This window comes from Oncorhynchus keta, chromosome 24 (assembly GCF_023373465.1).
Source record: "Oncorhynchus keta strain PuntledgeMale-10-30-2019 chromosome 24, Oket_V2, whole genome shotgun sequence".
Lineage (NCBI taxonomy): Eukaryota > Metazoa > Chordata > Actinopteri > Salmoniformes > Salmonidae > Oncorhynchus > Oncorhynchus keta.
The window spans coordinates 42,810,146-42,954,324 of NC_068444.1; the positions used below are offsets into that span (position 1 = coordinate 42,810,146).

Consider the following 144,179-nt stretch of genomic DNA (forward strand, 5'->3'; position numbering starts at 1 on the left):
CACAGCAACTCACCCAAGCTGATGTTCTGAAAGAGCTGCAAAATCTGGACCCCTACAAATCAGCCGGTCAAGACAATCTGCCGAAATTGTTGCCACCCCTATTACTAGCCTGATCAACCTCTCTTTCATGTCATCTGAGATTCCCAAAGATTGGAAAGCAGCTGCGGTCAACCCCCTCTTCAAAGGGGGAGAAACTCTTGACCCAAACTGCTACAGACCTATATCTATCCTACCCTGCCTTTCTAAGGTCTTCGAAAGCATAGTCAACAAACAGATTACCGAACATTTCGAATCCCACCATACCTTCTCCGCTATGCAATCTGGTTCCAGAGCTGGTCATGGGTGCACCTCAGCCATGCTCAAGGTCCTAAACGATATCTTAACCGCAATCAATAAGAAACAATACTGTGCAGCCGTATTCATTGACCTGGCCAAGGCTTTCGACTCTGTCAATCACCACATCCTCATCGGCAGACTCGGCAGCCTTAGTTTCTCAAATGATTGCCTCGCCTGGTTCACCAACTACTTCTCTGATAAGACTTCAGTGTGTCAAATCGGAGGGTCTGTTGTCCGGGCCTCTGGCAGTCTCTATGGGGGTGCCACAGGGTTCAATTCTTGGACCGACTCTCTTCTCTGTATCATCAATGATGTCGCTCTTGCTGCTGGTGAGTCACTGATCCACCTCTACGCAGAAGACACCATTCTGTATACTTCTGGCCCTTCTTTGGACACTGTGTTAACAACCCTCCAGGCGAGCTTCAATGCCACACAACTCTCCTTCCGTGGCCTCTAATTGCTCTTAAATACAAGTAAAACTAAATGCATGCTCTTCGACCGATCGCTGCCTGCACCTGCCCGCCTGTCCAACATCACTACTCTGGACGGCTCTGACTTGCAGACCATTGCTGAATCTTTTAACCATCCCACGTGGTTAAACTCTTAGACTATCGATACCGACAGAATAAGAACAAATCTTTGATATTAATTACTAGTCTGCAGCTAGGAATTCGGTATCATTGAACGAAGAACGACAACCGCCGAAACATCCATTCTACAACAACATGAATGTCGCTCTGAACTATCCCCTTTAACAACGACAGAGAGAGAGAGAGAGATGACGAAAACTCTCGAACAGAAACTAACTTTTCAACAAAGGTCCCGACAACACACTGAGTGTAAATATATACACTGCTCAAAAATATAAAGGGAACACTAAAATAACACATCCTAGATCTGAATGAATTAAATATTCTTATTAAATATTTTTTTCTTTACATAGTTGAATGTGCTGACAACAAAATCACACAAAAATTATCAATGGAAATCAAATGTATCAACCCATGGAGGTCTGAATTTCGAGTCACACTCAAAATGAAAGTGGAAACCACACTACAGGCTGATTCAACTTTGATGTAATGTCCTTAAAACAAGTCAAAATGAAGCTCAGTAGTGTGTGTGGCCTCCACGTGCCTGTATGACCTCCCTACAACGCCTGGGCATGCTCCTTATGAGGTGGCGGATGGTCTCCTGAGGGATCTCCTCCCAGACCTGGACTAAAGCATCCGCCAACTCCTGGACAGTCTGTGGTGGATGGAGCGAGACATGATGTCCCAGATGTGCTCAATTGGATTCAGGTGGGGAACGGGCAGGCCAGTCCACAGCATCAATGCCTTACTCTTGCAGGAACTGCTGACACACTCCAGCCACATGAGGTCTAGCATTGTCTTGCATTAGGAGGAACCCAGGGCCAACCGCACCAGCATATGGTCTCACAAGTCTGAGGATCTCATCTCGGTACCTAATGGAAGTCAGGCTACCTCTGGCGAGCACATGGAGGGCTGTGCGGCCCCCCAAAGAAATGCCACCCAACACCATGACTGACCCACCGCCAAACCGGTCATGCTGGAGGATGTTGCAGGCAGCAGAACGTTCTCCACTGCGTCTCCAGACTGTCACGTCTGTCACGTGCTCAGTGTGAACCTGCTTTCATCTGTGAAGAGCACAGGACGCCAGTGGTAAATTTGCCAATCTTGGTGTTCTCTGGCAAATGCCAAACGTCATGCATGGTGTTGGGCTGTAAAGCACAAACCCCCACCTGTGGACGTCGGGCCCTCATACCACCCTCATGGAGTCTGTTTCTGACCATTTGAGCAGACACATGCACTTTTGTGGCCTGCTGGAGGTCATTTTGCAGGGCTCTGGCAGTGCTGCTCCTGCTCCTCCTTGCACAAAGGCAGAGGTAGCGGTCCTGCTGCTGGGTTGTTGCCCTCCACATCTCCTGATGTACTGACCTGTCTCCTGGTAGCGCCTCCATGCTCTGGACACTACGCTGACAGACACTGCAAACCTTCTTGCCACAGCTCGCATTGATGTCTCATCCTGGATGAGCTGCACTACCTGAGCCACTTGTGTGGGTTGTAGACTCCGTCTCATGCTACTACTAGAGTGAAAGCACCACCAGCATTCAAAACTGACCAAAACATCAGCCAGGAAGCATAGGAACTGAGAAATGGTCTGTGGTCACCACCTGAAGAACCACTCCTTTATTGGGGGTGTCTTGCTAATTGCCTATAATTTCCACCGGTTGTCTATTCCATTTGCACAACAGCATGTGAAATGTATTGTCAATCAGTGTTGCTTCCAAAGTGGACAGTTTGATTTCACAGAAGTGTGATTGACTTGGAGTTACATTGTGTTGTTTAAGTGTTCCCTTTATTTTTTTAGCAGTGTATATTGATTGCAATTGTTCCCGAATGGGTGAGCGTTCATGTGCAAAGGATTAGCATTTAAATTGTTATAATTATCAACTTTGTCGTGTCTCATCTCAGTTGACCCCCACTTCCCCTTTTGTCCACCAAGCCGCGATTCTGGTTTATCCCACTAGGGAAACCCCATTATCATTTCCTTGTAACTATCTGTTTGTTTATGCATTTCTGTGAATTACTTAGTAAATAAATGATTTAAGACAATTGATGTATGGATGACTTAAAGTGAAGGCTGAGTTCGTGCAGATAACCAACAATTTAGGACGTTTGGAATGAGACTAACGTGAGGTAAAGTAAATAATTCATTAATTAATTCAAAAGACTAACTGATCAGATATAAAATATCTGAAAGGTTATATTAGGAAATTATAACTTTGTAATCTGCATATTTTCCTTGGTGCCTCGACTTCCTAGTTAATTACAGTTACATGATTAATCAGTTTGATGGCGTAATACAAATTACAGAGACTCTTTCATAAAAACGAAGTCTTCAATTTAATGATAGTAAAGACACAACACGTGTGTTATTTCATAGTTTATGTCTTCACTATTTTTCTACAATGTAGAAAATAGTCAAATAAAGAAAAACCCTGAAAAGTTTAAACTCATTGAACTACATTACCCTAGCAGTAGGCAAGCTGCTTATGCTGAAAAGCCTTGTTAGTGCATAGGGTAAATTAGCTTTTGGATTTCCTGTTTTTTGGGGGGATTCAGACGAAAGCTAATATTTCACTTAACTTTTTTGTATTAATATGTTACAGGTTTCTAGTGATACTTACAAAGACAATTTCCTCTGGGCTGTACATTAATTCACTTTCTTTTTGCTTTCTGTGTAAGGGATAATACAAACAAGACAATAATGAAGAGAAAGAGATTCATCTCTTTTATTCCCTGTAAACACCATATATACATATTGGATCTGGAATATTAAAAACATTTGACCATTTTACAGAAGATCATATCTACAAATGTATAATAATCACAGTTTGAATATTCAATCAAACAGAGCACATTGAACAACACCAAGACAATCAACAGAAAATACCAACATCTCGCTATAGTCAGTCATAATTTTACACTCACAACACATCTGTCCATATTGCTAATTTCACTGTTACGGGAGACAAATTTACCACTCTCTCTTTGTGGACTGGTCTCCCAGGCAAATAACATATTCATTTAACATTGCTCCAATGTTTTCATGTTGTGAGAATGTAGGCCTAGGTTGGACCACACATGGGAGTGCTTGACCCTTTTCACAATTCAAATGGTACTTTCCAGCAACTATGGTGGATGCGGAACCAGGCCAGTGCATGGCTTAGTAGTGTGAAACGGGTACTAGAGTTATGCTTCCAATGGTTTTGTTGTCATGGAGGACACATTTCTTTAACCATAAGAGTACCACATTATCCACAGTCACTACATTTGTCTTACCAAGATATCTAGTATATTTGACAATCAAATTAAACAGTAATGAAACGATTCAGGCAAATTATTTTTTGTGTCAAATGAACAATAATTGTTGCCTTTGTAACATAAGTTACAAAAATCATTGATTGGTGAAAGTCTTCATTGGTTGAAGATACTCTACAACGTTAATCTTTAAGCCATATCAACAGTTTGCTGATCAATGATAAACTGTTTTACCCATAGTGTATATAGCTCTGCTTCTGGGGTACTTGGGTAACTCAGTGCATAATAACGAGATGTCCGCCAGCCATTTCATTATGTTAATGTATTTATTCAGATTAATTCCTTCTTGAATATTCTCTCAAGCTGCTCCTGAAAAACCGATTGACTAATTTGCCCATGCTGCATGTTCTCTACGCACTGTTGCAGAGTAGAGAGCCAGGCTGGGAATCCTGTGTTTTAGGTTTGCCAAGTTGAAAGGGTGCCAAAAGAACAGTAGTGTTTCCCCTAGATTTTTTTCCCCTAGGCGGGAAGCCCTCAAACCAACAAGCCGTAAACATCAAATTACACACATCGATCCTGTGATTGTTCAATAGCGGGGGGGGCCAAGTAGACTTGTTTGGGGGAGAAGGCATCCCACCTAAACAATGGTGGGAGAAACACTAAAATCCCAGAGGAGTCAAGAGGGGCCTCCTTTACACTATAGTTGAAATAGTTACACATAGGTGACAAAAAACAAATGGGGGAAAATAACTAGAACCAAAGACTGCAGCTTAGGAGCTCGTCTTCATCTGAATTCTCCATACTTCTGTGTGTGTGTGGTGTGTTGGTTGTAGCATAGGCAGCCGTGGCTGAGGAAAAGTCACTCTTTATCATGTCCTTGGCAGAAGACAGTGTGTTGCAGGTGCATGTCAGCTCCTCTGCGAGTGGTCGGTTGTTGTGTTGTTTACACCCATCCCTGGGACCATACGCCTCGAGCTCGGCCAGGTGACCCTCACTATGACAGCTGAAGAACATACTGGTGAAGAAGCAAATGGGGGGGGGACTACAATGCTTTGTCCTACAAATTAATGACAGTAAAAACAAGGGAGTGTGAGAAAGGATGGAAACAAACAATTGAATATAAAATTACATTATTTTCCTTCAGTGAATGGACAAAATGAAGAACAAAAAGGAGAGAGCAAATGGACTTGATTTTAAACTAAAGAAAAGCAAAGAAAACATTAAATGCCAATCAAAACTGACAGAAATAAATAAATCACATTAAATTAACAACTAAAGACCAGCCCTAGATTATCCAGCTGAACTCATTATTATTTATACAACTTCATAGTAGGACATTTGGGGTCAAGCCAGGAGTTCTTCTTTGACATTGGTGTTTGCAGAATGTAGGCCAACTAGCGAATCGTGATGTCAATGGGAGATATGCATACAAATACAAGTTATGAATGATCATCTCAAGTATAATTTTTGCCTTAAGTGCTTTGTAGGGCTACAATGAGAAAGGAAAGTGGAGCCTGGTGGACAAATGTCTGAAAGGTTGTGGGTTGAGTGCAGTAGTAGTCTTTAGTTACTGGTTCACAGTGAGTGTACTACTGTATGCGTTAGGGGTCACAGCGGTAATTCAAAAATATATTCAGCAAAAATATATTAAGCAAATTGGCACAAACACTTTTTTGGGAGAGTAATAAGGATTGGCATGCACACGGACCTGCATTAGCAACTGGCTTCAGAAAATGCTAACCAACATAATCCTTTCAATTCATTCATAAATAAAGCTATCCTTGGCATACCGGGAAAGTGTATTAGATTATGTGGGGGGGGGGGGATAGTAGGGCAATCCATTGGTCAGAGGATCTGAGTACTCATCCCATTGGAGAGAAGAGATGAGAACATGGGGGTTATCAAAAAGAACAGGCGACTGGTATTCAACATTCAAATTTCTCCTTTACACTGCGTGTGTGCGTGTGTGTGTTCGCATATGTGTGTCTCAGTTAAATTCTTGATGTGGCACAAGATAGTTAGTTGGTGGGGTCTTCAACATTCCCTCTTCACTTGGTCCTCTATAATTTCCTTCAGACACTGTCGTCTAGCATGCGCAACTTCCTCTGAGCAATGTCCTCCAGCTATCGTTGCTGTTTGATAAGTCGCTCAATCTCCGCCCCTAACGTCTGAAGATTTTCCTACAGAGAGATAGAGAGAGAGAGAGAGAGAGAGAGAGAGAGAGAGAGAGAGAGAGAGAGAGAGAGAGAGAGAGAGAGAGAGAGAGATCGAGAGAGATCGAGGGAGATAGACATCAGGCAACCCATTCAACAGTGAAATATTCTGAGCTGGACTACATCGTTTCCCATTTGGAGTCCTTCGCCTTGCACATTTCTAGGTCATCAAAGTTAGAAGACTGGAGAAATTGGAAGATGAGAATGAGGACAGAGAGAGAGAGTACAAGACAGAGAGAGGGAACAAGATGGTGAAAAAGACGCACAGAAGAAAGAACGAGAGAGAAAAACAGTGAAAAACAGAAAGATGCTTGCAGCAGGGATGGATGTGTATCGTCTTGGTGCTTTCCTCAGAGACTGATTGCCTGATCACCCCAGTAGACTAATCCTTCTACCATGGGCAATGCTCTGCTGGTCAAATAATTGGGCATCAAACCTGGGTCTTTAGTGCAACTCAAAACCTCAATAACCCACTGAGCTTAAGTCTAGGAATTTGTTCTGGGAGCTAACATGGGATTTTGGGTTTCAGTCAAGGTAACTCATAATGCGATTTTAGTTCACCAAACCAGCGCTCTGTTACACAGGTACTGTATCTTACTTGTATTTATTTATTTAACTAGGCAAGTCAGTTTAAGAACACATTCTTATTTACAATGACCACTGCGCCACTCGAGAGCCATGCACAATATAACCAATATATATTGTCCTGCTAATAGCCCTTCCTAGAAACATTGTTTGCAGAATTCCCTGCCTGCTATGCTTGTGAAAAACAAGGTTAATAATACTTTTTCACTTGTTAAAGGTTTCAATTGATTTTAAAAAAGTAAACAATTTGCATATTTGAGTATAACCATAATATTTGTTGTATTATTTGTTCTGTCTGTTCTGGTGGATTAAACTGAAATTGCAACCAACTTTCTATGGTTTATTTTAAAAATAATGATATTTTGGTTTCAAATAACCGAAAGTGAGCGAAAAAAAGGCCATTCTTGAACACGAGGTGAGACAAATTTGTAAATAAAGCCAGTTATTTAGGATGGGACGTGACTTTAAGAAAGCTGAATTAATTTGAATAATATTATGGAGTTTCTATTCCATGAAAAACAAAAATATGGCGCTGTACAACGTGACCTTTATTTATCTAGGCAAGTCAGTTAAGAACAAATTCTTATTTACTATGGCGGCCTACATCGGTCAAACCTGGACGGTTCTGGGTCTATTGTGATACAGCAAACCTAACTAAAGAATACATTTGACGATAGAATTCTCCCCCTACCCTCCTTCTTTGCAAGAGTCTATTGTCCTGCTCACATCCCATAATGGCACTGTACAACATGACCGGTAGGGAGTAGGCTACATTACAGTACTACACTAAGAGAAAAATAACCCTAACATTTCCACACCCTAATTGTAGTCTAACCAATACCCAAACTGAGATTCAGTGAAAATAAAAATCTCATTGATTTATCAAGACCAGTCCCCATGCTTGTTTTAGAGCAGCGATGTCTTGACCTCTGAATGCTGTCTTTCCCCCTTCCACTTGCCTCTTCCATTAATTTTGAAAGAGTATTTTCCAGTAAGCAACAATTTGTTCCCCTTCATTAGCCTATTTTGTTCCAATATTTCTGTCATTCAGTTATATTTATTCCCATATTCATTCCTTATGGATCATGAGAGATGGTGGAAATATGTTTCCTTTTACAGACTATAATACATGGTGTCCAGGTCAGGATAACCAACACATTTATTTATTAACCTCTTAAGTCTACCCTCTACTTTTTCAAACATTCTGTTAAAAATCACGCAACATTTCAGCGCCCTGCTACTCATGCCAGGAATATAGTATATGCATATGATTAGTATGTGTGGATAGAAAACACTCAGACGTTTATAAAACTGGTTAAATCACGGCTGTGACTATAACAGAACGTGCGTTTCATCGAAAAGTGCAGGAAAATCTGATCACTGAAAATGGAAAAATATATCCATCCGCCACATCAACCCATTGTTAAAGGCGAACCACATTAAATGGGGCTGAGGTTGCAATACCTACAGCTTCCACACGATGTCAACAGTCTTGTCATTTGCCTAGGCTTTGTTTCTTGGTCAAACGAAGAAGAGACAAGCCATTTGTTCAGGTCTCCGACCGGATATTTTGGTTGAGATTTACCCGGACATTATTTCCAGACGTACCCCATATAGAATATACATCGCCTCGTGATCAATTTGATCGCTTATTAACGTGTACTAATACCTAAAGTTGCATTACAAAAGTATTTAAGTGTTTTGTGAAAGTTTATCGTCAACTTTTTTAATAAAAAAAAAATGACGTTATGTTAGAAGACGCTATTTTTTCCGCTTATCACACAGTCTTCATAGATCGATATCTAGGCTATATATGGACCGATTTAATCGGAAAAAAGACCCAATAGTGATTATGGGACATCTAGGAGTGCCAACAAAGAAGATGGTCAAAGGTAATGAATGTTTTACATTTTATTTGTGCGGTTTGTGTAGCGCCGACTATGCTAATTATTTTGTTTACGTCCCTTGCGGGTCTTTTGGGGTGTTACATGCAATCAGATAATAGCTTCTCATGCTTTCGCCGAAAAGCATTTAAAAAATCTGACTTGTTGCCTGGATTCACAACGAGTGTAGCTTTAATTCAATACCCTGCATGTGTATTTTAATGAAAGTTTGAGTTTTAACTAGTACTATTAGCATTTAGCGTAGCGCATTTGCATTTCCAGATGTCTAGATGGGACACCTGCGTGTCAGGTAGGAGCAAGTGGTTAAAGAATATCAGAAAGAATGTTGGTACTTATTTATTTTGACCAAAAGCCATGAATGAGTGAGTCACTCAGCTTTATGTAGCTGCCGAGGCTATATGACTGCGCCATCAGCTTGACTTTTTAGCAGACATCACTTGCTTATATTCTCTTAGAATAAAAACCTTAGTGTAACAACCCTTTTAGTAAGCAATACTGACATTTAGTAACAAAAAAATATGTATTTTTCCAGGTGCGCGTGCAGGACAGAGGAATAGCAATTCTTACACTATTGTTCAGGAGGAACGGAAAATTGCATGTCAATTCATAAACCATGTGCCATCAAACATCAAAAATCTCTTCCCAACTATTTTGCAATCTATATGGCTCGCAACCAACAAATACATTTAGAGGAATTGGAGGATTCTAAATTGTTTGTTTAAAAAAATAATGATATTTTGGAGATGATTTCGTTTTCAAAGACCTCCCCTAAACCGGACGACACTGGGCCAAATGTACGTCGCCGCATTGGTCTCCCAGTCGCGGCCGGCACGGCATCGAACCAGCATCTGTAGCAATGCCGTTTGCACTGCGATACAGTGTCTTAGACCACTGAGCCTCTAGGGAGGCCCCATCCACAAAGTTTTAAAAGTTTTTAATGCTAATCAATTGCCTTGCACAAAGTATCAAAATACCAAAATACAGAGAGGTGTTGGTAAGAGTCTATTGTCCTGCTAATAGCCCATAATGGCGCTGTACAACGTGACTGGTCGGGAGCTCAATATAATTGAAAAGTTTATTTCTCTTAGAATAAAAACCTTACTGTAACAACAGTTTTAGTAAGTAATACTGGCGAGTAATAACACAAAAATAGGTGTATTTTTCTGGCTGTGCGTGCTGTACAGAGGAATAGCAATTCTTACACAATTGTTCTAAATTCAATCACCTTCATCCTAATCATTCAGGTCATTGAAATTAAATGTTGAAGTCGTGCACAATTATTAGTTTCTATTTGGTTTATGTCGCCCATTCATTGTCAGTTAGTGACACATTAGCGCCTTGGGACCCAAAAGCATAATCAGTGCTCTAACTCCCCCTTGCACTGGCCTGGAGCAATGAAGCAGTGACGTAGGGTACCGTACTAAACTACACATTCCATATTAAGTTAATTATTAAGTCTTAACACTTTTAGTTGAGCAACCACTGTAAAAATGTTTCTGTAACCTTTACTGAGAATGTCATTGTAGTTGAAAGGTTCTGTTGGTTTGTGTTAGGAAACACTGCCAGTTCCAAAGCTCTTGGTTAACACAGTGGAGTAATAACACGTATTCCATACTGTAATATTCATTTTGATCCATTATCCTTTATTCAATGTAACAACTTTTAAACGTGACAATATTTGTTGACATATAGATAGAAAAGTGAAATGATTGGTTGATACGGTTGAAATTTGCCAATAGAAACAATGACCCCCAAAAAACATTCTCAACATCCGTAAAATACGTATTTTCCACATTCGTAAAATACGCACGTTCAACATCCGTAAAATACGCACGTTCAACATCCGTAAAATACGCACGTTCAACATCCGTAAAATACGCACGTTCAACATCCGTAAAATACGCACGTTCAACATCCGTAAAATACGCACGTTCAACATCCGTAAAATACGCACGTTCAACATCCGTAAAATACGCAAGTTCAACATCCGTAAAATACGCACGTTCAACATCCGTAAAATACGCACGTTCAACATCCGTAAAATACGCACGTTCAACATCCGTAAAATACGCACGTTCAACATCCGTAAAATACGCACGTTCAACATCCGTAAAATACGCACGTTCAACATCCGTAAAATACGCACGTTCAACATCCGTAAAATACGCACGTTCAACATCCGTAAAATACGCACGTTCAACATCCGTAAAATACGCAAGTTCAACATCCGTAAAATACGCAAGTTCAACATCCGTAAAATACGCACGTTCAACATCCGTAAAATACGCACGTTCAACATCCGTAAAATACGCACGTTCAACATCCGTAAAATACGCACGTTCAACATCCGTAAAATACGCACGTTCAACATCCGTGAAAGACGCACGTTCAACATCCGTGAAAGACGCACGTTCAACATCCGTGAAAGACCTACGTTCAACATCCGTGAAAGACCTATTTTCAATGTCCGTAAAATAAGTATTTTCCACGTCCGTAAAATATGTATTTTCAACATCCGTAAAACACTTATTTTAATCTTTCACTTAGAACCAAAAGTGAATGTGACATCAATGTCCATAAAATATGTATTTTCAATGTAATTTTGCTCACAAGAATGTCATTGTCCTCACACTGTACCTTGGCCAATGCCATACTAAACAATGAGTCCCCAGTCCGTCATTGAAAACCATATAATAAAAAAAGATTTAAGAGGAAGAAGTAAATCATTGAAAACTTTCTAATGACTATCTTGGCCTTATTTGCCAGATCCTTGGAAATGTCAAGGATCTGTCAAGCTCCTTTCCCGAGGACGGCTCACCTCTCACAGTGCTGGGCGACTTTAACCTCCCCACGTCTACCTTTGACTCATTCCTCTCTGCCTCCTTCTTTCCACTCCTCTCCTCTTTTGACCTCACCCTCTCACCTTCCCCCCCTACTCACAAGGCAGGCAATACGCTCGACCTCATCTTTACTAGATGCTGTTCTTCCACTAACCTCATTGCAACTCCCTGACCACTACCTTGTATCCTTTTCCCTCTCGCTCTCATCTAACACCTCCCACACTGCCCCTACTCGGATGGTATCTCGCCGTCCCAACCTTCGCTCTCTCTCCCCCGCTACTCTCTCCTCTTCCATCCTATCATCTCTTCCCTCTGCTCAAACCTTCTCCAACCTATCTCCTGATTCTGCCTCCTCAACCCTCCACTCCTCCCTTTCTACATCCTTTGACTCTCTATGTCCCCTATCCTCCAGGCCGGCTCGGTCCTCCCCTCCCGCCCCGTGGCTCGACGACTCATTGCGAGCTCACAGAACAGGGCTCCGGGCAGCCGAGCGGAAATGGAGGAAAACTCGCCTCCCTGCGGACCTGGCATCCTTTCACTCCCTCCTCTCTACATTTTCCTCCTCTGTCTCTGCTGCTAAAGCCATTTTCTACCACTCTAAATTCCAAGCATCTGCCTCTAACCCTAGGAAGCTCTTTGCCACCTTCTCCTCCCTCCTGAATACCCCCCCCTCCTCCCTCTCTGCAGATGACTTCGTCAACCATTTTGAAAAGAAGGTCGACGACATCCGATCCTCGTTTGCTAAGTCAAACGGCACCGCTGGTTCTGCTCACACTGCCCTACCCTGTGCTCTGACCTCTTTCTCCCCTCTCTCTCCAGATGAAATCTCGCGTCTTGTGACGGCCGGCCGCCCAACAACCTGCTCGCTTGACCCTATCCCCTCCTCTCTTCTCCAGACCATTTCCGGAGACCTTCTCCCTTACCTCACCTCGCTCATCAACTCATCCCTGACCGCTGGCTACGTCCCCCTTCCGTCTTCAAGAGAGCGAGAGTTGCACCCCTTCTGAAAAAACCTACACTCGATCCCTCCGATGTCAACAACTACAGACCAGTATCCCTTCTTTCTTTTCTCTCCAAAACTCTTGAACGTGCCGTCCTTGGCCAGCTCTCCCGCTATCTCTCTCTGAATGACCTTCTTGATCCTAATCAGTCAGGTTTCAAGACTAGTCATTCAACTGAGACTGCTCTTCTCTGTATCACGGAGGCGCTCCGCACCGCTAAAGCTAACTCTCTCTCCTCTGCTCTCATCCTTCTAGACCTATCGGCTGCCTTCGATACTGTGAACCATCAGATCCTCCTCTCCACCCTCTCCGAGTTGGGCATCTCCGGCGCGGCCCACGCTTGGATTGCGTCCTACCTGACAGGTCGCTCCTACCAGGTGGCGTGGCGAGAATCTGTATCCTCACCACGCGCTCTCACCACTGGTGTCCCCCAGGGCTCTGTTCTAGGCCCTCTCCTATTCTCGCTATACACCAAGTCACTTGGCTCTGTCATAACCTCACATGGTCTCTCCTATCATTGCTATGCAGACGACACACAATTAATCTTCTCCTTTCCCCCTTCTGATGACCAGGTGGCGAATCGCATCTCTGCATGTCTGGCAGACATATCAGTGTGGATGACGGATCACCACCTCAAGCTGAACCTCGGCAAGACGGAGCTGCTCTTCCTCCCGGGGAAGGACTGCCCGTTCCATGATCTCGCCATCATGGTTGACAACTCCATTGTGTCCTCCTCCCAGAGCGCTAAGAACCTTGGCGTGATCCTGGACAACACCCGTTCCTGTAGGTTCATGCTCTACAACATCCGCAGAGTACGACCCTGCCTCACACAGGAAGCGGCGCAGGTCCTAATCCAGGCACTTGTCATCTCCCGTCTGGATTACTGCAACTCGCTGTTGGCTGGGCTCCCTGCCTGTGCCATTAAACCCCTACAACTCATCCAGAACGCCGCAGCCCGTCTGGTGTTCAACCTTCCCAAGTTCTCTCACGTCACCCTGCTCCTCCGCTCTCTCCACTGGCTTCCAGTTGAAGCTCGCATCCGCTACAAGACCATGGTGCTTGCCTACGGAGCTGTGAGGGAACGGCACCTCAGTACCTCCAGGCTCTGATCAGGCCCTACACCCAAACAAGGGCACTGCGTTCATCCACCCCTGGCCTGCTCGCCTCCCTACCACTGAGTAAGTACAGTTCCCGCTCAGCCCAGTCAAAACTGTTCGCTGCTCTGGCCCCCAATGGTGGAACAAACTCCCTCACGACGCCAGGACAGCGGAGTCAATCACCACCTTCAGGAGACACCTGAAACCCCACCTCTTTAAGGAATACCTAGGATAGGATAAGTAATCCTTCTCACCCCCCTTTAAGATTTAGATGCACTATTGTAAAGTGACTGTTCTACTGGATGTCATAAGGTGAATGCACCAATTTGTAAGTCGCTCTGGATAAGAGCGTCTGCTAAATGACTTAAATGTAATGTAAATGTAAGATCATATTGCTAGATTCAACGTATCAGAGCAGTCTCCTAAAAACCATTGCTACATTACAGCCAGTGTTTCCACTTGAATTCCCCATTTTTGCATTACAGCCATGATAAAAAGGTTTTCAGTGTAACCTTAAACATCTAAAACTAGACAAAGTATGTAGAAAGGAGCAATATATTTTTTAAGTAATCTTTGAGTACTATCACCAAAATAAAAATTCCAAACGTCATTGATTTTGTTATAATGTTCATGACAGCCATGACAAAATGTGTACTATTGCAGGAAATTTGCTAAAAACTGCACCATTGGTCATGCCAACTAACTAGAATAGTCCCAGTAAGCAAAACTACATTGAAATATTTTATTTTCCAGACGTTGAAGTTCATTTCAATTTAGGCTCTGAATGAAAGTTAAAAAGACGTATTTTCCAGACATTGAAAATACATTTTTTCCAGACGTTGACCAAAAACCGGACATGTAAACCAACGCCGAAACGGACTGCACCAAAAAAAAAAAGACGTCCAAAAGGTGTCAGCGTCGGCCTGTGCTGACTGAGGTATAGCCTACAGTGTGGCCTGAAGTTACATTTTAGGAATGCCCATTTATGAGGTAGGCCTACCGTTTGTAAAACAATATATATATTTTTAAAAAGACAGCTGGTCTGGACAGGACCAGAAATAGACATCCAAAAGGCGTTGGCGTTGGTCCATGCTTACTGGGGTATAGCCTACCATGTCGGCCCGCTATGAAATTTTATGAACGCCCATATATGTGGTAGGCCCACTGTTTGTAAAACAGTCGGTTGTATTGGCTTTATTAGTCCTGATTCCTATGACTACTCAATTTGGGTATTTAAGATCTGAATATCAGCTACACAACTTTATCAGGAGGAGTTATCATGAGCCTATTTGCAATGTGTTTATAGGAAATGCAGAAATATTCTATTTTTCACTATGATCAGCACCTAAAAAATTTACGGATACCAACTTGAAACCACTGATCATGACAATTTAGTCCACAGGATGACATTTCTGGACAGCAGTTGTGAGCAGCCTGATTGTCCATTCCATATTGTCCATTTTACCTTGACCTGTCCTGTTTTTAGGATACAGTGTTTGTTAACATGTAAGCACATTTTTTATTTAGATTAGGCTATTTGAACGGAGAAACCTGCAAGATCTAAAAAGTTTCCGTCTCATTACATTGTCATACATTTTATCGCCAGCCTGGAGGCTACAGAAAAGGCCACATACTCTTTCTACCATATGCTACATCTGCTAAATAATTTTTTCGGACAAAATGTTGGAGCCCGCAGCGATGTCTCTCCAACTGCACCCTGGAGAGGCGCGCTGGGAATGTACAAAATAAAACATTTGTGTCTCTGCCTTTTACAAGGTGGTCACATGGCGACATCAGCGCTCAGCTAAAAAGCCAATATGCCAGTGGTTGAGAGAAATTGTAGGTTGTTTTTAGACAGAATTATGTGAGGTTTTATGTGTTGGAGTTGCATCTTGGTCAGTTTAGCTCAGGAAATGCCACCCCCGTCAATCTGCCACCATTGGTGGCCACCTAATCCTGCTTAATGAGCGAGCCGGCCCTGTGTGTGCATAAAAGCGTTTCCACTGCAATTTGATACTTCATCTTTATTCCAGACAAAAAAATGTAATGTACATTTTTCTAGTTTGCATCATGCCTGTTCTTTTATGTGTCAGGTAATTCATCTGCATAAAATGGTTGGATGGAAACATGGTTACTGACTGATAGTGCAGGGTATGTAGTGTGAGCAGAAGTTAATTGTATAGCTTAATAAACTGAACTCTGGGGGCTTTTATTCCCAGCAACACAAGGTGAGACAGTGTGTTCGGGGGACCCACCTTGAGTGTGATGTTCTTGAGCAGTGTGTCCTCCAGCACGGCCTGCAGCTTCCTGTTGATCTCCAGCGAGAGGTCAAGGGTCAGGCCGCTGTCAGCCGGGTGGGAGGTGTATAGGGAGGCCATAATGCCCCCCCGCCTGCCAAATTGGGCTTTGTTAAAGTCTGAGGCCTCTGAAGAGAGGGCGCCCGACTCCTCTCTCAGCACATAGCTCTGGATGATTCTGTAGGGGGCAGAGAAACAATAGTCCAGTCAGTTGCGCACATTAGACTACCATTTCAGGTGACTGCCATCCACACTTAATACCCACAGGGCTGCCATTTTAAACTGTTGGGCACATTCAATCAGAGCCCTAATGGCAATAGTTGTGCACACAAGAGTTAATTAAGCAGGTCACCACAGGAGAGAGGGTTGCCAAGACCATATTAATCAAAATCACCCATCTAATCAGTATGTGTGTGTGTGTGTGCGTGCGTGCATGTGTGCATGTGTAGGCTATAATGCTTCAATGTTTCACTTGTTCATTTTCTTAGCATCAGCTCCAAATCATAGTCTATAAACAAGCTACAATCATCACCAAGCCTCTCCAGGTTCTCCTTTACCCAAATCCAGATAACAGATGTTCTGAAAGAGCTGCAATACCTGGACCCGTATAAATCAGCTGGGCTTGACAATCTGGACCCTCTATTTCTGAAACTATCCGCCGCCATTGTCGCAACCCCTATTACCAGCCTGTTCAACCTCTCTTTCATATCGTCTGAGATCCCCAAAGATTGGAAAGCTGCTGCAGTCATCCCCCTCTTCAAAGGGGGAGACACCCTGGACCCAAACTGTTACAGACCTATATCCATTCTGCCCTGCCTATCTAAGGTCTTCGAAAGCCAAGTCAACAAACAGGTCAATGACCATCTCGAATCCCACCGTACCTTCTCCGCTATGCAATCTGGTTTCCGAGCCGGTCACGGGTGCACCTCAGCCACACTCAAGGTACTAAATGATATCATAACCGCCATCGATAAAAGACAGTACTGTGCAGCAGTCTTCATCGACCTCGCCAAGGCTTTCGACTCTGTCAATCACCAAATTCTTATCGGCAGACTCAACAGCCTCGGTTTTTCGGATGACTGCCTTGCCTGGTTCACCAATTACTTTGTAGACAGAGTTCAGTGTGTCAAATCGGAGGGCATGCTATCCGGTCCTCTGGCAGTCTCTATGGGGGTGCCACAGGGTTCAATTCTCGGGCCGACTCTTTTCTCTGTATATATCAATGATGTTGGTCTTGCTGCGGGCGATTCCCTGATCCACCTCTACGCAGACGACACCATTTTATATACTTTCGGCCCGTCATTGGACACTGTGCTATCTAACCTCCAAACGAGCTTCAATGCCATACAACACTCCTTCCATGGCCTCCAACTGCTCTTAAACGCTAGTAAAACCAAATAATAATAAATAATAATAATATATGCCATTTAGCAGACGCTTTTATCCAAAGCGACTTACAGTCATGTGTGCATACATTCTACGTATGGGTGGTCCCGGGGATCGAACCCACTACCCTGGCGTTACAAGCGCCATGCTCTACCAACTGAGCTACAGAAGGACCACATATCACTGTCCCGGTGCGCATGACAATAAAAACAGGAATGCCAGAAGAAGCATACGTTCTGCCCCTGAGCACGGCAGTTAACCCACTGTTCCCTGGGCGCCGAGACATAGAGGGAGGGAGGGAGGTATGTATGTATGTATGTATGTATGTATGTATGTATGTATGTATGTATGTATGTATCTATCTATGTATCTATCTATCTATCTATCTATCTATCTATCTATCTATCTATCTCTCTCTATCTCTATCTCTATCTATCTATCTAGAGAGAGAAAGAAAGAGAAAGAGAAAGAGAGAGAGAGAGAGAGAAAGAGAGAGAGAAAGAGAGAGAAAGAGAGAGAGCGAGAGAGAGCGAGAGAGAGAGGTACACAGGCATCCCCAGATTCATGGTTTTGACATCTGTGTCCTTCTCGACTCGCTGATCACAGCCCGTTTGGGGGGGGGTGTGGACGGACAAAAAAAGATCCCTTATCCCTTGACGCTGGACTACTCTGGTGAATGGGGACACATTTTGGGATGAAGAGGTTGTTAATGTGCTGGGTAGAATGAGGGAACTTCTGAAACACACTAATGTAAAAACACACACACAGAAGATAGAGAAATAACACGCATGAAGGCACACACGCCCATCAGTGAGTTATAGCGAAATAAGAAACCCCAAAAAGGAGAGAATGCTTGACAAATAACGACTTCCAACCAAGAGAAATCAGAGAAGGTGGGGATTCAGTATCTTACCTATACTCTTTATCCTTCATTCTTTCTCTTTGCCCTCTGCTCCCCTCATCTGGCTCTGCCCCCTCTTTCCTCTTCATCTCATTCCATCTCTCTCTCTCTCTGACCTCTCATTTTCTACCCTCATCTTAATCTCTCTTTCCTTCTCTCTCTCTCTCTACCTTGCACCCTATTCTCACCACCCCTTTCTCTTCCTGCCCCCTCCCCCTCCATCCTTCCCTCTCCAGGTGTGTGACCAGCCAGTAAAAGGCAGTGTTTCAGAACTACTCCTGTGTCAGGCCCTGTTTGTCACAAATCATTAAGCCTGGCCAGTGACAGACAGCAGCTGACCCTGAATATCCATATGCTCTCTCTCACACTCACACACACACACACACACACACACACACACACACACACACACACACACACACACACACACACACACACACACGCCGGCATGGGCTACACACCTGCGGTAAAAAGCACAAAAACACACAGGCAGAAAAGCAGTGAAATACTGTACTGTGTACCATCTGTCAACATGTGTACAGACTAGAGCCGGGCAATATGGACAAAAACTCTTCTAAAAAAATTGACCCATTTTGCTTGTTAACGATAAATACAAGGATTTGTTTCACTTTTAAATGCACAGTTAATTTCCATTAGCGGCAGGGTTCTAGACAAACTTTTTCCAGTGCCTTTCAGAAGTAAGACAACTGAGATGGTATGGTTAAAAAAACAAGTTAGCTATTTCATCTAACATGTCCAGAGAATGCATGATTTATATTTTGATATGCAACCTGATCAAATAGGATCCAGAAAGATCCAATTTCTTTTTGACTCTTTAAGCATGATTTGTCCATGATGGTCAGTGATGAAAAATGTGCGCACCGGAACAAAGCTCCTCGGTAGTCGTCGCGTCCCAGTCTGTTGACAGATGCTACGCTACAGTACCAGTTATGTTATGCGTTTCTATCCACAAGAGAATACTTTCAGCATTGCTCGTTCAGTATGCAAATCGAGAGGAAAAAAATAATAATGTGACGTAGGAAAAGTTGCTTCGGTAAGACGAAGACAATGTTGGTGTCTAATTTTCAATTTATCGTCCCTGCACTAGTGTGCTTACACACACAAACCAAAGAAAACCATAATTAAGAGAATATAACTTTGCAATGCATCAACTGCAGTGGTTCTGCACTTTAGTAAAAAATAAAGCAGTGAAGTCTGCCACAAGTGATTTCTCCTATAATTTAAAAAATCCCGTTGCTCCACTTTTGACCAAAGTGGCATGCACGGCCGGACATAAGGCTCTGGAGACAGGTATACACGATAAAATGTTGTAAATGTACATATAAAACCACACTGAACTGGCATTGGATGGCTAGTGCCTTCTACTGCACTTCCTACAGGGGGCATTCGGTGGACTAGTGGAACAATACTTAAGTGTGTGTGGTGTGGAGTGTGGGTGTGTGCGCGTGTCCATGCATGTGTTTGCATCCATGTCCATAATAGAAAAACAAGCTGCCTGATAGCTCTGCTCAGTCATTGAGGTCACATGACGGTCATGCAACATCTACTGTCATTTTAAACTCCACCCACAATATCATCAACCACAATAGATAGCGCAACAGAGAGTCTCTCTCTCGTAAAAAACCTGATCTAGCATATTAAGTGTATGTTTTTTTTCTTTTATTGTCCATTTGTATTGTTCTTGTCCTTTTCTTAAATGCCATTATAAAAAGTGTATATGATAGTGCAACACATTTATCCCAATGGGGAAAATTAAGTAAGTACAGTACAGTACAGTGTGTGTGCGCGTTACTCACAAATGCATGCTTTTCAACCGATCGCTGCCTGCACCCGCATGCCCGACTAGAATCACCACACTGGATGGTTCCGACCTTGAATATGTGGACACCTATAAGTACCTAGGTGTCTGGCTAGACTGCAAACTCTCCTTCCAGACCCATATCAAACATCTCCAATCGAAAATCAAATCAAGAGTCTGCTTTCTATTCCGCAACAAAGCCTCCTTCACTCACGCTGCCAAGCTTACCCTAGTAAAACTGACTATCCTACCGATCCTCGACTTCGGCGATGTCATCTACAAAATCGCTTCCAACACTACTCAGCAAACTGGATGCAGTTTATCACAGTGCCATCCGTTTTGTCACTAAAGCACCTTATACTACCCACCACTGCGACTTGTATGCTCTAGTCGGCTGGCCCTCGCTACATATTCGTCGCCAGACCCACTGGTTCCAGGTCATCTACAAGGCCATGCTAGGTAAAGCTCCGCCTTATCTCAGGTCACTGGTCACGATGGCAACACCCATCCGTAGCACATGCTCCTGCAGGTGTATCTCACTGATCATCCCTAAAGCCAACACCTCATTCGGCCGCCTTTCGTTCCAGTACTCTGCTGCCTGTGACTGGAACGAATTGCAAAAATCGCTGAAGTTGGAGACTTTTATCTCCCTCACCAACTTCAAACATCAGCTATCTGAGCAGCTAACCGATCGCTGCAGCTGTACATAATCTATTGGTAAATAGCCCACCCATTTTCACCTACCTCATCCCCACAGTTTTTATTTATTTACTTTTCTGCTCTTTTGCACACCAATATCTCCACCTGTACATGATCATCTGATCATTTATCACTCCAGTGTTAATCTGCAATATTGTAATTATTCCCCTACCTCCTCATGCCTTTTGCACACATTGTATATAGACTCCCCTTTTTTTCTACTGTGTTATCGACTTGTTAATTGTTTACTCCATGTGTAACTGTGTTGTCTGTTCACACTGCTATGCTTTATCTTGGCCAGGTCGCAGTTGCAAATGAGAACTTGTTCTCAACTAGCCTACCTGGTTAAATAAAGGTGAAATAAAAAATAAAAAATAAAAAACAATAAATGCAACAACTTCAAATATTTCAGAAATCAGTTAATTGAAATAAATTCATTAGGCCCTAATCTATGGATTTCGCATGACGGTGAATACAGATATGCATCGGTTGGTCACAGATACCTATAAAAATAAGGTAGGGGGGCCTCCCGAGTGGCACAGCGGTCTATGATCGCTAAGAGAAAACACCTGTCTCCAGATTACATCTTCAAACTAAGGGCAACTGTGGCATGGCATTCGTGACAGGGAGACGCGTCCATCATGCATGAGGATGTATACGGTTAAGATAGACTAGCGTTAGCTAGCTACCTTTTCAGATATTACACATTTCTAATTTTGACAGAAAATGGTTTCATTTCAAGCTAAAGTGTACTGTTAGCTAGCTAGCTAACATTAGCTGGCTGGCTCCCTAGCTGACACTATTATTTATATCCCAGAGCTGTTTGCTTTGCTAGTTAGAGCCTAATGTTAGCTCCCAGCAGATTCATGCAGGGTAGCAATGACATGATTAGGCTCTATGTTCATTGTTGTTTAACTAACTCATGTTAGCTGGCCTGCTCATTAGCTAACGTTACGTGACATGTGTGATCTTACAAGTTGTTTACATAGCTAGGTTCATTGTTTCCCTAGCTAGCTAGCTACACATCTATCGAGCTACAAGTGTTACAACACCCAGTGAATATGGCCGGTGTCAGTAAACGTTGGCAAAAAAGCGCAATGAAATTGTTATCAGCAGAGCTAATTAGGATGTTTTCATGTTATACAGAGGTAAACAAATCATTGGCCAGAGTGTGCGCTCTGAACGCTCCGAGAGCGAAACAAGATGGGCGGGGCTAAAGCTTAAGGTGTAAATGATGCTGAATGGGTGTAGACACTTCACTAGATACTAAAACAGTTGGTCAATGCAAAATTGACAGAAAATTGTGTCCCTAAAAAAAACGATTGCATAACCCTAACTCTTTTCTCCAGCTTTCACTCAATAGTCTGGCTGCTGATAAAGTATTTAATGTGATTAAACATGGTAAGGAGTAGCGTGTCCCCCTAGCTTGTGATGTGTTCCATACTGTCTGTTTGGCTTTGGAGGTGGGCATGAATATGGATATGCCATCGTTAGTGATCGACACTCACGCACCATGGACCGAGCAGCTATAAATATCCGATAGTCTTGTCTGTCAGAAGAGGGGATGGACAAGTGTATGTGTGTTTGTGAGAGAGAGAGAGCGAACGAGTGAAATGCTTACTGGCTGACAAAACATTGATAAAGAGATGACGTGCCAATCCCCTGCCAAAAATCACTCAAACACAGCCTTCAAGAATCCACCAAGCACTCTAAAAAGGCATAACGTCATGTGACACCACCTGACTCTGTGACGGTGTCAGCAAATCAAAGCAGAGTTTGTAAGAGCAGAGTGAGTTAGCAGAGGCTAAAGCCAGGTTAAGGCTATATTAAAGTTATTAGCTCCCATGGTAGAGACTCTGCTCGTCATTAGCATACACTTTGGTTAGACCTCTGCCCCTTACATTAGCATTAGTTTGCTGAATTTTCTAACCATTAGCATCATGTTTTGCTATGTTTCTGCTTGCCATTAGCTTCCTATTTGACTAAGTCTTCATGTTTTTCTAGGCTGCTTGTATTACCTGTTATAGCCATACTTTCCCAAGCATCTAGTGTGGCAAAACACAAACCATACCAACAGCGCAAGTAGACTAAACAGTTTTGTAGAACAAAAACACTCAAATCCAGTGGCAAGCCAAAACCTGCCAGTAAAACAAATCCTTATCCGTCTCCAACATCTCTCTTTTGCCGCAAGGAGAAAAAGTCCAAATAAGGGATTGAACTCAAAACCATCGGAGTTGTACATGTGTGCTTTATGCTGGGAGTGTTAACATTTCTCTCACTCACTTTGTCTTCTTGCGGATCTCCTCCACCAGCTGCTTGATGTGGTCCTCCATGAACTCTATCTTCTCCTGCTTGCGGGCGTGGGACTTCTGCAGACGCACAACACGCTCCACAAGCACGGCCTTGTCCACCTCGGGGTAGCTGTCCACCACCGTCGGGCCCGACTGGCTCTCCAGTGAGCGCTCCTCCATGCTGTTGCCGCCGTGCCGCGCATTCAGGGAGCCTGGAGAACATAACATAAATTCATTGTCTATCGAAACGTTTTCCTATCTTAAATTCCCAACCCCATGCACACACACACGAGAGGCTGGAACGGCACAGGCTCAGCCAGAGAGGAGCGTCCGTGCAGCAGGTTAGTTGTTAAGTGCCTCAAGGGCACAAACATAGAAATCTAATTATTTTTCAGTAGGTGGCACCAGAGATTCTGATGCCAGCTACACTCTGGTTGCCGGCTCATTCCCCCAGATTTACCAAATCGGCCCTGGGATTTGAACGAGAAGGATGTGGGAGAGCATAGGACTTCTGTAGATTCCGTCTGCAGCAGTGCACCAACCCTGGTTTGTTCCAGCCTAGCACTAACACACCTGATTCAACTCATCCTGGTCTGCATTGAGGATTGTTTGATTGTGTTAGCGAAGGGCTGGAACAAAAGCACATCCTGCAGTTCTTCAGGTCTGGAGTTATTAGTACGAGCCCTACTCCTCACGCCCTCATCTCCGTCTTAAAACCCATTGGATGAGAAAGCCAGAGGTCCTTCCCCTCTGACCTTTCCTTCCAATGGGCTGTGAGAAAGCAATGAGGAAAGAGGACTTGAGGAGAATGCAATTGAGATCTTCCCTAGCACACGCTAGCTGGCTGTTCATTATAACAATGTTTTCTTATTTATACCTTATGTGCATTACACTATGATATTTATATGCAATACAAAATGTATTGGCTATATACAGTGAGGAATATACAATGATACAACGACTATAAGGTTAAAGTGCAGACTGTGAGGGAATTTCCATCCATATCGCATGACGCGTTTAGAAATTACAGCACTTTTTGATTATTTACCAATGAATGGTAAATGTGTTGTGTCATTACTAACAATTCATTAAGAATTATCTGTAGTCATAGCAGCATCTACTTTAATGTAGTGTTTAGAAACATATGATATTGTAATTTACAATAACAGTGACTCCAAAATGACAAAATTAAGCAATTAGGCACCTCAGGGATTTGTGGTATATGGCAAATACACCACGGCTAAGGGCTGTTCTTATACACGACGCAACGTGGAGTGCCTGGTACAGCTTTCGGCCAGTAACCGAAAGATGGCTGGATCGAATCCCAAACGCTGACAAAGTAAAAATCTGTCGTTCTGTTTCTGAACAAGGCAGTTAACACACTGTTCCCCGGTAGGCCATCATTGTAAATAACAATTGGTTCTTAACTGACTTGCCTAGTTAAATAAAGGTTAAATAAAATAAATATACCACAACCCCCCCGAGGTGCCTTATTAATTGGTTACCAAAGTAAGTAGAGCAGTAAAAATACATGTTTTGTCATACCCGTGGTATACAGTCTGATATACCACCGCTGTCAAACAATCATAATTCAGGCTTCGAACCACCCAGTTTATAATACATTATTTACTATAAATTTCGATTGGGCACAAAATAATCTGAAACAACCAAAACAAACAGCAAATGTGTCCAAGAAGTTAGTTGCAAATGCAAGGAATATGGGACCAAATAGAAAACTTTATCCTACTTTAATACACATAAGTGGATTTTCCCAAATACTTTTGGTGCCATAAATATGTATAAAAATTGCTCTGATTTCTAAACAGTTCACCCGATATGCATGAAAATACACGATAAAACTGACAGTCTGTAGTTAGATCTGTTATGGTGACCGTATTAAACGCCACACCGGTGGTCACGAGTCATGAAGGTCGTAAAAATTCCATGTGACCGTCCAGTCACGGTAATTAGGCTTCTTCAAGCTCTGATGCGGCTGATAGCCTTCCAAACTTGCTAACTGCCTGGTACTCAGCACTCGATTGTCCCTCTAATCACTCTGACATCAATAAAAATGTAATATAATATAACACTTCTACAGGCTATGGAATTGCGTGAGAAAACAGTGATGGCCTCTATTACAGTAAAAAGAGGAGGATCCCATCAGCTACAGTGGGGAGAACAAGTATTTGATACACTGCCGATTTTGCAGGTTTCCCTACCCACAAAAAATGTAGAGGTCTGTCATTTTTATCATTGGTACACTTCAACTGTGAGAGACAGAATCTAAAACAAAAATCCAGACAATCACATTGTATGACTTAAGTAATTAATTTGCATTTTATTGCATGACATAAGTATTTGATACATCAGAAAAGCAGAACTTAATATTTGGTACAGAAACCTATGTTTGCAATTACAGAGATCATACGTTTCCTGTAGTTCATGACCAGGTTTACACACACTGCATTAGGGATTTGGCCAACTCCTCCATCCAGACCTTCTCCAGATCCTTCAGGTTTCGGGGCTGTCGCTGGGCAATACAGACTTTCAGCTCCCTCCAAAGATGTTCTATTGGGTTCAGGTCTGGAGACTGGCTAGGCCACTCCAGCACCTTGAGATGCTTCTTATGGAGCCACTCCTTAGTTGCCCTGGCTGTGTGTTTCGGGTCGTTGTCATGCTGGAAGACCCAGCCACGACTCTTCTTCAATGCTCTTACGGAGGGAAGCAGGTTGTTGGCCAAGATCTCGCGATACATGGCCCCATCCATCCTCCCCTCAATACGGTGCAGCTGTCCTGTCCCCTTTGCAGAAAAGCATCCCCAAAGAATGATGTTTTCATCTCCATGCTTCACGGTTGGGATGGTGTTCTTGGGGTTGTACTCATCCTTCTTCTTCCTCCAAACACGGCGAGTGGAGTTTAGACCAAAACGCTCTATTTTTTGGCTCATCAGACCACATAACCTTCTCCCATTCCTCCTCTGGATCATCCAGATGGTCATTGGCAAACTTCAGACGGGCCTGGACATGCGCTGGCTTGAGCAGGGGGACCTTGCGTGCGCTGCAGGATTTTAATCCATGACGGCGTAGTGTGTTACTAAGGGTTTTCTTTGAGACTGTGGTCCCAGCTCTCTTCAGGTCGTTGACCAGGTCCTGCCGTGTAGTTCTGGGCTGATCCCCCACCTTCCTCATGATCATTGATGCCCCACGAGATGAGATCTTGCATGGAGCCCCAGACTGAGGGTGATTGACCGCCATCTTGAACTTCTTCCATTTTCTAATAATTGCGCCAACAGTTGTTGCCTTCTCACCAAGTTGCTTGCCTATTGTCCTGTGGCCCATCCCAGCCTTGTGCAGGTCTACATTTTTCTCCCTGATGTCCTTACACAGCTCTCTGGTCTTGGCCATTGTGGAGACGTTGGAGTCTGTTTGATTGAGTGTGTGGACAGGTTTCTTTTATACAGGTAACGAGTTCAAACAGGTGCAGTTAATTCAGGTAATGAGTGGAGAACAGGAGGACTTCTTAAAGGAAAACTAACAAGTCTGTGAGAGACGGAATTCTTACTGGTTGGTAGGTGATCAAATACTTATGTCATGCAATAAAACGCAAATGAATTACTTAAAAATCATACCATGTGATTTTCTGGATTTTTGTTTTAGATTCCGTCTCTCACAGTTGAAGTGTACCTATGATAAAAATTAGACCTCTATATGCTTTGCAAGTAGGAAAACCTGCAAAATCGGCAGTGTATCAAATACTTGTTCTCCCCCCTGTATCTATAGGCTAGGTCTACTTTATTGATCTCCCAACGTTCCTAATATTAAGCACATTGCTTATATTTACAACAGGAGTATATAGCCTACCTGGCTGGCATGAAAATGACACGGGGGAAAGCGTCCTCCATTCGCTATTTAAGTGTATAGATGAAATGTATTTTTTTCCCCCGCTGCCCATTTAGATACATGTGCATGATAATGGTCCATTCGAAATCAAAACAAATTTCACACATATTATTGAGTATATGTAAAGACAAGATTAAATCAAGAATAGTTTGCTGAGTGACAATATTAGTCTATCACTTATTAATTATATATTATCACTTGTGAATGATGACCAGCACTTTTTCTAATCATAGTCGCACACATCATGTAGCCTAGCCCATAGGCCTATATGTTTGGATAAGGTTTATATCACAACTAAAGCGGCCAAATAATTTATTAAAATTAACCTCATTCATCCGCTTTACAAGGGGTATAGAGCCTAACTGGCATATATAAGCAGCGTGTGACATTCAAGTTTGGGGAAGATAATTTTCACCATAAAAATGCACATTTATAATAAACGCATTACATGAATAATCACATTTGTGGTCACTTTTGATAATGGTGTTTTCCGCTAATGGAAGATTCACGCTTATAGCCTACTGATGTGTGTGTAGAAATAGCCAAATAGTTTATCATCATTTTAAGCTAAACATTCTGATCTGTTGCGTCATTGCGTAAAAAATATGTACTGATGCTAGTGGTTGAATTAATTTGGGATCTACCACATCCCACAACTGTTCCAAACTATATTTGGAATATTTATTTTAATTGTATTTATTCGCACAGAATAGGTAAACTTTTGTACTGTTCGTTAGGCTTAGTCATCTTGTTGGCTGACGAAAAGTAAATGTGGACTTCTCCCAATATCTTCAATATGCACCTCGGAATTGGTTAAGGACGTGCACAGTTGCGTCCTTGATGTATCTGTCTTGTGGGTGAGAGGTGCAGCACTCAGGAAGAAGGGAATTATAATTATTATATTTAGCCCAAGGGCACAAAGACCACTGGCCCCAAAAGCCATGGATTTTTTTTAGGGGGCATTAGGGCCACACAAAGGGGATGCCAAATTATGAATGAGAGACTGATGAAGTGTTGTGTGGAAGCCAGGAGAGGATAAATGTGTTTATGCTCATTAATGGTCAATTACCGAGAGCTTGACAATCACCGGCTGCCAACATTTAGTGACCGCCACATCCCTATCTGCAGTTTAACTTCATAGTCATTGTATCATTAAAAATCTGCTGGAGTACAAAGCCAAAATACAAACAAATGTGTCACTGTCTAAATACTTTTGGACCTCACTGTATTTCAATTGTAAATGGCATGTGCTGATGACTGAAAATGTTTATGCATGAAAATGCTTTTCGTCACACACTTGCAGAGCAAAAAAACTTAATACACCAGCTGCGTCAGAGAACCGCAAATCAAACCATACCTGAGAAAACTGACGAGCTGGGTAACAAATGTATTGATGATTTAGAGGTCAATTCATGCTTTTGTAACTTTTACTCACAATTATACACTTCAGAATCTACTGGTAATCCTACCTTACTCGACACCTTCTTTGAGAACTTAGTTATTCCTACAGTTGAACCTGAGATAGCTGCTGAATTAGAAAAACAGTTCTCTGTAGAATATTGTTTTAGCAATTAAATCTATGCAGTAGATTATCAAAATTATCAGATCAACTCTCTCTTCTCTTGCTTTGCGTATTTGAGGAATCATTCTCCTCAAACTCTTTACCCTCAACAACGAGACAAGCATGTTTTTCAATTATTCTGAAAAAGGGGAAAAAAAACTTGAATGTGGTTCATATAGGCCAATTTCTTTACTGAATTGCGATGTAAGGATACGTTCTAAGATGATTGCCTGCTGTTTTGAGTCAGTCATTCTATTTTTCAAAATTAGACGTCTTTACAATATACGTTATAATCCCAATTCATCTGACAGAGATATTGTTATCACTTGATGCAGAGAAGACCTTTGATCGGGAGGAGTGGGATTATCTATTTTATACTCTCAAACTATTTGGATTCGGTCCCAATTTTATGTCCTGGTTCAAAGTCCTTCACTCTTCCCCTACAGCTGCAGTGCGCACAAATAATGACCTTCCTAGTTTCCAACGTGGACCAAGACAGGGATGTCTTCTATCCCCTCAGCTGTTTGCAATCGCAATTGAGCCTTTAGCCATAGCAATAAGTAATAACATCACTATCAAAGGTATTCAAAGAGGGGGCATAGAGCATATAGTTTCACTCTATGTGGATGGTTCTACTAAAGACATTTGGTAAAATATCCAGGTATAAGGTTAATCTACAAAAAAAATGAATTGATGCCTATTAATCCTTCTGCCATGCAAACTTCTTTTAGTCATGTGACGACACAGACATGTAAATATTTGTGAATTTGGGTCACACACAATTTCAAAATATCTCTACAAAGCCAATTTCCTTCCCTTGATACTCCGCCTGAAACAGGATCTTGAACGCTGGGATTTACTTTCTTTGGGTGGAAGAATTAGTACTGTTAAAATGAATATATTACATAAATTGTAATACTTATTTCAATGTATTCCTATCTCCATAGATAAACTGATATCTGCTTTTATCTGGAACAAGAAAAACCCTTGGATACGTAAGAGCGTATTACAGAGATCTCGTCCCCAGGGTGGTCAAGCACTTCCAAACTTACAATATTATTACTGGGCAGCTAATATAAGAATCATTCTATATTGGATGACAGAAATCCCTGTTACAGGCCCAAAATGGATGAGGTTGGAGATCTCATCCTGTGGCCCCACCTCCTTAGCAGTCTTCCTCTGCTCAAAACTTGCATTACTAGTTTCCAAATACACTAAAAACCCTATTGTTAAAAATTCTCTAAAAATATGGAAACAGTTCAGGCCATCGTTTGGTCCCAGTGAATTTTCAACTTCTGCCCCAGTATTAAAGAACCCTACATTCTCTCCATCATTAATAGACCGGGTGTTTCATATCTGGTCTGAAAAAGGGATCTCCTCACTGAACGACGGTTCTCTAAGATACTGGAGAGTCCTATAGAACCTTCTGCCTTTATTAAATTATTCGGAGTGTCACCACAGGAGGCCCCTCAACAGTTAAGGGCAACATGCTGGCAAAATTCACAACTCTATTAGGGGTTACTATCCTTTGTAGAAAACATGGACCCAGGTAATTTCACAACTCCATAAACAACCCAAATTGGAATTGGTATAATTATTTAGACTATTTTTAAATACTTTGTTGGGATAAAGATTTACAGTTGGTGAGGTATTTTATGAATATTAAAGCAAATGTATATAGTTTTGTTTTGTATTTATTATGGATCCCCATTAGCTGCTGCTTTGGCAGCACGTTACAATACATTTCACTACACATTAAATGTGCGCCCTCAGGCCACTACTCTACCAACACATTTCTATAACACAAAATCCATGTGTAGATGTGTATAGTGTATAGTGTATATGTTAGCTGTATATACTGTACAGTTCAAGTCGGAAGTTTACATACACTTAGGTTGGCGTCAATAAAACTCATTCTTCAACCACTCCACAAATTTCTTGTTTACGATGTATAGTTTTGGCAAGTTGGTTAGGACATCTACTTTGTGCATGACACAAGTAATTTTTCCAACAACTGTTTACAGACAGATTATTTCACTTATAATTCACTGTATCACAATTCCAGGGACTCAGAAGTTGACATACACTAAGTTGACTGTGCCTTTAAATAGCTTGGAAAATGCCAGAAAATGATGTCATGGCTTTAGAAGCTTCTTATAGGCTAATTGACATCATTTGAGTCAATTGGAGGTGTACCTGTGGATGAATTTCATGGCCTACCTTCAACCTCAGTGCCTCTTTTCTTGACATCATGGGAAAATCAGAATAAATCAGCCAAGACCTCAGAAAAAAAATTGTAGACCTCCACAAGTCTGGTTCATTCTTGGGAGCAATTTCCAAACGCCTAAAGGTACCACGTTCATCTGTACAAACAATAGTACGCAAGTATAAACACCATGGAACCACACTGCCGTCATACCGCTCAGGAAGGAGACGTGTTCTGTGTCCTAGAGATGAACGTACTTTGGTGCAAAAAGTCCAAATAAATCCCAGAACAGCAGCAAAGGACCTTGTGAAGATGCTGGAGGAAACAGGTACAAAAGTATCTAAATCCACAATAAAACGAGTCCTATATCGACATGACCTGAAAGGCCATTCAGCATGGAAGAAGCCACTGCTCCAAAACCGCCATAAAAAAAGCCAGAATACGGTTTGCAACTGCACATGGTGACAAAGATCATACTTTTTTGGAGAAATGTCCTCTGATCTGATGAAACAAAAATAGAACTGCTTGGCCATAATGACCATTGTTATGTTTGGAGGAAAAAGGGGGAGGCTTGCAAGCTGAAGAACACCATTCCAACGGTGAAGCACAGGGGTGGCAGCATCATGTTGTGGGGGTGCTTTGCTGCAGGAGGGACTGGTGCACTTCACAAAATAGATGGCATCATGGGGTAGGAAAATAATGTGGATATATTGAAGAAACTTCTCAAGACATCAGTCAGGAAGTTAAAGCTTGGTCGCAAATTGGTCTTCCAAATGGACAATGATCACAAGCATACGACCAAAGTTGTGGCAAAATGGCTTAAGGACAACAAATTCAAAGTATTGGAGCTGCCATGACAAAGCCCTGACCTCAATCCTATAGAACATGTGTGGGCAGAACTGAAAAAGTGTGTGTGAGCAAGGAGGCCTACAAACCTGTCTCAGTTACACCAGCTCTGTCAGGAGAAATGGGCCAAAATTCACCCAACTTATTGTGGGAAGCTTGTGGAAGGCTACCCAAAACATCTGACCAAGTTAAACAATTTAAAGGCAATGCTACCAAAAACCAATTGAGTGCATGTAAACATCTGACCCACTGGGAATGTAATGAAAGAAATAAAAGCTGAAATAAATCACTCTACTATTATTCTGACATTTCACATCCTTAAAATAAAGTGGTGATCCTAACTGACCTAAGACAGGGTATTTTTACTGGGATTAAATGTCAGGAATTGTGAAAAACTGAGTTTAAAGGTGTATGTAAACTTCTGACTTCAACTGTAGATGGTAAAACAGAAGGGTGCCTAAGTTGGACCCTCGTGGGATGCCAATGTTTCAGTAAAGAGAGTCCAACTGCACAATCGAGAGCATCCTGGCGGGCTGTATCACCGCCTGGTACGGCAACTGCTCCGCCCTCAACCGTAAGGCTCTCCAGAGGGTAGTGAGGACTGCACAACGCATCACCGGGGGCAAACTACCTGCCCACCAGGACACCTACACCACCCGTTGTTACAGGAAGGCCATAAAGATCATCAAGGACATCAACCACCCGAACCACTGCCTGTTCACCCCGATATCATCCAGAAGGCGAGGTCAGTACAGGTGCATCAAAGCTGGGACCGAGAGACTGAAAAACAGCTTCTATCTCAAGGCCATCAGACTGTTAAACAGCCACCACTAACATTGAGTGGCTGCTGCCAACACACTGTCATTGACACTGACCCAACTCCAGCCATTTTAATAATGGGAATTGATGGGAAATGATGTAAATATATCACTAGCCACTTTAAACAATGCTACCTTATATAATGTTACTTACCCTACATTATTCATCTCATATGCATATGTATATACTGTACTCTACATCATCGACTGCATCCTTATGTAATACATGTATCACTAGCCACTTTAACTATGCCACTTTGTTTACTTTGTCTACACACTCATCTCATATGTATATACTGTACTCGATACCATCTACTGTATGCTGCTCTGTACCATCACTCATTCATATATCCTTATGTACATATTCCTTATCCCCTTACACTGTGTATAAGACAGTAGTTTTGGAATTGTTAGTTAGATTACTTGTTGATTATCACTGCATTGTCGGAACTAGAAGCACAAGCATTTCGCTACACTCGCATTAACATCTGCTAACCATGTGTATGTGACAAATAAAATTTGATTTGATTTGAACTGAGTGGCCCCCAGATGAACCCTTTGACTTCGGTTTGTCATCCAATTAGTGGCTTCAGTGGACACATTAAGGGAGGATAGTTTGGATAGAAGGACCTCATGATTCACACTATCAAAGGCCTTTTTAAGATCCAAAAAGACTGTGCCCACTTCACCACCTATGTCCAGTTTAGATTTAATGGACTCCAGAAAATAGCAAATGGCTGTTTGTGTAGAATGGTTAGTTCTGAACCATTTGATGTATGGAGTTGCCCTGAATGAGGTGATCAGTCAGCCACCCATCTTTCAGCTACCTTTCGATAGCACTGGAAGAATGCTTATTGGTCGGTCATTTTCCACCAGTCGCCAGATTTTAAAACGGGTATCACTGCAGCATACTTCCAAGCATTGGGGAATAACCCATATTTGATGGACAGATTAACTGTATGTACAATAGGGGCAATCAGATAATATTTGTATACCAAATACATCTAGACCACTGTCTAGACCAAATACATATTTTGTTCTAGAGCTCCTGAAGAAGCTAATAATACTGTCCACTGCTGATGCTGAGAGTTCAAGAATTCTGAATATTGGTTTATTATTATCTATGGGAGTGAGAACTGTGGTCTTGGTTGAAAATATTTGAGCCAGTTCCCTGACAGAGTCAACAAAACATTGTTAAAGGTGGTGGATATGAAATTGGAGCCTTGAATTAGAGTCCCATTCATCTTTAATTCAGGATGCTTTTTGGACTTTTCAGCTCCTCTCCCTGTTAGTTTGTTGAAATTTTCCCAAATCCCTTTGCCATTTCCTTTTGCTTCATTGATCAGGAAGAACTGAAGACTTAAAAAATATATATATGCCACCGTACTTCTCAGTGATGTTAAATATACATCTGTCATCATTCTTACCAGACTTCAGTGCCTTTTCAAGGAAAACTCCCGTTCTCTGATCTGCCTCCAGAGGTCCTTGTTGAGCCATGGTAGAGAGGTTTTCCGTCTTGGCTTACGTTGAAATTTCCTGGTAAAAGAGGTATCCACTTTGTCAATAGCTGACAGAAATGTTGTGTATCCAGACTCTGGGTCTTCATTGCGTAATAGATCAGACCAGTCAATTTAACTCATAGCTTCATCACTTTTCAGGATTTTCAGATATGCCAGTTAGTAAGTTAATGGATGTAGTTATTCAATCAGGTCTGTTAAGTGAACACCACATCAATTATAGGTTGTGATGTCTGTGTTACTTTGGTTGATCCTTGTATTATTTCAATCAGGTTGAAATGCTCTGTGATTTTAAAAAAAATTCTGCAAGTTTTGTTTTTCCAGTTTATATTGAAAATCGCCCATGAAGATGAGCTCCTTCTTATGATGACATTCTTTAAGCATGGCAATAACATGGTGAAAAAATTAGATATCAGATGTTGGTGGTCAATATAATCCAATAACAGTTTAAGACATTAGGGGAGAGGAAGACATTCAGCCCCATACATCCAAGGTCATTGGTATGTTTACGTATGATACGATTGCATTTAAAGTTATCGTTCATGTACATAACGAATCTAACCCCCTCTGCCCTCTCCCTCTGGAATATGGGATATCCAGGGACAGTAAAGGCAGAAATAGGAGAGGATTTATTCAGCCATGTTTCAAAGAAACAGAAAGAAATCCAGATTAGAAATAATGTGATGAATTTTCAGATGACCTAATATTTCTCTAGGCTTGGAACGAGGGTCCCAGAGTATTTTAGCCTGATTAACGGTTTGAAAAAGGTTCATAGTACAATGTTTTCTAATAGCTGGGTTAAGGGAACTGAGTTTCTGTCTCGAAGGCGGATTTTGTTTGGGACACAGATTGCTCATTCTCTTGAAAAGCCATGTTAGTGACAGGGGTTATTATTATATATTATTATTTATATTATTATATTATTATTTTATTATATTAGGTTATGCTCACATACACAGAATGTCCTTCTCTGAACCAGGTAAAATAGGCTACTCAAATATAGATTATTTCAAATCATGCATGTTCCACCATTCATCAATGATTTCGGGTCTGGATAGCTAATTAGGGGGACTTTGCCACTTCTCCCAGAATTACATCCTCCATATCAGCCATTTTTCGCTGCAGGTGTCCTAACTCCAGAGAGCGTGTTATCCTGGGCTGCTTGGGTGTTTGTTGATTCCAGATTGCTTAAATAAAGGCCAGCATTGATGTTTGGCTGCCTTCTATTGTATTCCCCAGAGAGTTGCACCGCCTTCGGGGGCCCTTATTATCCTCAGAGTTTTTGGGTTATGATTGTCACTGGTCTCAGTAGCCCCTTTCCCAGCTTCATTTTAAACATCTTCCTTCTTCTTCTTCTTTTTCTTGGAATGAGAGGTCATTGCTGTAGACTCTGGCTCACCAGATACCAACTCAAATAATTAATTTACTCCACCATTGTCCTCGGGAGCCGAGAAGTTCTGTTCTTCAACCTGTCTCACTTTCTGTCATTTCAGCTGGGATACGTCTGCCCTACTCATGGGGACTGGATTGTTGTCCTGCACAGTGTGAAAAAGTTTCCTCTATGCACCTTATGTTGTCCAGTGTAGTAGGACTGTACTCTACCATCTCCTGACCCCCTCTAGAGTGAGATTGTGTCTGCCAGTCCTGTCTACACACAGGGCCTTGTCCATTATAAAATACTTTGATCCAGTGAGGGCCTACCTTTACAGACTGTGTCATGGGAGTGATGGGTGCTGCTTCAACATATACAAAACTATCTTCATAGGAGCAGTTTGTGAGTTGACCCTTGTATCTTATCATGTGCCTCAACAATCTCCCCACCACCTTACATCCAGCTTTAGCCATAAACTCAGTCACAACACTATCATCTGCTAATTCAGGTAGTTCTTTAATTGTAACTTGAATTGAACACAACATGTTTTCCTCTGACTGTTATTCCTTTGATCAGAAGCTTTGCCCTTGCTTCCTTACTGAGAAGATATAAATGCCAGAGTGAACGTACTCTCTGTACTGACCTCAAGTGACCTTGGGCTGCCATTTGAGAATCCATAGGCGAATGAGTAAACTCACACTACCGTCAATTCTACTTGCTAACATGCAATCATTGGAAAATAAAATGGATGATCTATGATTACAAATATCCTACCAACAGGACATTAAAAACTGCAATGTCTTATGTTTCACCGAGTGGTGGCTGAATGACGACACAGATAGGGATTTTCAATGCACCGGCAGAACAGAGAAGCTACGTCTGGAAAGATGAGGGGTGGGGTGTGTGTATTTTTGTCAATAACAGCTGGTGCGCAATGTCTAATATTAAAGAAGTCTCGAGGTATTGCTCGCCTGAGGTAGAGTACCTAATGATAAGCTGTAGACCACACTATCTACTAAGAAAGTTCTCATCTATATTATTTGTCGCCATCTATTTACCACTAAGACGTTGGTAGCCATGAAGTGCTTTGAAAGGCTGGTCATGCCTCACATCAACTGCATCCTTCCAGATACCTGTGACCTACTCCAATTCACATACCGCCCCAACAGATCCACAAATGACACAATCACACTGCACTTTCCCACCTGGACAAACGGAACACCTATGTGAGAATGCTGTTCATTGACTACAGCTCAGCATTCAACACTATAGTGCCCGAGAAGCTCATCACTAAGCTAAGGACCCTGGGACTAAACACCTCCCTCTGCAACTGGATCCTGGACTTCCTGACTGGCTGCCCCCAGGTGGTAAGGGTAGGCAACAACACGTCTGCCAAGCTGATCCTCAACACTGAGCCCCTCAGGGGTGTGTACTTAGTCCCCTCCTGTACTCTCTGTTCACCCACGACTGCGTGGCCAAACACAACTCCAACACCATCATTAAGTTTGCTGACAACACAACAGTGGTAGGGGTGATCACCAACAATGATGAGACAGCGTATAGGGAGGAGGTCAGAGAACTGGCAGTGTGGTGCCAGGACAACAACCTCTCCCTCAATGTGAGCAAGACTAAGGAGCTGATCGTGGACTACAGGAAAAGGCGGGTCGAACAGGCCCCCATTAACATCAACGGGGCTGCAGTGGAGCGGGTCGAGAGTTCCTTGGTGTCCACATCACCAAAAATCTATCATGGTCCAAACACACCAAGACAGTCATGAAGAGGGCACGACAAAACCTTTTCCCCAGATCCTCAAAAGGTTCTACAGCTGCACCAATCGGGAGCATCCTGACATGCTGCATCACCGCCTGGTATGGCAACTGCTCAGCATCTGACTGTAAGGCGCTACTGAGGGTAGTGCATACGGCCAAGTACACCACTGGGGCCAAGCTCCGTGCAATCCAGGACCTACAGTTGAATTCAGAAGTTTACATACACTGAGGTTGGAGTCATTAAAACTTGTTTTTCAACCACTCCGCAATTGTCTTGTTGACTAGTTTTGTTAACCGAACCCGTTAGCGGGATTAAATTCAACAACATTCGGTGATCGCTACAAAAATAGTCATATTAAACATTCATGAAAATACAAGTGGCTCACATGTATCGAAAGCCTAGAATCTTGCTAATTCAACTGCGTTGTCAGATTTAAAAAAGGATTTACTGCAAAAAAATACGATGCGATTATCTGAGGACAGAGCCCCATAAAAAAAAACTTTCAACCAGCACAGGTGTAACAAAATCACAAATTGCAATAAAATAAATAATTTACCTTTGACGATCTTCCTCTGTTTGCAATCCCAATGCTCATTGTTACACAATGAATGGTCTTTTGTTTGATAAAATCAATTTTTATAGCCTACCACGAAACATTTTGTGAACCGCTTGTGTCGTGAACTCCGTCTCATTCAATTTTCGACGACACATTCGATGTAAATATACACACTAAATGTGACTTTATCCAGTCATGTTTGGTTTCATTGCAATCAACTGGTTATTTGTAACACAACCAAACTTGATGGGTCATTTCGCGGGACGTATTAACTGAAAGAAACCGATTTGAAGAAAAGTAATGACATCATTGTGCACCAATGATATGACCGCTGTTTCGTTGATCGACTGTATTTTAACCCAATGACCACTGATTGTCTTGAAATCTAGCTTGGTTGATAGCCAATGAGCTGAGGTAAACGGCAATATGTAATGGTTATGTGTTGGAAGACCAACCCATGTAGTAAACTCCGGCGTAAAGAGGGTCATTCGCCATTGAAGATTCATACTGGAGCCACGCATGTTACGCACAGCACTATTTTGGTAAAGCGCATCTTCAGCTGTTTATATATCAATAAGTATGGCGACTAAGTCAGGGAAAGCTAAATCTAGGTCTAGATATACAGATGTACACACACTGTTAGAAGAAATTGATCGGGAAAGTGAGACAGAGATTGTTGGAGGACGATTCATTTAGCTAGCATAGATTTGATTTCCAAATGGAGGAATATGTTTAGAACGGAGAGGACATCGTTTTGGACTGGTAAGTTCTTCTCATGCTAATGCCGTTGTTTGAAATTAATAATATAAAACATGGGATTTTAAAATTTTTAGTAGCAATATATAAAAATGTCATGAAATGTGTGAAGTACACTTTGGATATACATTGTGGGTGGGGGTATGTTTGTATGTATGTGTATGACCCATAGCCTATGTTTGTATGTATGTGTATGACCCATAGCCTATGTTTGTGTGTGCATATATACATATTGTGGATTAGAGGGAGCATGGCCGAGATGAGTGTGTCTGCCGCTCCACCTCACCCCACCCCCACATGAAATAGCCTATTTGAGGCTGTTGAGGAGAGGGCAGGCCCACAACAATGGCCAAAGTGAAATGGAGAGAGTAGATACAGCTGGTCTGTTGTAATATAATAAAGACAGTAGATCTAGCAGGTCTATAATAATATATTCAACCTTATGTTCCCTGTACTCATGTATATATATATATATATATGTATATATAGTTTGACATATCAACAGGTATAATACACACACACATATATATATATATATATATATATATATATATATATATATATGTGTGTGTGTGTGTATTATACCTGTTGATATGTCAAACTATTCTAACTGAACATTTTCTTTCACAGTGACACTGACTCCGAATGAGAGCCCCCAGTGCCAAGGTGTCCATCCCCCACTGAAGCTGGTTCATCCAGCCGGACACCTGTTGTCTCAGCACTACTGGGGCATGGACCGCAAAAAATGTCCCCATTCCAACTGCACTAAAGGACCTTAAGAGCATGGGAGGTGTGGACCTGTCAGATGCGCTGATAGGCTATTACAATGTTCTCCATAAGACGATGAAATGGTACAAGACCTTCTTGTACGACATTGCTGTGGTGAATGCATTCATCCTACACAAGGAAATGGCTAAGAGCTGTGAAAAGCCCCCCATCTCACAGCTAGCCTTCAGAGAGCTGCTCATCAAGGAGCTTGCTGGCTACAGCACCACGTTCTGCTCCTGCCACAAGTGGTGTTAATCTGCCCAAATTTATTTTTCTGCAGGCATGGATGTGCCTCAGGGCCAAAAGGGCACAAGCATAGAGGCGTCGCTGTGTTCTTTGCAAAATGAAGTCCCCCATCACCTGCACATGCTTGGTGACCCTCTGCTTTACAGCAGAAAGAGACTGCTATGGCACCTGGCATCGGCAGCACAATATTGTGTACAAATGGCCACATGTTTCTTCTCCATTTTTTTTTGGGGGCTGTTTTAGAATACCATTTTGGTATTTTGTATATAGTTATTCAATTCAAAATGTATAACTTCACCAATTTGGCCACTTGGGTACATTTGGGCTACTTGTGTGGGACACCTGGGTGACTTCATGATACATGTCATGTCGCACACTCATTTTTGAAGTTATCATTCTGAAACTTTGCACAAGTACTGTTGCCCTCTTATATTTTTCACTGAAATTGTCCCCATCATCCTATCTGAATGTTTGTTTTGTCTTGTTCATTTTAAAGACTGAAACTTTACAACAATAAAAATAAAAAACCGTATGTTTTTTTCATTGTATTATCTAAACCAGATCTATATTCTCCTACATTCAATTCACATTTACTAACTTCAAAGTGTTTTCTTTCAAATGAAACCAATAATAAGCATATCCTTGGTTCTGGGCCTGAGCTACAGGCAGTTAGATTTGGGTATGTCTTCAGGCGGAAATTGAAAAAAGTAGGGGGTAAGAGGTTATAAGTCATCTATGACAAGTAATTTTTCCAACCATTTTTATTTTTTTATTTTACCTTTATTTTCCTAGGCAAGTCAGTTAAGAACAAATTCTTATTTTCAATGACGGCTTAGGAACAGTGGGTTAACTGCCTGTTCAGGGGCAGAACGAAAGATTTGTACCTTGTCAGCTCGGGGATTTGAACTTGCAACCTTCCGGTTACTAGTCCAACGCTCTAACCACAGATTATTTCACTTATAATTCCCTGTATCACAATTCCAGCAGGTCAAAAGTTTACATACAAAGTTGACTGTCTTTAAACAGCTTGGAAATTTCCAGAAAATGATGTCATGGCTTTAGAAGCTTCTGAAAGGCTAATTAACATAATTTCAGTCAATTGGAGGTGTACCTGTGGATGTATTTCAAGGCGTACCTTCAAACTCTGTGCCTCTTTGCTTGACATCATGACAAAAAAAAAAAAAATCAGCCAAGACCTCAGAAAAAATAGTGTAGACCTCCACAATTCTGGTTCATCCTTGGGAGCAATTTCCAAACGCCTGAAGGCACCACATTCATCTGTACAAACAATAGTATGCAAGTATAAACACCATTGGACCACGCAGCTGTCATACCGCTCAGGAAGGAGATGCATTCTGTATCCTAGAGATGAACGTACTTGGTGCAAAAAGTGCAAATCAATTCCAGAGCAACAGCAAAGGACCTTGTGAAGATGCTGGAGGAAACAGGTACAAAAGTATCAATATCCACAGTAAAACGAGTCCTATATCGTCCTATAACCTGAAAGGCCACTCAGCAAGGAAGAAACCACTGATCCAAAACCGCCATAAAAAGCCAGAATACGGTTTGCAACTGCACATGGGGACAAAGATCATACTTTTTGGAAAAATGTCCTCTGGTCTGATGAAACAAAAATAGAACTGTTTGGCCATAATGACCATCATTATGTTTGGAGGAAAAAGGGAGATGCTTGCAACCGGAAGAACACCATCCCAACCGTGAAACACGGTGGTGCAGCATCATGTTGTGTGGGTGCTTTGCTGTAGGAGGGACTGATGCACTTCACAAAATAGATGGCAACATGAGGCAGGAAATTATGTGAATAAATTGAAGCATCATCTCAAGAGATCAGTCAGGAAGTTAAAGCTTGGTCGCAAATGGGTCTTCCAACTGGACAATGACCCCAAGCATACTTCATAAAGTTGTGGCAAAATGGCTTAAGGACAACAAAGTCAAGGTATTGGAGTGGCCATCACAAAGCCCTGACCTCAATCCCATAAAACAGTTGTGGGCAGTTGCGAGCAAGGAGGCCTACAAACCTGACTCTGTCAGGAGGAATGGGCCAAAATTCACCCAACTTGTGAAGCTTGTGGAAGGCTACCCGAAACGTTTGACCAAAGTTAAACAATTTAAAGGCAATACTACCAAATACTAATTGAGTGTATGTAAACTTCTGACCCACTAGATTTTGATGAAGGAAATAAAAGCTGAAAGAAATAATTATCTCTACTATTATTCTGACATTTCACATTCTTAAAATAAAGTGGTAATTCTAACTGACCTAAAAAAGTGAACTTTTACTCGGGTTAAATGTCAGGAATTGTGAAAAACTGAGTTTAAATGTATTTGGCTGAGGTATATGTAAACTTCTGACTTCAACTATATATAATAGGCGGTGTCAGAGGAAAGCCCATAAAATTGTCAGACACTCCAGTCACCCAAGTCAGACTGTTTTCTCTGCTACTGTACGGCAAGCAGTACCGGAGCACCAAGTCTTGGACTAAAAGGCTCCTTAACAGCTTCTACCCCTAAGCCATAAGACTGCTGAACAACTAATCAAATGGCCACCGGACTATTCCATTGACCCCCCTCCCCCCCCCCTACATTTGTTTTGTACACTGCTGCTACTCACTTTTTATTATCAAAGCATAGTCACTTCATCCCTACCTACATGTACCAATGACCTCTAAAGTGTACCGCCGCACAGACTCGATACTGGTACCCCCTGAATATAGCTCCGTTATTGTTATGGTGTTACTTTTTGGTTATTTTTACTTTAGTTTATTTGGTAAATATTTTCTTAACCAACAGTGCAGTTAAAGAAGAGTTAAGGGCTTGTAAGTATTTCACGATAAGGTCTAGACTTGTTGTATTCGGAGCATGAACTTCTATTTGAAGTGGTTTGGATGAGTTTCATGTATGAGACTATGGTAGAGATTATCCTCCTTAATGGGGTTGGCTATGGCCTCCTCCTTTGTCAGAATTTCTCTCTCATGATAAAAAATAGGTAGGCTTTTTTGACATTTGTCCCACAACCTTGATCAAGGTCTCATTTTCCTTGACATTAGTTTTTGCATTGCTGGAAATAGCCACAAAAACAGCAGCCATTTTAATTGTAGTGTTAGTGTTTAAAGTAATTTGTTTAACATTGAAATGTATCAACAATTCAGCATTATACAGTGAAGATACTTCCTACTCAATAATTGATGGATGGTTGATAAACATTTTTAAGAATTTGAAGTTAGGATAGCCTGAATATGTGAATTTTTGGTTTGGTGCCTCTAGCTTAAACGGTTCAAGAGTTACTGTTGGTAAGTCATGTTATGCTAATTTATGCAAATGTATATACTTATTAGTTGATAAGTGTTTAAGAAAATGTACTTATGAACATGAGCAATGTAGTTTAGAATCTCCCAACTTGAATATGTATAATGTAGATAGTAGATGTATGTAGATAACTCTATTTCTTGAACTGCATTGTTGGTTAACTTCTAATGGCTGGGGGCAGTATTGAGTAGCTTAGATGAATAAGGTGCCCAGAGTAAACGGCCTGCTACTCAGTCCCAGTTGCTAATATATGCATATTATTGGTATATTTGGATAGAAAACATTCTGGAGTTTCTATAGCTGTTTGAATGATGTCTGTGAGTATAACAGAACTCTAATGGCAGGCGAAAACCCGAGAAAGAATCCAACCAGGAAATGCGAAATCTGAGGTTGGTCGTTTTTCAACCCATTCCCTATTGAAGATACAGTGGGATATTGGTCATGTTGCACTTCCTAAGGCTTCCACTAGATGTCAACAGTGTTTAGAACCTTGTTTGATGCTTCTACTGTGAAGTGGGGGCAAATGAGAGGGGAATGAGTCAGAGGTTTGCCAGAGAGCCACGAGCTGGTGATGCTTGTCCACGTGAGAGCGAGCTCTGTTCCATTGCATTTCTACAGACAAAGGAATTCTCTGGTTGGAACATTATTGAAGATTTATGTTAAAAACATCCTAAAGATTGATTCTATACTTCATTTGACATGTTTCTACGGACTGTAACGGAACTTTTTGACTTTTCGTCTGCTCCTAGCGAACGCGCTTCGTGAGTTTGGATTTGTTTACCAAACGCGCTAACAAAAGGAGCTATTTGGACATAAATAACGGACATTATCGAATAAAACAAAAATGTATTGTGGAACTGGGATATCTGGGAGTGCATTCTGATGAAGATCAAAGGTAAGTGAATATTTATGTTATTTCTGACTTCTGTTGATTGCGCAATATGGCAGATATCTTTTTGGCTTGTTTGGGCTCTGAGCGCCGTACTCAGAGCCCAAACTTAAAAGCCGTAAAGCTTTTTTGAAATCTGACAGCGGTTGCATTAAGGAGAATTGTATCTAAAGTTCCATGTATAACACTTGTATTTTCATCAACATTTATGATGAGTATTTCTGTAAATTGATGTGGCTCTCTGCAAAATCACCGGATGTTTTTGGAACTACTGAACATAACGCGCCAATGTATACTGAGATTTTTTTATATAAATATGAACTTTATCGAACAAAACATACATGTATTGTGTAACATTAAGTCCTATGAGTGTCATCTGATGAAGATCATCAAAGGTTAGTGATTAATTTAAATCTCTATTTCTGATTTTTGTGACTCCTCTCTTTGGCTGGAGAAATGGCTGTGTTTTTCTGTGACTTGGCTCTGACCTAACATAATCGTTTGTGGTGCTTTCGCCGTAAAGCCTATTTGAAATCGGACACTGTGGTGGGGATTAACAAGAAGTGCATCTTTAAAATGGTGTAAAATACTTGTATGTTTGAGGAATTTTAATTATGGGATTTCTGTTGTTTTGAATTTGGCGCCCTGCACTTTCACTGGCTGTTGTCATATCGATCCCGTTAGCGGAATCTCAGCCATAAGAAGTTTTAAGGGCTTGTAAGTAAGCATTTCTCGGGAAGGTCTACACCTGTTGTATTAGGCGCAGCTTGGCTCCTGGACTCCGTCCACACATTTCAAGGCTGAGTTGAAACAATGATTTATCGATGACCCAAGACCAGTTCAGTTAATCCCTACAATTGTGACAATGAGTCGTCATAATGCTGCATCAAATGTACATTATCCTTCGGGCATTGGAAGACACAATGTAAGTAACGTCATTTATGTCACTCTAATTTCCCTGAATACCTCTGTTGATCATACAGCTAGCTATTGGATGCGTAATCATGAGCCTATGAACTAGAGTTATAAGGTTAGCACTGAGGCAGTGTGCCCTAGTAGGAAGACCAGAATGGGTAGAGCAAGGGATACGTTTGTCCTAAATAATTCCAAAACTAAAACCATTGTATTTGGGAGTAATCATTCACTAAACCCTAAACCTTAACTACATCTTGTAATGAATCATCTGGAAATTGAGGTGACTAAACTGCTTAGAGTAACCCAAGATTGTAAACTGTCATGGTCAAAACAGGTAGGAATCAGATTTTTTTTTAACAGATAAATATACACCTTATGGAACAATGGGGGCTGTGAAGAGACACACACAAAGGTACAGACCCATTCATACACACACATTGTGATATTGTTGTATGGTGGTATTAAACATTTTGTATTGTAGATATGTAGTGGTGTAATAATAGTATATGATGGACTGTTATCTTTTGTTTTATATGTAAGTGCTTTAATGTGTTTGGACCCCAGGAAGAGTTGCAGCTGCCTTAGCAGCAGCTAATGGGGATCCCAAATAAATACAAGTACAAATGTGAGAAATAAAATTGTATTTGATATAGTTAAAAAGTATATATACTTTCTAAAATCTTTTGACAAGTAATCTAAGTATGGTCAGTCTAAATATCTCAGCGTTGTTTTTTTACCATTCTAGTCTATGGCACTTTTTTGGCATTGAAATGTACTGGTATCCATAGCAACGTCTCCATTTGGGCTGCTCAATGACATTAAATGCTATTATTTCAGCTTTGAACAGCAGAGAAGTACAGGAAGATTTAATATGCCCCAACTTGTTGTCTCAGTTGATTGCAAAGTGGGGAGCTTTAGAATGCTGAAAAAACTCCCATTACAGTGAATGAAGATGGACAAAAGAAAGACAAAGTGTATTAGTTTAAAAGATATCAAAACGTTGTATGCAAGCAACCAAATCCACAGTCTACACGTTACAAAGTTTGAAAGGCGTTTCCAGCTTAAATGATGAAAGAGTAGCGTGAAGAACAATATTAAGAAGAAGTATGACGAAGATCTAATGTCGGGACTATTGCTGTGCAAGTCCCACCTAATAATAATATGAAAGAAATCTAGAGTTGTGCATTGCTTTGCAGCCACATCAAAGTACACTGATTCAACATATTTCTACCGAATGTGTATACTGAGGTCTTGTGGGTAATGTAGTCAGAGATGAACAGGTGCCAAGTGAACATACCTGAGGAGCTGGAGCGACTTCCCATGCTGCTGACATCCCGGTCACAACCACCATTCTCCACCTGCTCCAGCCTCTTACGGGCTGCTCACAGTCAGAGAAACACACCGGTCAATTAAACTGATACACACAGAAAGGGACATGCACTAAAACACACAGCACAAATATACAGTATAAAGATGCATCCTCGAATGCTCACGATCTCACACACACACACACTTCAATTTGAATCAGTATACATCATTCCAGAGTGATGGCAAAGGCTTACGACCAATGATAGTACTTCGTCCCGTGAGAAAGCCTGCCTGAACTGCATGTCAAAATACCTTAAACCAAGAGCTTCTCCAGCTGAGGCAGGGAGCAGCTGACATGAAATCATTTCTATTAGCACCTATAGAGAAGGAGCAGTGTGGCTCTTTAAAAATATCCCCACCTTTGTCTTTCTCAAAGTCCTAAGAGTGGGTCCCTGAGCGCTCTAGCTCCTGCTCTCTCTCTCTATTTCTCACTCCATCTCAAAGCGTAACTGGAGCAAAATCCTTACCTTCCAACAGCTTAGAGTTTGCTGCACTGAAAGTAAAGGGGCTGAATAATTTTGCACGCCCAATTTTTCAGTTTTTGATTTGTTAAAAAAGTTTGAAATATCCAATAAATGTCGTTCCACTTCATAATTGTGTCCCACTTGTTGTTGATTCTTCACAAAAAAATACAGTTTTCTATCTTTATGTTTGAAGCCTGAAATGTGGCAAAAGGTCGCAAAGTTCAAGGGGGCCGAATACTTTCGCAAGGCACTGTAAATGGAAGCCACAGAATCTAAGGACATTAATTTGTAAAAAAAAAAAAATTGAAAAAGTATTTAGTGGCCTCTCGAGTGGCGCAGTGCTAGCTGTAGTTCGAGTCCAGGCTCTGTCGCAGCCGGCGGCGCCTGTGAGACCCATGGGGAGCCGTACAATTGGCCCAGCATCGTCCGGCTTAGGGGAGGGTTTGGCCGGCAGGGATGTTCCTGTCCCATCGCACACTAACGAATCCTGTGGCTGGCGCACGCTGAGTACATTGTTTCCTCCAACATATTGGTGCGACTGGCTTCCGAGTTAAGCGGGCATTGTGTTAAGAAGCAGTGCGGCTTGGCTGGGTTGTGTTTCCGAGGATGCACAGCTCTAGACCTTCGCCTCATACGAGTCCGTATGGGAGTTGCAGCGATGGGACAAGACTAACTACCCATTGGATACCATGAAATTGGGGAGAAAAAGGGGTAAAAAATCATTTCATTCATCATTTTGCTCACAATGTAATTTAATTTAAATTGAGTAACACAGTAATGAACCTTTTCATTTAGACAGAATACCACCAAATTATCACTGGGAAGCTCAAATGTACGATTAACTAATCATTTTCTTTAATATAGACCCATCCCACGATTATAGTTTCTCACTGGAGGAAATGGTCAAGGTCCTTGAAAATCACTAATTACAAAGATGGACAAGGTGGTTACACCAATTACAAATCTTAGAAGCATTTTTAAAAATGTTTTATTTAACCTTAATTTAACTAGGGAAGTCAGGAGACCCATTATATTAAAAAAATAGAAAAGGTATTTTAATAACCTTTGTTTTTGTTTTATACTATATATTAAATATTTAGTTTACTTTCTAGCATTCAAAATAATAGTTCTCTCTAAATCCCCAAAATGTCACTACAACTAATCATCACCACTGGGACAAGCCAATTTGCTTGCCCTGACTACATTAAACAATGCACAAAAAAACGCCCTCGTGCGGGTCATTCACTGAAGCCTTATTCCATCATGCCCAACAGGCCAATCAGGGCTTTGCAGGTGTAAGCCCCACCATCCTACATAACGGGCCAAAAGCCCTGGTTCCCTCATTCTTCACCAGTTCACAAGTCTGTTTGATTTGAGCCTGTTTAGCAGCTTTCTTCAGAAAAATTAGCTCTCAACTTTACTGTTCCATTCTGTTTGGGTTACAAGTTTCAAGATGTATGTATGGGAATCACATGGTATACACCGTCGAACAAAATACTTACTTGCAGGTTTCCGTCTCAACAATGCAACAATAACAAATAATAAAAGAATACGCACATAAAGTAGATGGATCAGTAGAATAGAATAAATGTTTTAGCATAAGTTTACTACAGGAAGGCATCATTTACAGTCCATTTTAACACATGTTTTGGGGAAGGAGAAATTGGGAGGCAAGTGTTTAAATTGTGCAGTACTTAGCAATCATAATGAGTCTGAAAGCAGTAGTTGTGATGCGTGGGTAGTATTCAAACCCCTTGACTTTTTCACATTTTGTTACGTTACAGCCTTATCCTAAAATGGAATGAACTGTTTTTTCCTCTTAATATCTAAAAACAATACCCCATAATGACAATGCAAAAACATTTTATTTTATTTTTTATGTTTGCATGTTTATGACGCTACAAGCTTGGCACACCTGTATTTGGGGAGTTTCTCCCATTCTTCTCTGCAGATCCTCTCATGCTCAGGTGGGATGGGGAGCATTGCCGCACAGCTATTTTCAGCTACTCCTGCGTTGTCTTGGCTGTGTGCTTAGGGGTCGTTGACCTGTTGGAAGGTGAACCTTCACCCCAGACTGAGGTCCTGACTGTTCTGGAGCAGGTTTTCATCAAGGATATCTTTGTACTTTGCTCCATTCATCTTTCCCTCGATCCTGACTAGTCTCCCAGTCGCTTCCGCTGAAAAACAACATGATGCTGCCTCCACCATGCTTCACCGTAGGGATGGTGGAGGTTTCTTCCAGACTTGGCATTCAGGCCCAAGAGTTCAATCTTGGTTTCAACAGACCAGATAATCTTGTTTCTCATGGTCTGAGAGTCTTTAGGTGCATTTTGGACAACTCCAAGAAGACTATCCTGTTCTTTTTACTGAGGAGTGTCTTCTGTCTGGCCTCTCTAGCATAAAGGTCTGATTGGTGGAGTGCTGTAGAGACGGTTGTCCTTCTGGAAGTTTCTCCCATCTCCATAGAGGAACTCTTGAGCTCTATCAGAGTGACCATCGGGTTCTTGGTCACCTCCCTGACCAAGGCCCTTCTCCCCCGATTGTTCAGTTTGGCCGGTGGGCCAGCTTTAGGAAGAGTCTTGGTTGTTCCAAACATCTTCCATTTAAGAATGATGGAGGCTACTGTGTTCTTGGGGACACAAGAAATGCAGACATTTTTTGGTACCCTTCCCTCCCAAGAGCTATGCCTCGACACAATCCTGACTCGGAGCTCTACGGACAATTCCTTCGACCTTATGGCTTGGTTTTTGGACTCCAATCAAGTTGTGGAAACATCTCAAGGATGATCAATGGAAACCGGATTCACCTGAGCTCAATTTCGAGTCTCATAGCAAAGGGTCTGAATACTTGTGTAAATAAGGTATATCAGTTATTCATTTTTAATACTTTTGCAAAAGTTTCTAAAACCCTGTTTTTGCTTTGTCATTATGGGGTTTTGTGTGTAGATTGATGAGAAGAAAAAGATAGAATCAAGAGTCAATACTTTCCAAAGGCACTGTATATGTGTGTATGTCTGTGTGGGTGTGTGTGTGCATGAGCGATTGCATGTGTGCTAAGGTGCAGAAAATCAGAGCAGGTGGTCAGTCCAGTTCAACTGTTCAGCAGTCTGAGCAAGTTGAGATGACTTGTAGATAAAAACTGTCTCTGAGCCTGTTGGTATCAGACATCATGCTCCGATACCGTCTGCCTGACAGTAAGGGAGTGAACAGCTCGTGGCTGGGGTGTGTGAGGTCCTTGATGCTGTGGGCCTTCCTCAGGCAACATTTCGAGAAGATGTCCTGGATGTGCTTGGCCATTTTCACCACACGCTGGAGGGCCTTGTCGTCCTGGACGAGCAATTCAGACACTTTAGGAAGTAGCGACACTGTTGCACTCTCTTAACAAGAGCGGTGGTGTTGTTGGTACATGTTAAGTCCTCGATGATGTGGACGCAGAGGAACTTAAAAGCTGCTGATTCTCGACTGCAGTCCCATTGATGTGGATCGGAGCATGTTCCCTCCTCTGCTTCCTGAAGTCAACAATCAAAACATTTGTTATGCTGATGTTAAAGGAGAGGTTGTAGTCCTGGAACAACAATGCCAATTCACCTACCTCCTCACTATAGGCTGACTCGTCGTTGTTGGTTATCAGGCCTACAACGGTGGTGTCGTCAGCAAACTTGATGTTGTGCAAAGCCACACAGTCGTGGGTGAACAGTGAGTACAGCAGAAGGCTGAGGAAACACTCCTGGGATGCCCCTGTATTAAGAGTCAGTGTGGAGGCGGTGTTGCCAATCCTCACCGCCTGTTGTCTGCCCGTCAGGCAGTCCTGGATCAAGTTGCAGAGGGTGGTGTCCAGACCCAGGGCTCTCAGCTTGGTGTCAAGCTTGGAGGGAACAATAGTGTTCACAAGTCTGAGTTGTCGAACATCAATTCAAGTTTGGTTTTGTGTTGTCTTTTTGCATTCCTAATGGATTTGTGGAGCTTGCACCTGCTTGCCTTGTACGTGTAGTGTGCCACTGAGTCGTCGGGGTTCGTTCTGCTGACATTGAATGCTGCAGTACAGGCTCTCAGCATTGTATGAATCATCGAGGGGTTTTTGGTTGGGGTATGTCCAGATTTTTATTGTGGGTACAACATCAACAGGCCGGGCAGTTCCCCGTCCCTTCCTGGGACAAAGTGCTCACATGCACAAGGGAGCCGTACGTCAAATCAAATCAAAAGCTGTGTTTGAAAACCCATACTAACATACTGTATACTACATACTTAACGAGTATATACACTAGATACTATATATTATTAGTTAGTTTTAGTATACTGTAAACGAACACAATCCTTTCAGTTGAGCGTGCGAGCGCTTTGCCTGTCTACCGGAAGTTCATGCTGTTGCTATCCAACATCTCACTAGCTTGTTAGGATAAGCTAGGATTAGCTAGACATTTTACAACTTCGGGCGTGTTCTTAAATTCAATCTGGAATGCCAGAGTGCGCTCTGGGCATTTGTAAATTCAGAGCGTTTCACTCTCGGAGCGCACTCTGGATGCTCTAGCCAAGGAGTAAGGTTGATTCCAGCATTCTGACCTAACAACATCAGTCAAGCACCCAAGCTAACTGGCTCATGTTGGCTAGCTTGCACTCTGACCATTTTACTCGCCCTAGCAGAGCTGGATAAGCAGTTTTCATTTTATCCCGAGCATTGGTGACAAACTGTACTGCTGGCAACAATTCAATTACATATTTTTGCCGACGTTTACTGACACCGGCCATATTCATCAGGTGTTGAGCGTTAGTAAATTCATCAGTTGTTCTGCGCTCTAATCTTGTACACTGAAATCGGAGTAGATAACCAGAGCCAATTCATGAAAGTCCATCGAAAACTACAACGACTATCCCACTTAGCTAAACTAAGAATGACGTGAATAATCAAGTCAATAAACGTTGAGTAGTTAGTTATACCTACCATATAGTTAATATACTGGCAAGTTTGATATATTATTAGGCAACTAATCAAATCAAAAGTTATCACATGAGTACGCAGTTCAGCAGGTGCTATAGAGGGTGCAGTGAAATACTTATGTTACTAGCTCCTAACAATGCAATAATAAGTCAAACAATTAAAATAAGGAAAAAAATATTTCTATAATAGATAAGAAATATAAGAAATCAAGAACACCGGGACAAATCCAATCATCCACCCAAATAGCAATCTAACAGTACTCAAATGCAGTCTATTTTTTTTTTTTTTTTTTTTTTTTTTTACCTTTATTTAACCAGGCAAGTCAGTTAAGAACAAATTCTTATTTTCAATGACGGCCTGGGAACAGTGGGTTAACTGCCTGTTCAGGGGCAGAACGACAGATTTGTACCTTGTCAGCTCGGGGATTCGAACTTGCAACCTTTCGGTTACTAGTCCAACGCTCTAACCACTAGGCTACCCTGCCGCCCCTAACCACTAGGCTACCCTGCAATGACACTAGGAAAAGCATGCAGTTCATTAGGATACAGATGAAATAAGTTATGAAAGCTTAATGCTGCTTTCCAATAAATATCGAGGGTCTTATTCTGGTGACATGATCATTGACGCCTGGCTGCCGTTCGACAAATAAACATTATTTTGCTCTTTTGTCCATAATAATCTCATCATGTAGGCTTATACGTGCGCTCAAGCCAACAGCGCGCAGACTCACTATATAACACAATATTTTTTGTGAGGAAAAACATCAGTTTAGTTGAAAATGCGATGGAAACCCATGGAAACCTAGCTATTGTCACACAAAAATGATTATAATTTAGTAGAATAACAACATGTTACAATGCCTATGTGTAAAATTGATTTCTATGTTGTTTAGAAACTAAATCGTCCATGCACTGCACTGCGTTGTTCACCTTTTACTTAGTTGTTTCTGTGGGCTGGCCCTCATCAGCTCTATAATCAATGTAATCCCATAGTTCGCTTCTGCAGCCAGTTTTGTCAAACTACAGACATAAAGGTATGATGTTTTCATTAGAAGAAGCCATGCTGTTTGCAATTTCTCTCTCCTCTCTCTTGCTTCTCAAAAGTGTCTCACACTATCAGCTGCATGCGCAAGTGCAAGTAGCCTGGCTAGCTACTGCTCCCATGAGAACATTCAGACAAATTATTAGACAGACTCGATGTACTCAATTCGTACATGACGTGACAGCAGTACTGAAAGTTACAACAATTCTAGTACCGAACAGTTTTTCAAATTGTGTCGGTAAACTGTGCAACACTCACTATTCCATGTGTTAGCCTAGTAAACACCCCCCCATCACTTTGAACCCCCAGAAACAGTGGATTTTAAAGACTCACTCCAGTCTCCTTTTCACTTGATTTATCATCCGATTTACTTAACAAAAGATACATCTCAATAGGTGGTTCAGGTATGTCATGACATGGCTCAAGTGGGGAGGTGGGCTGCAAATTTGATCCGGGACCTGGGAAATAACATTTTGGCAGGGAAGAACACATTTTGCTGTTTTAAACCTAATTTCCTCCAATTTTACACATTTTGTCATGGAGCTGAGAGAATTGTGGTTTTAAAAGCTACACTGAACAAAAATATAAATGCAACATGTAAAGTGTTGACTTGAAATTAAAGATCCAAGAAAATGTCCATGCGCTTATTTCTAATCAAATTTGGTGCAAAAATGTGTTTTACATCCCTGTTCGTGAGCATTTCTCCTTTGCCAAGATAATCCATCCACCTGACAGGTGTGGCATATCATGAAGCCGATTAAAATGTGTAGTTATGTCACAACACAATGCCAAAGTTGAGGAAGAGTGCAATTGGCATGCTGACTGCAGGAATGTCCACCAGAGCTGTTGCCTGAAAATTGAATGTTAATTTCTCTACCATAAGCCACAAGAATTTGGCGGTACATCCAACAGATCAGATCTAAAACTCACATTTCTCAGGTCGCCCAAAAAAAGTCACATATTGCAGCTTTAACTTTTCTAAATACCTTCTTCTATCTGGTTTAACTGTTTGTTTACATATAAACCTTATTTATTTTTTGTCATTTTTAATTAATTGTTTTACACCTAGATGGTCTGCCCAAGACTTTTCTAGGCAGAAAAAAAAAAACACCAAGTTGTCTAAAAAAAACACTATTTAGCTGAAAAAAATGTTTTTACCCTTAAGTATGTGTACATTACTGTATTTATACTTGGGATATTGTTTGACCAATTGTTTGATTGCTTGCCAACCCTGCCCGGGGTAGGGCTTCATCCTTTTGGTTACCAGCCCAACACTTTTAACCACTAAACTACCTGCCGGTTCCCCCCGAAAGGGATGAGGGAGACTTCTCACCAGATTGGCCCTCTTGCACAAGGGATGAGGGAACCATGGCTTGGGGCGTGTTATACAGTATAGGCAGGCAAGGCTTACACCCGCAAATCTCTTATTTGCCTGTTAGGCTAGATTGAATATGTCTTCAGCGAATGACCCACACAAGGCCATTTCCCATAGTGAAATGTCTCCCTCAACTCCTTCAGAGAACCTGGGTTACATACCATAACTAGGGCTGTGACGGTCATGGAATTTTGGATGATGGTAATTGGCAATATTTCCATTTTAAACACTTTCAAATAGAAATAGCTGACTTGGCAACAATATTAGAAAATAATTGTTTAAATAGTAAATATTTCATGTCACATGTAATTGAACCCAGATCTGAAACGTGGAAGGTTTCTAACCTTGTGATAACATCTTGATTTGAGTGTGGTTGATTTCTGACGCACCATCAACTATGTAGTTAGACTGTGAACAGTTTCTAACCTAGAATTAGCTGCTTGGTCAGGTCCTTGATGTTGGCCGCCTGTTTCCTCTTCTGGGTATGCAACTCGTCCCTCTGCTCCTCCACACGGGTCTTCAGCTGGGCCGTCTCTATCTGCAGCGTGGCCCTCTCCGCCTGCAGAGCCTGGACCTCATCCTGCCGCAGGGCCTCCTCCTTCCGGAGACGCTCAGTCTGCAAAATACATTCAATATGCAAGTCATAATACAAGATAAACACACAAACAGAATCACATTTTTTAAGGGCAGGGGTGCTCAGCTCCAATTCTGAAGGTCTGCAATCCTTGGGCCCCGTTTCCTAAATCATTAAAACGCTCATAGGAGCATTGTTATATCTGAGCTGTTTCTCAAAACCATTGTTACTAAAGCTGTACCTAACCCAAACTCTTGTAATTAAAGACTTGGGATAATCGTAGAACAGATAAGTGCATTGTTAAATTATGCTTTGCCCTCCCGCTAGAGGTTGATATTACCTTGGGAGTCCCGCAGGTCTTAATGGTCCTGCGGGACTCCTACAGCAATGGGCATGAAATTCTAAAGTAAATTTCGGGACAGGACGGGAAAGGAATGACAATCCACAGGAATGGGCAGTACGGGAATAATATCAGTCAAAAGTTTGGACAGCTACTCATTCAAGGTTTTTCCTTTATTATTTTTTCAATTTTGTACATTGTAGGATTATAGTGAAGACAAAAAAAACTATGAAATAACACATATGGAATCATGTAGTAACCAAAAAAGTGATAAACAAATCAAAATATATTTTATATTTGAGATTCTTCAAAGTAGCCACCCTACTACAGGTACTCAAGAAGGTGGTCTGATTTCATAACTACTAAAACAGGACCCAGGTGGTAAGTATAAAGATCCAGTCCATTTAAAAAACTGGAGGCCTCATACACTTCAATGTTGTGATGCGAAAATCCTGGCGAAAATGCATAGCACATAAAAAAGGTTTTACCAGATATTGTTCATCCTGATCAGACAGGTTTTCTACATGGACGATATATTGGAGATAAGTCTAAGACACTGCATAGCAGTGCAAGCTGTGTTGCTACAGATGCTGGTTCAATACCCGTGCCCGCCACACTGGCAACGCTTTAAGGGGCATTGCACTAATACTGGCGCTGACTAGGGAAACGTTCCCGCTGTTCTTAGTGCCAGTCTGCACATTCAAACTAAAACAATGTAACTAATAATGACATCTTTATGCTATCGTTAATAAAATAATTATGAAAATACTCTTTCAAAATGACGATGTTTATTTAGTTATGGATCCATAACGAATTACTATTGGGAATAAAAATTACTGAATTACAGAAATATCCTCTAAATGTAATTATTGGTGGAGAATCACGTCATATTTTTCGATATACCATAGGCGACGAGAGTCTCACTGGTATTGAGTAATGTGCTGTTAAAAGTGGTGTATGTCTTATTTATTTAAAGAACATATTGAAGTTAGAAGCAATAGGATTTGAAGCAATAGCCTACAACTATTTTAGCACCATTTCGCGCTGCTCTTAGACAAGCATGGGGACTGGTCTTGAGATGAGATTTTTATTTTCACTTAATCTCCGTTTGAGTCTTGGTTTAGACTAGAATTAGAAAATTAGTCTGTAGACATGTTATACTCTTAGTGTAACCTTTATTTAACTAGGCAAGTCAGTTAAGAACAAATTCTTATTTACAAGGACAGCCTACTCCTTCCTCCCCATCGGGGAATTGAACCCCAGTCTCCCGCATGCCCGCACGACACGGAGCTTCTTTAGCTAAATAGCCCAGTAGTGCGCTCCCGACCGTCACATTATACAGTGCCATATTTTCCGTTCCATCCTAACGGAAATCCAGAGGGTTTTTAGTTTTTCTTAGAATAGAAACACCATAATATTAATCAAATTAATTAAGCAATGACCAGTCAAAGGTTTGCACATACCTACTCATTCCAGGATTTTTATTTATTTTTTACTATGTTCTACATTGTAGAATAATGGTGAGGACATCACAACTATGAAATAACAAACATGGAATCAGTTAAGAACAAATTCTAATTTACAAGGACATCCTAGTACAGCCACTATTGAAGACTATCAAATGCTTCTCAAAAATGCTCTCTGGTGGTCAAACAAGCATTAACTAGCATTAATAGTACCAGTGGTCCACACTTAATTCATGTGCCATATAATTCTGTGGCACCATGCAAGCTGCGCCACAGTACATTGCAACTTTTAATAGACAAACCACTGTATTTAGTCTAGGGTGTTAATACTTATTTTCTGATTTAAATTGATATATTAAGTTCTGAATAAATCAAAAACATAGGTCCTGTAATATTAACAGTAAAATAAAGATCTGTCAAGACCAAATACTTTACTCAATTTCAACTTATTTTTAGGGGAAATTGTGAGTTACTTAAAAAAATTGTCGTGGCCAAAACTATCACCACCACGTTTCCATTTCCTTTCTCGAGCGTGCAGAGGGGCTGTCAACCGTTTAGTGAAATAGGTTTTGTTCCCAAACATGTTACTATCGATGTTTCACTTGGTTTCCCAAATTAAGTACTGGACCCTGTAGGAACAGGGTTTGGAGAGCACATGGCATATTAATAAAGATCACCTGTTGCGCAGTGTGAGCATGCTCCTCAAACAGTGGTTGATGCATGGAGAGAAATAAGTGTTCTTATATTTATTTCTCAGCTGCTCATTTTATGTACAGCTCCGCTCTAACAGCGAACTGGGAATCATTGAAAAATGGACCAGTAGGTAACCGTGTGGCCTCCATTCGCTATTTCTACTGTATTATTGACTGTATGTTTGTTTTACTCCATGTGTAACTCTGTGTCGTTGTATGTGTCGAACTGCTTTGCTTTATCTTGGCCAGGTCGCAATTGTAAATGAGAACTTGTTCTCAACTGGCCAACGTGGTCAAAATAAAGGTGAAATAAATAAAAAAGAGTTTGGATGCACCTACTCATTCAAGGGTAATAGACATCAAAACTATGAAATAACACATGGAATCATGTAGTGTGCAAAAAAGTGTTAAACAAATCTAAATATATTTTATATTTGAGATTCTTCAAAGTAGCCACCCTTTGCCTTGACAGCTTTGCACACTTTTGGCATTCTCTCAACCAGCATCATGCGGCAGTCACCATGAACGCATTTCAATTAACAGGTGTGTCTTGTTAAAAGTTCATTTGTGGAATTTCTTTCCTTCTTAATGCTTCCTTCAACCAGCTTCACCTGGAATGCTTTTCCAACAGTCTTGAAGGAGTTCACACATATGCTGAGCACTTGTTGGCTGCTTTCCCTTCACTCTACGGTCCAACTCGTCGAAAACAATCTCAATTTAGGTCCGATGATTGTGGAGGCCAGGTCATTTGATGCAGCAGTCCATCACTCTCCCTCTTGGTCAAATAGCCTTTACACAGCCTGGAGATGTGGGGAGTAATTGTCCTGTTGAAAAATAAATTATACTCCCACTAAGCGCAAACCAGATGGGATGACGTATCGCTGCAGAATGCTGTGGTAGCCATGCTGGTTTTTTGTTTACTACATGATTCCATATGTGTTATTTCATAGTTTTGCTGTCTTCACTATTATTATACAATGTATAAAACAGTAAACAAATAAAAAGCCTTGAATGACTAGGTGTGTCCAAACTTTTGACTGGTACTGTATATAAAACACAGGCAAATTACGTTTTCGAATGCACTGGGCCTTAAACAAAAAGGAAAGAATGGGAGCCAGTACTTTTTGGGCTCTTTCTCTGTAGGTAATTAAATATTGCTGCCCTTTTTGTAATGTGCATGTGTGTTGTACTATGTTTTTCTCTTTCTATTCTGTTTTCTTCTGTTCTATTATAGTCAGTTTGATCATTTTTTCCTTTCCTCTGGGAAAAAATGTACAACCTGAAATTGACCTTGAAAACCTCAATCAAAAATTACAAAAACATTGAAAACAACAGTCTGTTGTGTCAACTCACCTGGTCGGCCAGTGCTGTCTGCGTCTCGTCCAGGCGGACCTGCAACTCCATGGAGTTGGTGCCCAGTCGGTCCAACTGAGCCTGTAGGCCATTGCTCTCCGACTGCAGCAGGGCGTTCTTGCTGCTTAGCTTCTCCGTGAAGCCCAGGAGCTCAGCCTCCCGCTCCCGGCTGCCTTGCACATCCAGCTGGAGGTCGCAGATCTGGACGTTCACGCTCTCCACCTCCTCGCGTAGACTGACCATCTCATGCTCATCCCTGAGGAAGACACATTGCACATCACATTTTGTTTTCTAATTATCTAGCATACAATTATTTGTAGCGATTTACAGTCACAGTGCATTCAACTAAGGTAGGTGAGAAAACCACATTTCATACAAAATCACAGTCAGTGAGACACACACACACCATAAGTCAGTGTGCCCTTAGAAGTGTACGTGTGGATTAGTGCACAGGGATGTCAATACGGACAGTGAAAGCCATCTCTCTTAAGTTGCTCCCTTTCCTATGGCCCAAATGGGATGGAAAGTCAACCTCTACTGTGTTGCGTTTCCCTTTACAGTGCTGTCGAATCAATGAGGATTGGGAGAGATGTGAATGAATGCCAATTCTCTGAAGTGGCATCCTGTCCGAAGGTCACACACTAGAATCAGCCAAATGTTGCAGAGGCAAGCAATACAAGATCAACCGACTAGTCTGTGTGTGTGTGTGTGTGTGTGTGTGTGTGTGTGTGTGTGTGTGTGTGTGTGTGTGTGTGTGTGTGTGTGTGTGGAAAACGAGTGTGACTGTCTTTGTTTGTCTGTGTGTGTGCACAAGTGTTGGCTCACCGTTGGTGCTGTTCCTCCAGTGCGTGTATCTCTCCCAGCTTGTCTCTCTGCCTCGCGATCTCAGCCTTCTGCCTGTTGATGATCTCTCTGTACTTGGAGAGCTCATCCTCCCAGCGAGGCCTCTCATCCTCCAGACACTTCACCTAGGACCCAGCACCGCGCATGCACAAGCGAGCGCGCGCACACACACACACACACACACACACACACACACACACACACACACACACACACACACACACACACACACACACACACACACACACACACACACACACACACACACACACACACACACACACGAATCCCAATTTATACCTGGTGCTAACATGTCTTCTTTGTCCTGATCTTGTCCACATTCTGTTTGTGCCCACATTTTTTAACAGGTGTCAGTGTTTTCCATATATGCATTTAGCAGCGGCGCACCTCCACTGCTAAATCGCAGCCGCCACTGCAATTTTTAAAATATAATAATACAAATGATTTAATTTCAATCATTTTTGGGGGGTAAAACATTTTCAGTGTAAACTTAAATGAGTAAAACCAGATATAAAGCATGTAGAATAGATAATGGAGCTATATATTTTGTAATGACATCATCTTTGAGAACTAACAAATCATCCCCCCCAAAAAATACAGTCAGGGAGATTAAAAAATTCCAGACATGTCATGGCATGGGGCCCCCCCATTGATTTTGTGATAATGTTTGAGTCACTCAGATAGCATAAGAACAAGGCATAAGCCATGGCAAAATGTGTATAATTGCAGGAAATTTGCTTTGAAACTACAATTTCCTCTCATAACCCTGACTAAATGTGTAGAATTACAGGAAAATAGCTTTAAAACTGTCAAATGTTCTCTCTGCCCAATGGCAAAATGTGTGGAATTGTAGTAAATTATATTTAAAACAGCAACATTTTATCAGCAAAATGTTTTGTCTCCGGACGTAGTAAGGCAGACACATTTCAATACCATGTGTAAACGTGACAGAACTTAATTAGATAGTGAATGGATTATCTTGATTGGATAATGAAAGCCACGTTAGCGCAAGGTGTAAATGAGGCTAGAGAGACAGACACACACACGCAGAGGCCAAGACACATACACACACCTTTGCCCGCAGAGTGGTCAGTTCATCCATTCCCTCATTGAATGTCCTCTTTAGGTCTTCTAGCTCCTTGGCCTTGGAACGGTGCATCTGTCAATTAAAGCAGAGGATTCGCTCGGTTAGCTAACAGTCTGAATAGCTAGTGTTTCAGATCCAATTGCCACCTATTCGCGATGACGTTACAAAATGCTTTCTAGAATATGTACAGTAGTAAGAAGAATAGCTCAATTAGCATAATTTTAAGAATATTTTTTTATATTGTATTATTACTTATTGTTATTGCATTGTCGAGAAGGAACCTGCAAGTAAGCATTTAATTTGACGGTGTATACCATGTGACTAATGAAACTACTGATGCTTTCCTACAACATTTTGGAATGTTCATTCAGATCGTCCATCTTTAACTGTTCTAAATGATTTAGCCAATGAGATATGGTTCTGCTTCCATTTCAGAATATCTGCTTTTGTTTTGGACACCGTTAAAGTTTGTTCATGTTAAAGCTTTCCTATTTCTCAGTAGCATGAAGTGACTTTGGGATATTACTTAAGCAATACGTGAAAGGTTTGAATCTGGAGAGCATAGGTGAGGTGAATGCAAACCAGAAATATCACTTCCAGTAAAGCAACATTAATCAAATCGAAGCTAAAACATCCTCATAAAAACAAACTTCCCAAAATACTACAAAATGTGCCCTTGAATTAAGTTGATATCCATGGCAACGGGGCATTGCCTAAATGAGAAACAGCAGTTCTGAAGTGTTTTGAGTTGTGACCGATTGCTTAAATATTGATAATTTCTCTGAAGTGTTAATCTTAAAAGAGAGCAGTGGATATGGGGCAGTGTGTAAGTGTATGTCGGTGTGTGTGTGTGTCTGTGTTGTGTTGGACCTCTAGCTGGTCTGTCTGTTCCTGTTTGTGTTTCTCCAGTTCGCCTTTGGTCTCGCGCAGCTTGGCGTCCAATTCGTTCGACTTGATCTCCTCTGACTCCTGAGAAAGCCGGGGGGGGGTTAGAGAAAGCACAGAGAGGAACAGGGGGGAAGGAGCAACAGATGGAGTGAGAGAGGATAGGGATAGAGAATTGTAATATAAACAAGGATGTGGTAAGAGAAAGAGGAGTAAAGACAGATGGAGAGAAATCATAAGAGAGGAAGGAAAGAAACAAGAAGTAAAGAGAAAAGAGATCGATTTAAGGGTAAGATCGTGTCAGAATAACCAGTGATTTCCACAAGAACATAGATTAGCCAGCCAAATAGAAAAAATAGCCAGCCTAACAATGCCAGGCCAGGGGGGGTCTGGCCCAATAAGCTCTATTTTGGTGGCTTCTGTTACACTCTAATGCCTTGGTTACATCTGAAATACACAGCAAAATAATTTAATACTTTATAGTTCATCTCCCAGATTGGAAGAATGTGTTGTGGTATTGTGTAGGAAGAAATGACTACAATTGAAATGAAAAATGTATGAATTCAGTGAATTGTTAGTTGTTTTGGATATTATCTTGGTCTAGGCCTACATGATCAGGAATAGTTTACAAGTAGAACATGAAACCTTTTTAAACATTTAACCTGTCTTCTCTTGAGATTAAAGTCTATTTACAGTTTCACTGCCAAATATTCATTGCAACAATGAGGTTAGTTCTTCAAATAATATATTTTCTTAAAACAAAAAAAATGAAGTAAATACATTATCTTTAAAAATAAAAGGTTTTGTTTTTCCAGGTAGAGTATGCAAAACAAATTTCCACTGGATTCATGAAAATAATCATGATGTCATTCTGCCAGTTAATCATAGGCTACTTCGTAGTTAACATTTAATTGAAAAGGTTTTTGGGAAAGCTTTTCCATCTACCAGTAGACTGTTTTCATTAGCATCATCGCTAACGGCTACACAGTGGTATACGCACGCACGCACGCACGCACACACACACACACACACACACACACACACGCACGCACACACACACACACGCACGCACACACACACGCACACACACACACACACACACACAGGCTTGCGGAAGAATTCAAAGAATTCATAAATTTAAGGGTTTGTATCATTTGATTTACACAACATGCCTACCACTTTGAAGATGAAAAATATTTTTGGGTGTGAAATAAACAAGAAATAAGACAAAAAAAACAGAAAACGTGAGCGTGCGTAACTATTCACCCCCCAAAGTCAATACTTTGTAGAGCCACCTTTTATAGCAATTACATCTACAAGTCTCTTGGGGTATGTCTCTAAAAGCTTGGCTCATCGACCACTGGGAATTTTGCCCATTCGTCAAGGCAAAACCGCCCCAGGGCCTTCAAGTTGGATGGGTTCCGCTGGTGTACAGCAATCTTTAAGTCATACCACAGATTCTCAATTGGATTGAGGTCTAAGCTTTGACTAGGCCATTCCAAGACATTTAAATATTTCCCCTTAAACCCCTCGAGCGTTGCTTTAGCAGTATGGGTCATTGTCCTGCAGGAAGGGGAACCTCTGTACCAGTCTCAAATCTTTGGACGACTGAAACAGGTTTCCCTCAAGGATTTCCCTGTATTTAGCGCCATCCATCATTCCTTCAATTATGACCAGTTTCCCAGTCCCTGCCGATGAAAAACATCCCCACAGCAGGATGGTGTTCTCGGGGTGATAAGAGGTGTTGGGTTTGCACCAGACATCGTGTTTTCCTTGATGTCCAAAAAGCTCAATTTTAGTCTCATCTGACCAGAGTACCTTCTTCCATATGTTTGGGGAGTCTCCCACATGCCTTCTGGCGAACCCCAAATGTGTTCACTTATTTTTTCTTTTAGCAATGGCTTTTTCTGGCCACTATTCAATAAATGCCCAGCTCTGTGGAGTGTACGGCTTAAAGTGGTCCTATGGACAGATACTTCAAACTCCGCTGTGGAGCTTTGCAGCTCCTTCAGGGTTATCTTTGGTCTCTTTGTTAACTCTCTGACTAATGTGTTTTTGTGAGCGGCCTTCTCTTGGCAGGTTTGTTGTGGTGCCATATTCTTAATGGATTTAAAATGGTGCTCCGTGGGATGTTCAAAGTTGCAGATTTTATTTATAACCCAACCCTGATCTGTACTTCTCCACAACTTTGTCCCTGACCTGTTTGAATAGCTCCTTGGTCTTCATGGTGCCGCTTGCTTGGTGGTGTTGCAGACTCTGGGGCCTTTCAGAACAGGTGTATATATATACTGAGATCATGTGACAGATCATGTGACACTTAGTTAAATAAAGTCCACCTGTGTGCAATCTAATTATGTAACTTCTGAAGGTAATTGGTTGCACCAGATCTTATTTAGGGGCTTCATAGCAAAGGGGGTGAATACATACGCACGCACCACTTTTCAGTTTTTTTTTTAAATATTTCACTTCACCAATTTCGACTATTTTATGAATGTCCATTAGATGAAATCCAAATAAAAATCAATTCCAAATACAGGTTGGAACGCAACAAAAATACTTTTGCAAGGCACTGTAACTACAACCAGTTAGCATGTCGAAGATTTTAGATTTCCGACTAGCACATGAACGCGGCATAATTCCAACGTACGCATGCCAACTGGAAATAATTGCATAAGTTATTGTACCCTACTGATGACGTTACAAGCGTAATTGAGAAATTAGGGAGAGGTTTAATTAAAGAAGAAAGGATTTACTTTTTTCAAATGCTAGTTAACCTGTTTGGGCTAGGGTGCAGCATTTTCATGTTTGGATGAAAAGCGTGCCCAGAGTAAAAACTGCCTGCTACTCAGTCCCAGTTGCTAATATATGCATAGTATTAGTAGATAGAAAACACACTGAAGTTTCCATTTCTGTTTGAATGATGTCGGTGAGTATAACAAAACTCATATGGCAGGCGAAAACCTGAGAAAAATCCAACCAGGAAGTGGGAAATCTGAGATTTGTAGTTTTTCAACTCTTGGACAATGGAATACACAGTGTCTGTGGGGTCATTTTGCACTTCCTAAGGCTTCCACTAGATGTCAACAGTATTTAGAACCTTGTTTGATACTTCTACTGTGAAGTGGGGCAGAATGAGAGGGGAATGAGTCTGGCAGAGAGCCACGAGCTCGTGACGCGCGTTCCATTGCTTTTCTTCAGACAAAGGAATTCTCCGGTTGGAACATTATTGAAGATTTATGATAAAAACATCCTAAAGATTGATTCTATACATCGTTTGACATGTTTCTATGAACTGTAATATGACTTTTCGTCTGAACTTTTGCCTGGATCTGCCCGCGTGTCGTGAGTTTAGATTGTGTACTGAACGCGCAAACCAAAAGGAGTTATTTGGACATAAATGATGGAACAAATCAAACATAAATTGTGGAACTAGGATTCCTGGGAGTGCATTCTGAAGAAGATCAAATGTAAGTTAATATTTATGATGCTATTTCTGGCTTCTGTTGACTCCACAACATGGCGGATATCTTTTTGGGTTGTGTTTGTCTGAGCGCCGTACTCAGATTATTGCCTGGTTTGCTTTTTCCGTAAAGTTTTTTTTAAATCTGACAGCGGTTGCATTAAAGGTCATCACATTTCACATTGGATTTCTTAACAAAAAGGTAAGACTGCAGTGGCGTTCTGCACATACAAGCTTGTTAGCAATCTAGCTAAATGTTTGCTCTGGTCCAACGTTAAACCACCTCTGAAGTTCAAAGACATTAAACTTTCCTCCATAGAAGCCGTTCATCTGTAGGTATAATTCTGTGGGCCTAATTCAGCTTCAAAGCAAGCTTCCTCCATCCTCTCTCGCTGTCTCCTCACCCTCAAAATTTCAGTTGCATCTCGCACCCTACACTGACAGGCAGCAGTGTGTTTGTCTTTCATTATGCTTAAATCATGCTGTTAGGGCAAAATAAAATGAGCTCTTAATGAATTTCCTATACAGATTAAATTGCTTACCCGCTCCACAGCAAGCTACTTTATCTGCACTTAATTTAATGTTTGCTTAAATCATAATAATACAAAAAGTATATTTCAGAGGTTTAAAAAGGAACAGAAAGGAATGATGTAAACCGGTACTTTTTGGGGGTTCGAACCAGTTCAGAACTTTGCTGGTCGGAGCAGTGGAATAGAACAAAAAAAAGTATCATTCCGTTCAGAACAAAACGGACTGGCAAATTGAAACTTTTAATTTAAAGTAGCCTAGTTAATATGAGGTGGAAAATGTAGCCGTCTGTAACTGGCCGATTTGCCCACAGCCGGCACTAATGTAAAAAACATTGAATAAACATAATCAATTCCAAAGCAAAGATCTGAGGCCATATGTATTAAGTGTCTCAGAGTAGGATTTGCTGATCTAGGATCTTGAAAACACACAGACACACACCTGATATGTGCGGATCATGTCCTGGCAGTTCTTGCGGATCTGCTCCGTCTCCTCCTTGGCCTGGGTGAGTTTGGCCATGGTCTCTCGTAGTTTAACTTTAGTCTCCTGTGACGAGAAGAAGCCAGTGAATGTTACAGTTTTTCGCAATCACAGACAAGCATTTTGTGAACAATGTCATCAATTTTCAAAACCCTGTACACACGACACAAAACTGTGGCCTTTTGCAAAACAGTAAATGTATTTTCAAAATGTAGTTGCCATCAAAAATAAATGGTACCATAAAAATTGCAAATACATTACACAAAAGAACACGACTGCCGACAAAAAGATGATCAAACTTACATACCACTTGAGTCAAGTTGACAAAACAAAGTTAGCTTGTCTAAATAAATAAACATTTAAATCAATATTTCATTACAGTCAATCAAAAATGCAGTCACACAAATACAACCATCAAAATGTGCAGAATTATGGGTCATTTGGCTACTCTCATTTTATCATTATTTCACCAAACAATTATACATACGCATCAAATCAAAGATTGTTCCATCTGTATAATCACAAACCAATTACAATTACATTGCAGAGGTTGTCATTAACGGTTAACTGATGGCCCGGGGATAAGGCGACCTGAACAGTCAGGCAGGTGGAATTTGGTCCGGAAGACAACCGTTACTTTGCATTGACTATAGTGTTCCATTTGTTCATGTGCATCACACAACACCAAAGAAACAAGGCAATATATAACAATTCTTCTCCCTACATTGTGTTCATGAAAGAAAAGAGATTATTTTCATCAGAATAATTTACTTCCTTTCATTTTTAACAAAAGCCTGCGTTTCATCGAAAAGCGCAGGAAAATCTGATCACTGAAAATGGAAATATATATCCATCCGCCACTTCAACCCATTGATAAAGGCGAACCACAATAAATGGGGCTGAGGTTGCAATTACCTACAGCTTCCACACGATGTCAACAGTCTTGTCATTTGCCTAGGCTTTGTTTCTTGGTCAAACGAAGAAGAGACGAGCCATTTCTTCAGGTCTCCGACCGGATATTTTAGTTGAGATTTACCCGGACATTATTTCCAGACGGACAGCTAAAGAATATACATCACCTCGTGATCAATTTGATTGCCTATTAACGTGTACTAATACCTAAAGTTGCATTACAAAAGTATTTTGAAGTGTTTTGTGAAAGTTTATCATCGACTTTTTTAATTTTAAAAAATGACGTTACGTTATAAGACGCTATTTTTTTTCCGTTTATCACACAGTCTTCATAGATCGATATCTGGGCTATATATGGACCGATTTAATCGAAAAAAAGACCCAATAGTGATTATGGGACATCTAGGAGTGCCAACAAAGAAGATGGTGAAAGGTAATGAATGTTTTACATTTTATTTGTGCGGTTTGTGTAGCGACGACTATGCTAATTATTTTGTTTACGTCCCCTGCGGGTCTTTTGGGGTGTTACATGCTATCAGATAATAGCTTCTCATGCTTTCGCCGAAAAGCATTTTAAAAATCTGACTTGTTGCCTGGATTCACAACGAGTGTAGCTTTAATTCAATACCCTGCATGTGTATTTTAATGAACGTTTGAGTTTTAACTAGTACTATTAGCATTTAGCGTAGCGCATTTGCATTTCCAGATGTCTAGATAGGACGCCTGCGTGTCAGGTAGGAGCAAGAGGTTAAGTTCTTGGTGACAGGGGGGCAGTATTGAGTAGCTTGGATTAATAAGGTGCCCGGAGTAAACTGCCTGCTACTCTGTCACAGATGATAATATATGCATATTAGTAGTAGTATTGGATAAAAAAAACTATGTAGTTTCTTAAACTGTTTGAATGATGTCTGTGAGTATAACAGAACTCATATGGCAGACAAAAACCTGAGAGAAAAATCCAACCAGGAAGTGGGAAATCTGAGGTTTGTAGCTTTTCAACTCTGCCTATCCAAGATAGTGTAAATTTGGTCCGATTGCACTTCCACTAGATATCAACAGTCTTTAGAACCTTGTTTGAGGCTCCTACTGTGAAGGGGGAGAGAATGAGAGCTGTTTCAACCAGAGGTCTGGCAGAGTGCCCTGAGCTCAGTCTCGCGTGCCCGTGAGATTTAGCTGCGTTCCATTGCATGTCTAAAGACAAAGGAATTCTCCGGTTGAAACATTATTGAACATTTATGTTAAAAATATCCTAAAGATTGATTCTATACTTCGTTTTACATGTTTCTACGAACTGTAACGGAACCTTTTGACTGGATCTAGTGCTCACGCCTCATTAATTTAAATTTGTGAACTAAACGCGCGAACAAAAAGGAGGTATTTGGACATAAATTATGGACTTTATCAAACAACACAAACATTTGTGGAAATGGGATTCCTGGGAGTGCATTCTGATGAAGATCATCAACGGTAAGTGAATATTTATAATGCTATTTCTGACTTCTGTTGACGTTACAACATGGGGGTATCTGTATGGCTTGCTTGTGTCTGAGCGCTGTACTCAGATTATTGCATGGTTTGCTTTTTCCGTAAAGCTTTTTAAAAATCTGACAGAAGTGGTTGCATTAAGGAGAAGTGGATCTATAATTCCATGCATTACACTTGTATCTTCTATCAATGTCTATTATGAGTATTTCTGTAAATTAGTGTGGCTCTCTGCAAAATCACTGGATGTTTTGGAAGCAAAACATTACTAAAAATAACACACCAATGTAAACTGAGATTTTTGGATGTAAATATAAACTTTATCGAAACAAAACATACATGTATTGTGTAACATCCTATGTGTAAAGTCCTATGAGTGTCATCTGATGAAGATCATCAAAGGTTAGTGATTCATTTTATCTAAATTTCTGCTTTTTGTGACTCCTCTCTCTGGCTGGAAAAATGGCTGCTTTTTTCTGTGACTAGGTGCTGACCTAACCATCGTTTGGTGTGCTTTCGTCGTAAAGCCTTTTTGAAATCGGACATTGTGGTGGGATTAACAACAAGTTTCTCTTTAAAATAGTGTAAAATACTTGTATGTTTGAGGAATTTTAATTATGAAATTTCTGTTTGAATTTGGCGCCCTGCACTTTCACTGGCTGTTGTCATATCGATCCCGTTAGCGGGATCTCAGCCGTAAGAAGTCAACGCACAGTCAACTTAGTCTACGTAAACTTCTGACCCACTGGAAGTGTGATACAGTGAATTATAAGTGAAATAATCTGTCTGTAAACAATTGTTGGAAAAATGACTTGTGTCATGCACAAAGTAGATGTCCTAACCAACTTGCCAAAACTATAGTTTGTTTACAAGTCATTTGTGGAGTGGTTGAAAAATGTGTTTTAATGACTCCAACCTAAGTTTATGTAAACTTCCACATTTAACTGTGTACGGGTAAGAGTTTAGCTACAGTTTCAGATATACGTTTCAAATTTTGACAGAAAGTTGTTTTCGTCGCAAGTTAAAGCATGATGTTAGCTAGCTAACATTACGTTTATGATTTGTGTGTAGTAATGATCTCTCAGAATGTCAATTCAGGATTGCTAGTTATAGCCAAATTTTTGCTAGCTAACTAGCTAACATTGAACCTATTTGGTTAACTTTAGCTAGCTATGACAATCGGTTTGTATTGTTTAAACAGGGAGCTAGCTAGCTTAACAAAAGACCCCAAGTTAAAGCTGACTGTTAGCTAGCTAGCTGACGTTACGTTTATGATCTGTGTGTAGTAATGTTATTTCAGAATGCCATTTTGCATTGCTAGTTATAGCCTAATGTTAGCAAGCTAACTAGCTAACTATGACTATCAGTTTGTATTGCTAGTGCTCTATGGATTAGGATTATGGTTCATTGTTTAGCTAGCATGTCTAAACAAAAGACTCCACTTCGCCAGATAATTACATGACCCATCAAAATAGCCAGGTGTGTCTGACGGTGATAACGGTTATTTATTGTATAATAACGCAAAAATATTTAGATCTGGAATTAGTCTTTCAGCATCAGTAAAATGCCTGACTCTCCTCCACCAGTCTTACAAGAAGAATGGTCTAATGCCTCCCATCAAAAGAGAGCTGGCCCAAGCAAGCACAGGTTGCACCTGAAGCATGAGGACTTGCAGCGAATTGTGAACTTCAACAACTACGCAGAGGATAATGCAATAGTGTTATCAAGACACCACCCAGGACACAACACTTTGATGGAAAACTGATGCCATCCCATGTGACAAAAGCAGCAGTGTGGCATCTCTACAAGGAATAAATTACTACACTTGGTATGTAAAGCATAAACAACACGTTTTGATTATTTAATTGACCTCCAACATGATTGGCACTACATTTATTTATCTGACATTATTTCTGTATTTTCCAGAGGTACGTGAAGTCAGGCTGTGTGTTATCATTTTAGGTGTGTTATCACTTTCAGTTTCCAAGATGTTTCAAATCAAATCAAATTGTATTGGTCACATGCATATATGTTCAGCATATGTTATTGCGGGTGTAGTGTGCCTGCCCGCCTGCCCGTGTGGCGGTAATATGGTCACTGTAACAGCTTCTTTTTACGATGTAAAATATAAAAGAGAATGATATCAACCCGCAAGGTGTGCAGTCAAATTACTAACATGAGCGCCAATTCTGATAAATATGCATAACACAAACTCATTACACTATTGTTGTTCTAAATTAAAACAACTTCAACTTACAGTTAGGCCTAATTTACATTTTATTGTTAAGTAATTTGCACAATTATCGGCCATTCCATTTGTCATTAATTCAGTAATTGGCATAGTTTGCGTCGCTTGACAGACTCAAGGATATGTTTCGCATTATTCCAGAGGTCTACTGCAACATGATGAATGTTATCGTTTCCCTTACAAGACATTCGATTAGTAATAGAGTTATAGTAAATAAAACAGTTCCATAAGACCTTATTTTTACAAAGTAAAACATAAAATAGAATAGTATCAACCCCCAAGGCACACATGAAATGATTTGCTGCTGATATAAGCATAACAAACTCATCATTACACAATTCTCTTTCTAAATTAATTCAACCTCTTCACCCTCATCATTCAGTTAAGCGTAATTTTATTTCAATTGTGAAGTAGGTGCACAATTATCGCCCATTCACCTATTTGTCATTCATTCAGTAAGGAGAGAGACGCATTTGCGCCTATAGCACATTGTCTTGGCGGGTTAAGTTACGAATAGGTGTGAAAAAAAAACAGGTTAAAATGCTCTAAATACTTTTCTATTTGTGATTTTAAAAATCTGACAAATGAGCAGTGTAAAATACCACCATTTAGGAAAGTCAAGGAAGGAGCCGGACAAAGCTTTAAATTTTTTTTATTTGCAAAATCAAGCGTCAAAGTCCATTATTTTTGTATGTCGATACCATTGCAAATGTGTGCTTCCAGGAGTCGCATTCTCGCTTTGTCATCAAAACAGAGGTGAGGCATGATCTCTTAAGCGATCCCATGAAATGTTTTCTCCAAAGAAAAGGTATCCCATATACAGTACCAGTCAAAGGTTTGGACACACCTACTCCTTATTTTTTACTATTTTCAACATTGTAGAATAATAGTGAAGACATCAAAATGATGAAATAACACATATGGAATCATGTAGTAACTAAAAAATTGTTAAACAAATCCAAATATATTTTATATTGGAGTAGGCACCCTTTGCCTTGATGATATCTTTGCACATTCTTGGCATTCTCTCAACCAGCTTCACTTGGAATGCATTTCCAACAGTCTTGAAGGAGTTCCCACATCTGCTGAGCACTTGTTGGCTGCTTTTCCTTCACTCTGTGGTCCAACTCATCCCAAACCATCTCAAATTGGGTTTAGGTCGGTGATTGTTTAGGCCAGGTCATCTGATGGAGCACCACACTACTCTCCTTCTTGATCAAATAGCCTTTACACAGCCTGGATGTGTTGGGCCATTGTCCTATTGAAAAACAAATGATAGTCCCACTATGCGCAAACCAGATGGAATGGAGTATCGCTGCAGAATGCTGTGGTCGCCATGATGGTTAAGCGTGCCTTGAAATCTAAATAAATCCAAACATTTGACTGGTACTGTATGTCTGACCAGAAGCTCTCCATATATACACCAGTCTCCTTGCTCCCTGTGCACGTCAGCCACAGTACAGTGCCTGATATGCCGTAGCATGTCAGAAAACAACAAAAGCTGGTGAGTGCGTTGCTGATGTTTTTTACTTGAGATGTCGGGCCTGCTCTCTCAGTGATGAGATTTTTTTCTGATAATCAAACTGTGGCTTGTTCTATCCCAACGATGCCGTCGCTTCCACTCTCCTGCCTCTCACCGTTTAATTTGGTGGTGGCACAGGCACCTGCTCAGTGCGCATCGTTCACGCTTTTTAGTGCTTATGCCTCGGAGGTGTAGGTTCAGGCTGTGGCTCAGAATAATAGATACAGATATTAATGTCTTCCCCACCTTCTGAGTCATTTTCATGTAGATCTTGTAACGGTGCTAACGCAGCATGTGCATCCATCAAGTGTTATTTGTGTGTTCATTTGTGATGCTGTCCTTGATATGATCCTGCTAATGTCATATGCACGTGTGCGCACATGCAGCTATCCATTCAACGTTATCATGATTTGTTATAATAGATATTATACTTTAGTAATCCACAATGACCTGGCAATGTACAATTCTAATAATGAAATTATCTTCCATATTCCTGCAACTGGAGATTCCTTCAAAATCATTGCCTACAGTGGTTCCTCCTTTAAAAGTACATAGCTTGGCTATTTGACTATTCTTTAGTAATGGTTGAATAGTCTATTGTTCAGCTATTAGCCCCCCTCCCCAGTTATGCAACACATTTTTATTCCCATCTCATTCCTTTCCCTCTTCCATGCGTCATCATTCTTCTCCCGAGTGGCTCGCTTGTGGGCGTGCTGGCAGGATATGGCAGCATCTTCGGTTGTGTGTCAAGAATTCTGCATACAGTAGCACGTTTGCATAGTTACAATGTGTAATCATTGATGTCCCAGGAGCAGGAGTGGTAAACACTGTTGAAGTGTATAATTGTAATACATACATGCAGACACAGCATCATTCAAAGACTGGAGTTTGATATGACTGAAAAATAATGTCTCAGAGATTCATACCTGAACCACACCTTCATTTGCCAAGGAAAAGTGCATGATCAGTGAATATATTCAATGTACAGGCTAGAATGTGGGAATCTCATGCGTGGTAATAACTACAGTGCGTGTGTATATAGGACTTGCATCCTTGGCACAATAAAATTATTATATTCTACTCTATCCATATGTAACAGTATAACTTCCGTCCCTCTCCTCACCCCTACCTGGGCTTGAACCAGGGACCCTATGCACACATCAACAACAGCCACCCTCGAAACATTGTTATCCATCGATCCACAAAACCCGCGGCTTTTGAAGAGCAAGGGGAACAACTACTTCAAGGTCTCAGACTGAGTGACTTCACCGATTGAAACGCTATTAGCATGCACCCTGCTAACTAGCTGGCCATTTCACACCGGTTACACCAGACTTGAAAAAATAAATATATACACAGTGAGATATTTGACGAAATACACAGACATGCCTCTCCATAAGAAAACAATGGGGGGAGCTCAGCGTTCCAAGGGCAAAAAGTATTTTGGGGCTAGCATTTGATGACAACCAAGCTAGCTGCCCAGGCTTACATAATTAGAAAGAGGAGATTCTCATGAAAAAAATGGCGTCCGACTTGGAAAAAAATCTAAATATACACATTGCGAAATAAACAGACATGCCTAAAATTCCTCCCCATAGGAAACAATGGGAAGACCGCAGAGTTCCAATATTATTTTTGTTGTTTACATTTTAACTATAAAACAATGTGAGCAGGTCTCATTGCCAACAATAGCGAAGCAGGCATTGTGACATTGAACAACAAGCTGGGAATAGAACTTTCGGAAGGCGAGTTGGTGCCACGGTGCTCAAATTAACCAATAGGAACTGGCAGCACTAAAATAAGGCATGTTTTTTCACGATTACTTCAAAACGACACCAAGCAGCTGGGAAATATGGTCATATTATGAAACTGTGCTCCACGGCAGATGCAATTAACTTGTTCTTATCAGAAAATAACGTTGTTAAAAAATGTGTGTCTAGCCTACTATCTACATGGATTTCATAGCACTCTCGTCGAGTGTACCAGAGCGCAGAATAACAGAGCACAGTAGCCTAATAAACAAATAACCACATTTTGTTTTTAAAAAATTATGAAAAAATACAGATGATTTAGTTATGGATCCATAACAAATTACTATGGGAATAAATATCACTGATTTATAGATGTATTGGAACAAAGTTGTCTAATAAAGGCGAACCATTTAGAATCCTCCAATCCTGTAGCCTACTCCCGACAATCACGTACAGCACCATATTTTCCATTCCATCCAACAGAAACACCATAATATTAATCTAATTAATTAAGCCAAATTTGTTCAAATCAATTCCATATACTATGTTACTACAAAAAAGTTTTAAAATTCTCTGGTAATGCCGATATGGAATACTATCAAATGCTTCTCAAAGATGCCCTCTGGTGGTTAAACTAGCAATAACTTGCAGTAACAGAAGAAATGGCTGAGAATTAAGTGACGTGCCACAGAATGCAAGGTGTGCTGCAGTATGACGCAACTTTTAAACGAGGAACCACTGTAGGACACTGCACGGTTGGGTGACCAGGGCCATCTGAGACTGCCTCCTGGGGGAATTTGAGCATGTGAAGGCTACCTGTGTCCTGCATAACTTCATGGACACGAGGACCAGGAGAGGATCTGCACCTCGCTGCCGTGTGCCAAGAGGAAAGGTCTGCTGCTCTGCAGGATGTTTCAAGGATGTGGTGGAACAACGCAGTAAGAGAGGCAATCCTTGTGCAGGAGATCTTCATCTCCTACTTCTTCGAAGAGGGTGCTGTTCCCTGGCAATCCCATAGACTATACTATGCACAACCAAAGGCTCTTTCAAGAGCCTTCCGCATAGCAATAAGAGTAATCTTCCATTTACTCAGCTATGTCAACTGGAGTTATTAAATTCCCAGTTTTTCTCCCTTTGATTTCCACTTCTCAAGTGAGGGTGCAGGGTGATGTCTGTACAAAACCAAAACATGCTCTTAAAATGTGTGAAAGCTAAATATTTCTCAAGAAATATTTTTGAATTTCCCGTGCTGCCTTTTCAGCGGAATGTTGGGGGGGGGTGGACTGCATTTGCAGTCTTCCCTGCTCCTCTGTTCTTACCTCTTTCCTTTTACAGTCTCTCACACCCCTCTCCCCACCTTCTCCCTCTGTTTTTATCATGCACACCAGATGTGCATTGAAGTACAGATTTAACTTGTATTCATTAAATTACAATTCTAATATTTATAATGCATGTATGTATTTAGAACACTTGGATAATTAACTTATTTCAATAAAGCGTTTCACATTCCCTACTGGTTGAAATTCTCTCATTTTATGAAATACTACACCTATCCTGTGCTTATCAGATCAATGCAGATGAAGGAAATTATCCGGTTTTAGAGTATTTACATGACACATAGGAAGTGTACTGTTTTTAAAATTCTATTTCTGTATATATGAATTACAAATCAGCCTTAAGCTAGTTAAATAATGTTTCTAGTCAATTGCATAGTTACAACATGTAACCATTGATCTCCCAGGACCAGGACTTGTAAACACTGTTGAAGTGTATAATTATAATACATTAATGCAGACACAGCATCATTCAAAGACTGGAGTTAGATACTCCTGGTATTGGATATGACTGAAAAATACATTAATTCCTGAACTGCACCTTTATTTGCCAAGGTAGAGTCCATGAATGTGTGCCAAGGTAGAGTCAATGAGCATATTCAATGTACAGGCTCCAATGTGGAGATCTAATGCTTGGTAATAACGAAATGTATATACACGACTTGCATCCATGGCACAATAAAGTTAAATTACAGTGCCTTCGGAAAGTACTCAGACCCCTTGGTTATTCCCACATTTTGTTACGTTACAGTCTTATTCTAAAATTGATTTTTATTTATTTATGTAAAACGTGGCAATCTACACACAATATCCCACAATAACAAACCAAAAAAGTATAAATTTTTTAAAACTGAAATACCTTATTTACATAAGTATTCAGACACTTTGCTATGAGACTCAATATTGAACTCCGGTGCATCCTGTTTCCATGGAGATGTTCCCTTGAGATGTTAGTCCAACTTGGAGTCCACCTGTGGTAAATTCAATTGATTGGACATGATTTGGAAAGGCACACACCTGTCTATATAAGGTCCCACAGTTGACAGTGCATGTCAGTGTAAAAACCAAGCTATGAGGTCCAAGGAATTGTCCAGTTTCCAGACAGGATTGTGTCGAGGCACAGATCTGGGGAAGGGAACAAAAAACATTTCTGCAGCACTGAAGGTCCCCAAGAACGCAGTGGCCTCCATCATTCTTAAATGGAAGAAGTTTAGAACCACCAAGACTCTTCCTAGAGCTGGCCGCCCAGCCAAACTGAGCAATCGGGGAAGAAGGGCCTTGGTCAGGGAGGTGACCAAGAACAGGATGGTCACTCTGACAGAGCTCTAGATTTCCTCTGTGGAGATGGGCCAAAGGGCACTTAAAGGACTCTCAGACCATGAAAACCAGATTCTCTGGTCTGATGAAACGATGATTGAACTCTTTGGCCTGAATGCCAAGCGTCACATCTGGAGGAAACCTGGCACCATCCCTACGGTGAAGCATGGTGGTGGCAGCATCATGCTGTAGGGATGTTTTTTGCGGCAGGGACTGGAAGACTAGTTGGGATCGAAGAAAAGATGAACGGAGCAACGTACAGAGAGATCCTTGATAAAAACCTGCTCCAGAGCGCTCCGGACCTCAGACTGGGGGCGAAGGTTCACCTTCCAACAGAACAATGACAACAGAACAACAGCCAAGACAACGCAGGAGTGGCTTCTGGACAAGTCTCTGAATGTCCTTGGAGTGGCCCAGCCAGAGCTTGAACCTGATCGAACATCTCTGGAGACCTAAAAAAATAGCTGTGCAGCAACGCTCCCGATCCAACTTGACAGAGCTTGAGAGGATCTCCAGAGAGGAACAGGAGACTCTCCAAATACAGGTGTGCCAAGCTTGTAGTGTCATACCCTAGAAGACTTGTTTCTGTAATTGCTGCTAAAGGGGCTTCAAAAAAGTACAGAGTAAAGGGTCTAAATACTTCTATAAATGTTATAGTGTGTAGATTGATGAGGGGGAAAAAACAATTGAATCCATTTTAGAATGAGACTGTAAAGTCGCAAAATGTGGTAAAGGTGAAGGGGTCTGAATACTTTCCGAAGGCACTGTATATTCTACTCAATCCATGGGCTTCATTAATACCATTCAGACTGTTTTGAAGTTGATACAACCGGCTATGATAGCTGAGGTTCATAACAAGGTTTGATACTAATATGTATACCAAACGTTTTAGGGTCCATACACAGATCGGCTACATAGCTAGCTACACATCCATAGGCATACAGGAATTGTTATCCTCCACTACATAATAAGCAAGAACATAGTTAGCTAGCTACTTTACTTCTGGTGCATAGCATGAACATATCAGCAAGGCAAGCATTTTTTCTTCAATTTGCAGTAACCGCTTTAAACTAGCTAGAATTCTTTACATCCACTATTTCACAAGACAACAGCCTTGTCTGTTAGTATTCTCAGTAGTCACGAAAACAACACGAATTACAATTGCATACTCATGTCACAACGCCCATAAAGCTAGCTAACTGTACATTTTTTTATGATTTGTTGTGACGTTATAGTTACTTACATTTGCTTCCATCCTAGTATTTTTGTCAGACATCTTCGCTGAAGAAAGTCTCCAGTGTTGGGTCGCATGGCTTCAAATTCGTCATGGAAACCACTCGATATGACTGGCCCAGCGGTCGCTGCTAGTGATTGACATAAAGTTGTAAAATGTACTTTTTCCACCGCCTCCCACACCACGTTCGTGCCGCCCAACGGTCCCATGCCCACACCGCTTCTTACCGCTTTCCTTCCATTGAAATTAAATGGGAAGTGCTGTTTCCCCACGCAGCACCACGCGCTAGTGTACGTGCTAGGGTCACGGAGTGATGAAACTCGGAGACTCCAACAGGGTGAGTCAACACGTCCATGAGGCAGAAACATAATTTGTTTGTTTTGTGCATGAAGAAATATGGAAAGTAAATCGTTTTGAAGAACAGTGAGGATGAAGTAGATTATCTGGTCCAGACAGCTTCCTGATTATGATGAACAGGATGAAATTCATTGTGGCAGAATCGTAGATTATCTGGTCAGGACAGCTTCCTGATTATGATGAACAGGGTGAAATTCATTGTGGCAGAATCGTAGATTATCTGGTCAGGACAGCTTCCTGATTATGATGAACAGGATGACATTCATTGTGGCAGAATCGTAGATTATCTGGTCAGGACAGCTTCCTGGTTATGATGAACAGGATGAAATTCATTGTGGCAGAATTGTAAGTAGGCCTACCTCATAATTGTGACAGTATTTAATTGTGTAATTGTAAAGTAATTGTGCTGTTATTATTTACTTAAAACCTCTTAAATGTAAAGTCCCCATATTTGGGGACCCGATTAGATGTATTTTATTCAATTCAGTCTGGTATGAGAACGGTAGCCCCTATCTGCAAAAGCAGGATGTCTGCAGAAAGCTGAGTATCTTGGCTATTGACCTGAGACACTTACTACCCTATATGGGCATACAAATGTATAAGGGAAGGCGAAGCAGATGAACCTAATTTCAGGATGTCTGCTACCTACATTCCGGTTAGCATAGTGAAGCATAAACTAAATAAACACCGAATACGTTGATTCACACTGAAAGACGGGTCTCCACAGATCATGAGGATGTCTTATTTGTCTGCCTGTGACCTACTGTTACTGACCACCAGCCCCGAGAGTCTAAATGTTTTTTTTACACAACGTCCTTCTGTAGCTCAGTTGGTAGAGCATGGCGCTTGTAACGCCAGGGTAGTGGGTTCGATCCCCGGGACCACCCATACGTAGAATGTATGCACACATGACTGTAAGTCGCTTTGGATAAAAGCGTCTGCTAAATGGCATATATTATTATTATTATTATAAACAGCAAACATTTTACAAGGTAAGTTTTGATTTGGTCTGTGTTTGAGCTATAGCTACATGGGGGTATGAAATTATTCCAAAGGTTTGGTAGGAACAAATTTAGGCTATTGCCAATGTTATATGAGTTAATGGCAACATCGAATGTCCACCGAGTGACTATATCTTTGCGCATTAAAAATATGATGAAAACACTTGGATATCCCCTGTATGTCCCCCTACACCACCACAATGTTTGACAGAGGTTGGTGTTGTATACATTTTGTTTTTATAACAAATAGCATTTAGGAATTGCAAATATGTAATAGCACTGGAATGATCTAATAAGACATAAGCCACTTTGGAGAGGTTTGGGGACACTTGGAAAAGTCCTGTGACCACACCTGACACCACTTACTACAACATCTGCCCATGTGTTAGGTCTATCAATCCCATTTTTTTCTGATATTGTTCACATGTTGTGGAAGCCATCTGATGTGTTTCCAGCTCTGGACATCAATAATTCACTTATGGCTTGCAAACAAAATGATATATTTTGTGTGTGCTTAATCTTGTGTATTCTGAACTATGTAACTCCTACCGATCTTCTGATAATTTCCTCATAATCTTTCCAAATATACCAAGTTATATTCATGTCAGAATCATGTAATTACACATGAATAGCAGTTACTTTTGGGTATGTCTATTTAGGCGGAAATCTGAGAGGTTTTTAATTGATAAATACAATTGTATATGAAAATATACACATTTGGTGATAGAGTTTATTCTATATTGAAATAGGCTTACATCACGATAGGCTACAACACAGAAAATAAACAATGTAGCCTAGTATGTTATATTTTACAGCACAGAACTTCCCCCATCCCCACAGTATTACTCTACTGTGTTGATATTTAAAAAACACACACTTGGTGATACAGGGTTTATTTTATATTGGAATAAGCCTACATCATGATAGGCTACAGCACAGAAAATAAACATTGAATGTAGCCTAGTAGGACAATGCTACATTTCCCCTACCACTCTAACAAAACAATAGCATAGCGCAGGCTATAACATTCTTACCTTTCAAACCTCCATTCCCATAGATCATTTAGTTTAAAAGGTATGAATGTTTGTCATGAAGGATTTTCTGCTTTTGAAATGTGGCAATTTTTATGTTGAACTAACTCCTAAATCTATTTTTCTTTTAGTCAAGATGATAAGACGAGCCAGACGAGTCAACCAAACCCCACTGAGGTGGACAGAGATGGCAACCTCTTCCTCACCAGGTGGATGAACACTACAGTACTACTCTGCTCACCACAAGACTAAGAGATGGCACAGGACCCTGTTTTACCATCTCATTGACATTGCTGTGACCAACTGCTTCATCATGTACAAGAAACTCTGCCTATAAACAGTCATTAGTTTGAGCTTTCCCTTGGGTGCAATATTCATGAAGGCCAGTAGATGGGGACCTAGTCCCACTAATGAGTGTGAAGGGATGGCTTTCACCTGTGGCAGAGCATGTGAAGGACAGACAATTGTGTGATTGGGCTTTTTGTTTTGCTGAAAATTTGATGTGGACAGAAGTGCCAAAATGTTATATAGTCATTGGCTTGATTGATATTTGTGACTTGTTTCAGGAAACTAGGCGTATGTCGTGCGTCACAACTTCACAGCAGCGCCATTTCAACGTACATTTTAGTTGGTTTAGCCACGGGAAAAGCCAGCAACCTTTCGGCAAGTCATGATTGGCTGAGATAATGAGTGGGAAGGACATGCCGAGAGATGAGTTCGGATTGGTCTGCCATGTCGCAAGCTTTTTTGAAAGATATCACGTAGTAGAACAGCATAACTGTTGCTCTCTACTTTCCGGAGGACAGAGTTTAGAAATCAGTGGAATTAGAGTATGATAGCTAAGGAGATGGGCTGTTGTATAAAACACCTGTCTCCGGATTACATCTTCAAACTAAGGGCAACTATGACATCCGTGACAGTGAGGGAGAAACGTCCATTGATTTATACAGGTAAGAGAGTCTAGCTAGCTACATTTTCAGATATTACACACTTCTAATTTTGTCAGAAAGATGTTTTCATTAAAGGCAACAAAAAAATTTACGGCAAAATGTAACAAAATGTGGATAAAGAGAACATGGCTGAATACTTTCCGAATGCACTGTATCTCATTGTTACCATACACCTGCAAAAAGATAGCTCAGATATGCGATTGCCTTTTTACATTTTGAACGTGGATATGATAAGTATGGTAGAAGCTCTGTACAACAATGTGGAAAAATAAAAGTATCCAAAACACGTAAAGACCTCTATGGCCTATTTATTGCCTTTACCTCCCTACTCTTCTGCATTTGCACACACAGTACATAGATGTTTCTATTGTGTTATTGACTGTATGTTTGTTTATGTGTAACTCTGTGTTGTTGTTTATGTCGCATTGCTTTATCTTGGCCAGGTCGCAGCTGTAAATGACAACTTGATCTCAACTGGATAAACAAAGGTAAACATTTTTTTTTTTAAGATTGAGAGACTAGTCAAGGATCATATCACCTCTACTTTACCTGACACCCTAGACCCACTTCAATTTGCTTACCACCCAAATAGATCCACAGACGATGCAATCGCCATCACACTGACCTATCCCATCTGGACAATAGCTCAGCATTCAACACCATAGTACCCTCCAAGTGCATCATTAGGCCCTGGGTCTGAACCCTGCCCTGTGCAACTGGGTCCTGAACTTCCTGACGGGCCACACCCAGGTGGTGAAGGTAGGAAAAAAAACACCTCCACATTGCTGATACTGAACCCTGGGGCCCCACAAGGATGCATGCTCAGCCTCCTCCTTTACTCCCTGTTCACTCATGACTGCATGGCCATGCACGCCTACAACTCAATCATCAAGTTGCCAGACGACAACAGTAGTAGGCCTGATTACCAACAATTACGAGACGGCCTACAGGGAGGAGGTGAGGGCCCTGGGAGTATAGTGTCAGGTAAATAACCTCTCACCCAATGTCGACAAAACAAAGGAGCTGATCGTGGACTTCAGGCACCCCCCTACCCACATCAATGGGACCGCAGTGGAGAAGGTGGAAAGCTTCAAGTTCTTCGGCGAACACGTCAATGACAAACTGCGGCGAAGAAGGGACAAGTGCCTCTTCAACCTCAGGAGGCTGTAGAAATTTGGCTCGGCACCTAAAACATTCAAACTTTTACAGATGCACAATTGAGAGAGTCCTGTCGGACTGTATCACCGTCTGGTACGGCAACTGCACCGCCCACAACCGCAGGGCACTCCAGAGGGTGGTGAGGTCTGCCCAACGCATCACCAGAGGCAAACTATCTGCCCTCCAGGACACCTACAGCACCCGATGTCACAGGAAGGCCAAAAAGATCACCAAGGACAACAACCACCCAAGTCACTGACTGTTCACTCCGCTACCATCCAGAAGGCGAGGTCAGTACAGGTGCATCAAAGCAGGGACCGAGAGACTGAAAAACAGCTTCTATCTCAAGGCCATCAGACTGTTAAATAGCTATCACTAGCACCTTAGAGGCTGCTGCCCTCTATACATAGACCTGGAATCACTGGCTACTTTAATAATGGAACAGTAGTCACTTTAATCACATTTACATATTTTGCATTACACACACACAATTCTATACTATTCTACTGTGTCTATGACACTGACATTGCTCGCCCAAATATTTATATGTTCTTCATTTCAATTCCTTTACTTTAGATGTGTGTATTGTTGTGAAATTGATTGGTATTACTATTAGATATTACTCCACTGTTAGAGCTAGAAACACAAGCATTTCGCTACAACCGCAATAACAACTGCTAAACACATGTATGTGACAAGAACAATTTGATTTGATTAAAATCTTGAATTTGTTTTTAAATCTCCATTATACAAATAGTGCAAATTCATAATGCCCTTGAAAATCATAAACTAAGTCACACACAATCATACTGTATTTGGGCGTATAATAGTGTAGACTATTATACTTCTGCCACTTCCATCATGTTTCTTTCTGTCTTTTAACTTTTGTTCTGATGCGATTAATATTCAGGCTTTGACCACAGCGATTCTGTGTCTGAAAATCACAGATTGAGCCAATGTTTTTTCAATGGGAGTCATCCGTTGATCATCAACGGAGATGATTGTCTATCAAAAAACACGATGTCTGCTTTTTTAGTTGTCCAAAAATAAACTTGAGTTGAACTTTTGACAGACAAAAATAGACAATTGAAGAACGCATGTAGGATTTCATCCATGTTCATTCTTTGTGGCCGTCGCCTTACTATTCAACAGTGTAAAAAAAATGCAGTTGGTCTTACCTTATGGGCCTCGGTCTCACTACTCAGCTTGTTCTGGGCCCATTTGACCTTGATGAGGTGTGAGTTGATCCCCTCCTTGACGTTCTCCAACTCCCGATTCAGCCTGCTCACCTCTCCCTCCTGAGGACAACAAGAGATGGATTCCATTAGGATGTAACAGGCACGGTATGCCATTTCATTTGTAATTAATGTTAAAGGATCACTTATTAAAACATATTTCAGTATTTTGTTCGTTAGTCCACTGTTATGGTCAGCAGTAAAGTTTCAGTAAAAAGCACAAGTTGTAATAATGCAAAAAGCAGCAGGTACAAAGAAAAACATTCCACCACTATCATGTTCATCATCATCAAAAGCCTTCGAGCAGACTCCTTCCAATTACCTACAATAAATATGAAAGACTCAAGGCGAAATAGATTTTCCAGTGCAAATAAAGCAGCGGTGTCAGAAAGTCCATCTAATATTGCACGAGCGCCACCTTAGCAGCTGAACATGTGGAACTTTGTTGCTTAAACATTAACCCTGCGTTACCTTGGCGTCGTGGAGCTGCTGCAGCCGGCCTTTCTCCTGGGCCAAACTGTTTCCCCTGAGGGCCTGGCGGTCCACCTCCTTGGTGGCCTCCCTCAGCCTCCTTTCCAGCCCCTCCTTGTCCCTGCGCAGGTCCAGAGCCTCCTTCTCCCCGCGAACATACTTCATCACCATGGCCTCCTTCTCCTGACGCGACTCCTCACACTTCTTCCCAGCCTGGGAGGGACACATGAATTAGTAGCTGTTACATTGATTGCATCATTATGTATTACATTGATTATATCATCAGTATAGGCTGGTGAGAGGAGGACGGCTCATAGTAATGGTGGATGGAATGGAATCGATTGAATGGCATCAATCACATGTTCCATTATCTTCCAGGCATTAGTCCTACTATGAGCCTGTCCTCTGATGTAAAGTGCCACCAGCCACCACAGGTTAGTATGCAGTTATGTGGACAGGTAGACACAGACGTGGACAAACATGCAGACACACATTCACGGATCTACACAGAAACACAGGCGCATGCTTTATGCAAGTTTACACACAGACATGCAGAAAAATAGACAGAAATTATGCATGCTCAAGTGCACACTCATTCATGCTTAATTAAAACTCTTGTATTATATCTGGGGGTGTAGTGACGGTCTCCCTGATTGCATGTTGTAAGTGGATAGTGCTGCAATTGAACGTGGCAGTTTGGTTGAGGTTTCAATACAAAAATCCACAATGAGTATGTGTGAGATCTAAACTAGAGCCATACAAATGGTAGGGCAGTGCATTGATAGGTCAACTTGTAATCTGCCATTTAGGAAAATCCTCAGTTATTGGTCAGGGTAAAAAATGCCAGCTGGCCCAAGGACAGTTGGGTGTTCTCACACAGGTGTGTTCATTTCTCAAGAGAACGCTTTCCCCTCGATCTGACAGACAATATTGGCAAAACGTTACCATGCTCATCCTCAATTGATATCTCCGTCAACACAAACACAGGGGATTATGTGCGAGGGAAGGTGAGAAAGAGTGAAAGAGAAATAGAAATAGATAGAGAGAGACAGACCGAGAGAGAGGTGGTATATTGCAGTAGTGTTCATGTCTGTATGGCAGAAATTGTTTGAGACTTTTAGAGATTTAGTGAGGGTAGAATGTAGGCGTCATCTTGAGATATGGAGTAATATTTAGATGGCGTGAAAAAGCTAATAAACTTCCCCAAAACAATCTTATATTGTTCAGCGAACAGGGAAATGGAATGTGTTATCCTTCCAGAGCTACCAGACCGTCACAGGTCATTTTAGCTGAAAAACTTGGCTGCAAGTGGATCTTCTAGCATGTCAATAACCAAAAGCACACATAAAACTGCACTAAGAAATTGTTAATTGAAACAACAAAAAAAATGTTCAATGGCCTCCTCAGTCTCCAGTTGAACCCCATTGAAAACCTGTGGTTTGAATAGAAGAGGGCACTCCATAAACGTAGATGGACTTCAAGGATCTGAAAATATTCTGTATCGAGGAAAGGTCCAAGATCCCTCCAAATGTGTTCTCCAATCTCATAAAACATTTTAGTAAAAGGCTCAGTGTCATTATCCTCACAGGCGGAGGGTTCTGGAGTATTGAAGAGGGGTTCCAATAATTTTGACCCCTAGCTTTTCGAGAAGAAAAATGTATTATTTGAAAATGTATTACTTTCTCTGAGCAATTGTCTTAGTATAAAATTACATTTTTTTTGCATACAATATAGCTCAGAAAAGTATTATTTATTTTATAGAGTATTTGTTGCTCATCTATATCAAGGGATCCAATAATTCTGGAACCCACTATATAGGAATGGAATCGCCTTTTTCACTGCACCCATGTGTTTTGAAGAAAACATTTCCATACACGTTTGTAGAAGTGGTCAGGAAGATACCTTTTGGACCTGAATGCAAAAACATTCATGCGATAGAGGTTCTCAAAGTTCACCCATTTTGCATACCACACACTACCATGTAACTTCATCACTGAAAAAGGTAAAACCGCTGCGAATTATATCAGTTGAAGGCTTTACAAAGAGGGTTGTCAAATAATGTATAATTTTTTTTTTTTAAATGTTGTTAACTAACGTCAACTATGTAAAAAAAAAAAACTCCACACAAAACAAAATCCTTACAAATGTTGTAGCTTGGACCCTATTTTAAATAATCTGAGGTGTTTGTGTTGTGCTCACCATCGGTTGAGACCCAACATACGCTTTAATACATGGTGAGTTTTTTATTTAACCTTCATTTAACTAGGCAAATCAGTGAAGAACAAATTCTTAGTTTCAATGACTGCCTAGGAACAGTGGGTTAACTGCCTTGTTCAGGGGCAGAACAACAGATTTTTACCTTGTCAGCTCGGGGATTCGATCTTGCAACCTTTCGGTTACCAGTCCAATGCTCTAACCACAAGGCTACCTGCCGCCCTGTGTGTCATTTCAAACATAGAAAAATCCCTTCAGACCACCGTAAACTAGCTGAAACACAACTGACATTTTAATTGAATTGTCCACACACGGTCGAATATCAACTTGAATGGGAATACCTATTGTATTATCTGAGTTTCTATGATTTCAATTAAGTTGACTAAAGTTGACAAAGTTGACAAAATAATTTAAAACAATGTGTATTCCCATTCAAGTCAACAGTTTTTAATGGGTTGGACCTGCAACCATCTTGTGGTACCATTTTAAAGTTGACATTTCTAATATTTTCACATTTTAGTACATTTATCAGCCAAACATGACACCCACCCTGCATTCAAGAATATTCTTAGTCTCATCCGATGGTGGGCAAAACACATACACCTCAGATGATGTGGAAATAAGTGGTGAACTAAAACATGCGAAGATGACATCTGTATTTACACTTATTTAGATAATTGACTTCAAAAGATACATTTGAGGGCTCATTCAGGTCCAATATTCACATTTTGACCTTTTCTACCATAGGCAAATATGTATGCAGTCTGTTCAAATCAGAGGTGTGGTCAAAATTCCCCTTTGTGATTGGTTTCATGTGGAACGAAATTAGCCAGTTCAGCTACTCTAAATTGGGAGGGACTGTGTTTTCAATGCAGGGCTTGACATTAACCTTCTAATTCTTACTTGTCCGAAAGCTCAAATCACACAAACATTTTCTGTGACAACATGGGCTAGAAAGGTGAATGAACATGTTGATGCTTTATGCAAGAAACCACTTTACAAAATAAAATTCATCATCATCATCATCATCATCATTATTACCATACAGAAAATCAGACAACAACGTAGGATAACCTCTTGACTTCCTTGTATATTCATGCCTGTCTCAACATACCGCTCTGTAACAGTTCATGTAATAACACTGGTTATTGTAATAATAAAAAGTAATAGCGTACCTTTCACATTTTTTATGTAATAAAACCTGTTCATGTAATACCTTGCCGGATAACGTAATAGGTAAGGGATAAACGTTGTGTACATGATCTGGAAATAATGGACGATGTGGTAAGGACGACGCACAGCGGAGTCCCTCCGTGGAGTTCCTTAGTTCCAGAGAATGTACAGAGGAGGCGTTTATCCCGCTTATACCAAGGTTGCCAAAGAAAACAATACTAAATCACACATTCAACAAAAGAAATTGAATGTTGTCATGAATATTTTAATAAGTCCTACTATTTCATCCTTTCACTAAACCTGGTCGTTAATTATATTGGTTAGGTTGTTCGAGAAGCGGAATGGTCGTTCATTCGATTTGAAATGTTGCTAGAGAAGCGGACATTGATTTGTTCGATTGTTATGCAGACTGGCAACGTTCTTATCTCTTGCTTGCTAGCAAGCCAACTACAGCTAACACAGTCACGTCAAACTCTGCAAATAGAATAAGAGCAAAGGACCTGCACTTCCGTTTAAGCTGTTTTCTAGTGACATTTATTTGGATACATGATACATACAAGTTAAGTTTTAATGGCACATGCACAAGTACAGTGAAACGCCTTTCCTGAAAACGCAAAACCCAACAACGCAATAATCAATAACAATGTACTACAAGACAAAAAACACGTGAACAAATAAGAAAGATTGAAGAACACAATAGGTAAGTAAGTAAGTAAGCCTACTATATACAGGGTCAGTTCCAATACCATATTTACAATGTGCAGGGATAATGGAGTGACGGAAGTATAGTTGTAGTTGGAGTTGGAGTCATTTAACCTAGTTTTTCAACCACTCCACACATTTGTTAACTTGTTCAAACTATAGTTTGGCAATTGTTTTCAGACAGATTAATTCACTGTATCACAATTCCAGTGGGTCAAAAGTTTACATACACTAAGTTGACTATGACTTTAAACAGCTTGGAAAATTCCACAAAATTATGTCATGGCTTTAGAAGCTTCTGATAGGCTAATTGACATCATTTGAGTCAATTGGAGGTGTACCTGTGGATGTATTTCAAGGCATACCTTCAAACTCAGTGCCTCTCTCTTGGGAAAATCAAAAGAAATCAGTCAAGACCTCAGAAAAAAAATTGTAGACCTCCACAAGTTTGGTTCATTCTTGGGAGCAATTTCCAAACGCCTGAAGGTACCACGTTCATCTGTACAAAACAATAGTACGTAAGTATAAACACCATGGGACCACGCAGCTGTCATACTACTCAGGAAGGAGATGTGTTTTGTCTCTTAGAGTTAAACGTACTTTGGTGCGAAAAGTGCGAATCAATTCCAGAACAGCAGCAAAGGACCTTGTGAAGATGCTGGAGGAAACAGGTACAAAAGTATCTAAATCCACAGTAAAACGAGTCCTATATCGACATGACCGGAAAGGCCGCTCAGCAAGGAAGAAGCCACTGCTCTAAAACCTCTACACAAAAGCCAGACTACGGTTTGCAACTGCACATGGTGACAAAGATCATACTTTTTGGAGAAATGTCCTCTGGTCTGATGAAACAAAAATAGAACTGTTTGGCCAAAATGACCATCGTTATGTTTGGAAGAAAAGGGGGGGGGACTTGCAAGCCAAAGAACATCATCCCAACAATGAACCACGGGGTGGCAGCATCATGTTGTGGGGGTGCTTTGCTGCAGGAGGGACTGGTGCACTTCACAAAATAGATGGCGTCATGAGGGATGAAAATCATGTGGATATATTGAAGCAACATATCAAGACATCCAGAAGTTAAAGCTTGGTCGCAAATGGGTCTTCCAAATGGACAATAACCCCAAGCATACTTCCAAAGTTGTGGCAAAATGGCTTAAGGACAACAAATTCAAGGTATTGGAGTGGCCATCACAAAGCCCTGACCTCAATCCTATAGAAGATTTGTGGGCAGAACTCAAAAGGCGTGTGCGAGCAAGGAGGCATACAAATCTGACTCAGTTACACCAGCTCTGTCAGGAAGAATGGGCCAAAATTCACCCAATTTATTGTGGAAAACTTGTGGAAGGCTACCCGAAACATTCGACCCAAATTAAACAATTTAAAGGTAAGGCTACCAAATACTAATTGAGGGCCCATGTTAAACTCCTGAGGGGGAAGAGGCACGGTCACTCCTTCACAACTGTGTGAGTGTGTTAGGACCATTTTAAGTCTTTAGTGATTTGGACACCAAGGAACTGCTCTCGACCTACTCGGCTACTCCGCTCCGCACAATTGGCCCAGTGCCGTCTGGGTTAGGGAGGGTTTAGCCGCAGTGCATGCTGACCAGATCGCTAGGTGTACGGTTTTTCCTCCGACACATTGGTGCGGCTGGCTTCTGGGTTGGATGTGCATTGTATCAAGAAGTAGTGCGGCTTGGTTGGGTTGTGTTTCGGAGGACGCATGACTCTCGACCTTTGCCTCTCCCGAGTCCGTACGGAAGTTGCACCGATGAGATAAGACCGTAACTACTACCAATTGGATACCACAAAAATTGGGGAGAAAAGGGGGGGGTAAAAAAAGAGAGATTTGGAGTTAGATGAACTTGGATTTTTTTGGAAGCGCTCGCGGTGTGGACACCATGTTAAAGCCGTCCTGACACTGATTTTATCACAGTGGGGATTGCTGCGGTCTGCAGGGGCGAGGTCTTTTGTTTGTGTTTTCTGCGAATGTGATACAAGAGTGTGTGAGGGTAGAAATAAGAGTTCATCTTAAATTCTGATAATAGGATATAGACATTTGCATAATAAGATGATTGAAATTTGGATAATAGGTTTTGATATAACGTTATCTTGGGGTTCTGTCCATCACAGAATATCTCGGGGTGGTATTGAGAGAGGGATGTTATTTTAGATAGTAGCAGCAATTCTACAGTTTCTGGGAGGCTAGAGAACCATCTAGGATCCCATGACCGGGCAGGGCAGTGTCCAGGTAACTTCCGTTTTTTCCGCCGGGAGAAGGTTTGCTGTGAGTACCTAATTTCTAAACGTTCTATATGGATTCTGTGAATATATGAAATTGATTAATTGTATGTGTGCGTAATTGATTACTAGAGATTTGCTAAAATAATAATTGGACTAATATTCATATACTAACTTGCGCACCAAGACGTAGACATACGTCGGGGTGGGGGAAAGAGTAGGTCCCTTTTATGGATCATTTGATAAAGATGAGGTTCAAACATTATTAAACTGTCTACAAAGTCTGGGCAATTGTCTCAGAAACTGATTGGAGTGTGTCCAATTTTGGTTAACTTACCCTAACGATGTAACTATAAAACACTTATTGTTTGGGATTTTCTCCACCAGGGTACTACATTTAACATCCAACATAAAGAAGTATGAGAAGATCTGCTATATCTATCGAATAAACCTTTTTTCATACAGTTAGAGAGAATTCATATGGAAACTTGACGTAACTTATAACGTCGTACAAAGCCTAGGGTTTCCATAAAACTAATTATCATTACGGAGCTAATGTAGTAAAATAATTTGAATATGTTGCATGAGAAATGATAATCCGCTTTTATTACAAGGAGCAAGATCTGATTTTACGTCGATGGATGTTTGACTGCTATGATTGTGAATAAATCCCCTATTGCGCATGTGAAAATCTCTGTAGAGAAACACTAAGGCTATTTTCAGGGAATTGTGTCATTATTATGTGCCAGATGTTAAGACTACAAACCATTGTAATTGGGTTATTTGCGGGATTAATTTTGTAAATTCAATAGGATTGAATCTATGGTATTGACTTAAATCTCATAATCAAAGTTGTGGGCAGTAAGAGGCTGTAGTATTGTACCCACCGAAATGTGCCTTTCCTTAAGAATGGGTTGATGTATTTTATACATTTGGCGCATTACATGTTAATCTTAAAATTATAGACGTGAAGCAGAGGTTGGTCTTAAAAATATAGAGTAATATTGAGTAATATTGTTACAATGTTGTTACAATGAAAACATTGCCTTCTAGTTTTTTATTTTTTTATTTTACCTTTATTTAACCAGGCAAGTCAGTTAAGAACAAATTCTTATTTTCAATGACGGCCTAGGAACAGTGGGTTAACTGCCTGTTCAGGGGCAGAACGACAGATTTGTACCTTGTCAGCTCGGGGGTTTGAACTCGCAACCTTCCGGTTACTAGTCCAACGCTCTAACCACTAGGCTACCCAGCCACCCTAGTAAGGAGAGAATAATCATGAATCGTTTCCTTTGTTTTCTAAACCATACGATGGGTGACAGTGGCAAAGACATTGATACGGAGGATTGATGTAAACTTAATGAGTGTTGACTGTATGTAAATGGTAATATGTTAGTGTTTTCTTTTTGGATAGCACTCCAATGATGCAATATTTTAGTAAACTGATTGTTTCAATACAAGGTTTAATGATTGAGCCTTGAGGTTGTAAAATATATTTGCTGCGGTTGACCTCGAGCAGGCTGTAAGACCATTCATGTGTGGGGTTGCTTCTTAACCAAGGGAGTGTGCTCACTCACAACTTCATGTAATTGTCAATAAAAGCCTTTGACACTTATGAAATGCTTGTAATTATACTTCATTATTCCATGGTAACATCTGACAAAAATATCTAAAGACACTGAAGCAGCGCAACTTTTGGCCACAACTGTACAGTGTTCCCTTAAGTGGAATCAACACATAAAATAAACAAACCCATAACCCCTTTCCGGTAATCTAATCATTGCAACCTGTTGCATTAATTTAGTAATAATATAAACCTGTTGAACAAGTCTAGAACCTTCAAAAGTTGATGCTGTCTCATCAGCGTAATAGTCAAAACTAAGTCACTTTAATGACTGGACACTGTTCCACGTAACGGAAACTGATTATAATTTTAGAATATATTAACTTCCTGATTAAATTTACTAGTGTTACCTAAACTATAAAACCCAGGAACATTAATCAGAAACTATCAAAGAAGGTTTCCAATTCAACTAATCTAAATCTGAGTTTGGTATATTTTCAAACAATTCCCTATTGAAATCCCATTGCGATATGAATGAAGATTAGTTGTCAACTGTCTATAGAAATTTGAATGAGGCTTCTACTGTGTTGTGGGACTGAATAAGAGCAGAATGAGCCATGTGTCTGGCAGTCAGCCATTTCCTGGTCAAGCGCATTCCACATGATATCCACTTGCGTTCCGTTCCTCCTCAAGACACAAAGGAATTCTCCAGTTGGAACTTTGTTGAAAATGTATGATAAAAACATCCTAATGATTGATTCTGTACTTAGTTTGAAATGTTTCTTCGACCTGTAATATAACTTTTTTAAGATTTTGTCCGAAAAAATGGTCGACCAGCACCAGCGTTTGGATATGTTTTCCAAACACGCTAACAAAAGTAGCTAATTGGACAAAAATAACAGACATTTTCGAACAAATCAAGCATTTATTGTGGACCTGGGATTCATGGGAGTGCATTCTGATGAAGATCAAAGGTAAGGGAATATTTAGCATGTCATTTATGGTTTATGTTGACTACAACATGGCGGCTAATTTGACTATTATTCTGAGAACCGTCTCAGATTATTGCATGGTTTGCTTTGTCCGTAAAGTTTTTTTGAAATCTGACACAGCGGTTACATAAAGGACAGGTATATCTATAATTCCATGTGTATAACTTGTATTATCATCTCCATTTATGATGAGTATTTCTGTTGAATCAATGTGGCTATGCAAAATCACAATGTTTTTGGAACAAGTGAATGTAATGCGCCAATGTATACTGAGATTTTTTTAAGTAAAAATACGTAAAAATCATGTATTGTGTAACATGAAGTCCTATGTGTGTCATCTGATGAAGATCAAAGGTTAGTGATTAATTTTATCTCTATTTGTGCTTTTTGTGACTCCTCTCTTTCGCTGGGAAAATGGCTGTTTTTATTGTGGTTTGGTGGTCACCTAACAATCGTTTGTGGTGCTTTCGCTGGAAAGCATATTTGAAATCGGACACTGTGGTGGGATTAACAACAAGACTACCTTTAAAACGGTATAAGATACATGTATGTGTGAGGAATTTTAATTTTGAGATTTCTGTTGTTTTGAATTTGGTGCCCTGCACTTTCACTGGCTGTTGTCATATCATCCCATTAACGGGATTGCAGCGGGATACTTTTTAATAGATGCCTGGGATCAAATATCACAGATTCCTTATGCTAAGAAATGGACTACATTTCACAGAAAAAAGTAATACATTTAGGGGAGGTAACAGGAACAATCTAAGGCAAAACAGCTATTACATACAGTGGGGCAAAAAAAGTATTTAGTCATCCACCAATTGTGTAAATTCTCCCACTTAAAAATATGATTTTTCATCATAGGTACACTTCAACTGTGACAGACAAAATGAGAAGAAAAAAAATAGGATGTTTAATGAATTTATTTGCAAATTATGGTGGAAAATAAGTATTTGGTCACCTACAAACAAGCAAGATTTCTGGCTCTCACAGACCTGTAAACTTCTTTAAGAGGATTCCTCTGTCCTCCACTCGTTACCTGTATTAATGGCACCTGTTTGAACTTGTTATCAGTATAAAAGACACCTGTCCACAACCTCAGTCACACTTCAAACTCCACTATGGCCAAGACCAAAGAGATGTCAAAGGACGCCAGAAACAACATTTTTGACCTGCACCAGGCTGGGAAGACCTAATCTGCAATAGGTAAGCAGCTTGGTTTGAAGAAATCAACTGTGGGAGCAATTATTAGGAAATGGAAGACAAACAAGATCACTGATAATCTCCCTCGATCTGGGGCTCCACGCAAGATCTCACCCCGTGGGGTCAAAATGATCACAAGCAAAAATCCCAGAACCACACGGGGGGACCTAGTGAATGACCTGCAGAGAGCTGGGACCAAAGTAACAAAGCCTACCATCAGTAACACACTACGCCGCCAGGGACTCAAATCCTGCAGTGCCAGACGTGTCCCCCTGCTTAAGCCAGTACATGTCCAGGCCCGTCTGAAGTTTGCTAGAGAGCATTTGGATGATCCAGAAGAAGATTGGGAAAATGTCATATGGTCAGATGAAACCAAAATTGAACTTTTTGGTAAAAACTCAACTTGTCGTGTTTGGAGGACAAAGAATGCTGAGTTGCATCCAAAGAACACCATACCTACTGTGAAGCATGGGGGTGGGAACATCATGCTTTGGGGCTGTTTTTCTGCAAAGGGAACCAGGATGACTGATCCGTGTAAAGGAAAGAATGAATGGGGCCATGTATCGTGAGATTTTGAGTGAAAACCTCCTTCCATCAGCAAGGGCATTGAAGATGAAACGTGGCTGGGTCTTTCAGCATGACAATGATCCCAAACCCACCGCCTGGGCAACAAAGGAGTGGCTTCGTAAGAAGCATTTCAAGGTCATGGAGTGGCCTGGCCAGTCTCCAGATCTCAACCCCATAGAAAATCTTTGGAGAGAGTTGAAAGTCCATGTTGCCCAGCAACAGCCCCAAAACTCCACTGCTGTAGAGGAGATCTGCATGGAGGAATGGGCCAAAATACCAGCAACAGTGTGTGAAAACCTTGTGAAGACTTACAGAAAACATTTGACCTCTGCCATTGCCAACAAAGGGTATATAACAAAGTATTGAGATAAACTTTTGTTATTGACCAAATACTTATTTTCCACCATAATTTGCAAATAAATTCATTAAAAATCCTACAATGTGATTTTCTGGAATTTTTCTCTCTCATTTTGTCTGTCATAGTTGTAGTGTACCTATGATGGAAACAGGCCTCTCTCCCTCTCTACAGGCCTCTCTCATCTTTTTAAGTGGGAGAACTTGCATAACTGGTGGCTGACTAAATACTATTTTGCCCCACTGTATGTCATTGGACATTGGGGGCAGCAGGTAGCCTAGTGATTGGTTAGAGTGTTGGGCCAGTAACTGAAAGGTTGCTGGATCAAATCCCTGAGCTAACAAGGCAAAAATCTGTCGTTCTGCCCCTGAGCAAGGAAGTAAACCCACTGTACCCCAGCCCCCCCCCCCCTCTCCGATTCAGAGGGCCTGGGTTAAATTCAAAGATACATTTCAGTTGTACAACTGCCTAGGTGTCCCCCTTTCCTTTCCTAGTAATTATACCAGGATAATTGTACATGGTTATGTAAGAGAGAGACCAGTCATTTAATATGATATGGTAGTGAATACTTGTTGGCAAGATATATGTTGCCGTGTCTAAGGGTAGGGCATGCTAAATTAAGTGCACATAAACATTGGGATATATTAAAACAAACTATTAATGATTTGGGGGAGTACAGTGCATAAAAAAATTAGGTTTTGTTTGTAGTTAAAACCTTATGATATATTTTGTCTCTCTATGAAATGTTTCCTGAGGCTATGGTCTTGGGAGAGCAATGAGTGAAATTCTGCAGTGTTGTTAGTATAAAGGTATCCGAACTGTTTGTTTTTGCCATATGGTTTACAACACACACACACACACACACACACACACCTTACTAGTTATGAATATGGGTTAGTGCCGAGGAATCTTAAAGGGGCACACACACAATTTTCTGAAGTCCTTATTTTCTGAGTTTTAATTAAACAATTATTTTGATAAGAAATGTACTGGAAAATTAATGTCAACTGGGATATGAAATGTTTGACTGTTTTTCATGAATTAGTCTAATACAGTGAGAAACACTTCTTTGAAGGGTTTGTATAACCTCTGTCCTGACTTTCCAGTGTGGTTTAATCGCCTTCAATGGACAGCCATTTGGATGATGAATTTAAGGTAATTTGTAATACTGATAATTATGAAGTTTATAGTTCATAGCCATATTTGTAATTCGGACCATCGGGAAGAAGAAGAGGGCGTTGCCTTTGATTAAGAGTAGGCTGTCTTAAGTCAATTTTACTATGTCCATATGGGTATAAAAAAATCTTTATGGAGTTATGGGTAGTGATCCTAATTCGATTTTGTTATTTGAAATTGTTTTGTTTTATTTTTAACCATTGTGTGTTTGTTTTTTTACACATGACACAAGGAATTAACAGTCCTCTGGGGGTTTGGATTGAAGTTTACACACCTCAAGTGATATGTAAGAGTGTATTGAGTGATATTTGAAGGAGTATATTGTTGTGTTGCTTGTTCTGTTCTGTTTTGATACAAATCTCCCAGATTTGAGTCTGCTGGAATGTTGGGATTTCTCCTGGTGGGTTAGAGGTCTGATCCTGTGGCTCTGCGATGAGGGGAGTATAAGCCAACTTGGAAAAAAACTGTTCCAATAGAATGTGTTGTTATTCTCTTTCACATATGTTTAGAGATTTGTAGTAGGAATAATTGGTAAAAGTAATAATTTGTCATATAGTCAATGTTTGTCTGGATTTCCAGAATCAGAAATTAACTGAACTAAACTGTTGTTCTGATCTGTCCTCTCTCGAGGTTATCATGAAAGGTGACGTCAGATGGTGTCTTGATGTATAGCAGGGATAATTTGGCCGGGAACGGTGTGAACCTCAAAACCCCCTCTAACCGGCTGAAGAAGAGTGACAAAGGCGTTCAATAAGGCCCTGTCCGCACCACTTCTACCGAGAGACCTGAGTCTGAGCCAACAACCAGTGTACAGCCTCCAATCGAGACTGTCAACTGTTTTTTCTCTCATGCTTTTTATCTCAGGAGTGTGACAGGAGTCCACGTGGAGTGAGCATTGAGAGAAATCCGTTCCAAAACTACGCTCATGTTGCTGGTATATTGGTTGGGGAATGGACAAGACATAATTGGTGGTAGAGGTGGTGGCGGCCCAGAAGGGATATTGAAATTGGGACATTATCATGGGCCATCCACTTTGAACTGTAAAGCTATCTGAAGAAGATAATGAAGAAGACGCCAGAAGAATCAGTGCCTGACGGGGGGGTGGGTTAAATGTGATTTTCACAATGAGTGATATGACCAATGTGAATCACTGGAGAATGTCACTAAATTTTTAATTATGTTTTGATTATGATTTGGAAAATGGAAGTTTTTTTTTAAACGGAGTTTAGAAAATGGAGTTTAAAATTTGAGTTTAGTATGTTAATAACTATATGAGAGAAGTAATTCACGTATTATAGCTTGATTGGTGAATGGAGAGGGTGACCTCTGATCCTAATCTATTTGCTCTCTAGGAGTTGCCTTATAAATAGTGGAATCGTGATGCTTGTCCTGGGTCATTTTCATTAGGCACCAACAAAACATATTTTACTTAAACCAGGAGTTACAACCTGGATTTGTCCAACAAGATATGCTCATTTTAGTTTCTGGGATTTTTTTCCACCAGGCTGGTCCATTGGAGTGTGCTAGATAACTAAAGCTTATTTTCTTAAACTCCATTGTTGCATGCACTGCATTATGCTTTTAATATGTGCTTTTCACTATGAATATATAGCCTTGAATCATATAAACTGTATGCATCTTTAGTTTTCTTCATAGGTTAGTGCATATGACTGTGTAGCATGACCTCTCCAGATAAATTAGTAGAATGCTTTAAATTGGAGACAGTGCCAAGATTCTTGGAAGGAGGCTTAGCCCGTGCTATAGCAGCCGGTCACATGCAGGAACCCATGAAATTAAATATTGCTTTTATGCTTCTTGTTTTATATTAATGTATGCATTTTCTACAAATAGTAATGTCTCTAAACCTTGTAATTTCCTTTTAAATTGAAAGATTTTGCAAAATGGGGGAATGTGAGAGTGAAATTACAAGATTGTTATAAATAATGCTGTTATAGCATCAACTGATTGTTTTATGCAACTGAATAGGGTTCTTAAAAGTGTGTGTCTGTGTGAACTGAGAGAGGGCCTCTGAGACTTAATACTGACAAGTAGATGTACGATGCATTAGGCCACATTCCAATCATGTGAGAGAGATTGCGCCGGTTTGACTGGAAGGTACAAGGGATAGATGGCTCAGGTATGGATAATTATGAGGAACCTTGTTTTGGGGACCAGACCCTGGTTTTTACACAATAAGAACAGTATTCACTGCAAATACTGTCTGCTGTGAATTATTAGTATCTTTCATACGAATCCTAACCTTGTGACGATTCCATACATCTGTTGTTTGTTAAGAACATTCAGGAGGGTGTGTCTTCGCTATAAAAAGGTGTTGTATTCTTTGTGTCGGGGCTTTCAACGAATCACCTATGGGTGAGTCATCGACCAGCCATCGTTATTGCAAAGCACTCAATCGCTTCACTTTGTATGCGTGTGTTGTATTGACCTGCTCCCTTATTAATAAGTGAATACAGATTTAGTATAATTGACTTGTGTGATAAGTTTGTCTCTCCTCATTTGATAATACAAAAAATAACCACCACAACACCTACTCCCGTTGCCTGCTGCACTGTTGCTTGGATTCCACCTGGTGATCTGTTCACCATCTACCCTGGCCTGTCTCCCCGTCTGGTACAGCTACCCCCACCACACTCACCCCTCTCTCCCGAGCCTCCAGCACACACTGGAGCGAGTGACTCTGGGGCGAGTGACTCTGAACTTACAATGGCTAGCCCAAAGTTGTTTTATATATATATATATATATATATATATAGAGGGCATTTATGGAACGTCTGGGGGTCTCGGTCAGCCTGACCTCAGGGTATCACCCGGAGAGTAATGGGCAGGTGGAGAGAGTTAACCAGGAGGTGGGTAGGTTTCTGCGGTCGTATTGCCAGGACCGGCCAGGGGAGTGGGCGAGATATATTCCCTGGGCAGAAATAGCCCAGAACTCACTAAGCCACTCCTCTACCAACATGTCACCATTTGAGTGCGTGTTGGGGTACCAGCCAGTCCTGGCACCGTGGCATCAGAGCCAGACTGAGGCGCCTGCAGTGGAGGAGTGGGTACAGCGCTCTAAGGAGACCTGGAGGGCGGTTCAAGAGTCATTACGCAAAGCGAGTATAAGGCAGAAGAAGAGCGCTGACCGTCACCGCAGTGAGGCCCCCCGTGTTTGCACCTGGGGACAGGGTCTGGCTCTCGACCCGAAACCTGCCCCTCCGCTTGCCCTGCCGGAAGCTGGGTCCGCAGTGTATAGGGCCATTTAAAGTCCTGAGGAGAATAAACAAGGTTTGTTATCGATTATTACTTCCTTCGTATTATCGCATTAACCCCTCGTTTCATGTGTCTCTTCTCAGGCCGGTGGTAGCTGGTCCCATGCAGGAAGATGAGGTTCCGGAGGTTCCTCCGCCCCCTCTGGACATCGAGGGGTCCCCGGCGTACAAGATACGAGCTATTCGTATCTTCGTATCTCCCGATCTCTGTGCTTGAAGCCTACGCACTGGGCATATGTGACCGACTGGCTCAAATCGGTCTTATGTAGCAACATTTTTAATTGTGTTTTTTTACAATGGATAAAAGTAGAGACTCAGAGATACAAAATGGTATATCATAAACTACAGTTGAACAATGGGAAAGTAATTTGCTTTGAAAATTGATAAACTTGTAAACTCACTTTTGAGAAAATGGCATTTTAATGTTTTGGCACTACAATTGGAGACCCCTTCTTTGTCTACACCAATTCAGCATCGTTCACACCCTCTTTAGTTTTAGTCCCACCCATATCTTTTAGGGTTGATCCGAATGTACTAGGAGGAGTCAAGCACCCAACCTAACTTGCGAACAGCTCACTGAACATTACTCACCCTAGCAGAGAAGGCTGTTATGTTATCCAGGGGGTTGGTGCAACTGTGCTGTCAGATTGTCCGTTTGTAAATTCAGAGCGTTTCGCGTTCAGAGCGCACACCGGACGCTCAGGTCGATGAGTAGGGTTGATCCGAACGGTCAGACCTCACAACGACAGTCAAGAACCAAAGCTAACTGGCTAACATTGGCTAGCTACTTCCAGACAAATAATGAGAGAACACCCCACTCTGACCATTTTACTCACCCAAGCAGAGCTGGTTAGGCTGTTTTCATGTTATCCAGAGCTTTTTGGACTGTAACTGTTGGCAACATTTTAATTCGCTTTTTTGCCAACGTTTACTGACACCAGCCATATTCAACGTGTGTTGAATGTTCGTAAATTAATCTGCACTCTCTGGCAAGAGTGCTCTGAAATCGGAGCAGTCGGCCAGACTGAATTTACGAACGCACTCAAAATGGTTACTTGCATAGTCTTTTGTAAAGACATGTAGCTATCTAGGTAAACAATGAACCATAATCCCAACTCATGAGGTTACTACCCTGCAGGTAGCTAACCAACCAGATGCAATGTTAGCTAGCTAACATTAGGCTATAGCTAACTAAGCAAATAGCTCTGAGATACGAATAAGGTCATACACGTAACGTTAGCTAGCGAGCCAGCCAGCCAACGTTAGCTAGCTAGCGAGGTAAACAATGAACCATAATCACAACTCACTACATTACTACCCCACATTAATTAGGTAGCTAACCAACCAACCAGGTTCAATGTTAGCTAGCTAACATTAGGCTACAGCTAGCCAAGCAAATGGCTCTTCCTGTCAAAATTAGAAACATGTCATATCTGATAATGTAGCTAGCTAGACTTTCTTACCCCTATACATCATCCATGGTTGGATGTGTCTCCTGTTGGATGCCATGGTTGCCCTTAGATTGAAGATGTAATCCGGAGACAGGTGTTTTCTCCATCTCATTAGCTATCATACTCGAATTCCACTGATTTCAAAACTCAGTCCTCCAGAAAGTGGAGTTTTAATACACGATACATATAAAAAAAAAAGTGTTAGACAGGATTACCTAGACATACTGACCAGCTCAAAAGACACAAGTGTGCTATATGGCAAACCAATCCGAACTCATCTCTCAGCATGACCAGCCCACTCACTATCTGAGCCAATCATGGCTAGCGGGAAGTTGCCTTTTTTTCTGTGGCTAAACCAACTAGGCTCGTCATTTAACCATTTTTGTGTTTACTGATGGCATACAAGTTTGTTATAAAGGAACATGAAAATTCACAGGAGAGCCGTTTGAACGTAGACTTTACATTGTTATCAAAATGTTTTTTGAGGCAGAAATGCCTTCACGAACATGTGAAGTAGTGACCCGCGACATATGCCTGGTTTCCTAAAACATATTTTCATAGTGATAGGTGTAATGGAATGGCAGAGATAGGGAGTTGACCGTGTGAAACTCACTGCATGCTGAAGACACATTGAGCTAATTTAAATCTATTATACTGCTTGTCCGACAATTTTTTCTACCTGTCTCGGACTGTCGTGCACTGCTATGCAAGGGTCTTCTTGACATCCTCTTTCTCCGGGAGCTTACCTGCTCCAGCCGGTAGGCAGTCTCTCTGTGCAACTGCTGCAGGGCGTTCTTCGCGGCGCCATCCTGGTAAACCAGTTTGTCCCTGGACTCCTTCAGCTCCCTCAGCAGCTCCTCCACCCGGCCCTCCAACTGGGAGAGACACAAAAGACATTGTAGGGTGAAGTTGCCCCTAGACACTTATCTTTGTGCCTTTCCCCCCCTAGTTGTTAGGATAGGGGGAGGAAAATATGATCCTAGAGCTGTATCTAGGAGAAACATCACCCAGGAGCAACAAAGAGTAGAGGACAAGTCCGTCAGGTTAGACAGGGACAGACCTGGCTTAACCTACCTGACTGACAAGCATGCCAACATACATAACAGTGCTTCAGAAACTATTCAAAACCCTTCACTGTATCCACATTTTTCTGTATTATAGCCTGAAAAAATGTATTACATGTAGCTTTTTTTTTGTCACTGGCCTACACACAATACCCCATAATGTCAAAGTGTAATCACATTTTTTCGAAATGTAAACAAATTATTTTAAAATTAAAAACTGAAATATTTGTAGTCAATAAGTATTCAATCTCCTTATTTACGCTTGCAATAATAAATTCTGGAGCAGAAATCACTCTGTGATGACCTCATCTCTGTACCCCACACATACATTTGTCTGTAAGGTCCCTCAGTAGAGCAGTGAATTTCTAACACAGATTCAACCACAAAGACCAGGGAGGTTTTCCAATGCCTCTCCAAGAAGGGCACATATTAGTAGATGGGTGAAGAAAAAAGCAGACATTGAATATCCCTTTGAGCATGGTGAAGTTATAAATTACACTTTGGATGGTATATTAATACAACCAAGCACTACAAAGATACAGGCGTTGCAGGAGAGGAAGGAAACCGCTCAGGGAATTCACCCCGCGGCCAACGGCGACTTTAAAAAAGTTAGAGTTTAATGGCTTTGATAGGAGAAAACTGAGGATGGATCAACAACATTGTAGTTACTCCACAATACTAACTTAATTGAGAGTGAAAGAGTGAAAATTAAGAAGCCTGTGCAGAATAAAAATATTCCAAAACATGCATCGGGTTTGTAACAAGGCACTAAAGTAATACTGCAAAAAATGTGGCAAAGCAATTAACACTTTGTATTCCGGACAAAAACGTATGTTTGAGGGCCTCCCGGGTGGCGCAGTGGTTAAAGCTGTGCCACCAGAGACTCTGGGTTCGCGCCCAGGCTCTGTCGCAACCGGGAGGTCCGTGGGGTGACGCACACAATTGGCCCAGCGTCGTCCGGGTTAGGGAGGGCTTGGCCGGTAGGGATATCCTTGACTCATCGCACACTCCTGTGGCGGGCCGGGTGCAATGCACGCTAACCAAAGATGCCAGGTGCACGGTGTTTCCTCCGACACATTGGTGCGGCTGGCTTCCGGGTTGGATGCGCGCTGTGTTAAGAAGGCTTGGATGGGTTGTGTATCGGAAGACGTATGACTTTCAACCTTCGTCTCTCCCGAGCCCGTACGGGAGTTGTAGCGATGAGACAAGATAGTAGCTACTAAAACAATTGGATACCACGAGATTGGGAAGAAAAAGAGGTAAAAATAAATAAATAAATCAAATAAACTTATGTCTGGGGCAAATCCATTACAACACATTACAGAGTACCACTCTCCATATTTACAAGCATAGTGGATCATGTTATGGGTACGCTTGTAATCATTAAGGACTGCGTAGTTTTTCCAAAGGCCAAATTGTCATTGGAGATGCTTACCAAGAAAACAGTGATTGTTCCTGAGTGACCGAGTTACAGTTAAATCTACTGGAACATTTATGGCAAGATGTTCAAAAAAATATTTCTGCTAAATGAACAAGTGTAGGCCACATTGCCAGATCAAGGCCAAACATAAGGACAACTCAGAATATGCTATTCTGTTCATCTGAAATAGGCTACATTTCCCTCATATCATGTTTCTTTAGACCTGCCTAAAATAAATAGATTTACTGTGATGGTGGAGGCTATATTAAATAGATTTATTAGACATTTTAAAATGTAGATGTTCCAAAAGGTCTGCATCAGTGGCTTTTAGGATGTGCACGGATGCCCGGAGATGCTAAAAGTGTTTATCAACAGTCGATTACCATCAGATCGGCAGTTATTTGCATTACCGACACAGCCCTAGCCAGACAAAGAGGATGGGCTCCACCTCAAGAGTAAGATTTCTCAACAGTCAGTTTTCTCTTGCCACCATGGCTTGATCTTTTGAAGGTTCAACCTGGGTTTTCATTAGTACTGTAGGTTGAGATGCATTTGTGGGGGGACAGTATTATTGCGGCATCAGTATCATTCACAAATGAGTGAATTTGAAGCATCTCCGTAAACTACCGATATTAGATCATTCAAAAGGGAAACTCAGGTGAGAAGATGTCTAAATGGAAACCGTTGGAGTAAGAAGTAAGCCAACCTTGTCCGAGCCAGCCATGAGGCAGCTTAATGGGCGTGACACCAGTCTGGAGTTGGAGTGCTTACCTTCTTCACGGTGCCCATGTGCTTTTTCTCAGTCTCCACCCTCCTCTTCAGTTCTTCCCTCATGGTGTCCTTCTCTGAGCAGATACCCAGGACCAGCTCCTGATGCTTGTTGTTTTCATCCAGTAGCCTATAAAGGTCAACAATCCAAGCGTAAGGGTACAGCCACACAGACGCATGAACAGGGATGGAAATTGTATATGAAGTATGTTTTTGTCCTTCAAAAGTACAATATCTCTATTAAAAAGCATAGCAAAACTTTTCAAATAGACAAGAGGCCATTTTCTACAGAACAAGTTTGGGATATTACAGCTTGTCATCTATCCACAAAAAAGGCAGGGATATACAGTAGACCTACAATGGTATCATGTGAATGTTTACTTGGCACACAATATACCAAATTATAGCGACATACAACTTGTAAGAATATTTTGAAGATAAATACACCACGCGTACTAAAGGTCAAGAGGGAATTAACGATCAATGGAAAGTGTTTTTTTCTGTAAAGGGGAATTCATTATATATGGGTCACAGACATGGGAGGAATTTGTCTAGGCATTGAGCCTGAAACAAGATACTTGTTATCTGGCCATTGGCCAAATTTTATTGCAAGGAATTCTAATTGGTCAACCACAGGCTAGGGTTGAGTTATAAAATTACATCCTGTCCCTTTGTTCTGTAGAGAGAATCACTGAGGACAGGGGAGAATGAACATCTACCTCTCAGCATAACATTTATGATTTGTCCCCTTTGAATAAACCAAATTTCGTCCCCGATTTGCTTTGGGGTTATTGAAGAGTAACATCAACTGCTAACAAACGTCAACACTTTGTTACACATCACCATGGAATGGATTACCTTTTAATAGCCTTTTCCTGCTGCACATACTTATACTGGATGCACTTCTCGAAAACCATTGGGGAGCCGTCCTGGTCAGCCTGCATGCCATTTACATGGGGTCCACCCTTGCGCCCCCCTCCCCCTCTCTCAGGCAGCTGGCAGGAGAACAGCTCCTGCTCCAGCTCATCCAATAGGGACTCCTGGGAGACCGACCGCTGGATCTGAGTCATGAGCTTACGGCTGCAGTCCGTGTCGTAGGGGCTGGGCAAAGAGTTGGTGTTCGTGGGGGCCATCGTTCGTGGACTGGAAATTCCAGGGTCCGCAAAGGCAGAGCTGGGTGTGGAGGGTGTGGCTGGGCTATTGGTGACGTTTTCCTTTGTGGGGGAGGGTTCCACGGAGCATTTGAAGGGGCCATCGACACCAGCTGGTTGAGATTCTGCGTATCTGTTCGGAATAGAGGTTGAGCAGTCACCCACTCCAACTTGAATAGCGGGTGGAGATTCCACTGCCTTGTCCAGAAGCGACGACAAGCTTTCTATCGTCACCTCTAAAACAGAGTTGGTGCTTTCCATTACCTCATCCAAGACCGAGAGTGGACGTTCAGTGTTCTCATCTACAAGAGTTCTTGCGTCTTCGATTGATGCTGTCCCAATATCACAGCTAATGTCCACATTGACAGACTCCTCTCCACCCTCTTGCTGGCACTTTTTCTTCTTCTCGTGTTGTATTCCATCTCCCTCCAGACTCTCCTGTTGGATGTCATTCCCCCTTTCTGCACAGACCTCATTTTCCTCCATCGTTGTGTCACTCCTGTTGCTCGTGTTGACCACTGATGACCCCTTTGGCAGGGAGTTGACCTCTGATTCCTGGGCCAGGTCTGAGGCAGAGGCTGGGTCAGACTGCTCCATGGTTTTCCTCAGCTTCACACCTGACACACAGAGACAGAGAGGGATGTGGGGTAGAGAGAGATGAATGGGATTGAGTAATATGAAAAACTGTGAGCATAAATTGCACATATAGCCTAGAGGATACCCTTTGGAATTTGACAGGGCAGGAGGTAGGCTAATAGTTTAAATGGGACTAACACCACTTCCTTTTACAGTAACAGACAGCGATGATGCCACTAATTTCCTTTTCCTTCTTACCATTAACACAGCAGGGCAAATCAGGGGTTCTACACTAACTTTTCCCACAGCATTTGATTTGGTCACACCATTTAAAAAATAAATACAAATATAATTGATAATGACCTGGCCTGTGTCCCATAATGTGCCTGCATTCCATACAGAACCTGATGTGCCTGCATTCCATACATACCTAGCTAGCTAACGTCAACAGGTTCATGTCAACACACCATGGTCATTGATCCACAAAAATCAATCGAATGGTACTCTACTCATGACAAAAAAATCTGATTTGACATTATAGTGGCTATCGCTGTTTTGGTTGTTTGTTGTTTGCTTATTGACATTGCGAATATAATTTTGCCACAGTGCTGGGAGCTAACCAACCATGTTCAATGTTAGCAAGCTAACATTAGGCTCTAACTAGAACAGCAAACGGCTCTGGGAAACAAATAATAACAGCTATCAGCTAGCTAGCTAACAGTACACTTTATGAAACCACTTTGTCAAAATTAGACTAGACTATCTTAATCATGCATGATGGACGCGTCTCCCTATCATGGATGCCATGTTACGGTCGCCCTTAGTTTGAATATGTAACCCGGCGACAGGTGTTTTCTCCATTTCTTTTGCCATCATACTCTAATTCCCCCGATTTCAAAACTTGATTCTCCAGAAAGTGGAAAGGAACACTTATGCAGCTCCACTACACAATAAAAAAATTTAAAGCCGCGTTCGACAGGATTACCGACACAGACTGACGAGCTCAAATAGACAGAAGCCATCTACGGCAGACCAATCCGAACTCCTCATGTTCCAGAAGAATTTCTGGCGAAAAATTACATTTTAATTTTAAAAAAATATATGTTTTACATTCAAACGGCTCTGCATGGAAGACGAGACTTGCAACATATGCCTAGTTTCCTGAATCGGGTCACATATAGGCCCTACACGCACCACACACAGCAGGGATTGACATTCGGGTAATTTGCCAGTGGCACACCGGGCCAGTGCCAACAGAAAGCTACTGTCACAAATGACAGAAAAAATACTGACATGGGTCAAGATCTGACAGGAAAGCCAATAATGCATTCATCATTTCAACAGCAGGTGATTTTGTCTTTCATTTGAGGGCTGAGAAAGTAGCCTATACAGGGTTCATATAGACATTTGCAAGTCAAATTCACACACTTACAATATATTTTTTAAAGCACTTGACCCTACAACCGCTGGGTGTCAAACTAATGACCATTCATTCTGTCTGCAACATTATAAACAGTGTAATTAATATATTTCAAATATGCTACAGCAAAAACAATCATTTGGTTGCGTTTATGAAGGCCTTGAGTAACAGTATACGATTTGTATGTTATTTCCAATACCACACCAGCATTTATTAGTTTGTTACAGTAGGCTTTATGAGAAGAAAAAATATTAAGTGTTCAATCAATGTTATTATTCATGGAGTGCCTTTGTTACAACTATGAAACAGAAACATGTGTTGGAAGATGGTAACAACTTATTTTTAATAACGACAAAATAAAAATACCCCAACCACAGTCAAAATCCAGGCAGTCAACTGATGAAAACATCAGCAGCTTAAACATCATTATAAGCGCTAAGTGGCCTTGATAACTATGGAATAACACGTGACCCAATTCAGGAAACTTCAGGATTCAGGAAACTAGGCTTATGTCGCGGGTCACTACTTCACAGGAGAGCCGTTTGAACGTAAATTTCATTATCAAAATGTTTACTTTGTCAGAAATACCTTCTCGAACATGTGAACTTTCATATGTCTTAACAACGAACTTGTATGCAATCTGAAAATACAAATACAATTGTTAAATTACGAGCCTAGTTGGTTAAGCCACAGAAAAAGACAGCAATCTTCCCGCTAGCCATGATTGGCTCAGATAATGAGTGGGCTGGACATGCCGAGGGATGAGTTTGGATTGGTCTGCCATTTAGCACACTTCTGTCTATTTGAGCTGTTCAGTATAATTAATCCGATTTAACACTGCTTTTTATATAAATATAAATATATAAATATATAAATAAAATAAAATGTATTGCGTAGTAAAAAAATAACTCCACTATGCAAGTATCCATTTCAATAGAATGTCACTGCAAAAACTGTTTCAGAGCACTCTCGTCTGAGTATACCAGCGTACAGAATAACTGATGAATTTAGGAAAACTCAACACCAGTTGAATATTGTCTGTGTAAGTAAACGTCGGCAAAAAAGCATACTTATAATTGTTGCCAGGAATGTTAGCTAGCTAACATTGAACCTATTTCGTTAACTTTAGCTAGCTATGACAGTCCGTTTGTATTGCTAGTACTCTATGGATTAGGATTATGGTTCATTGTTCAGATAGCATGTCGAAACAAAAGACTCCACTTCACCAGATGATTACAATGACCCATCAAGTTAGCCAGGTGTGTATGACGGTGATTACAGCTATCTGGAATGTCTTTCAGCATCCGTAGAACACACCTGAATGTTCTAATGCCTTTAGTTAAGCCCGGGAATTTTACTTAAATTCAGCAAAAAAAGTTAGTTTACAACATTGAACTTTTTTTGTGGACACAAGGCAAATCTAGGTCTTGTGGCATATTTTGGTTCAACTATCCCCAAATCAATGGAATTGCAACCCTCTGCATGCACAGTGCATACTTCCATCTCATGTGCAGTGCACTCTTCCATCACATGTGCAGCTGATTCTCAATATCACACACTAATGAGATGCTATTGAACTCACACTATTACAGTCACGGCCAAAAGTTGAGAATGACAAATATTAATTACCACAAAGTTTGCTGCTTCAGTGTCTTTAGATATTTTTGTCAGATGTTACTATGGAGTACTGTTACAAGCATTTCAAGTGTCAAAGGCTTTTATTGACAATTACATGAAGTTGATGCAAATGTCAATGTTTGCAGTGTTGACCCTTCTTTTTCAAGACATCTGCAATCCACCCTGGCATGCTGTCAATTAACTTCTGGGCCACATCCTGACTGATGGCAGCCCATTCTTGCATAATCAATGTTTGGCAGAATTAGTGGGTTGTTGTTTGTCCACCCGCCTCTTGAGGATTGACCACAAGTTCTCAATGGGATTAAGGTCTGGGGAGTTCCCTGGCCATGGACCCAAAATATTGATGTTTTGTTCCCCGAGCCACTTAGTTATCACTTTTGCCAAGGCGCTCCATCATGCTGGAAAAGGCATTGTACGTCACCAAACTGTTCAAGGATGGTTGGGAGAAGTTGCTCTCTGAGGTTGGCATGACACAGGACTGTTGGCATGACACAGGACTGTTGGCATGACACAGGACTGATGGTAGCCCTCGCCTTGTCTTCTCTGGACAAGCTTTTTTCCGGATGCCCCAAACAATCGGAAAGAGGATTCATCAGAGAAAATGACTTTACCCCAGTCCTCAGCAGTCCAATCCCTGGCTTCTTTGATGCCCTTCTTGACACCAGGCCATCCTCAAAGTCTTGGCCTCACTGTGCGTGCAGATGCACTTACGCCTGCCTGCAGCCATTCCTGTACTGGTGGGGCCCGATCCCGCAGACGGTCCTGGCGCTTGCTGGACTTTCTTGGGCACCCTGAAGCCTTCTTCACAACAATTGAACCGCTCTCCTTGAAAGTTCTTGATGATCCAATAAATGGTTGATTTAGGTGCAATCTTACTGGCAGCAATATCCTTGCCTGCGAAGCCCTTTTTGTGCAAAGCAATGATGACGGCACATGTTTCCTTGCAGGTAACCATGGTTGACAGAGGAAGAACAATGATTCCAAGCACCACCCTCCTTTTGAAGCTTCCAGTCTGTTATTCCAACTCAATCAGCATGACAGAGTGATCTCCAGCCTTGACCTCGTCACTCACACCTGTGTTCATGAGAGAATCACTGACATGTCAGCTGGTCCTTTTGTGGCAGGGCTGAAATGCAGTGGAAATGTTGTTTTGGGATTCAGTTCATTTGCATGGCAAAGAGGGACTTTACAATTAATTGCAATTCATCTGATCACTCTTCATAACATTCTGGAGTATATGAAAACACACAAATCGGCCGATTGAAACGGTATCAGCTTTTTTTGGTCCTCCAATAATCTGTATTGTTATCTGGGTTGAAAAATCATAACTGGTGGACCTCTGTCAACAGATTTTCCCTTCTCCCTGTTTTTTTGTTTGCTTGGAAATGTTGATGCTGGTAGGCTAATGCAAACAAAGCAGAAATTACAGTTTCAAAATATTCTGTGGGACACCAAACATATTTTCATACTCAGGTCGTTTATATGACAGTCCGCTCCCGCTTGCAGCAGGAAAAATGGAGACCGCACCGCAATTATCAGAAGAAATTGTGTAACCTAGCATTTATAGTATAAATGCTTTGCCATTTAATTGGAAGTTTTGTTATCCTCCCACAATGTATGGAAGAAATGTCAAGTTATGTACAGTATCACTAGATTTGTTTTAAGATTAAAGTTATACTGTGCAACTTTTACAAGGTCTGGATGCCTTATGTGGAATACAATACAGCTGCATTAAACAGAGACCTTTTCACACAAGCACTGATATTTAACCCTTTCTCCTAGGCTGTCTCCTCCTACACATCTGTACAAACACTGTACAATCATTGTATCTTTATTGCTAGGCAGGACACTAAGTGATACGGGCCATAAACTTTTATTTCACCCTTAACGTGACCTGATCTCGACCCCCCCTGCCCCCCATCACTAATCCAGGGTTCTCTCCTCTAATCAATGCCTGCCAAGCTTAATTAACCATATACTTTCCTCCTACAGATAACCATTAACCTCTGGTGTAGCCCCTCGGCTATGGCACCCCTCATTTCTCTATTACAGCTGATGATTAATAAGGATGTAAACTCCATATATCATCACTTTCCAACCTTGTTGAGGATGGCTCGTTGTCAGGCTCAAAAAGCCTCATATTTGCCTGGATGGCCACCAATTTGTCAAGCCTTGTATTGGTCAACCTGTTACGTAGTGACAGGGGTCTCAGGGTCAGGCAGCCAGGGAAGACCAGTCTGTGACAGAGGTGAGGTGAATTTTTGCAGGTACAACATTTTATTCTCTCCGTTCAGCAAACACTGGACAATCCAGATGAAAAGAAGGAGGGCGCCCAACAAAAGTGAGTCAAAGTGCAATCAAAATGTTTTATCATAATTGAAAAGGAAAAAGGCACAACACGCACATAGGTTAAGCTACTATGGTGGGCGAGAGTTGTGCCTTTTCAGTTTTCAATAAGTATGGATTACACATGTATTTGTCTCTGCCAGCAAATAGTCCCCCTAATAGGTAGGCTATGTCCTATAGGCCTATGCAAACATAGCAAGTGTCACTGTCGTCATTCTTGCTGCCTCTATTGCTCTACTGCTATTAGATAGTAATAATAGCCAACTCATATCGCTATTTGACAAGATAACTTGAGGCTAGAGCTGACCTTGCGGTAACGTAAACTCACCCCATTCCATACAAATGTGCGCAACCGCGACTTTCAAACGAGGCTACAAAGAAAACGAATGGGACTGTAGCGACTGTGTTGACTTCAAAATCTGGGGTGTGAACTAAGTTTCTATTCAAGCGTTGATCGTAATGGCTCTATAGTATTGGAGAAAAGTAGAAAAAAACGGACCCTCTGTTACACCGTGATGTGTCATGCCGCAACGTACAGCACGCATAAAGCAACTATTTCTGTCTTACAAATCTCTCTCCACCGGGTGTAGCACTTCTAACATCCTTTAAAAACAAGAAATGGACAGTGACGGGGTAAGGGGGGGATACCTAGTCCTTTTTTGCGTCATCATTGCATGCGATCATCATTCTCAAAGCCGTTGTTTACTTCTAAGATCACTTTAGCACCGTCCTAAAAGCATGATTCAAATTCGACATAAACCTTCAAATAGGTGTGTAATGACACATTATGTAAACTCTTTATAGTGTTTTATTTACATGTTAGAGGCGATAAGGTGATAAGTTGGACAGATCGGGTGAAAAAAAAGCCATTTTCCCACACAAGATCTCTCCTTCTCACTATCACGCATTAGTTTCGCTTCCCCACCCGCCATTTTTTTTAAACCTGAAGGAGCTCATTGCCTTCTTGAATTATGCAGAAACGGGCAGCGTGGAGGTCATCTCATTAATTTTGTTGGAAAGGGGAGAGAATGTGCTTTACAATGGTATTGACATTACAGTTGATGTGAAAGTATTACGTTTTTGGGGCGCTAAAATAAGGTCAACTGTACGGACCAAGGCGATGTACAAAAGTGAGTGAGTTTACGTTAGTAGCTACTCACTAGCTTAGCTTAATCATTCACCTCAAGAGAGGGAATGAAACAATAGCTAACATTACATGTCAGTTAAAATCCTAGCTCAGCACTGCGAATAACCCCTCGTTATAAAAAATGTATGTTAAGTTAAACAGCAGTTACCTTGCCAGCTGTATCAGTCAACTAAAGAGTAGAAAATGAATGTTATTTTTAAACAACTCGGTGAAAGAGCGCAACGTGTACACTGAAATATGCTTAACTCTCCTGTGCTAGTCCAGCCAGCCTTCCAGAAGCTTTGCCTTCACACAGCCTGTCAGCCCACTCAGTGGTGTCCGTGTCGTCCTAAAGCACACTGTTGCCCTGTTTTGTAGCATATTCCAATGATAAAACTGGGGGACACACAAATTGTAGAATGTGGTGGGGTCATGCCCCTGACTGTAATTGCATGCATGTATTTTCAAAAGTCAAAAAAGTGGTCTTAAAAAGTACAAAATAAAAACTTTATGCTTAAGTAATTTCTCCAAGGTCTTTACAGGTTGTTACACACACACATATATACACACATATATATATACACACACACACACACACACACACACACATATATATATATATATATATATAGAGAGAGAGAGAGAGAGAGAGAGAGAGAGAGAGAAAGAGAGAGATATGTGGTTCAAAGGTATTTTAGATGTATTTCTACATTTAATGGGATCCTATGGGCAAATGGCGTAACATGATATGCCTATAAAGTATCTAAATATGGGGAAATATTGACCGAAAACTTTCTTGGGATATCAAACAACAGTATAGGTAAGGGCTAAAACAGGTACACATGTCAAAATGTGGAAAATACTCCTTTAAGTGGAGGATGCTCTTTACTGAAAAAACTCCAAATTGATTCTTTAAGTAAATTAAACAGGGTTTATAAACTCATTTCTATAAACCCTAACTTAATAAATCCAATTGTTTTCAAAGAATATATAATAATAATCGATACAATAGTTGTAAGCATTGGTCCCAGTAAATAATTAAAGTTACCAGCAACTATACATTAGAATTAGCTTATTATCATTACCGAAGCAGACCAAAAAATAATGTGGAAATTAGAAATGTGTTTTTCAGTAATGAGAGGCCCTTAGCTCAATCTGCAAGTAATAGGAGACTGCCATTATGAACCAGCAAACAATTGACCACATGACTAAAGCCCATTCATTCCTCCATGTTGGTAAGGTAATTGTTCTCAAGGTTTTTCCCAATTTTAATTTTTTGGAAAGGGAAGGTTAAGTGTTTTAAAGGGGGTGTTTGAGAATAAGGTTCTCATTCTGAAGAAATATAAGTGAAGAAATTAAATGAACTTGTGCTCATCTAAGAACTTCTCCTCTAGATGATATATCATGGGTGAATAAATCTATTTTCAAAATGATTGGAGTTTCTACAGGAACTTGAAAAAGTGTTATGGTAATGAAAAACATATCCACAGACACCGTTTTTACATAATAAATATTATAGTTCCATCTAAACTTCAACTAGTATATCATTTATGTTATTTATGGACAAACTACAGCAACATAGAGTTACGTTTTTCTCAAGTAAGAATTTAACCCAGAAGCATTTTGGTAAAGAGAAGGGTGAAAATATACAAAATTCAGGTGAAAATGTCAAATGTATTTAAAATGACACACTATGCCATAAACTAGCCGTCTTGTCTTCAGAATGATAGTTGATTGCTGCAGATGCAGCATGGTTTTCTTACTCAATTTGGTACTGCCATAGGTAGAACTGGTTTCATGAGAATCACCCATGCAGTCGACATGTCGGAATTGTTTTTGCCCATAATGTAACACTTTGAAAGGCTGGTCATCCACTTTGTCATAAGTGATCCAACTGAATGCCCCACTGACTCCAGATGTTATGTCACAAAGCTAGGCTACCTGTTTCCCCAAGACAAAAGCTGTGTTCGAATACCCATACTGTATACTACATACTTAATGAGTATGTACTACATACGATATACTATTAGTTCATTGTAGTATACTGTAAACAAATGGTATGCTTTCAGTTGCATGTACTAACACTTCACCTGTCTACCAGAAGTTGATGATGTTGCTATGCAACCTCGTGCTAGCTTATTAGCATAACTATACCACTTAGCTAAGAATGACGTGAGTAATAAAAACAAGAAACATTGGATAGTTAGTTAGATTATAGTTTATATACTGCCTGGCAAGTTAGATGTATTAGAAGTCAACTAACGTTAGGTAATTGGATAACATACATGCTGCTGTGATTCGTAAGGATAGCATAGGTATCAAATTGTCAGCCAACATAACGTGTAAGGTAACTTATTTGAAAAGTTGTTACTTTATTACATTGCTCAACATTTTCTTAACATTTGTCATAATTAGTTAAAGCAATGAATTTGTAGCTGTGTTCAAATACCCATACTAACATACTGTATACTACATACTTAATGAGTATATACTACATACTATTAGTTCATTTTAGTATACTATAAACGAACAGTATGCTTTCAGTTGAGCGCACTCTCTCTTCGCCTGTTTATCGGAAGTTGATTCTGTTGCTATGGAACCTCTTGCTAGCTTAACAAATTACTCGTTAGAAATTTTACGAATTCGGGTGTGTTCTTAAATTCAATTGGGGGTGCCAGAGTACGCTCGTAAATTCAGAAAGTTGTCAGATTGTCGTTTGTAATTTCAGAGCGTTTCACTCTCGGAGCTATTCACTGGATGCTCTGGCCGAAGAGTAGGGTTGATCTGAGTGTTCTGACCTCACAACTGCAGTAACGCACCAAAGCTAACTGGCTAACGCTGGCTAGCTTGCTAGCTATTTCCAGACAAATGAGAGAACATCTCACTCTGACCATTTTACTGACACCGGTCACATTCAAAGGGTGTTGAGCACTCGTAAATTCATTATTCTGCGCTCTGGTACACTCAGACGAGAGTGAGCTGAAATCGGAGTAGATAGCCAGAGCGAATTTACAAAAGCACCCGAATGTCCAGCTAAGTATGACAGGAATAATTAAGTCAATAAACGTTGGTTAGTTAGCCTATAGTTAATATACTGGCAAGTTTGATGTATAAGTAGCCAACTAACTTTAGCTAACAACATACCGGTACATACTGCTGTAATGATACACTATGTTGTTCGTAAGGACAGCGTAGCTAACAAATTGTCAACCAATATAATATAAGGTAACTTATTGTTAAAGTCATTCATTTATTACATTGCTCAACATTTTCTTAACATTTCGTATAATAGGTTAAAGCAATGAATTTGTATCCCTTCTTGTTGTACCTCCACTGCATATTGTCCTTCATTTCCTTCAAATCTGAAAACGTTGTGAAGCCCCGCCCATTTCCTGAAGAACTGCATTATTGGCCCTCAAAGCACGGAAAGTGTCCACTGCTGATATACTTCGTATGTTGGCGAATTTAGTACGACATCCGGGAACTTTTGGTATACTACCTATACTATGACCAATAAGCATACTATATACTCAATTTACGTCACAAATAGTATGGCAGTGTGAGTATTCAAACACAACTAAAGTATTTTGTTAGAATACCCCACGACTGGAGGTCCTTTAGAAAAGGATGTGGGCAGTGGTAATTTAAGATGGCACGATTGCCATATAACCAGGATTCTGGTAATGACTCTCTGCCTGTGTCAAAAGTCAATAACCGAACTTAGCTACATACCCTATGTAACAAGTACAACCTAAATTTGTATACAAGCAGGTGGCTGGCTAGACAGCTTTCGTCAGCTAGCTCATATGCCGCGTTTAGACCACCTGGGAACTCGGAACATACGAAGTCATGACGTCGGAGCTCTACAAACTGTCCCGAGTTGGGTTAACGTTCAAAAGATTTGTCCTAGTCGGGGCTCTACAAACTGTCCCGAGTTGGGTTAACGTTCAAAATATTTGTCCTAGTCGGGGCTCTACAAACTGTCCCGAGTTGGGTTAACGTTCAAAACGTTTTTCCTAGTCGGAGCTAATTTTTTTCCGAGTTCCCAGTTGTTTTGAATGTGGCAATATGATGCATAGCTGGTATGTTGGCTAACGCAAGTCATATTGAATTCCATATATATTGATGTTGAAGTCATTTTCTATCTAGTAATAATACAACGACCAATAGAAATAGCTAGATAAACACATCTAGCAAGTTAGTTTACGTTAGCTAGCTAGCTAACGATAGTTAGCTAACCAACGCGTTAGCTACCACTAAAATGTCTTCTGAAAATAAGATAAATTGATAGTTTGCATTGCAAATACCCACCTTATATGACATATCCATTTTGTAAGGTTCCGATGTTTCAAAAAAATCGACACTTTCCTTGACAGCTGATCCAGCTCAGCTGGTTACCCCCAACAAGTCGCTGAGGTGACAGTAACACCAGAGACGGAAAAGAAAACGAGACACTCCTCTCGCTTTTTTCCCCTGTTTTTTTTCTGGTTGAATGAAAGTCAATTAACTAAGTAGACCAACCCGGAACTGACAATCGTAAAAGTCCTGAGGGAGCTATTGACCACGTGAAGGTCCTATCTTCATTAATCCACCATCTTTGGTGACACATCAACAAACATGGCCACTGCAGGAAAGATCCTTGCTAGATTGGCGTGAACGGGAAGATGGCGGAAGTGGATGCTGAGTTCGAATTAAGCAGCGCGTCGAGTGAATTTGGTGAAGACGAATGTTGTAAATCGACTACAGAAGTATCTAAAACTGTAACTAAAATGACATGGTCTAAAATTGGAGGATACGTGTATAAATGATAATGAATCGCTTCTTGTTGCGATGCGTTTGTTGAGTAAGGATGCATATGTGGGAAACCCGTTTGAGGTGTCAAATGGTGAAGTATGCGCTTGGAAAAGTGGAGTCTATCAGAGTGACCAGGAGTGGTCTTATTTTGATTAACTGTATTCATGAAGAACAGAGGAAGATGGCATTGGGCAAAATAATCCGGACAACAGAAGTTATGTTTTGAACTTCGGAAGACATTACCCGTCCTGTGATGTAAAAATACTTGAAAGTACTACTTAAGTCGTTTTTTGGTGCATCTGTATTTTACTTTACTATTTATATTTTTTGACAACTTTTACTCCACTACATTCCTTAAGAAAATAATGTACTTTCTACTCCATACGTTTTCCCTGGCACCCAAAAGTACTAGTTACATTTTGAATGCTTATTAGCAGGACAGGAATTCATGTATTTACACAAAATCCCTGGTCATCCCTACTGCAGCTGATCTGGCAGACTGACTAAACACAAATGCTTTGTTTGTAAATTATGTCTGAGTGTTGGAGTGTGCCCCCTGGCTATTTGTAAATGTTTTTTAAAAATAAAATAGATGTCTGTTGTCCGGTATCTTTACATTTCCTCAAGTATGACAATTGGGTACTTTTTTTCCACAACTGCACATGTTAAAGGAGTCATCTCAGGGTTGACGACATGTGTTCAGGTTGAATAACTGAAGAGAATTCCTGGTGTGGGTTGTGCCCAGTGTGACCCGGTGGGTGAATGGAGAAAAATAAGAAAGTCTGTCGGTCCTGTTGTTTTTTTAATAAAGAGCAAATACCTACACATGTGTGATGAACCCATCATCGCTGCAGTGATTATTGAGTATCAAACATCTAAAGAACAATAAATACCCAGGTATTGATGGAATGTCAGAATTTTGCAAGTTATTTCCTGAACAAGTTGCTCCCTTCCTACTTGTGGTATTTTTAGAGAGAATTAAAAACATTGTTCTCCAGTCTACAATGAATCAGGGATTAATAACACTGATCCCTAAGCCTAAAAAATAAATGCTTCTCATTGATAACTGCCATCCAATTTGTCTTCTTAGTAATGACTATAAGATATTAGCATTGCTACTTGCAAAGAGAATAAAGAAGTCCTGGATTCAATCATTGATGAAACACAGTCATATCTCTAACAATCTCAGACTAGTACTGATGTAAACAATATGTAACAATATCTGTTGGTCTGTGGTGTGTAGTGAGGAGCAAACAGACACTGGACTTGACACATTTATGAAATTGCTTATTCCAGTTGCTAATAAGCATGCACCCATTAATAAATTGACTGTAGAAACTGGAATTGAAAAATTGTATGGTTGAGAGGGATGAATGGCAAATAAGTCTGACTGCTCAACCGATTGGCAAACGTATTGCAAATTGAGAAATCATCTGACTAAGCTGAATAAAAATAATAAGAAGCTAGACTATGAAACAAAGAGAAGTTAAATAAAGAATGCATGTAAAAGCTATGGAGCACCTTAAATTAAGTTCTGGGGAAAAAAGGCAAACTCAGCTCCATCATTCATTGAATCAGATGGCTCATTCATCACAAAACCAACTGTTTTTTTCAACTACTTTAATGATTTTTTCATTGGCAAGATTAGCAAACTTTAGAAATGACATGCCAGCAACAAATGCTGACACCACATCCAAGTATATCGGACCAAACTATGAAAGACAAGCATTGTAATTTGAAATTCCTAAAGTTAGTGGGAAAGAGGTGAACAAATTATTGTTGTCTCAACAATGACAAGCCACCGGGGTCTGACAACTTAAATGGAATATTACTGAGGATAATAGCGGAAGATATTGCCACTCCTATTTGCCATATCTTCAATTTAAGCCTACTAGAATGTGTGTACCCTCAGGCCTGGAAGGAAGCAAAAGTCATTCCACTACCTAAGAATAGTTAAGCCCCCTTTACCGGCTCAAATGGCTGACCAATCAGCCTGTTACCAACCCTGAGTAAACTTCTGGAAAAAATTGTGTTTGACCAGATACAATGCTATTTCACAGCAAACAAATTGACAACAAACTTTCAGCATTCTTATAGAGTAGGATATTCAACAAGCACAGCACTTACACAAATGACTGATGATTGGCTGAGAGAAATTAATGATAAAAATATTGTGTGGTAAAAAGATTGTTAGACTTTGGGGTTTGAGGCTGGGTTTCTGTACAGCACTTTGAGATATCAGCTGATGGACGAAGGGCTATATAAATAAATTTGATTTGATTTGATTTTGATTTGACTTAATATTAAGTGCAGCTTTTGACATTATCGATCATAGTCTGCTGCTGGTGTTGTGGAAATATTCAGTCAATAATAATTCTCAAATAGCGGAGCATGTGCGTACAAGTAGACTTTTATTACAATATAACAAAAGCCGAGCTGATTCATGAAGCAACTCCCTTTCCAATCATGGCACAGACTTCTTATACATGTTTCCTCCTTACGTCATACCCATAGTAACTCCTCTTAATGACTCATCCCCTCTGGCATTTAGCCACCATTGTCTTATTGCCTCACACTAATTTAAGTTTGGTTTCACATTAGGGCATGGAACCCGTAGATCCACAGAGAATGTTCAAATAGACAGACATGTTTTCTACTAAGACAGGTGCATAAATGTAGGACCCAAGCAACAGTCTTCGGTACTTAGGTAACCAGACATGTCATCCTGCTAACTCCTCTGAAAGAAACACCCATGTTCTGACAAAAAACCAAGAGGTGTAACCATAGCAACGGGACATAGTAGGCCATAACACAGTTACAGGAATAACCAGTCGTGTCCACACCCCAGACAGGTGCATGTCTAATGGTTTCTAATGACCGAGCACATATAGAGTGCACCCATATTACTAGCTCTTCTACATTTAATAATTAACACGCATGGTCTGGACAATTCTCAATATATCCCTCCTCTCGGGCTAAAAAGCCCCATACCTTATAATTTACCCCAGTACAAGTGAGAAAGGAAGCACCTCAGCCCCCCCTTTCTCATTCGTACAAGAGGAGGTAGGACCAAACAAACCTCCTCCCATAGCTAGAAAGAAGTATAATATCCCTCCTCAAGCCAATTATCCTTTAACATACAGTGTAAAAGCAAATGCATGAATTTCTCAGCCTTGCCCGAGAGTTTTAGTTCTGTAAAATAAAATAAAAACAATAAAAACATAAAAAATACTAAACCAAACCTCATCAACCCTTATAATGTTGTTCTTAATATGACACCTAAACATATGGCCCTCCCACACAGACAGCTCTCTAACAACTATTCAGGTCTGTAATGAAAATACCTGTTAAAAGGAATCAGGGCATGATCCATGGACTCTTGTAACCGGAAAACCCTATGTCACATGTCTAGGAGAACATATTAACAGAAGGTCTAACTTAATTTACTAACTTTATTTACTAAACATACTCTTTATCACAACACAATGGACAATCACCCCTTTGATACAATGCACAAAGGTTCAATGTGATGATAATGTCCATCCCCTTCTGTTCAGTCTTTTGAGCACCACTTACATTGGTTAACACCTGTGATCAGGATCAGGATCCTCATTATCCTCGACAGAACTGGATATATGTCAGGAAGTTCAAAGTTCAAATCAAATCAAATGTTATTTGTCACATACACATGATTAGCAGATGTTAATGCGAGTGTAGCGAAAAGCTTCTAGTTCCGACAATGCAGTGATAACCAACAAGTAATCTAACTAACAATTCCAAAACGACTGTCTTATACACAGTGTAAGGGGATAAGGAATATGTACATAAGGATATATGAATGAGTAATGGTACAGAGCAGCATACAGTAGATGGTATCGAGTACAGTATATACATATGAGATGAGTGTGTAGACAAAGTAAACAAAGTGGCATAGTTAAAGTGGCGAGTGATACATGTATTACATAAGGATGCAGTCGATGATGTAGAGTACAGTATATACATATGCATATGAGATGAATAATGTAGGGTAAGTAACATTATATAAGGTAGCATTGTTTAAAGTGGCTTGTGATATATTTACATCAATTCCCATTATTAAAATGGCTGGAGTTGGGTCAGTGTCAATGACAGTGTATTGGCAGCATCCACTCAATGTTAGTGGTGGCTGTTTAACAGTCTGATGGCCTTGAGATAGAAGCTGTTTTTCAGTCTCTCGGTCCCAGCTTTGATGCACCTGTACTGACCTCGCCTTCTCGATGATAGCGGGGTCAACAGGTAGTGGTTCGGGTGGTTGATGTCCTTGATGATCTTTATGGCCTTCCTGTAACAACGGGTGGTGTAGGTGTCCTGGAGGGCAGGTAGTTTGCCCCCGGTGATGCGTTGTGCAGTCCTCACTACCCTCTGGAGAGCCTTACGGTTGAGGGCGGAGCAGTTGCCGTACCAGGCGGTGATACAGCCCGCCAGGATACTCTCGATTGTGCATCTGTAGAAGTTTGTGAGTGCTTTTGGTGACAAGCCGAATTTCTTCAGCCTCCTGAGGTTGAATAGGCGCTGCTGCGCCTTCTTCACGACGCTGTCAGTGTGAGTGGACCAATTCAGTTTGTCTGTGATGTGTATGCAGAGGAACTTAAAACTAGCTACCCTCTCCACTACTGTTCCATCGATGTGGATAGGGGGGTGTTCCCTCTGCTGTTTCCTGAAGTCCACAATCATCTCCTTAGTTTTGTTGACGTTGAGTGTGAGGTTATTTTCCTGACACCACACTCCGAGGGCCCTCACCTCCTCCCTGTAGGCCGTCTCGTCGTTGTTGGTAATCAAGCCTACCACTGTTGTGTCGTCCGCAAACTTGATGATTGAGTTGGAGGCGTGCGTGTCCACGCAGTCGTGGGTGAACAGGGAGTACAGGAGAGGGCTCAGAACGCACCCTTGTGGGGCCCCCTGTTGAGGATCAGCAGGGAGGAGATGTTGTTGCCTACCCTCACCACCTGGGGGCGGCCCGTCAGGAAGTCCAGTACCCAGTTGCACAGGGCGGGGTCGAGACCCAGGGTCTCGAGCTTGATGACGAGCTTGGAGGGTACTATGGTGTTGAATGCTGAGCTGTAGTCGATGAACAGCATTCTCACATAGGTATTCCTCTTGTCCAGGTGGGTTAGGGCAGTGTGCAGTGTGGTTGAGATTGCATCGTCTGTGGACCTATTTGGGCGGTAAGCAAATTGGAGTGGGTCTAGGGTGTCAGGTAGGGTGGAGGTGATATGGTCCTTGACTAGTCTCTCAAAGCACTTCATGATGACGGAAGTGAGTGCTACGGGGCGGTAGTCGTTTAGCTCAACATCTATTACATTCTATAACAATTGCTGTCGTTCTTGATAGGTACAACAACCCCATCCTCCCCCTGGAGCTACACCCCATAGGCATTCAGGATCTCCAAATGGACAGTCCAACGGTCCACCTTTTTAGTATTGCATGGTTTTCCACTTTAGTCAGTGTATTGTCCAGGAGCTCCAAAAACAGGGTACACCTCCACAAATGGGTTTGTAATGACAGTTTGTACAGACATCTGTTTTACTGTGGTTTGGATGAGGAGATTTCAGTGAAGGTAAAACATAACAGAATACAACACCCATCACCACTAGTGCTATCCCTATCATGATTACCATTTTTGTAAACATTGCACCCCATTTTCCCAGGATTGAGTCCAACCAGTCCCAGGCATGGGAATCATGTCTAGCATTGTCCTTTACTTCATGTCGTAGTCCTTTCAGCTTGGTCATTGCTTTAGTAAATGAACCATCTGGTGCAGTGTTATTGGGGATGAAGGTTCAGCATTCATCTCCAAACATAACACAAACCCCACCTTTCTCTGCCAAGAGCCAATTTAAAGCTTGCCTGTTCGGCCATGCCATTTTGCTAGTGGCCTGTACTTGTTCTCCCAAAGAGTCTGTATAGTTAATTAATCATTGTTGGTTATAGTAAATGTCATTTATCCATTCTAGGTTTTTGTTTGGTGTTATCCAAAGAAATATTGATTCAAATCCTGACTTAACTCATCTCTTGCTTTGTATTCCCTGGGGGCATCTAAATAGATCTTGGGGTCAGACTTATATTCACTCCTTTCTCTATGTTTTGTACTTTGTGGCTTAGCATCACTGGGATTCCATTTAACGATAGTTATCTGTTGAATCAACCTAAACCTTGCACAAAGGCCTGTCCATCCTTTTGGTAATGTCGCCCTTATCCAGAATAAATCTGCCACTACCACTGTCTGTTCTTCATATGGTTCAATTAATGGTAGTGCTAGAGTTTGATTGAACTATCAGGAGTTATTACTGTTCCCACCCAACTCCCAGCTGCTTCATACGCAGCCCTTTTTGGTGTGTCTGCATTCCAATTGGTGTTATTAGTTAAGTGCCATGTGGTCTCACATGTGCCTCTAAACTTCCCCATCTCGTGCTGTCCTTTTGTGCTGTTAAAACATTCATATGGTTGTTCATAATCTATTCAATATTTATATGGGGTCTCTAACCTCTGTGCTTCCACCCGTACATCAAACTCTTGACACCATTTTCCCAAGTCTGTTTGGTTGTAATATCTGTGATAGTGTGGATTTCCCAAATATGACAAACATTCAGCTGCACAATAAGGCCTTTCTGACTCCCTCCAATAACAAACGTTTTTATTAAAGTCAGTCCCTATAATCATGAGGATTAGGTACCACCCACCAACTCTTTTAGTGGAGAGGGTGCACACAATAAGCAATTTGTCAATCTTAATTTAGACGCTGGGTCACGACTCCCGCCGAAGTTGGCTCCCCCGCCTGTTCGGGTGGTGCTCAGCGGTCGTCGTCACCGGCCTACTAGTCACCACCGATCCCTTTTTCTTTTCGGTTAGTTTTGTCTCATTTGTTACACCTGTTCCTATTTTGTACAGTATGTGCTTGATTTTCTTCCCTATTTAGCGTACAGAACTACCCACCACCAAAGGACCAAGCAGCGTGGTGTAATGGACTCCTGGACGGGAAGGGACCCTGGAGGCAGGCGGGGGAGAATCGCCGTCCACAGGAGGAACTGGAGGCAGCTAAGGCTGAGCGGCAACATTACGAGGGAACATGGCTGGCGAGGAAGCCCGAGTGGCAGCACCCCCCCCAAAGAATGATGGAGGTTGCACACGGGGAGTGTGGCAGAGTCAGGTTGGAGACCTGAGCCAACTCCCCGTGCTTACCGTGGCGATCATGGGACTGGTCAGGCCCCGGGCTATGGGGTGAAATTGGAGGTGAGAGAAGGAAGCGAAGCCGAGACTGAAGGAGTTGATGGGGAGATTGGAGGAGAGAGCGATAAGAGAGCTGCTGTGTTGGTGCATGAGGCACGACATCCGCCCGACGAAGCGTGTCCGCGATTTGAAGTCACCTGAGTCAGCTCTCCATACTCGTCCTGAGGTGCGTGTTAGCCGTCTGATGAAGACTGTGCCAGCCCCACGCACCTGGCCTCCTGTGCGCCTCCCCAGCCATGCACGTCCTGTGCTAGCTTGGCGCTACAGATTCCAGCTCCCCGCATCTGCCGGGCTAGGGTGAGGATCCAACCAGGGCAGATGGTGCCAGTCCTGCTCTCCAGACCTCCAGTACATCTCCTCGGGCCAGGATATCCTGCGTCGGCTCTGCTCACTGTGTCTCCAGTGCGTCTGCACAGCCCAGTGCGTCCTGTGCCTGCGCCCCGCATGTGCCGGGCTAAAGTCCCCATCCAGCCAGGCCAGGTTGTGCAGGCCCTTAGTTCGAGACCTCCAGTGCGCCTCCACGGCCCAGTCTATCCTGTGCCTCCTCCACGGACCAGGCCTCCAATAAGTCTCTCCAGCCTGGTGAGTCCCGTGCCTGTCGCCTTTCCGGCGCCGCCAGAGTCGCTCACCTGTCCGGTGGCCCGATGCGAGGGTTGTCGTGGAAATTTCCTCTATTTACCAAATCATGAGCGCAAACCACACACAAGTCAGAGTTAGTTATCAAAGTCCATCTTTAATTATATGATCTCTATCACAACCCTGTGACTCTCAGATCAATTCAGTATCTATCAATGAATTCTCTGAGAACCCCCTCTACATTGCAACTGAGATCCTTTAATAGCAAAGAACACACATAGTCAGACAGCATAGACATAATAAATCGTTCAGCTTTGTCTCCTTACTCAAACCCAGAACCATAAACCAATCCTCCATATCAACAGGCATATATCAAATTGTCATTTAGATACAACCAATTCTAAATACAACCAATCCTGGACAAGCTCACGGGGAGCATAGAATGATTCCAGACACTGCCATCCTCCTCTCCCCGATGGGAAAAGTAGGGAGTGACTGGCACACAGACACAGTGGAGAAAAAGATATGTTTACACATGATGACACCTTGACCTCTCCCCTCTCTGCGGCCCATGCAACTTAGTCTTGACATAGAACAGATAACTGCCAATGGCCACCACTATAGTACAACAAAATACATTCTTATGAGAAATAACTCATAACCATATAATGAAAATAAAACATCTTATCTATGTTACCCGCCAATTCTGATTATTCCCCAACAGGGTCCCCAGTCCAGGGGCGGCGGCGAGGGTCCCCGCTCCAGAGGCGCCACCTACGTGGGCCAAGGTGTAACAGGTGTAACAAAAGGCCCACTCGGACCCTCCCCTTTAGAGTCAGGTTTTGCGGCCGGAGTCCTCACCTTTGGGGGGGTACTGTCACACCCTGGCCATAGAGAGGCTTTTATTCTCTATTTTGGTTAGGCCAGGGTGGGCATTCTATGTTCAATTTCAATGGTTTGTATTTCTTTGTTGTTTGGCCGGGTGTGGTTCTCAATCGGAGGCAGCTGTCTTCGTTGTCTCTGATTGAGAACCATACTTAGGTAGCTTTTTCCCACTGGGTTTTTGTGGGTAGTTGCTTTCTGTTTTTTTGTCTGCACCAGACAGAACTGTTTCGGTTGTTCTCGTTGTTGTTTTGCTATTCAGTGTTCAGTTCAACTAATAAAAGGATGAACACGTACCACGCTGCACCTTGGTCCTCACCTCCTTCCAACAGCCATTACTCGCTGTATATTGAGCCCATTCATACCATTCATTACTTGCTACTTTCTTTACTATTTTGTCCTTGTATTGTTCTGGGGTTGAATCACCAATTGGGGTTACAGTCACCATTTCTTGGCGTAAACTACTGGGATTGATTGGAGTGTTCCAAATGTTTTGGAGGTACCCAACTGGCACTGACGTTTTTGACCTATCTCGAATGGCAGTGGGCGGTAGCTGGGTTGTCACTGCTGCTGTTTTAATCACATCTATTACTGCTGTTGTCTTTACTACAGCCGTTACTTCTGTCTGTCTTGTCAGAGGCTCTACTTTGTGGTCAAGCTGGATAATAGACACATTATTCCCTTCAAACCATTTAGTGCTAACTATTTCTATTATATATTCTTCACCTTCCTTTTGAAACCACCTGTCCATGGTAATCAGCCAATTAGCTTCTCCTTTGTTTATTTTGATTTTACATCCATTTAAGTCCCAGATGGCTTCTCCCAATGTCTGATGATGATCCACAGAGTGCTATTTCTGGTAGAGGTCTGATTCTCCTAATTGAGAGGGACCTCTGAACTTCTGCATCTGTTATTATTTGGGATGGAATGGGGATACTAATCCTACTTTTATCCAAAGGAGATTTAATAGACACTTGTTTTCTTACCCTACTTCTGACATACTCTGTAGTTATAAGTGGATCTATTACCATGTTTCCTAGGTTTGCTGCTGTTGCTGTCAAGCCTATTTTACCACTCTTCAGTTGTTTTGATTTCCACTGTCAGACAGACCATGTGAGGGCAGAGAAGTCGATAGTAGGGAAATCTCCTCCCCATCCTCCTGTCGATGTTTCTCCGTCCACTTTGACAGTGCTTCTGTATATATATATATGCCATTTAGCAGACGCTTTTATCCAAAGCGACTCATTTAGCATTCTACGTATGGGTGGTCCCGGGAATCGAACCCACTACCCTGGCATTACAAGCGCCATGCTCTACCAACTGTGCTACAGGGGTATCTGCCAGAGTAGGTGTGTCATCAGGAGCAACAGGCATGTCACTCCTCTCCATCCCTGGACTCTCCGGATCTTCAGGCTAGTGTATCTGTTGACTATTGGGAGTTGCGCCGTGGATCTTCTCTTCGTCTGTTTCCTCCGGACTCCTGCCTAGAGTATCAGCATCCTCTCCTTCCGTTCCCTCTGGACCCCTGCCTGGTGTATCAGCATCCTCTCCTTCAGTTCCCTCCGGACCCCTACCTGGAGTATCAGTATCCTCTCCTTCCGTTCCCTCCGGGCTCCTGCCTGGGGTAGCAGCATCCTCTCCTTCCATTCCCTCCGGGCTCCTGCCTGGGTTATCAGTATCCTCTCCTTCCGTTCCCTCCGGGCTCCTGCCTGGGGTAGCAGCATCCTCTCCTTCCATTCCCTCCGGGCTCCTGCCTGGGTTATCAGCATCCTCTCCTTTCATTCCCTCCGGGCTCCTACCTGGAGTATCAGCATCCTCTCCTCCATTCCTCCAGGCTCTTGCCTGGTGTATCAGCATCCTCTCCTTCCATTCCCTCCGGGCTCCTACCTGGAGTATCAGCATCGTCTCCTTCCATTCCCTCCGGACTCCTGCCTGGTGTATCAGCATCCTCTCCTTCCGTTCCCACCGGACTCCTGCCTGGAGTATCAGCATCCTCTCCATTCATTCCCCGTGGCCTCCTGCCTGGAGTATCAGCATCCTCTCCTTCCATTCCCTCCGGACTCCTGCCTGGAGTATCAGCATCCTCTCCATCCATTCCCTCCAGACTCCTGCCTGGAGTATCAGCATCCTCTCCATTCATTCCCCGTGGCCTCCTGCCTGGCAAATCAGCATCATCTCCATCCATTCCCTCCGGAGTCCTGCCTGGTGTATCAGCATCCTTTCCTTCCATTCTCTCAAGGCTCAGTGGTCATTCAATCACCATTGGAGCTTTGCTGCAGTGGTTTAGATGGTACCACATGATGCTTCCTTCCACCTGGGCGGCTGTTTGTGTTGCTAGGACCACCTTGTAGGGACCCTCTCACCTTGGCTTGTTCCACTTCCTCTGTAACACACGGATGTAGACCTGGTCCCTTGGGATCACCGGGCTTGGAACCTCTGGTCCTGGTTCAGGTTTTTGCCTTCATTCTGTGAGGCTTTCAAACTCAGAGACTTATGGCCTCTGTTCGATGATCACACCATATACAATCTTATTTCCATCTCTCATCACATAACAGAATGACATTCCAGCTGAAGCTGGTGACTTCCTTCACTTCAGCTGAGCTTCTTTTAGTTTCTCCACTTTCTCCTTCTGGTTCCTAAGAGAGTGATAGCATAAGACTTGGAAAGCAACGCAAAACACAAAACAACAGTATTATCAATGTGATAAGTTATGCATAAGTAGAAATGCATGAAAACCAAAGTCTGAGACCATGAAAATTCCCAACCTCTCTTCACCTGACTATATGCCTCCAGGATACTTTTTTGCTGGACTCCACAAAAATGAAGGACCTATAAAGCCTCCTCATGCTTTCGCCCAGTCTTCCCCTTTCGGCCCCAGGTTCCGAGAGTTGGTCCCAAGTCATGTCATTTTCACTTTGTTCCCCATCTCCTCCATTTCACCTGATAGGGACATCACCTGATATGCAAGTGTGTATCCCTAATCAACGTTGCATCCTCTTGAGGTAACCCAGCACTGTATATGCTTTCACATCAATGCCTTCAAAATGTTTAGAGTACAATTACCCCAACATCTATCCTCTTTCATATGATGCATTAACCAATAAAGCAGCCAACCCAACTATGATGTTAACCTTTTTGGGATAGGGGCTAGCATTTTCACTTTTGGATGAATAGCATGCCCAGAGTGAACTGCCTCCTACTATGTACCAGATGCTAATATATACAAATTATTATAATTATTGGATAGAAAACACTCTGAAGTTTCTAAAATTGTTTGAATGATGTCTGTGAGTATAACAAAACTCATATGACAGATAAAAACCTGAGAAAACAATCCTCCCAGGAAGTGGGAAATCTGAGGTTTGTAGTTTTTCAACTCAGACCCCATTGAAGATACAGGGTGATATTAGTTATGTTTCACTTCCCAATGCTTCCACTAGATGTCAACAGTATTTAGAACCTGTTTTGATGATTCTATTCTAAAGAAGGGGCTTATAAGGGCTCTTTGAGTGAGTGGTCTGGCGCGCGCTCACGTGAAAGGTAGCTACGTTCCACTTAATTTGCACAGCCAAAGGAAATGTCCGGTTGGAACATTAATGAAGTGTTATGTTAAAAACATCCTAAAGATTGATTCCATACTTAGTTTAACGTGTTTCTACGGGCTGTAATGGAACTTTTTTTAAACTTTTCATCCGACGCGACCTGAACACGCTTATGGATTTGTTTACCAAACACCCTAACAAAAGAAAATATTTGGACATAACTGATGGACATTATCGAACAAATCAAACATTTATGGTGGAACTGGGATTCCTGGGAGTGCATTCTGATTAAGATCATCAAAGGTTAGTGAATATTTAAAATGCTATTTCTGAGTAATGTTGACTACCCAAAAAATGGCAGGTATATTTTTGGCTGCTTTGTTGTCTAAAGGCTGTACTCAGATTATTGCATGGTTTGCTTTCTCCATAAAGTTTTTTAAAAATCTGACACAGCGGTTGCATTAAGGAGAAGTTTATCTAAAATTCCATGTATAATAGTCGTATTTTTATCAATGTTTATTATGAGTATTTCTGTAAATTGATGTGGCTCTCTGCACAATTAGCGCATGTTTTAGAACTACTGAATGTAACACACCAATGTAAACTGAGATTTTTTTATATAAATATGAACTTTATCAAACAAAACATACATGTATTGTGTAACATGAAGTCCTATGAGTGTCATCTGATGAAGATCATCAAAGGTTTCTGCTTTTTGTGACTCCTCTCTTTGGCTGGAAAAATGGCAGTGTTTTCTGTGGCTTGGTGGCAACCTAACATAATCGTTTGTGGCGCTTTCGCTGTAAAGCATATTTGAAATTGGACACTGTGGGGGGATTAAAAACAATATTACCTTTAAAACTGTATAAGATACATGTATATTTGAGGAATTTTAATTATGAGATTTTTGTTCTTTTGAATTTGGCGCCCTGCACTTTCACTGGCTGTTGTCATATCATCCCCTTAACGGGATTGCAGCCCTAAGAAGTTTTAACTTAGCACACATCATCCTGGTTAGAATGTACATTTGTAAAGGGAACCTTTTATTGTCGTTCATAACTCTTCACATTACAACCTCCCTTCGTTCCTGGTTTCCTATTGCAAGTGGCCTAGAAATAAAAGACCAGTTATCACTATGCATCCTTAGTCTACTTATTCATAGTGAATAGACCCCCGTTCCCCTTTAGTCTTCCTTCTCCCGGCACATATCATTCCAACATGTTTATTTCAGATAGGGTTCACAGGTCATCTTCCCAATGGACACAGTTAGAAGTGTTAGAAGTCACTGTCACATAACACACATTTGTCACTCACTCTTCAGCCAGTTAGGGAGGGTTTTGAGGTTCATTCCCTACCATGCATTAAGACACGATCTGAGGTCACCTTCCATGATAACTCCCTTATTCTACTGGCGATTCACCCTAACCCCTTGCAAAATCCCACACTGCAGTATCCCAATCTGGTGCATTTTATATTGAAACAAAAACACAAAATCTAATCATCAATACATATACCACAATCCATTCAAAGTAACTGTCATCCCTTAATAACATATATTTTCCCTTCTATATGCAGATTGAACAAAGTACCTCTGTATATTTACCCAAAGACCATAACCCCCAGGGAACAGGTAATTTTCCCTATGAACGTGATACAAAAATAACATGTTAAATTAAAAGAGCTATTAGAATAACTAATCAACTTAGATTGTTCTCTCTTTCTGAGTATATTCTTACTTCAAATGTTCCAATTTCTATATACTGTATATTCTTCCACCTTTCAATACAGTATACCATTTTTAATGGCCTCACCGGGCATTCGCTGATGTCGTTTTGACATTTATTACTAAGTTACTATAATGTTCATGTAATTTTTCCAATTTATCCTTACTGTTCAAACTTCTAGTATCATATTCCTTCAATGGGTACATTTATTTCAGAGCAGTATCCACAGATTTATTTTCCTGTCTGCACAGTCCTCTATTCATCTATTTATAGAGTGGTAACTACAGATTTAATTTCCTGTCCGAGCAGACCTCTATCGATCCATTTATATGGCGGTATTCACGGATATGACTATCTGTCTATGCAGTCCCATTATCAAACACCTGATTATACAGCACTTTCCTGATTCTCCTCCTTGACACAGACACGTTCAAATATACTTTTATTACAATATAACAAAAGCTGAGCTGATTCATGAAGCAACTCCCTTTCCAATCTTGGCACAGACTTCTTATACATTTTTCCTCCTTACGTCATACCCATAGTAACTCCTCTTAATGACTCATCCCCTCTGGCATTTAGCCACCATTGTCTAATTGCCTTACACTAATTTTAGTTTGGTTTCACATTAGGGCATGGAACCCGTAGATCCACAGAAATTGTTCAAATAGACAGACATGTTTTCTACTAAGACAGGTTGTAACGGCGTTCGTCAGCCTAAATACGGTTCCCAATCCAAGACAACGAGAATCACCTGACTCTGATTGAGAATCGCCTCAGGCAGCCAAGCCTAACTAGACACACCCCTAATCATTCACAATCCCAATAATACAAAAACCCCAATACGAAATACAACAACAAAACCATGTCACACCCTGGCCTGACCAAATATATACCGAAAACGTGAGGCGTGACACAGGTGCATAAATGTAGGACCCAAGCAACACTCTTAGGTACTTTACATAAATAACCAGACATGTCATCCTGCTAACTCCTCTGAAAGAAACACCCATGTTCTGAAAAAAAAAACAAGAGGTGTAACCATAGCAACAGTACATTAGGCCATGACACAGTAGGCCATAACACAGTTACAGGAATAACCAGTCGTGTCCAATCCCAAGACAGGTGCATGTCTAATGGTGTCTAATGACCGAGCCCATACAGACTGCATCCATCTTACTAGCTCTTCTACAATTAATAATTAACACACATGTTCTGGAAAATTCTCAATACTGCCAAAACTTATGTTATGGTTTTACACTCCCTGCTATATTGTGAATAAAGAGTTACCTGTCTAACGGAAGCCTCTCCTACATAATCCAGTTAAAATCAGGAATTACCCAGGGCAGCTGTCTAGACCCGTTACTTTTTTCAATCTTTACTACTGACATGCCACTGGGAGAAGGTCTCCGGAAATGGTCTATGTGAAAATGCTGAGTAATAAGCGACCAAAGGACAATAAATCCACAGCGGAGGCCTACTCCCCACTAAACAACGAGACAGACATGGCGGGAGGCACAGGCAACAACATGACACTTACAGAACTTACCCGGGCTTTGGGGGGACCTAAGTGTTGCTATAGCTGAGGATCTTAAGGCTACTATTGCTGAACTGGACACCAAAATCGAGAGTATCATTCGAACGGTCGCTTCGCATGGCCAGAGTATTGTGGACCTTGAGAAAGCTTCTGAATTCAACGCTGGTAGGATTGACGAGTTAGAGAAGCTATGCACGTCCTTGCAGGATAGTGTGCAGAGGCTTTCTGTGAAAGTGATCGACCTGGAGGGCCGATCCAGGTGTAATAACCTTTGTGTTGTTGGTCGGGCAGAGGGGGTGGAGGCGGGCTCTCGCCCCACCGACTTCTTCGCCAAGCTATTGAAAGATGCAATGGGATCGGATGTTTTGGCTTCGAATCCCCAGCTGGACCGTGCACATCGCTCCCTTGTCCCAGTGCCTGGACCGGGCCAACATCCTCACCCAGTAATCATCTGTTGTCACAGTTTCAAGACCAAGGATCTTATCCTGCATGAAGCTCAAATGAGGGGCAACCTGTCACATAAAGGGCACCCATTCCGTGTCTATGAGGATTATGCGCCCGATGTGGCAAAGCACCGCGCCGGCTACAGAGATGTCATGACGAAACTCTACAAACTCCATCTTCGCCCAGCCTTGCTCTTCCCTGCAAGACTAAGAATTACCCCGCCTTCCGGTGAGAAGATTTGGCTCTCCTTGGTTTTGGACGCAGAGAAGTTTATCTAGGAATAATCCCCGGTATAGGTCCAAGATCCTAGGTGTCTGGCTACACTGTAATCTCTCCTTCCAGACTCATATCAAACATCTCCAATCTAAAATTAAATCTAGAATCGGCTTTCTATTTCGCATCAAAGCCTTCTTCACTCACGCCGCCAAACTTTCGAGTACAACCGACTATCCTACCGATCCTCGACTTCGGCAATGTCATCTACCAAATAGCTTCCAATACTCTACTCAGCAAACTGGATGCAGTTTATCACAGTGCCATCCGTTTTGTTACTAAAGCACCTTATACCACCCACCACTGTGACCTGTATGCTCTAGTCGGCTGGCCCTCGCTACATATTCGTCACCAGACCCACTGGCTCCAGGTCATCTACAAGTCCATGCTAGGTAGAGCTCCGCCTGATCTCAGTTCACGATGGCAACACCCACCCGTAGCATGCGCTCCAGCAGGTGTATCTCACTGATCTTCCCTAAAGCCAACACCTCATTTGGCCGCCTTTCCTTCCAGTTCTCTGCTGCCTGTGACTGGAATGAATTGCAAAAATCGTTGATGTTGGAGACTTATCTTCCTCACTAACTTTAAACATCTGCTATCTGAGCAGCTAACCGATCGCTGCAGCTGTACATAGTCTATCGGTAAATAGCACACCCAATTTACCTACCTCATCCCCATACTATTTTTATTTATTTACTTTTCTGCTCTTTTGCACACCAGTACCTCTACCTGCACATGAGCATCTGATCATTTATCACTCCAGTGTTAATCTGCAAAATTGTAATTATTCGCCTACCTCCTCATGCCTTTTGCACACAATGCATATAGACTCTTTCTTTTTATTCTGTGTTATTGACTTGTATATTGTTTACTCCATGTGTTACTCGTGTTGTTGTCTGTTCACACTGCTATGCTTTATCTTGGCCAGGTCTCAGTTGTAAATGAGAACTTGTTCTCAACTAGCCCACCTGGATAAATAAAGGTGAAATGCCTTGTCATTGTGTGTTAGGGTCTGCTCATGGACTCGAATCCATACTATACCATAACGGGTGAAACCGTATTAAATTGGCTCAACAAAGGCTACCGAACATGTAAGACGCTGAGCCGACCAATGGATGGCGGTCAGAGCTCTCATTTAACGTTAAGTTCACTTTCATCCTGGCTGTGTTCAGAGTGATGCATATTTGGGAGGCCTTCCAGGTTTGATCATTGACACTTTCGGATGGACATACTTATATTCCCCCATTTTTGTTTTGTTTCGTTATTTATTTTTCCATCCATACATTATTCTTATTACCATACCATTTACTTATTGCTTGCATGGGACTGGGGGTGTTGGTTGGGAAGGGGCAGACGAAGACACCTGGTTAGCAAGTTGATGTTTTGTGCCGTTCTGCCTTTGTCTAGCCGTGAGCCACTCTCCCGACTAGATTCCCACCAGCCCTCTGTAGTGCTTACATATAATTATTATTTGTACTTTATCATTTTCTCTTATCATTTTAGTATTTATGTATGTGTATATTTTATTTTAAATCAGTGTAGATTGTTATTCTGGGGTATGAATGTTTGTATGTGCATATGTACTGTACATCTAAAACGGATCCTAAAACCCTAATTATGCTAAACTTTTTGAAGGACTGTAATCTTCCTGCCCTGAATCAGGAATATTCCAACTTCCTGAATAAGGAAATATCTCGATGAAATTCGAGAAACAATTAAATATCTAAAGAGTGGCAAGACCCCGGGCCCAGATGGATACCCTGGTGAATTCTATAAAACATTCAGCAACATGCTCTCTCCCTGGAGCTCTCCCATCTACTTTGGATGAAGCATTCATTGCAGTTATACATAAGAAGGATAAAGATCTGGAAGAGGTAGGGTCATACAGACCAATACCTCTCCTTAATACAGACCAAAAGATTTGAGCAAAAACTCTGGCTAAGAGGCTTAGCACTTTATTTGGCAAATTGGTCCATTCGGACCAGACCGGCTTTATCCCTAACAGAAACTCACTCTTCAACCTCAGGAGCCTCTTCAACATTATGTATTCTCAGAGGTTACCCAACGTGGACCTTGCCGTCATATCTCTTGACGCCGAAAAGGCCTTTGACAAAGTTGAGTGGTCCTATCTGTTCAAGGCCCTACAGAAATGTAACATTGGAGATGGGTTCATAAATTGGATCCAGCTTTTATTTTGGAACCCGTGTGCGAGAATACTCACTAACCAATCATTGTCGCCCCGATTGAACCTTTACAGAGGGACAAGACAGGGTTGTGGGCTGTCGCCTATGCTCTTCGCCCTAATTATCGAACCTCTCGCTCAGGCGATTAGATCTCATGCAGAAATACACGGCTATAATATTAAAGATACTCTAAATAAGATTTCCCTATACGCAGATGACATCCTCCTCTATGTAACAGAACCCCAGGCTAGTATTCCAGCTATTCTTGATGTTATCAATTTGTTTGGTATCTTCTCGGGATACAGAATAAATGCCCATACGGTCGCAAAACACCTCCTGGCTAGAACATCTCCCAGTTAAGTTATCTTCAGAAAAATGTACCTACCTAGGAATTGTAGTTACCAAACAATACTCCTTACTATTTAAAGAGAATTTCCCCTCTGATGCAAAAACTCAAGGCAAACTTTTGGAGAACTCTCCCAATTTCTCTGCTCGGAAGAATTAATGCCATTAAAATGGTCTTCCTCCCACAACTGCTCTACCTATACCAGAACATTCCAGTATTCATACCTAAATCCTTTCATAAACAACTGGACTCAATTATCAATCTTTTCATCTGGGATTGTAAAACACACAGGATAGGTAAAAAACACCTCTGTAAATCCAAGATGGAAGGAGGACTGTCTCTCCCAAATGTTATATTTTATTACTGGGCCTCTAACCTCCGCGCTGTTACGTTTCTGCTGGATGACGCACTTCCGTCATCCAGCTGGCTTAGTATGGAGCGTGAGGAGTGTCACCCCTTTTCTATTGGGGCTGTTATTTTGTCGCCTGTCAATCTGGAGATGTCACTTTATTGTAACAAGCTTTTATACATAGCACAGTCCGAATCCGGAAGCAAATGAAAAGTCCACTTTGAGCATAGGCCAATGTCATTCATGCTCCCCGTCTCCAGTAATCCCTCATTTGCCCCCTCTAACCTTGATAACACCTTTGAGTGATGGGGAGAGTTGGGGATAAGTACCATAGGGGATTTATATATCGAAGGGACTGTTGCTTCCTTCGAGTTGCTGAGGGAAACTTATTATCTTCCCAGAAGTAATTTTGTCAGATACCTACAAATTAGAGACTGGTAGAAAACACCTCCCAACATTTGGGAATGCTAAACCTTCCATGTTTGACGGATGCATAAAAATATGCACCACCTCAGATAAACTGATATCGCGTCTATATGATGCTTTTCAATCTGTTAGCACACCTTCTACAGATGCCATTAAGGCAAAATGGGAGGAAGAACTAGGGACTGACATTTCGGTGGCAGACTGGGAAGAGAGCTTGGAGTATATCCACACATGCTCCATTAATTCCAGACATCGTTTCATACAATTCAAGGTATTACACAGATTACACTATTCCAAAACTAAACTGCATAGGATATTTCCTGATACATCCCCTGTGTGATAAATGTCAGGCTGCGCAGGGTACATTACTCCACTGCTTTTCCCTATGCTCTAGCTTGCATGGTTATTGGTGTGGAATTTTTGGGATCCTCTCTGAAGTTTGAGAGTTCAATAGACCCAGACCCGCTTCTGATAATCCTGGGAGTGTCTGATTCCCTAAACGGATTAACCAACCCCCCAACTAATCTCTTACAGTCTCATTTCGGGCAAAAAAACTAATCTTGTTGTTTTGGAAAAGGAGGGAAGCGTCCTCTACCAAATTATGGCTCAGTGAATTGGCAAACACTGTACACTTAGAATTAGATATATTCTGAACAATAAATTATCAACATTTGATCAAATCTGGCAGCCTTTCCTCTCCTACCTGGACGAGTCGGCGCTGTGAATTTGTTCTTATTAACGCACCCTCAACTGTAATATTTTAATCTACCTTAGGGCAACATGTGCTGGCCCCGCCACCTGAGCAGTTGGGGGGGTAGGAGGGAGAATAAGTGCGGGGGTGACATCTACCCTCTTTCTTTCTACATGTCCTTGTTCTGTATGTCTTGTAATATTTGTTTTGTACCGAGAACTCTGGGTCTTGTTGTTCCTGTCGGCTCTTTTATGTTCAGATAGGTATACAATTATTGTCTTTTATACCTATACACCATTCTTGTGTGTGTTCAATAAAAATATTTGAAACAGAAGAAAAAAAAGATCAATATATGGATAAAACCATTTCTAAGAAGAACCACTTCTATGTGGAACTTTATTCCTCATCACGTCTTCTTTGGGTGGTACACAGAAGATAGCACTATTTGTTAAGTCTGTATTATAGCAAGAACAGCTCAAATAAGCTAAGGGAAACGACAGTCCATCATTACTTTAAGACATGAAGGTCAGTCAATCAGGAAATTTCAAGAACTTTTAAAGTTTCAAGTGCAGTCGCAAAAATCAAGCGCTATGATGAAACTGTCTCATGAGGACTGCCACTGGAAAGGAAGACTCAGAGTTACCTGTGCTGCAGAGGATACGTTCATTAGATTTAAATGCAGGCCAAATAAATAAAGCCAAAGTTCAAAAAGTTCAAGTAACAGACACAACATCAAATGTTCAGAGGAGACTGCGTAAATCAGGCCTTCATGGCTGAATTGATGCAAAGAAACCACTACTAAAGGACACCAATTTAGAAGAAAAGACTTGCTTGGGCCAAGAAACACAAGCAATGGATATTAGACCGGTGGAAATCTGTCCTTTGGTCTGATGAGTCCAAATTTGAGATTTTTGGTTCCAACCGCTGTGTCTTTGAGAGATGCAGAGTACGTGAATGGATGATATCTGCATGTGTGGTTACCACCATGAAGAATGGAGGAGGAGGTGTGATGGTACAGGGGTGACTTGCTGGTGACACTGTCTGTGATTCATTTAGAATTCAAGGAACACTTAACCAGCATGGCTACCAAAGCATTCTGCAGAGATATGTTATCCTATCTGGTTTAAGCTTAGTGGGACTATCATTTGTTTTTAAAGCAGGACAATGACTCAAAACACACCTCTAGGCTGTGTAAGGGCTATTTGACCAAGAGGGAGAGTGATGGAGTACTGCATCAGATGACTTGACATCCACAATCTCCCGACCTCAACCCAACGGAGATGGTTTAGGATAAGTTGGACTGCAGAGTGAAAGAAAAGCAGCCAACAAGTGCTCAGCATGTGAAAATTCCTTCAAGACTGTTGTGAAAGCATTCCAGGTGAAGCTGGTTGAGAGAATGCCAAGAGTGTGCAAATATGTCATCAAGGCAAAGGGTGGCTATTTTGAAAAATCTAAATTATATTTAGATTTATTTAACACTTTTTTTGGCAAAAGAATACAGACATTGGACAGAGGAAGATTGGAAAAATCTATTATGGACAGACAAATCTAAGTTGGAGGTGTTCGCATCACAAAGAAGAACATTCGTGAGACGCAAAAAAATTAAAAGATGCCGGGAGAGTGCTTGACGCCATCTGTCATTTGTAAAACGGGATCTTGAAGAATTGAAGGCTTTCACTCAATTTTGCAACGCCATGACATGCCCTGCGGACGGTGCTTAATTGGAGCCAATTTCCTCCAATATCAGGGCAATGACACAAAGCACAGCTCCAGACTATGCAATAACTATTTAGGGAAGCAGTAGTCAACTGGTATTCTGTCTTTAATGGAGTGGCCAGCACAGTCAACGGATCTCAAACCTATTGAGCTGCTGTGGGATAAGCTTGACCGTAAGAAAGCAAAGTTTGAAGGACACAATTATTATTTAAATTAAAAATAATTATTTCTAACTTAGTCAACATCTTGACTATATTTCCTATTCATTTTGCAACTCATTTCATTTATGTTTTCATGGAAAACAAGGACATTTCTAAGTGACCCCAAACTTTTGAATGGGAGTGAACCAGTGATTGAAAAAAACTGTAATAAAACAACCCGGGAGACCAGGAGCATGCTTTTGTATGTTACTCAATCCCATTGACATACAGTATGACTTGTCTCTCTGTTTGCCAAAATGAATATGTTTACAGTGTATGGTAACACTTTATTTTGAATGTCCATGTGTAGATGCTCTACAGACTATCAGTAACATTTCAACTAATTATCTACTAACCCTTACCCCAACCCTTATTCTAAACATAACTCTAACCGTAGCAAGCAGTTGCTTATCAACACAGTGTTCTGATAGCTGTATAAAGTATTATATTGTCGTATGTTGTCATCCAGTTGCGAAGTTGGGTACTGTAGCTTTTAATTTGCTAACTCTCGGTGCAGAGCTATTTCCTGTCAGAACAATCCGAGAACAACAACAGACAGACTACCTCTATTTTTCCATTTTACTAAGCCTTGTTTAAAGTCTATAAGTACTTTTAGTTATTAGGACATGCTTTTGCTAATTCAAATTGTGTTTTGAGAATATTTATGATTTTTTTTACATGTTTATTCTAGTTTCTAAGTTCTGATGATGCTAAGCTAATTGCGCTAACTATTGCCCATTCACTTAACATTGTGTGTTAGCATGCTAGCTAATGTTTCGTGACAGAATTTAGCTTCTTTGGGTTTTGGATGTATATAACTATTTTAAGTGTTCAGATATCTCTTGTGACAGAGCTAAAGTCAGTGAAAGTGCAAGGCGCCAAATTCAAAACAACAAAAATCTCCTAATTAAAATTCCTCAAGCATACAAGTATTTTACACCATTTTAAAGATAAAAATACTCATTAATCCCGCCACAGTGTCTGATTTCAAAAAGGATTTACAGTGAAAGCACCACAAACGATTATGTTAGGTCACCACCAAGCCACAGAAAAACACAGCCATTTTTTCCAGCCAAAGACAGGAGTCACAAAAAGCAGAATTTTAGATAAAATTAATCACTAACCTTTGATGGTCTTCATCAGATGACACTCATAGGACTTCATGTTACACAATACATGTATGTTTTGTTTGATAAAGTTCATATTTAGATTTTTTTATATGAGTTTACATTGGCGTGTTACGTTCAGTAGTTCTTGACTCCATGTGGTGATATTGCAGAGAGCCACATCAATTTACAGAAATACTCATAAACATCGATAAAGATACGACTATTAATTATGGAAAGTTAGATAAACTTCTCCTTAATGCAACCACTGTCAGATTTTTTTTTTTAAATTACAGAGAAAGCAAACCATGCAGTATGTCACAACTTCTACTGAAGTTGTTGCCTCTCCTTGTTCGGGCTGGGCTCGGCGGTCAACGTCACCGGTCTTCTAGCCATCATTGATCCATTTTTCATTTTCCATTGGTTTTGTCTTGTCTTCCCACACACCTGTTTTCAATCCCATTCATTACCTGTTGTGTATTTAACCCTCTGTTTCCCCTCATGTCTTTGTCGGAGATTGTTTTATTGTCAGTGTAGTTTTATGTTGTATAGGTGCGCGACGGGTCCTCGTACCCATGTTTGTTTATATCTGAACATTTTAGTGTTATGGAGCATGTTGCGTGGACATTTATTAAAATACTCCATTTTACACTCCATTTTGACTCTCCTGTGCCTGACTTCCCTGCCACCTATACACACGACGCCGACACAGTAATCGTAGTACAGCCTTTAGACACCAAAGCAGCCAAAAAGATTGGGTAGTCAACATTACTCAGAAATAGCATTTTAAATATTCACTAACCTTTGATGATCTTCATCAGAATGCACTCCCAGGAATCAGAGTTCCACCATAAATGTTTGATTTGTTCGATAATGTCCATCAGTTATGTCCAAATATCTTCTTTTGTTAGGGCGTTTGGTAAACAAATCCAAAAGCGCGTTCAGTTCGCACAGAACGTCGGACGAAAAGTTCAAAAGGTTCCATTACAGCCCGTAGAAACATGTTAAACTAAGTATGGAATCAATCTTTAGGATGTTTTTAACATTTGTCTGTACAAATGAAGTGGTCATTTTGGCTAGCTAGGCTTATTTTCTTGCTGCTAAATCGTGATAGAAATGCTGTTCTTTATTTGTATCCATTTGTGTGAATGTATATAGTGATTTTTTTAATGTATTTTCTCCTTTCTGTATCTGTAACAGTTTTACAAAGAAATATATTCTACTAAAGATTCTTAACGGCACCAGTGTCTCCCTGATTTTTATTGGAAGAGTGTAAGCTGTCTGCCAAGCTTAGTAGCTTACCCATTGTGAGGGCAGAACAGTAAAAACACTGACTACACAACAGGCCCAGCCACAGGAAAAGTGGATCCCTTCTTCACATCGCTATCCAGCCAGACTCTTCAGCCATCAGACTTCAACACAGGGAAGTAACCCTAGCTCATCATGCAACAACCAAAGGATCATGGTAACACCCCAGCTTTCCTTCAGCATCCAGATGTAGAGGGCAGCCCATACAACACGCTGGAGACCAGGTCACAGTGCTCAAGCTCTAGAGACTAGACAATCAAACCTGACATCAGCTAGTGCTGAAGCTGCCAGGTCACAATGCACGAGTCCAAGGCATTCGAGTCACTCTAACCTGTCATCAGCTAGTAGTGCAGGCTCGTGCTAAAGCAGAGGCGGCACGCGCACTGGCTTCCTATGCTATACGTGAAGCGGATATCATTAGAGAACAAGCCTGCATAGAAGAAGAGCAGCAAAGGGTTACGGCTGAAGCAGCTGCCCTGGCAGCTAGAAGGAAAGCAGAGGTAAAAGCACACTTGCATGTTCTCAAACAGGCTGAGGTTCTGGAAGCAGCTGCCAAAGATTAAAACATGGAGTTACATCGTCTGATAGAAACACAGATGACACCTCTCAGCACAGCTCAACGCATCTGTGAGTATGTACAATCGCACACAACCATGTACACTGCTCCACCTCACCGTGACCCAAGGTCATTGGATTCATCAAAGGTCCATCCAGCAGTGGTCAACGTTGGTACAACCGGATGCTACAAAACTGAACCGGCCCTCCGATTTGGCAAACAAAGTGGTCATGAGCACAGAGGACCTGTCAGTCCTTCAGGTAACCAGCAGAACGGCAACATATTCCCCCCTCTCCACCTCTCACCATTAAAAGCTACAGAGGTGAGATCATGTATGTAGGAGAACAACTCCACAACATTGGGCGGTCCAACCAAGCTCACCTGCCGTCTCCTCAGCCACAACCACGGCCTGCAACTGTCTTCAGAGAGGACCCACCTGACACATCATGAGCTACAGATGTAACTAAATACCTGATACATCGTGAAATGGTGAGTTCCGGGCTATTGAAGTTAGAAGACTTCCAGAAGACATCCATCCAGAAAACAATTGGGCCTGGAAATCATCCTTTCTTAGCAACACCCAATATCTAAATCTGACAGCCAGAGAAGAGCTGGACCTTCTCTCCAAATGGCTTGGACCATAATCATCTGAGCAGGCCAAGAGGATCAGATCGGTGCACATCCACAACGCAACAGCAGGGCCCACGATGGTATGGCAGAGACTTGAAGACTGCTACGGTTCACCTGAAGTGATTGAAAACGCACTTCTGCAGAAAATTGAAGATTTTTCAAAGATCACAAACAAAGACAACAAGAGAGCTTGGAGACATGCTTCTAGAGCTGGAGGCAGCTAAAGCTGGTGGACACCTTCCAGTCCTCTCATATCTAGACACATCTCACGGTGTCAATCCAATCACAGAGAAGCTCCCCTACAGCCTCCAAGAAAGATGGATCTCACAAGCGTTGAAATACAAGGAAGATCATCGGGTTGCATTCACACCGTTCTCCTTCTTCGCCAATCTTATTGTCAACCAAATGAGGACCCGCAACGATCCAAGCTTTACAAATACTGAAAAACCATCAGAGAAGCACAACAGAGAGCGCAGAACTCCAGTGTCCGTACCGAAGACAGAAGTTTCATCTCAGTTTGAAGCTAACCAGGCACCTGTTTCAGATGTTGTGCTTTAACCAAACATCTTGCAAAAGACTGTGAGACAGCGGTGCAGTGCAAAGAGTGCGACAGTGATAGACATCCATCTGCGTTACATTCAGGGCCAACACCATGGAAAACGGAGAACTCCGTAGCCAAGAAGGACAATGGCGGGGAGCATAGGGCAACACCTGCAGTAACCTCAAAGAGCACTGCGAACTGTGGAGAGGCAGTCAGCTCTAGATCATGTTCCAATATATGCTTCGTCAAAGTGTATCCCGCAGGTCACTGTCACGTATACTCCCTCTCCGGCCTCTAGGTCACCAGGCTGCTCATTATGGCACACACCTGTCACCATCATTACGCACACCTACGCATCATCAGACTGACCTGGACTCCATCACCTCCTTGATTACCTGCCCTATATATGTCACTCCATTTGGTTCCTTCCCCAGGCATCATTGTTTCTGTTTCTTGTCTGTCTGCTGTTCGAGTTTCTTGTTTTGTATTATGTTCCGTTTATTTATTAAAACACTCACTCCCTGAACTTGCTTCGTGACTCTCAGCGCACGTCGTTGCAGTCACAGAGAGAAGAAGGCAGTCAGAATGTATGCCGTCTGAGATGAACAGAGCAACAGGTCGAACTCAGTTCTTAGACCTCTTCGCTGTCAGAGGAGGTTCAGCTCCCTACACTCTGAAGACATGTTCAGGAGTTATGGAGACATCTGGGAGAAGAGCAAGCAACTACATTGTGGAGTCATTGGAAGGAAAAACATAGTTTACTCTTCCCACTCTCAGAGAATGTGACATGATACCCGACGATAGATCAGAGATTCCCTCACCTGAAATTGCTTGTCATCACCCGCATCTGATGCCTGTTGCAGACAAGATTCCAGCACTCAACCCAGGCGCAGCAATCCTTCTCCTGCACGGAAGAGACATACTAAGAGTGCACAAAGTCAGAGAGCAATACAACTGGCTTCACAATGCATCCTACGCACAACGTCTTGACCTAGGATGGGTCATGATCGGTGATGTATGTCTCAACGGATCTCACAAGCCAGCTAAAGTTCGCGTTTACAGAACAAATGTGCTGCATAATAGATGCACATCATTCCTT

At 41.4% G+C, this 144,179-nt stretch overlaps 1 protein-coding gene across 4 annotated transcripts; it reads right to left on the reverse strand.

Annotated features, from left to right (window-relative positions):
* Positions 1-3,625: 3,625 nt before the first annotated feature.
* ccdc186 (coiled-coil domain-containing protein 186) lies at positions 3,626-117,239 on the reverse strand. 4 transcript variants are annotated; one of them, XM_035734828.2, is made up of 16 exons: positions 116,302-117,225; positions 104,592-105,501; positions 103,737-103,863; positions 101,228-101,356; positions 83,573-83,785; positions 83,045-83,164; positions 65,531-65,635; positions 61,087-61,185; positions 60,202-60,288; positions 59,091-59,233; positions 58,266-58,521; positions 54,267-54,456; positions 45,955-46,035; positions 23,204-23,423; positions 16,074-16,293; positions 3,626-6,358 (listed from the first exon to the last, which is right to left on the reverse strand). In XM_035734828.2, the coding sequence occupies exons 2-16, from the start codon at positions 105,479-105,481 to the stop codon at positions 6,302-6,304; spliced, it is 2,937 nt and encodes a 978-aa protein (XP_035590721.1). In that variant the 5' UTR covers positions 105,482-105,501; positions 116,302-117,225; the 3' UTR covers positions 3,626-6,301. The 4 variants fall into 4 exon arrangements, with proteins under 4 accessions (XP_035590721.1, XP_035590722.1, XP_052334316.1 ...); XM_035734829.2 differs by lacking the exon at positions 116,302-117,225 and adding an exon at positions 115,319-115,402; XM_052478356.1 differs by lacking the exon at positions 45,955-46,035 and having other exon boundaries at positions 116,302-117,236.
* Between the last annotated feature and the right edge of the window lie 26,940 nt (positions 117,240-144,179).

What these genes read in the sequence shown, in the direction of transcription:
- ccdc186 (XM_035734828.2), bottom strand. Translation starts at nt 105,481, where the DNA reads ATGGAGCAGTCTGACCCAGCCTCTGCCTCAGACCTGGCCCAGGAATCA. An exon ending in GACCAAGCAGCTAATTCTAG is followed by an intron (nt 46,036 to 54,266) that starts GTTAGAAACTGT and finishes GACTGTGAGCAG; the next exon opens with CCCGTAAGAGGCTGGAGCAG. An exon ending in GAGATCCGCAAGAAGACAAA is followed by an intron (nt 16,294 to 23,203) that starts GTGAGTGAGAGA and finishes TGCCCCCTACAG; the next exon opens with AATCATCCAGAGCTATGTGC.